General features: G+C 38.7%; 1 protein-coding gene and 1 pseudogene across 1 annotated transcript; both read left to right on the top strand.

Annotated features, from left to right (window-relative positions):
- The first annotated feature begins 46,910 nt into the window (after positions 1-46,910).
- On the top strand, positions 46,911-140,341 carry LOC149249868 (uncharacterized). The gene is made up of 10 exons (XM_089456345.1): positions 46,911-47,206; positions 48,067-48,546; positions 48,772-48,945; positions 49,063-49,176; positions 100,317-100,375; positions 100,590-100,656; positions 100,840-100,891; positions 100,998-101,090; positions 139,553-139,636; positions 139,846-140,341. Exons 1-10 carry the CDS (start codon positions 47,054-47,056, stop codon positions 140,322-140,324), a joined length of 1,755 nt encoding a protein of 584 aa, XP_089312471.1. The 5' UTR covers positions 46,911-47,053; the 3' UTR covers positions 140,325-140,341.
- Positions 74,706-78,321, top strand: LOC149249869 (uncharacterized; annotated as a pseudogene).
- Positions 140,342-144,179: the final 3,838 nt, after the last annotated feature.

Here is a 144,179-nt window from a genome sequence, read left to right as displayed (position 1 = left end):
ATGCACCATAAAGTGGAAAACAAGAAGGGACGAGAATCAAGCTGGAGCAACAGCGTATTAAAGATGGTCCAGATGCAGCCGAGAGAGCCGGCACAACAGCGCGCAATATCAGCGGAAATTTCCACCGGCCGACTCACTGAGCAAATAGTCAACGCACCTTACCAACTAAACGGCCAGCACTGCAACATTTACTTCTGCATTCATTTCTCCCTGTTTTCAAGATCATTTACTCCTCCTGTAGAGTAGGTGGAAAAAGTTATTGCTAGATATTATCTCATTGAGATATTTTGTAAACATTTTTGTACAAATACCTCCCCAAGCTAAGTATTAGGGGTTGGTGATACCATTCTGGAACTGCACTGTAACTTTGAGAACTCTTCTGAATAAAAGGTTGTTGGAATGCTTTATTGCTGAACTCTCTGGTTGTGGAATTGATGGCAGAGGACTATGTTGCAGAATTCTCGAATTATTTCATGGATCAATAAGTCTTTTTAACTCATGTTTTACTGTTTATGTGTTTATATATCATTTATATATCATATTCTAAATTACAGGGAAAAAGAATAACTCAGAACTTACTTAACTGTACTCTGTGTTCAATCCCTGTTATTTTTAAATGTTTTCTTCAGAATTAGCATAAGCAGGAATTCTTAACTGCTCATGTTTCCCTGGTTCTTACACCTTGAATATAACTAAGGAATTCTTAACTGCTCCCTGGTAATATTCATCCACTTTCCCTCTGTCAACATGATGAAGGATTCTTGATTGCCCTTCACCCCCTGACTCCATTTCACTTGATTTCAGCTTACAGTTTGTTCCATGGTTAATTAACTTACTCCGTAGTTCCTCCCTCTATCAAAGAAACCATATCTAGCAGTTTATCTTCATAGACCCCATTAACCCAATGGACTGAACTTCTCATATTTTTCACCCCTGTTCTATTGAATGTCACCATCCAAAAATCAAACAAACGTTTGTGCTTCATAACTAGCCTAATATACCCCAAAAAAAAGCTAAATTATACAAAGATAAGCCCTCTCTGGCTACAGATTGGCTGGAATGTGCATCTAAAAGATTGGTTAGTGGTTACCTCGGTCGTATTCCCTTTTCTTACAACTTTTGGGGAACAACCTAAGTGATAATGGTATCTACCACTGGGGAAGTTTACTGGCTGACTAACCTCTCACCTCTTAGGCTGTCTATTGTTTCTTCAATGATTTCCTCTTCTGACAGAGGATCCAATCTTTGCCTCTTTGCACCTGGTTGTTTTGCAGGTCCACTAATAGGTGTGGCCTCTTCTCTGTCTCTCTTCTTGCTTCTTTCCTCATTTAGAGGAGTTTGTAACGCTGGGATTTCTGCTGCTTTAGATTGGGCAGGAGGAATTTGTACTTGTTCCTGTTCTTTGGACCCCCCTGGCTGATCAGTCATGATTGGCTGCTCTGTAGTTTCTACCTCTTTGCCCTTTGAAGTCCCTGTGATTGATGTGCTGGTTTTTTGTGCAGGCCGTTGAGAAGTCCCAACAAAAGATGTTCCAACTCTTGATTCTTGAGGTAGCTTGAAAGATACCTGTCCAAAAGAGTCCAGGTCAAGGGTTTTTTCAAAATCTTTCATAGCCTTTTCCATCTTTTATTGCTCACTAATTTCTTCTACTAAGGTCCCTTCTACCCATTCTTCTTTATTTGCATACTGTTCAATTTCTGGGATCCTATGATGTACATACACTGATAGCCTGTATCTTACCCTTCTGTCACTTATGAAACTACATGGGTCATATGGCACCCACCCAAAACTCTTCTTCAATCTAAGGTGGTCTTCTAAGATCTTTTCAGCATCCTTCCACGCATCCCTATCATGGATAACATAAGGGCCTAACTGGTTTTTGATTCTCAGCTGAGCTTTCTTCTTTACATTACAAAAGTGGGTTAAATCTGCATGGATGATCTTCCTGAAATATTCTAATGCAAATAACCTCATGGGCACATATTTAGGCAACTTAAAAGGGCAAAGTTCACACCCATACATTCTGATCTTTGTGTGATTCTGGTAGAGGTACCAGTCACCTATTATGTAGTTTTTGGAAAGCTGCAAAATCTTCCTCATGTCACCAGTGATCCTAGGAGGAGGGGCTCCTATCAACAGAGTGGAGGCTGGGTGTACAAACAAGTCAATGAATTCACTATAAGTATAAGGGCACTCATAAGTATCATGGAAGACTGAGCTCCAAAAGATCACAGACCTCCGATTTCCTTTTGAATCTAATTTCCTAATGGGAAATGGAGAGCTGACTGGCTGATAAAATAACAACAGATGGTATATAAAAGATGTGTATTTGAAGACTCCTTCCCTCTCCAAATTCATGAATTGAGCATGGATCTTGTTGGCAATGAAAGTGGCATAGTCATACTTGACAGCAGGGGGTTGTCCTGGAGTAAAGATAGATAATAGAACCAGGGTGATATCATCCACATATTCACTAAACCTAAATCCCAAGACCGAGAATATCATGTCAAAAATGAGTTTACTAGTTTCAGTGAAAAAGGCGTGTAGATAAGGAGGAGGGCCTGTAGGTTGGTGCTATGGTGACATGAACATCTGAGAAATACGGGTTATCTCTAAGCTAGGCAATTAAGAAGCTTTTTCCAGCAAAAATCTCATGGAAAGAGGAGCAAGAGGCTCAGTGGAATGGAATTGTATCATCTCATTGATAGATTCAGCAGTTATAGAAAAAAGGACAATTTGTGAAGTTGACATAACTGGTCTGTGGACAGGGTCATAGCTGGCACAACATTGATGAATGATGTCTGGGAAAACATGGACTGAGGGGAGGAAGTACATGGGAAGGTTTGATTCCCACAGTCCAAAAATATCAGAATTGCTTAGATAACTATCCCTAATTTGGCAGAAGGCCTGAAGATGATTATAATCAGTGGTTAAGTCCTTTATTTAAAAGTCTTTGTCTACAAGAGGCAGATAATTCAAGTCTTTGTGACGTGCATTTACAGGCGCGACATTTAGGGCTGCGGGGGCTTCCATGTTTGGTTCTTGTGTTTTCAAACTAGAATTTGGGATTGTTGCAGGAAATTGGACTGAACAGCAGGTCTATGAGTCTTTTTATAGGCTAAACAAATTGTTCTCAACTCGAATTTGGTTTTCACAGGTGGAATTTTCAGTGAAAAAGTGGAATTTATAGGGTTACCAGTAAAATGGATAAATACCTAGACTATGGAGGCAAACTGAGTAACTGTAGGTCGAATGACGGATGGCAGAGCGCGCTGCTATGGTCTCTTCAGCTGGGTGGTGGTTGAAAAGTTGGTACAGCGGCTCCGGTCCTTGTTTTGCATGGGAGCGTGAACAAAGAAATTTACAGCGAAAATGATATTTCGTCGCTTTTTTAACGAAATTCAAGTTGGCAGGTAATTTTTGGCATTTATTGAGCAGATGACGTCAGCATGACGGCACACCTTGTTGTTTAGCGGGGGGTATGGGGCGGTGACGTGGTAGTGACGTTAGCGAGGTCCAGCGGTAGGGCGGTTAGCTGTTTTGGCCCGCACCGCTTATGGGCTTAAGTGGTTTCAGTTGGGAGGGCCGCGAGCAGCTCAGGCGGTCGACACGCATCCTGGCACGGGCGGCGATACCGCCAATTCCCCAGACGTTAAAGTGCAGCAGCGGAGGGGATCGCGATATGTATATTGGCCGTCCAATGGGAGGGCGCCGATCAGACGGTGGGCGCTCGTTGGAGGTGACAGAGGGTTAATGCGCGGGGGGCCTAGTATTAAATAATGATTTATAACAGTACTAGGGTGATTTTCATTGGTTATCGAGGTTGAGATTAAGTTATTAATTAACCAAAGGTTAATTAATCCCGAATTTATGCGTGCGGAGGTTATCAATAAGCTCCTGATGAGCTATTAATCCCTATTATACACAGTGATATGGTTTATTTAACCGGGGCGGGTATATACGATAGCGGGGGATTATATTATATATAGTACGGGATAAGCGTATCTTTTTCAGGGGAGTTATATAATACAAATTAGTGTTAATATGACAAATGAAAGCAAGCGCGAAGTTTACATGTTTTAGAATTTTTACATAAAAACTTAGGCCCAAAGGGAAGAAAAGGGGTCTATACATGAAAGATGGCCATTTCCATAAGTAAAATGGGAGTTTACTGAGGCAATAATGAAATGGAATGGGTGAGATTTTGGGGATATTAAGCAGATCTTAATATCTCAGGGAGAAAATTAGTAAATGATTAATAAAAGTAAGAAGGGGGAATTAGTTATGCTTTGCTTGACCTGTATCCAGACATCTGCCATGGTACTTGTGATAACAGTAAGATGAACAACTTGAGAAACAAAATCAATCACAAGTATGCTTCTGCAACACCAAAACTGCCTACCCAGCCTACTGTACCTAACATTTTTTTCTTCTTTTTCTTTGGGTGCATTTGGACTGGCAAACCCTCATCAATTTTCTTTTGTTTACATGATAAGCCTATCTAGATCTGCACTTATTTCTTCCAAGGGCTTAGGTTAAATTGTTTAGCTCCTTTACTTCTCTACCTATCTACTTATCTGCCAAGTTTAAACAGTTTGGACAGATTTTTATTCTCTATCTCTAAACAGGAAATTAAAACATGAATTGCCCAAGATTAAGCTATTTGGCCATTCATTAATTGTGGTAAAAAAGTTCAACAAGCTGTACATGATACTTTATTTACAGATAAATGAAATAGTAGTAGCATTTGGATTTGCACACTTTCCTGGTCTTTTTGTTTGGGGTTCATTTTTTTTATTTTTTCTTTTGACCATTTATCTTTTCACCCTTTGATTTTTCTTTTAGGGTATACCCTCTTTACATTTTTTAAATTTTTTGATCTTTTGAAAATATGGAAAACCTTTGCAACAAGAAAAGGTATGCACATATTGCAGAGCTAATCAAGTCAATCATGAAATATGACACCTATTGGTATAGGAGCATAACACTGGCTCCATTTGGGGATGGCTTTCCGTGGTGGAAAGTCAAGAACAGCAGGTCAGATGGCCTTATGTATAACTCTTGTTGTACTCTGAAATCTTCTTTTTCTGAAAGTAGAAAACTGTACAAACGAATCATGTAAAATATACACATTTTTCTTGAGCAAAACAAAAAATGGTAAAATTCCTTCACTGTTTCTCAAAATTTTCTGCACATTCCTTCCTATTCTTATTGCTGTAAAAAGTTGTAGAAACTGAACTTCCTTATGTACAAGTTAGAGTCAGGATATATCAACAAACTTGATCAAAATAGTGTTTCAACATTCGACCATTAACAGGCCCTTCTTCTGTTTCTGAACCATCCAGATTCTTCAAAAAGTAGGTATTGTTTCCCTGTGAGGCCTGGATAATAAAGGGTCCCTTCCATAGGAAGTCAAACTTCCCATGTTTACCTTTGTCTTCTCTCTTGGAATCCCATTTTAAAACTTTGTCTCCTAAGTAAAAATCTTTTGCCTTGGTCCTCTTGTCAAATATTTTCTTGAGTTTTTCTTGCAACACTTGGGATCTTCGGTACACCTCTTCTCTGGTCTGCTGCAAATGGATGGTCTGATTTATCCTTCTTTGAATGTCATTGGGTTGTACCTGAGCTTCTTGCAGCAATTTCATTACAGGGACTCCTAAAGATGAAGGAAATACAACCTCCATACCATAGACTAATTCATAAGGGCTAGTCCCAATGGATCTCTTGGTAGTTAATCTGTCTGCCCATAGTGCATTGATAAGCTTCTTATGCCAGTTTTTCTTGTTTTCTTCCAATACTTTCTTGATAATATTAATTAAGCTTTTATTGGAGGACTCAACTAGACCATTACCTTGAGGGTAATAGGCTGTGGAATGGCTTAAGATGATGTGGTACTTGTTACAGAAACTTATCATTTTCTTGGATTTGAAAGCAACAACATTGTCAATTATGATTTTTTCAAGACAGCCAAATCTAGACAATATGTTGGTTTCTAAGAATCCTATGATCACTGAATCGTTGGCTTGTCTACAAGGGATGACTTCTATCCATTTGGTGAAATAATATGTGGTAGTGAGGATCCATTTATGTTGGCCAGAAGAGAGAGGATGGATTTCCCCGACGAAGTCCAAACCCCATTGTTGAAATGGTCTTTCAGTGGAAATTATCTAAGGGGTAGAGGTAAAAGTTTCCTCTTGCCTTCAGAAATTTGGCATTTATGGCAAGCAGTGACAAACTTCTTGACATCAGCAAACAAAGTTGGCCAGTAAAATCCAGCCCTTAGGATTTTGTCAGCAGTTGATTTCCAGTACAGATGTCCACCACAGTCCCCTGCATGAAATTCTTTGAGTACCTTATCAGCTTCACCTTTTATTAAACAGTTTAATAGAATACCTTCATGATTTTTCCAAAAAAGAGCACCATCTAGAATACAAAATTTTGAAGTTTTCATCTTTAAAAACCTTTTCTTTGTTCTGGATAACCCTGGAGGAGTCTGTAGGTTTAATAATACATGAGTTATATCAGCATACCAAGGTGATTCTAAGAAGGCCTGGCTGATTTGTGGAGTCGCCATCTCCTGTTCATTATCTAGTTCATTAATGTCCAGGGCTTGGCAATTGGTTCAGTCATAATTTTAGCCAATCCCTGTCCTTTTATAAGGTTTGTAGGCTTTATTTCAATATCATACTCCAATATAGTAGCAATCCAATTACCTCTCTTGCCTTCAATCCCTTCTTGGGTCAGGATATCTTTGACAACAACGTTTGGCACATAGGCGATTATATGGGAGTATAACATGTATACTCTGAAGTCTTTAATGGCTTTCACAAGTGCATAAGCCTGTTTTTCCATGATTTGGTATTTTAGCGGTGCATCTCTGAGTGCTTTACTAAAGAAGGTTATGGGTCTTTCACACCCTTAATCATCTTTTTGTAGTAAAATAGCAGCAATAGTGTGTTCTGATGCAAATGAAAATATTATGAAGTCTCTATCAAACTTTGGGCTTGTAAGGACTGGTGTTCTGGTCAAATCCATTTTAATTTCTCGAAATACTTGTTTAGCTTCTAATGTCCATTTAACCTTGGAATCTTTTCTCAGCATATTATTCAACAATCTGATTAACTCAACCAAATTAGGAATAAATCTTCTTAAAAAGTTGATTTTTCCTAGGAAGGCTTGAAGTTCTTTGACATTTCTGGGATGGGGTATTTGTAAAATGGCTTCTATTCTGTCAGGGTCAATTTTGATTCCATCCTTGGAGATGATGTGGCCCAACAGTTTTCCTTCCTCTAGACCGAACAAGGACTTATTAGGATTCAAGGAAATACCATACTTTCTGCAGGTTAAAAACACTTGTCTCAAATGATCTAGATGTTGTTGATCTGATTTAGAAAACACAGTAAGATCATCTATATATATGACCAGAAAATCATGAATTTCTTTTGCAAAATCTATGTACATTTCTCGTTGGAAGGTTGCCCTAGCATTCTTAAGTCAAAAAGGCATTTTAACATATTTGAAAGTTCCCCATGGTGTTGTGAAAGCAGTCTTTTCCTGATCATCAGGATGGACTAGAATCTGGTTAAAGCCTGAAAACCCATCCAAAAGTGAAATCCTAGAGGCACCTACTACCCGTTGTAAAATGTGGTCCATCTTAGGTAAGGGGTAGTGGTCTTTTAAAGAAACCTTATTTACATTCCTTAAATCAACACACAATCTGATTTCTCCTGTTTTCTTCCTAGTGGGCACTAAATCAGACACCCATTATGAAAATCTGATAGGGGCAATTATCCTAGCCTCATACATTCTTTTGATTTCTTTTTCAATTAAAGGGAGTAGTATAGGGTTGACCCTTCTGAGCTTTTGCTTAAATGGTTTTTTATTTTCCTTGAGGGGGATTGTATGTTGAATTACAGAGGTGTCATACGATTTCAGATCTTCATAGCTCCAGGCAAAAACATCCTGGAATTCTTTGAGGAGTTCAATATATTTAATTTTTTGATCAGGGGGTAGAGTTATGGATAGTTTTATCATTTTCAGATTTTCATCAGCTCCTATGTTACAGTCCTCAATGTCTGCGTTGAGAGGCTGCATTTTGGGTTTCTTTGGGATATCATTAGAATCAAAGAAATCTTCCAAAGGAGTTAATCCTATGGGCAAATAATTGTCTTTTAAATTAATGACTTTAGATTCCCCCCAATAATCTCATCAATGTCTACTTCTTTAAGATGTTGCAACTTTTTATTGGTAAATTTCGTTGGATGAAGTATTTGAGTTGCAGTTTCTGCTGAAATGTCTGTCTGAATTTTATCTATTTGCTCAATCTCTCTAGCAGTGTCCATGTCTATATTAGTGCTAGAAAATTCTTCTTCTAGGGTCAAGAAATTGTTAATCTGAATATCATTGTCAAACACTTGCCAGTTCTTTACATTTTCAAGTACGGTTGGCCTGTGTTTAATCTCAGCTGTAAACTAATGATTGGGTTCAAATGGCAATTTACAAGCGCTGGCAAATGTTGCCAAACTATGAGCATGAAAATAATGTTTTCTTGGAATTTTGGCCAGTTGTGTTTCTAGAAATGTATTGAGGATCTCAATTGCTGCCCCTCTGTAAGATCTTAATCTTGGATCATTTGTGAGGAAGCTGCCTTTTATCTATTGAATGACTAAATCAGAATCTCCCAAAACTGATACCCTGATTGCCCCTAAACTTTTGATCAATTTAAGTCCTAGCAAGAGGGCTTCATATTCAACCATATTATTGGTACATTTGAAGTTTAATCTGTAAGCGTGCCCTTCAGCATGATCATTTTCTAGATTGTGTACCCAAATTCCTGCTCCTGCCCCTAATTTATTGACTGAACCATCAAATTCCAAGTACCAAAGGATCTCATGTTCATAGTTAGTATTAGGAGTCTCAGAAATTTGTTTACTAGGGAAATCTGGCTTTTGAGTTTCATCTGGTTTCTCTTGAGTGTCTGATATATCGTTGTTCTCCAAGATTCCTTACATTTGAAGATTAGAGTTTTGGTTTCTAATTTTTTCTTGTTCAAATGCTAAAACCTTGACATCAGTTGGAGGATTAACTTCAGCATTGTATAGAATGAAGGAGTCCATGTCAGAGTGCATGGAATAGATGGGAAAATTCTGGGGTTTCTCCTGACTGCTTACCACATATTTCATTAAAGCTTCTTGATACAGTCTCTTTGGCTGACCAAATACTGAAATAGTAGCATAGGACATGTCCAACTGTAAAGATCCTTGGAGCTTTGCACCCTTATATCTAGACAACAACATGCCATATTTTGGTGGAATATCAGCTACCACTACATCCATTAAAATGGTCTTGGCAGGGTATTTAACTAATGATACACATAAATCTTTGATCAATCCTAGACATCTGACCTAGCTTGAATCAAACGAGAACAAGTCTTTGTATGGTCTGGTAATATCTAGGTCCAACTTCTCCATTACAGATTTAGGCATTAAGTTATGAGAAGCACTAGAATCAAACATGGCATTATGAAGTATTTCATCATGAATGTTTAGACTTACATAGAAAGGAGGGACCCCTCCATCTACTAATTTTTCGTTAACCTCAGGGCCGAAAATTAATTCTGGTTGGTCATCAAAGAGATTTACTGAATCTTTGTTCTCTGAAATTTGGAGTGATCTATTAATTTGTTGTCTATAGACATCATGTTTAGCCAATTCTATCAATGGAATGGCTATCTTTAATTTTCCAATTTCAGTCTCAAGATTGAAAGGTTTTTCAGTTTGAATTTTTGTATTTGGGACCGTGAGATTGTCTTTTTCTGCTGTATTTTCAATGCTTTTTTCTTTTTTAGGCGTGGTGTTATGGGCTGAAGTTGCTTCCAAGTCAATTTCTGGAGGTTCTTCCACCTTTCCTTTGGGAGGAGTGGAAGTGGAAGGTTGTCTGTTAGGTTGTTGATTGTCTGATACATCTTCAACTGTTGGATTATTTGGGTTAGGACCTGTTCTAGGGAGGGTTTGTACAAGGGGGTTCTTGATCTTAGCTTTGTTAGGTTGCTTGGTTTCTTTCTGTTTATTGGTTTCAGGGACATCTATCCTTCTGCTCCTCAGATTGTATTGCTTGTGAACTTCATAGATGGCTATATCATATCCCTCCCTAAAATCAAATGATTCACCTGGTTGAGTTTGAAATTGTTTAAGAGTGTGAGCTTCTTGTTCTTCTTGGGTCAAGAAAATCTATTGTTCACTATTGAGGCCCATTAAGTTAATTTGAGTATCTTCTGTTGGTTCACTGGAAGTTGAAGCTTTAGCATAATTTTCCTGGAATGGAGGTCTAATGTTTTGGTCAGGCCCAACCTTTCCAGTATTAGAGTTTTGGTTTTTCATAATATTTGAATTTCTCCCAGTATTTCTCGGTTGACCATCCCAAGGGGATTTCCTCTCAATTGTTTCTACTCTATCACCAATTCTATCCATTCCTTTAATAATAGCATCTAATTTTTGTTCAAATGCAGAAGGTTCTTCTTTGAAAGGTGTTCTCCTTTCATCTCTAGCTCGAGCTCGTTTAGAAATCAGGTTGGCTTCAACGCTGACAGCGATACTCTGCATATTTTCTAAGTTACGAGGAGCTCTTTCCCTAAGTTGGTATGCCATATCAGAGTCAAATGCATCAGGGAATTTGATCAAGGCCAAATCTGGAGGAGGTTTGAGATTCTGAGGAATAACATTGTATACATTATTAAATCTTGTACAGTAATCTTGAACAGTTTCTTGTGGGCCTCTTTTCAAGTTTTCATATTCTGATAAAATGTGGAGAGGATCTTTCTTCTTTTCCCATCTATTCAAGAAAGTCTGATAAAGAGCTTCTGGGTCATTGATAGTGTTTGCAGGGAGTGCTCTAAACCAGGTTCTAACATCCCCAGTTAAACTTTGAACAAAGACTTTCATTCTGACATCATCATCGTCAATCTCATAGTTTTCAAAATAGTCTGTCATTTTCTTGGTGTGTTGTTGAGCTGTGTAAGTGCCAGTACCGTCAAAATAGGTGATTTTGCTTTGATAATCTTGGGGCATGGCCCCTGGATTTGCAGGTAATTGCAGGGGAGCATATCGGTTTGCCATAATTGCAGAGATAAGTGTGACAGCTGGAAGAGTAGGGATAACAGTGGAAATGTATGCTGTAGATGGAGGAGTGGGAAGGATAGTTTGAGGTGCTGATGGAGAACTTGAAGAAGTTGCAGCAATGGTAGAAAGGATTGGTGTTTTTCCAAAAGTAAGCTCAGTTTGGATAGGGTTCTGCGAATGCTGATCAAGGTGTGAACTAGCAGAATGTTCCTGGCTCTCCTGGCTTCTAAGGATCTTAGGAATCCGATTAGGATTTTCAAAGATAGGTGGGGGATTTGGATCAGGATTTGATCTGGTGTAACGGATCTTTTTCTTTAGAGCCAGTTTCTGAGTATGTTTTTGGTTTTTCTTGGAATAGTTTTAACAATACAACTTTAACAGTATCTTCTAAGAAATTTTAGATGAGAGGATTATGAACTTTCCTAAAGATCTATTGAAACAAGGAACTGATCAAGTATTTGAGACAATTGTTCAATACATAGACTAGACTGGAGATAGACTGAAGCAGCATTTATTTACTTTTGTAATTGCAAAGCAAAGTAGTTTCAAACGCTACCTGGAAAACTTCAAGCTCCATCTGTGGCTTATGAAATAAACAATAATTATTCAGTCCCTAGTGGAGTTGCCAATGATGTTATCACTCAGGTTGTTCCCCAAAGTTGTAAGAAAGGGAATACGGCCGAGGTAACCACAGACCAATCTTTTAGATACAGATTCTAGCCAATCTGCATCCAGAGAGGGCTCTCTCTTTATGGTTTAGCTTTGTTTTGAAATGTGTTAGGCTAGTTATGAGGTTCAAGGGTTTTGTTTTGGTTTTGGATGGTGGAATTCAATAGAACAGTGAGGCAAACTGAATAGTTCAGTCCATTGGGCATGCTGGAGTCAAAGAAGGATGGCTTTCTGGATTCGGTTTCTTAACAGAGGATGGTATCACAGAGCAAGGTAGTCAAATATGGAACAATTTAAAGGCTGGAATCAGATGGAATGGGATCAAATGGGTGAAGGGCAGTTAAGAATCCTTCATCATATTGACAGAGGGAAAATAGATGATTACTGTTAAGGAGCAATTAAGAATTCCTTAGAAAATACTCAAAAGGAAAGAATCGGGGAAAACATGAGCAATTAAGAGTTCACTGTTTATTCTAATTCTGAAGAAAACACCTAAAATAATAAAGACTGAAAACAAAGTGCATTCAAGCAAATTCTGGATTATTTTTTCGTTATTATTGAGATCATGAAACATAAATGATATAATAAACGTAGAAAACTGTAAAACACAAGTTAGAAGGGACTTATTGATCCATAAGTTGATTCAAGAATTCTGTAACAAGTCCTTAGCATCAATTCCTCATCCAGTAGGCCAGACAACAGATGGTTCCAACAACCTTTTTTATTCCAAAATTTTGTATTACAGCAAAGTCTGAGAACATTCACCAACCCCAAATACTTCGTCTGGGGGGTATTTATACAAAAATATCAAAATATCTTACAAAATATATGATAGAAATAATATCTGGTGATGACTAATGCCTTTTTACAAAAGATAGAGACAAACAGTCTCGAAAACAGGGAAACAATAAATTGATGTTGTGCTGGCTGTTCCATCTTTATCAGATGTACCGGAGGTAGGTTCTACGAGTCGGTTTATAGCTGTCTTCCACTGATACTCTGTGTTGGCTGCTCCGTCTTTGGTCAGATGTTTTTCAGTCCTGTTTCAATACACTTTGACCCGTTTGATCCTCGTTCATCTCTGTTTACTTTATCGCGGAAAAACAACCCAAATTTTATGTTTTACCCAAGAGAATTTTACAAAATTCCCAACATGTCTTCCCACCACTATGGCTCCGGAAATTTATGCCTCTGAAGTTTCCTCAGTGTTTCATCAGTTTCTGTATATCTGAAGAAATTAGGCTGGAGCTGAAACAAATGTTTTACCTCATGCTCAATATAAAATAAATTCTCCAATTTATCATAGAGAGTTTGGCCTGTGGGGAGTGCTTTTTCTCCTGAAGCACTTGTTGATGAATTAATCTGATCAACAATGTATGTGTTCAACTTATGTACATAATCTGTGTGTTTCATAAGCCGGTCATTATTTCCTAATAGACTTGGTAGCCCTTTATCCTGCAAAACTGTAAATCTTTGCATGAAAGAATTAATTTCCACTTGCATATCTTGGCATCTTTTTTCCAAATTCTGCATTAAAGTTCTCTTGGTTAGAACTCTTTTGATATCCAAAATGGTGCATGTCCTGTCTGGGATGTCGAGTTGTACCAGCTGTTCTCTATTTCTGTTGTTTAAAGAGTGTATGCGCCGATTGGCTTGATCAGGCATTTGTCTTAGTAAAGCTCTTGCTTTTTGAATTTCACCATGTGTTACATTCACCAAGTCAATCTGCTCATAAATAGCTTGGATAGATGGCCAAACATTACTTAGGGACTGACTGATGTTGGTCCAAAGGATTACTTTTATTTCTGCTAGAGGCTTGTCCATAGTGAGATCCTTCTCTAATGTTCTGACTTTGTTCTGTAATGCTTTAACCTCTCTTATTTTCTCTGCCACATTTATCTTGGATTTATCATAACTCTGTTCTACTTTTGCCAATTTTTCCTTTACTTGCTTCAGCTCTGACACTTGGAGTTTCAATTCTTCCATGGCTTTTATCAATTCTTCTGTGCTCATGCCTGTACTGCTGCCTGGTGCTGCTCCTGCTGATGTTGTACCTGTGATTACTTCAGCTGTGACTGTTGGGACATTTGGGGCCAATGCTGATCCAACTGTTGAGGGGACCGTAGTTGTGACTGTAGGAATTAACTCAGGTGGCTGGGAGGTTGACTCTCCCTGCTTATCTTTTAATGCTTTTTCAAGTGCCTGTTCTGTATCAGTTAATCTTTCATTGAGTTTCATGAGCAGGTCCATCATGTCTTCCTCTAATTTCTGCTCTATAATTTCTGCAGTCTGAGGGTGCCTTGAAGTAGGTAGCTTCAAATGTTTCCTCACGGCAGCAATGTCCTCTTCTTTTTTCTTGATTAGTGCCTTTATGCCTTTAGCATCTTTGGGGTCATGTCCCAGTTCCATGATGATATCTTCCAATGATTTGATTATATTATCTTTGGCCAGAGAAGAAGCTTTTTCCCAATCTAACTGAGCTGTTGTGTTGTCTAAGGAACTTTGTAACTGGTGGGCCAACATTGCTTTGTCAACCAATGTAGAATAAACCATTTCTCCAGTTTGCTTGTGGAGTTCAATCTGGTCCATTGGATGAATGTCTTTGGCTAGGACCTCTAAGTTTGTTCTAATGTAATCTGCTGCAGACCAGGGTTGTTGTACCTTTGGCTTGAAATAACTCATAATCATTTTGCCTTCTTTAATGTCATAGGCAGACATCAACCTTTGCTGGTTTGAGGGGGCCATCTTCAAGTATTGATTGTACATTTGAATTCCCACAGGATCATTTTTTGCCTTAATTTTTGTAAAAGTTTGTTTGATGTCAGAGGGTTGTTTGCTTTGTGGCCTGGTAGATGATACTTCAACACTGTGCTGCCTTTCTAGCTCCTACCTATGTGAGCTAGTTGATGTATCTACCACTAGGGAAGTCTGTTGGCTGACTAACCTCTCACCTCTTAGGCTGTCTATTGTTTCTTCAATGATTTCCTCTTCTGACAGAGGATCCAATCTTTGCCTCTTTGCACTTGGTTGTTCTGCAGGTCCACTGATAGGTGTGGCCTCTTCTCTGTCTCTCTTCTTACTTCTTTCCTCATTTAGAGGAGTTTGTAACGCTGGGATTTCTGCTGCTTTAGATTGGGTAGGAGGAATTTGTACTTGTTCCTATTCTTTGGACCTCCCTGGCTGATCAGTCATGATTGGCTTCTCTGTAGTTTCTACCTTTTTGCCCTTTGAAGTCCCTGTGACTGATGTGTTGGTTTTCTGTGCAGATTGTTGAGAAGTCCCAGCAAAAGAAGTTCTAACTCCTGATTGTTGAGGTAGCTTGAAAGATACATGTCCAAAAGAGTCCAAGTCAAGGGTTTTTTCAAGATCTTTCATAGCCTTTTCCATCTTTTCTTGCTCATTAATTTCTTCTACTAAGGTCCCTTCTACCCACTCTTCTTTATTTGCATACTGTTCAATTTCTGGGATCCTATGATGTACATACACTGATAGCCTGTACCTTACCCTTCTGTCACTTATGAAACTACATGGGTCATATGGCACCCACCCAAAACTCTGCTTCAATCTAAGGTGGTCTTCTAAGATATTTTCAGCATCCTTCCACTCCCCCCTATCAAGGATAACATAAGGGCCTAACTGGTTTTTGATTCTCAGCTGAGCTTTCTTCTTTACATTACAAAAGTGGGTTAAATCTGCATGGATGATCTGCCTAAAATATTCTAATGCAAATAACCTCATGGGCACATATTTAGGCAACTTAAAAGGGAAAAGTTCACACCCATACATTCTGATCTTTGTGTGATTCTGGTAGTGGTACCAGTCACCGATTCTGTAGTTTTTGGAAAGATGCAAAATCTTCCTCATTACACCAGTGATCCTAGGAGGCGGGGCTCTTATCAACAGAGTGGAGGCTGGGTGTACAAACAAGTCAATGAACTCACTATAAGTATAAGGGCACTCATAAGTATCCAAGACTGAGCTCCAAAAGATCACAGACCTTCGATTTCCTTTTGAATCTAATTTTCTGATAGGAAATGGAAAGTTGTCTGGCTCATAATATAACAACAGATGGTATATAAAAGATGTGTATTTGAAGACTCCTTCCCTCTCCAAATTCATGAATTGAGCATGGATCTTGTTGGCAATGAAAGTGGCATAGTCATACTTGACAACAGGGGGCTGTCCTGGAGTAAAGATAGATAATAGAACCAGGGTGATATCATCCACATATTCACTGGACCTAAATCCCAAGACCAAGGATATCATGTCAAGAATGAGTTTACCAGTTTCAGTGAAAAAGGTGTGCAGATAAGGAGGAGGGCCTGTAGGTTGGTGCTTTGGTGACATGAACATCTGAGCAATACGGGTTATCTCTGAGCTAGGCAATTGAGAAGCTTTTTCCAGCAAAAATCCCATGGAAAGAGGAGCAAGAGGCTCAGTGGAATGGAATTGTATCATCTCATTGATGGATTCAGCAGTTATGGAAAAAAGGATAGTTTGTGAAGGTGACATAACTGCTCTATGGATAGGGTCATAGCTGGCACATAATTGATGAATGATGTCTGGGAAAACATGGACTGAGGGGAGGAAGTACATGGGAAGGTTTGATTCCCACAGTCCAAAAATATCAGAATTGCTTAGATAACTATCCCTAATTTGGCAGAAGGCCTGAAGATGATTATAATCAGTGGTTAAGTCCTTTATTTGAAAGTCTTTGTCTGCAAGAGGCAGATAATTCAAGTCTTTGTGAGGTGCATTTACAGGCGCGACATTCAGGGTTGCGGGGGCTTCCATGTTTGGTTCTTGTGTTTTCAAATTGGAATTTGGGATTGTTGCGGAAAATTGGACTGAACAGCAGGTCTATGAGTCTTTTTGGGCTAAACAGATTGTTCTCAACTCGAATTTGGTTTTCACAGGTGGAATTTTCAGTTAAAAAGTGGTAATTTACAGGGTTACCGGAAAAATGGATAAATACCTGGACTATGGAGGCAAACTGAGTAACTGTAGGTCGAACGACGGATGGCAGAGCGCGCTGCTATGGTCTCTTTGGTTGGGTGGCAGTTGAAAAGTTGTTACAGTGGCTCCGGTCGTTGTTTTTCATGGGAGCGTGAACAAAGAAATTTACATCGAAAATGATATTTCGTCGCTTTTTTAACGAAATTCGGGTTGGCGGGTAATTTTTGGCATTTATTGAGCAGATGACATCAGCATGACGGGACACCTTGTCATTTAGCGGGGGGTACGGGGCAGTGACGTCAACGAGGTCCAGCGAGAGGGCGGTTAGGTGTTTTGGCCCGCACCGCTTATGGGCTTAAGTTGTTTCGGTCGGGAGGACCGCGAGCAGCGCGGGCGGTCGACACGCATCCTGGCACGGGCAGAGATACCACCAATTCCCCGGACGTTAAAGTGCGGCGGCGGAGGGGATTGCGATATGTATATTGGCCATCCGATGGGAGGGCGCCAATCGGACGGTGGGCGCTCGTTGGAGGTGACGGAGGGTTAATGCGCGGGGGGGCCAGTATTAAATAATGGTTTATAACAGTACCGAGGCGATTTTCATTGGTTATCGGGGTTGAGATTAGGCTATTAATTAACTAAAGGGTAATTAATCCTGAATTTATGCGTGCGGAGGTTATCAATAAGCTCATGATGAGCTATTAATCCCTATTATACACAGCGATATGGTTTATTTAACCGGGGTGGGGTATATACGATAGCAGGGGATTATATTATATATAGTACGGGATAAGGGTATCTTTTTCAGGGGAGTTATATAATACAAATTAGTGTTAATATGACAAATGAAAGCAAGCGCAAAGTTTACATGTTTTGGAATTTTTACATAAAAACTTAGGCCCAAAGGGAAGAAAAGGGGTCTATACACGAAAGATGGCCATTTCCATAAGTAAAATGGGAGTTTACTGAGGAAATAATGAAATGTAATGGGTGAGCTTTTGGGGATATTAAGCAGATCTTAATATCTCAGGGGGAAAATTAGTAAATGATTAATAAAAGTAAGAAGGGGGAATTAGTTATGCTTTGCTTGACCTGTATCCAAACATCTGCCATGGTACTTGTGATAACAGTAAGATGAACAACTTGAGAAACAAAATCAATCACAAGTATGCTTCTGCAACACCAAACTTGCCTACCCAGCCTACTGTACCTAACATTTTTTCTTCTTTTTCTTTGGGTGCATTTGGACTGGCAAACCCTCATCAATTTTCTTTTGTTTACATGATAAGCCTATCTAGATCTTCACTTATTTCTTCCAAGGGCTCAAGTTAAACTGTTGAGCTCCTTTGCTTCTCTACCTATCTACTTATTTGCCAAGTTTAAACAGTTTGGACAGATTTGTATTCTCTATCTCTAAAACAAGAAATTCAAACATGAACTGGCCAAGATTAAGCTATTTGGCCATTCATTAATTGTGGTAAAAAAGTTCAACAAGTTGTACATGATACTTTATTTACAGAGAAACGAAATAGTAGTGGCATTTGGATGTGGTAAAAAAGTTCAACAAGTTGTACATGATACTTTATTTACAGAGAAACGAAATAGTAGCGGCATTTGGATTTGCACACTTTCCTGGTATTTTTGTTTGGGGTTCATTTTTTTTTAATTTTTTCTTTTGACCATTTATCTTTTCACCCTTTGATTTTTCTTTTAGGGCATACCCTCTTTACATTTTTTAAATTTTTTGATCTTTTGAAAATATGGAAAACCTTTGCAACAAGAAAAGGTATGCACATATTGCAGAGCTAATCAAATAAATCATGAAATATGACACCTATTGGTATAGGAGCATAACAAGAAAATCTTGTTCTCCATTGGAACTTGATAATTACCGTACTCTCTTTCGTGAATTTAGAGATATTTTTTCATGGTCTTACAAGGAGATGCCAGGCATTGACTCTAGTATTGTTGAACACGAAATTAAAATGTACCCTGATGTCAAGCTAGTTCGATAGTGGCTTCGACCTATTCATCCAAAGAAAGCTACTGTAATTAAAGCAGAGGTTGAAAAACTTTTGCGGGCTGGTTTCATTTACCCTGTTCCTCTTACTGACTAGGTTTCCAACATTGTTCCTATCATGAAGAAACAAGGAACAATACGAGTGTGCGTCGATTATAGGGATGTAAATCAATCATGTCCAAAGGACAATTATCCTACTCCTTTTATCGACCAAATTATTGATGAATGTGCCGGATGCGAAATATTCTCATTTATGGATGGATTTTCCAGCTACAATCAAATCAATATACGACAATTGAAAAAAAAAATATTTATCCATGGGGCACATTCGCCTATAGGAAACTCCCACATGGTTTGAAGAATGTTGGGGCCACATTTCAGAGGGCAATGAGTTACGCCTTCCATGACATCAAGCACATTGTTCAACCTTACCTTGATGATTTACTTGCTCATTCACGAAAGTGGACTGATCACCCGCAACACTTGAGAGGACATTACAAGATTCAACTCAATCCACACAAATGTGTGCTTTGTGTTGGTTCTGGTCACTTACTTGGATTTGTAGTGTCTCGATAAGGGATTCGACTGGATCCATTAAAGGTTCAGGCAATTATGGATTTGCCTCCACCTTCAAATATTTTATAGTTACAGAGACTTCAAGGGAAAGCTAATTTTCTGAGGAGGTTCATTCCTAATTACGCTGAAATGGCTAAGGGTTTTACACGTCTTTTGAAAAAGGAGATACCCTTTCATTGGGATCAGGTTGCACAAGCTTCCTTTGATGCTCTTAAAGATACCCTGATTAGAGCTTCATTAATGTATTCTCAAAATTAACAAAATGACTATTACCTGTATCACGTCGCTGCAGATACAACCATTGGCATGGTTTTAGTCCAGAAAGAAAACGGGATTAAGAATCCTATTTATTACTTGAGTTATAATCTCAATGATACAGAAAGTAAGTACTCTTATGTCAAAAAACTAGCTTTGGCAGCTGTTCAAGCTGTTCAAAGATTTTGCCATTATATCCTGTTACGGAAAACAACTGTCATTTCAGATTGCAACCCTATGACATACATTTTGTCACGTCAATTGCTGGGGGGCAAATATTCCAAATGGATAGTTATTCTATAGGAATTTGATTTAGAATTCATCAAGTCTAAATCAAAGAAATTTCTAGTTTTCATTGAGTTACTATGTGACCTTCCCTCTACCTCCATCGATTCAACATCTGATCCATTCATTTTGGATGAGTCTTTGTTTCTAATTTCTTCATCTGATGCCTGGTATGGAGATAACTGATTTATCTCCAAACCCAAACTTTCCAGCAAGATACCTCTTGCTCGCAACAACGACGTACTCGTTACCAAGCCAAAGATTATCTGATCATTGGCGACACACTTTACCATCGTGGTATCGATACGATTTTACGGAGGTGCCTCACGCATGAGGAGGCCGAGAAAGCATTGAATGATTTCCATTCAAGTGCCTGTGGTGGACACTTATTTGGATATGCAACCACACAAAGAATTCTTCGTACTGGTTACTTCTAGCCAACTATATTTAAAGATTATATTATTGTTGTCAGAAGTTGTCACGCATGCCAAATATATGACCGAAAAACCAGATTACCACCTGCACCATTGCATCCAGTCGTTGTTGTTGGCCCATTTTCCAAATGGGGAATTGACTTTAAGACATGTAACCCCACCTCGGTCGAGGGGCAAGGGTATATTATAATCGTCGTTGATTATTTTACCAAATGGGCTGAGGCAATGCCAACATTGAACAACAGTGGTGAAACGACTGCTCTTTTATTTTTTAACCATGTGGTTGCCTGGTTTGGTGTACCACAAGCCATAGTTACAGATCATGGGTCACATTTTTGCAATCACATGATGGCTAAGTTGACTGCTAAGTTAGGACTGTCACATGATAGTTCTACCCCGTACTACCCGCAAGTGAACGGACAAGTTGAGGCCATCAACAAAGTCCTGAAGCGAATGTTGCAAAGAATGATATGGGTTCATAAAATAAATTGGCACTTAATCCTATACTCTTCCTTGTGGGCATATTGAACCTTAGTGAGAAATGCAACTGGATTTACACCCTTTCAGTTGGTGTATGGTTTGGAAGCAATCTTACCAATACAATGTGAAATTTCATCGCTCAAACTCGCAATTGACCTGTTACTTGACACTTCTGAAGAAGAAGCATGTTTCTTGGAATTAATCCATCTAGATGAAACCCTTCGTGATGCCACATTGGCAAACGAAGAACATAAGAAACGTATTAAGGTGCAATATGATAGGAATGTCATGTCTTGTATCTTCTCAGAAGGTGACCTGGTCTTTCTTTACGATCAGGAAGTTGATAAACTTGGAGCAAGGAAATTCAAACCAATGTGGATGGGTCCTTATGTTGTCAAGCGTGTTCTGGCAAAAGGGGCCTACGAGTTAGTAGATTATGATGGGATTCCATTGTCGCAACCCTGAAATGAGTTGTACCTCAAACGTTACTATGCTTGATTAAGTGTAGTAAAACTCACTGTATATATGCTTTTATTGCATGTGTGTGTGTGTCTTTTAGATATTTTTATTTGGTTAGTAATCCGCTTTGCATTTGGTGCAGATGTCAGAGTCTTCAGAACCTTTTGTTGGTTACGTTGATGGTGCTAGTCGTAGTACGCAGAATTTGTCTTCTGTAGCATGGGCCATTTTTGCTCCAAGTGGCGAGTTAGTGAGTTTTCAAGGGATTTGTATCGATCGATTGACAAATAATATCGTTGAGTATAACGTGTTGATTGAACTACTCTCTGATGCAATTTCACTTGGCATTCACTGAATCATCGTTAGGATGGACTTGCAACTCGTTGTACTACAACTAACAAACATTTATACTGTCCGAAATCCAACAATTTTTCTTATGTTCCTTAGAGTTCGTATTTTGGAAAGAAGTTTTGAACACATTCAATATCAACATATTTCCATAAATCTTAACACATTAACTAATTCTCTAGCAAATTATGTGTTAAATAGAAATTTGCGACATATGTAAAAGTAATATTTTCAATTCACATCATTAGTTGAATAAGATTGCATATAACCATAAAAACTTTGAAAGTAAAATAAATAGGTGTTTTAAAAGTTTTTACAAATTTGCGCCCAAGACACATTTGGTCATCTGACCCGAAAACTCAAAAATGCATACAAAATATCCCAAGTAAATCTGGTGGTTCTCATGGTAACAGGTCATAGCCTGTGCTATCATGCGTAAAATCCTAGCCCAACGGTTAGGAACACCAATAGTGTGGCGCTGCAGCCTCATAGGTAACTCCTTGATCTGGACATCGGGAATGCCAAGGGTTAGTCCGTCTATGTGATCCTGTAACTCTGCTAAGGTCTCGGCCAAATCCAAGTCCTGGAGAACTGCTCTCTCGATGTTTCTCTGTGCTGGCCCACATGCAACCTATTGGCGTACCACATGTCAAACAATATCCACATCTGTATGCATATGATTAATTTTAGTTTAGTCTTGGAAACATTAAAAACACAAAAAACATGTAGAAACTTGAAAAATCAAAAACACTTTGCTCAAACAACTTACCTGTTACAGATCCATTTGGGCACATCAACCCCAACTTACAAATTAGTACTATTAGGGCCCATCAAACCCTAATTCAGTTGTTACATGCCCTAAATGAAGTCAACCATCAAAATTCCTCCTTCCCAAGAGATTCCATGACTGAAATCATCCAAAAACTGCCTCTAAGAAGCTCAATGCAAGCAGGCCTTCATTAGGGTGCATTGCAGTGCAGTCCAGTACACTGCTTGGGTGCTATGTAGCGCACTTGAGCCCTCTTTGGCCCACGTTGGGCGAATTTGAGTGAAATCTGCATTGGGGTTTGGAATATTCTTATCCATAGGATGCCTCTAGAAGTTTCCTTAGGCTATCTACTCCTTCGAGCTCGAATTTGGATGAGGTAGGGAGTTAAGGAACATCAATCCCTTTATCCCTTCCTCCATGGAACTAAATTCTAAGTTTGGGATGGAATTCATTATCACCATTTATGGCATGACTTCCTTCATTCACCTATAAAAAGACCACTCATCTAAGTGATCAGGGGCTGGAAATCATTGAACTATAGGGAGATGCTGTTAGTATGAGACTTGAGTTGGTTTCAAGTATTGTAATGATGTCAAAATGTCTTGCTTGTTATGAGGAAAGGATGGGATTGAACTAGAGGAGTGACACTAAATCAATCAAATTGGGTTCTAACTCTTCCTTTTACTAATAAAGTGTTAAAAGCTTTTTCCATATGTTTGCATTATTCATTGATGCTTTCATATGTGTATTATACACTTGATTCCATTATATGTTTAATCAATAGATCATTATCATATGCTTTGATCGGTTTTTGTCTTCTGTCTGTGCGCAGGTACTTTTCAAGTGGATTAAGTACAGAAGGAGCGACAGAATTGGTCAAGGGAGATAAGGAGTAAGCGAAAGCTACAGGTAGGCTTCATTACTGTCTTATTTAATCTATTCGTTATAGAAAAAGTAGAGAATGCTTTGCACTGTTGTTCTAGACTTAGCTACTAGTCTAGGGTTTAAGCGTTTATCTGTAGACACTAAAACTTTCCAAAAAAAATTGGTGACTCCGTTGGGGAGTGAATCATCTTTTCTAGTAGCTAATCCACCTCCTTAGACACCTCGACATACTTTACTTGTTGTAACAGCCTTTTGCATCGAATTTTGGTCAAAATTTGAGGTTAGATGACTTTTGAGTGGCCTCATAGGAATCAGTGCATGCTAGCCTTAGAGACAGTGCACTGCAATGCACCCTCCAGTTAGAGACAATGCACTACAACACAATTACTCCCTCTTTGGCCTACGCTGATCTTCCTAGGGTTAGATTCCCACCCTTGGAATTAATTTTTTTTCCAAAATTCTTCTGATTGCTTGTTTGCTGATTGTAAATGGATGTCATGTCTCATAAAATAGGTTTTCATCTCCTTAGCTAGACCTACTTAGACTAGGATTGATAAATTTTCCTTATGTATTTACTTTGTCATTTTCAATCTATGGTTGAAAGTTAGTGTTTTGGTTGATTGATCTTTGTCGAAAGAAAGTGTCGTAAAATCGTCTTTTCCTTCGAAAATTGAATTGTCGTAAAATCTTCAATCATGAAAGATCGATTGATTGATGTGTGCATATTATTGGTCTTTTCATTGAAAGTGTCGTAATTCCTCATTTCTTTGAAAACGAAAGTGTCGTAAAGTCTTCCTTTCCTTGAAAAGAAATTGTCGCAAAATCATTATTTTTATGAAAAGAGTTTATTCATTGATTGTGCATTAGTTTTCCTTTTTGTTCATACACATTAAGGGAAATCGAAAAGAAAAACATGCATGTGGCATTGAAAAATTTTGAGAATGCTTGAACAGAATAGCTAGGGAAATTGCATTAGATGTGCTCTTTTCTCTTTGTCAAAGATCTGATTGCTTTATCCCTACTAGCTAAGGATTTTCACTACTAAATTGAATGGAAAGAATGCTTATCATACTAGTCGCATTTTAGGAATTGCAAACATACATCATGTGGTGAACCTTGAAAGGCAAATTCTAAAGAAGATCAACTTAAAATTTATCTAAATTTACCTAATGGAGCATTGTCACCTAACAAAAAACATTTAGAGGTCTAGGCTAGAGACGTGTTCTAGCGTCGTAAAACAAAGCAGTTGTCGCTAACTTATCTGCAATACATCCCGAGTGTGATACCTCATTCCATGTGCGTGAGTATATTGTAGCTCGTCCACGTACCTTCGGGTATATAGGGTGGTGTTATAGTATGTAAAGTATATGGGAATGCTCTCACAGTGCGGTTTTGCATTAGACAGCGCTTATACGAATTCGGCCTCCACGTACTTTCGGGCATATATGGGAGGAAAACACTAGGTTGCCATCTATCCTTAGGTAACCGATTCGGCCACCTTGTACACTGTGATACACCGAACACAGCATTCAGGGAGATTGCCTGCCCGTACTTCTTGGTTCACCAAGAGGTATTCTGCAGTTCATAGTTGCTTGGTAAACCTTTTGCCTAGATTATCCCTATTTTGTTTTGTTATGTTACTTTGATTAAAATAAATAAATTGACCATGGATAACATCCTCCATGCTCGCTCCTTAGTTGATCTTAGGTTGATACATATGGCGACAAATCCAGAGTCCACCAATCAAGGAATTCCTTTTGATGGGAATCCTAGTCCTTTTCCTTCTTTCAAAAATATTGATGCTCCTTATATGGCTACATTGTCCCTTCCGAGACTTACCATTGGCTTGCCAGTATGGTTGTTTTCAACCTCCTTGGTTCAAAATATCGTGATTTCTCCGCAATCAAGTATACCTCCAACTGGAAAAAATTAACCTCGAGTTGATCCTAAAGTTGACCCTTTGCCTTCTTCCTCGATTGTTTCTTCCTCCCCTTCTTCCTCTTCACCTGGTGAAATTATTGGTACTAGTAACCAGGTGGCTAAGCAGAAGAAGAAAGGGAAGAAAAAGAAGAAGAAGCAAATTAAACAGAGGGGAAACCAAGCAACCATTTCTTTGAATGCAACATCTGATGAGAAACCATCCATCAAGCGTTACAAAGTTCAATATTCATAAAAAAATTGTGCGGGAGACCATATTCTTCGAAATTGTCTTGATATTCCTCAGATCTTAGAAGAATGGTATTCCCATTCACATCATCCTGTGTCATCAACTTCTTGAGATCATGTTGGTGACACACCATCAACTACTGGTAGTAAAGTTCAAGGAAATAAGGGTAAAGTTAAGTTTCCTTGTAGGTTATGTGAAGGGAATCACCCCATTCACCTTTGTCCCTATCTGGATGAAGCCAAAAGAGTGTTGGATAACCGTCCTGCTTCACCACAGCGACTTCCATTTGGTTATAGGAAACTCTCCCTATATCCTTCACTAGTTGATGAATTGGCTGACCAAAATCAACCGTCGGTCAAATCCACTCTCTCTGAAAGTGGATCCTATGAGTTTATACCCAACCCAAATCAACAGGTTGAGGTAACCGTTGACCCAATTTCACCTTCAGTAAATCATACCTTTCCCAAAGAGAGTGAATATGATACCACTCAAGTTCTTTTTGTTTCTTCAGATTCTAATGAGCTTGGGGGCAGTCCTCCTGTTCCATCAAGACAGGAGTAAAATCCTCCAGTTCTCGTAACTCAAGGGGTTAATTCTCCCATTTCTACGGTACCCCCTGCAAGTAGTCTAGTCACTTCCTTTAATTGGAATCGACTGGCATGATTTCGCCTTCCTTCTTATGTGCCTTTCCAGATCATAGTACAAGTTTGTAATATGATTGTATCGGGCACTATTATAGATGAAGGTGCAAATGTGAGTATCCTTTCCTCAACTGCTTGGCAAGCACTTGGTTCGCCACCCCTTGTGCCAGTTACCCAGAATATGTTGGCTTTTAACAGAGGAACCAGTTGACCATTAGGGATCCTTCCTCAATTGCCTATTACTTCGGGAGGAAATATCATTTATCTAAATGTGACAGTAGTCCCAGGCCCTTTAGATTACAATTTACTTCTTGGGCGCGGCTATGTTTATGACATGGGAGCTATTGTTTCAACACACTTTCGAGTGATTTGTTTCCCGCATGAAGGCAGATTTGTCACCATTGACCAGCTTTCATTCCCCAGTCCAAATATGGCTTCCAGTCAACCATCTTCCCTAAATGGTCCTTTTGTACCAATGGTATCATCCCCACCACGGGTTAATTATGTGGCAACTCGTTCCATACCTACATCAACTGGCGATCAATTTAGTGATGTTGTACATCATGCACTCGAGGCATTGGAACCAGATCTCTCCTTCACGACTTCTTATGAGTTGTAATCAAAGGAGTATGAGGATTGTTCTAGCAACCATGAGGATAGTTCCTTGTCTTGTGTCAACCTCGTTAAAAAATGAAACAGGCCCATGAGCATAGTTCCTTGTCTTGTGTCAAGCTCATTAAAAAATGAAACAAGGTCCCAAGTTCCAAGTCGAGTCTTTAAGTAGATCTCATAAAATCCCAGTCGAGCCTTTCACTTGAACTCGTAAATGAACCTTCATTCCTTCCACTTGATAGCCACGAGTAGTCTACTTAGGTGAATGTAATGAATCTTGGGGGGCATGCACCTAATGGTAAAGTTAAGTTTCCCTGTAGGTTATGTGAAGGGAATCACCCCATTCACCTTTGTCCCTATCTAGACGAAGCCAAAAAGGTGTTGGATAACCATCCTGCTTCACCACAACAACTTCCATATGGTTACAGGAGACTCTCCCTTTTATCATGTTGGGGGCATTTAAACCAATATCAAGCATATTTTTTTCGTTCTAAGCTTGTGTAAAAATGAAACTGAATTCAAGCATAGTTTTTCGTTTCAAGCTTGTTTAAACATGAAACGGAATCCAAGCATAGTTTCATATGGTTCAAGCTTGTCTAAAAATGAACCCATTTCCAGTTTAACCCTTGTGATTTCCATTCTATCAGCCTCTTTCGTCAGATGAGCCTTGGTTGTTTTCATCCCATCGCCACCATCGCTTTAGCCGATCATACACTTTCACTTGGTTGTTTTACCCTTTTCGAGGAATAGTTGCAATGAGTGGTCTTATTAGCCAACCTCTTCACATAAATCAACATGTTTTGAGAAGTTCCAACATCACCGGAACTAGTCGCTACCCTAGACACCATTTGTTCCTCAAAATGGAGTCCTCTTTAAGCTCTTTTCAGACTCTCTAAATATGAAAATATTGTTAAGCGCTTGTCCTTTCCATCTCATTAACGGATTGGAAAAGATATCTCTCTTGTATTATTTTACGCTTTTTCGGACTTGAGGGATTAATTTATGAAAAAGAACTTGTGGAGTTTCCTTTTTGTCCCTTTTCAAACTTTCTAAACATGAAAAGGACCGAGTTATCTTTGTCGTTAAACTCGTTAAAAACATCAAATAGTGGCAAACTTGTCCATCTAGACAAGACCAAGTTTCACCTTCGCTAGACTCGTTAAAGCATCAAATCAAGATGGATTCACCCAAAGGGTGGAATTATATAACAAGCATATGTTATCCTCCTCAAGCTTGATAAAAATAAAGAGTTACTGGTCAGCAATGACTGGGGAAAATGGCAAAAAGGGGAGAACACTTTATGGTAGCAAGTCGCTCTTGAATATGACACTTTCACCTCATCACCGTGACTATGTCAATTGGGTCATTCAGCTTGATGGTTATCACACTGTTGGTCTATCATACCATCCATTACCTTGTTGTGGGTCAATGCTACCAATTCATTTTAGTTTCACCAACATGTTCAAGAGAAGTCATTCAGTTCAAACTTCATCCTTTGCAATACCGTAAACCTTCATTTTCATGACCTCCATTCCTGAACCTTCTGTCGTAAGTCGATTTTCATCTCCAAAATAATTTACCTCATTTCGTGTCGTTGATGTGGGATACATCAAGGCCCTCATGCGACGAGCCATTTCTTTTCGACATCAACACATCATCTAAGTAGTTGACTTAGAAACACCCCTTTAGTACCTTGAGGCTTGCATACATCAATGGCAGGTTTCTCGCTTCCGGTGATAGGTTTACATCATTGGCCTTCAACTGAAATACTTTGTATGGTGTTCGACATCAAATAATTTATTCACACCATGCGAAATGTACTGTAGTACCTTGAGGGTCATTATCATTATCAGTGATTCCTCTCGCATCTGTTAACAACTTACATCATTGGCCGGTAATCAGACAATGTCTTCCCATGTTCGACCTCAGATCATCTATTCACATGGTTAGACTTGTACTTGAGCGAAAGATTGAACGAGATTAAAGACCCCGGATCTAGTTTCATTCATCTGGGCTGTGACATTTTTAGGAGTACTAAATCAAATGTACAATGGCCTTACATTCATGGTCATCCATTCATGGGTCTATATCTGTAGATGACTATATTTGTACATGTAATGAAAGTTTATAAGCTGAGCATGGGTATGCCTTCCCTCAGCAAGTTCATGAGAAAAAACCAAATTATCATGATATATGTATTGTAATTGATGCAAGTCACCTTCTGCTTCGAAACCTCCTCTCCACATGATAAAGCATTTCACTCGACATACATATTTACAACTTCATGCTTTAGGGGGAAACTGTTATAGATCCATTTGGGCACATCAACCCCAACTTACAGATCAGTACTATTAGAGCCCATCAAACCCTAATTCAGTTATTACATGCCATAAATGAAGTCAACCATCAGAATGCCTCCTTCCCAAGAGATTCCATGATTGAAATCATCCAAAAACTGCCTCTAAGAAGATCAACGCAGGCAGGCCTTCATTAGGGTGCAATGCAATGCAGTCCACTACACTGCTTGGGTGCTATGCAGCGCACTTGAGCCCTCTTTGGCCTGCGCTGGGCGAGTTTGAGCGAAATCTACATTGGGGTTTGGAATATTCTTATCCATAGGATGCCTCTAGAAGTTTCCTAAGGCTATCTACTCCTTTGAGCTCAAATTTGGATGAGGTAGGGAGTTAAGGAACATCAATCCCTTTATCCCTTCCTCCATGGAACTAAATTCTAAGTTTGGGAAGGCATTCATTATCACCATTTATGGCATAAATTCCTTCATTCACCTATAAAAAGACCACTCATCTAAGTGATCAGGGGCTGGAAATCATTGAATTATAGGGAGACACTGTTAGTATGAGAGTTGAGTTGGTTTCAAGTATTGCAATGATGTCAAAATGTCTTACTTGTTATGAGGAGAGGATGGGATTGAACTGGAGGAGTGACATTGAATCAAGCAAATTGGGTCGTAACTCTTCCTTTTACTAATAAAGTGTTCAAAGCTTTTTCCATATGTTTGTATTGTTCATTGATGCTTTCATATGTGTATTATGTACTTGATTCCATTCTATGTTTAATCAATAGATCAGTATCATATGCTTTCATCAGTTTTTGTCTTCTGTCTGTGTGCAGGTACTTTTTAAGCGGATTAAGTACATAAATGAGCGATAGAATTGGTCAAGGGAGATAAGGAGTAAGCGAAAGCTACAGGTAGGCTTCGTTACTGTCTTATTTAATCTATTGGTTATAGAAAAAGTAGAGAATTCTTTGCACTATTGTTCTAGACTAAGCTACTAGTCTAGGGGTTTAATCGTTTATCCGTAGACAATAAAACTTCCCAAAACATTACCCATATCACCCCATTGTGCTCTAACTAGTAGAATCAAATCTAGATCTCCACGATAATCCATTCATGAGTATGGATGCTTCTCGATAACGACATGTTGTCGCTCAAGCCAGCTGAAAAATGCAGGGGAGAAAATGATTGTTGACTGACCAGCATGTCGAGCCATCAATTCAACCCACCTCTGCATATGTGGATCTCTAGGACCAACGACACCTAGTGATACATGCTGTGGTTGCATCAATGGGATTTTCTCTAAGGCAAAAGCAATCAAGATCGAACCATAGCAGAAATTCTTTGTCTTACCGCTTTTACCTTAGTCAGTTGTTCTTTCACCAGTGAAAGTATAGCCTCGCTCCAATTGAAAACTTTTGGCTCTAGACACTCCAGTGCATACTGCATATAAGATCTGTTCGCCAGATGTAGTGTCACACTGCCAGCCAATTTTGCGATCGTAAAGAGGATCATTCTTGAAGGCAAATCACTTACATCCTTGACGTTTATTTTCCCATCCTTGCTAGGATGTGTAGTTGGCCGACAAAACAGTCTGATGTAATCTCTCACCGATTCACCTCCACGGGCAAATCCAAAAAGTGAGATGGGGTACCTCGCCTCGACAGTCTGGTAAGAAAGTAAATATCCTCAATAGTAATAAGGACCATCTTGTCCATGCATGGGACCTGATAGATTTGAGTAACCCACAATTCTTGAGGGCCTCAATTGTACCCAGGTTATTTAGGGAAACCATGTCTTGTTCTTCATGCTCTCTTTCTCGTCATGTAATCGACATTCTGATCTGATGAAAGCCTGAAACACAATCATAAGCTAAATTAGGATCCTTTCCATGCAAAAAACAGGACAAATTTTGGAGCAAACAGCTAAAACAAACTTGGGAAATGTGCCCAGTGCAGCCTAGACACAGAGACAATGCACTGCAGAGCATGCAACCTTCTATCTGGGTGCTCTTCAGCGTATTTTTTTATGTGAAAGCCTGCGCTAATCCCAGGGCAAAAAAATGAAACCCCAGGGGCACCAAAAACCCTAAAACTTGCATGAAATGACAAAAGAATGGATTGAAAAGAAAGTAGAGAGGTTTAGTTCCTACCTGGTTCGGACGGCTCGAGAAATGGTCCACAGAATCTTTTGCAATCAGCTGGTGAAGTTCGAGGTAAAAACTAAGCTCAAAGCACAAAACTGGATGGTAAGTTCCAAATGGTAAAAATGATATGCTAAAAACTTGTTTTATTTTTATTTCATGTTAATTAATTGACTAAGCATTAGTTTTTGCCTATTTTTCCTATGAAATAGATATTTTTAATCCATTTGGTGATGTTTTGAGCAGGTTTTACAACTAATTTTCATAATTCAACGTGCTTGATTGTAAGTTGTACTTTTGACCACAAAGCACACTTTTATCCCTTTTCCGAACTTTGTTAAAAACGAAAAAGGAACCCCCTTGCAGTCCTCTTTAAGCCCTTTTCAGACTCTCTAAACATGAAAAGATTTCTAAGCGCTTGTCCTTTCCAGCTCGTTAACGGATTGGAAATGATATCTCTCTTGTATTATTTTACACTTTTTCGGACTTGAGAAATTAACTTACGAAAAAGAACTTGTGGAGTTTTCTTTTTGTACCCTTTCAAACTCTCTAAACATGAAAATGCCTGAGTTATAGTTGTCGTTAAACTCGTTAAAAACATCAAATAGCAAAAAACTTGTCCATCTAGACAAGACCGAGTTTCACCTTCGCTAGACTCGTTAAAAAATCAAATAGCGATGGATTCGCCCGAAGGGTGAAATTATACAACAAGCATATGTTATCCTCCTCAACCTTGATAAAAATAAAGAGGTACTGGTCAGCGATGACTGGGGAGAATGAAAAAAGGGGAAAACCACTTTATGGTAGCAGGTTGCTCTTGAACATGACACTTTCACTCCACCATGACTATCTGGGTTGGGTTATTAGCTTGATGGTTATCACACCGTTGGTCTATCATACTATCCATTGCTTTGTTTTGGGTCAATGCTATCAATTCACTTTAGTGTCGCCGACATGTTCAAGAGAAGTCATCTAATCAAAATCCATCTTTTGCAATACCATAAACCTTCATTTTCATGACCGCCATTCCTGAACCTTGTGTCGTCAGTCAAATTCCATCTCTAAAATCACTACACTCGTTTCGTGTTGTTGATATGGGATACACCAAGGCCCTCCTGCGAGGAATCGCTTCTTGTCGACATCAACTCATTATCCAAGAAGTTGACTTAGAAACACCCATTTAGTACCTTGAGGCTTGCAGGACATCAAATCATCCATTCACGCCATGCCGACATCAAATCATCCATTCATCTTTAGTGCCTTTGACCAAAAGACTTTGTATGGTGTTCGACATCAAATCATCCATTCACACCATGCCGAATGTACTGCAGTACCTTGAGGATCATTATCATTATCGGTGATTTCTCTCGCATCTGTTAACAACTTACATCATCAGTTGGTAATCAGATGGTGTCTTCCCATGTTCGACTTCAGATCACATATTCACATGGTTAGACTCGTACTTGAGCAAACAGTTGAACGAGATTGAAGACCCCAGATCTAGTTTCATCCATCCAGGTTGTGATATCATGAGTACTAAATCATATGTACAATGGCTTTACATTGATAGTCATTCTGATCATGGGTCTATATCTGTAGACGACTGTTTATGTACATGTAATGAAAGTTTATAAGTTAAGCATGGGTATGCCTTCCCTCATAAATTCATGTAAAATAAGATATCATGATATATGTATTGTAATTGATGCAGGTCACCTTCCACTTCGATACCTCCTCATCACATCGTAAATCATTTCATTGGACATTGGCATTTTTCCGACTTCATGCTTTAGGGGGAAATTGTTACAGATTCATTTGGGCACATCAAATCCCAACATTCAGATCAGTGTTCTAGGGCTCATCAAACCCTAAATTCAGTTTTTTCATGCCCTAAACAAGTCAACCCTTTGAATGCCTCCTTCCCAGACAGTTTCATGACTTGAAGATATCCAGAAATTGCCTCTAGAGGGACCAGTGCAGGTAAGCCCTTATGAAGGTGCGCTGCAGAGCAGTTGAGTCCACTGCCAGGGTGCTCTGCAGAGCACTTATGGTTCCTTTCACCTGCATTGGGCGAGAATGAGCGAAATTCACAAAGGGTTTGGGGAATATTCTTATCTTTTGGAGTCATCTAGAAGTTTCCTTGTCTTATCAACTCATATGAGCTCGAAAATGGATGAGGAATGAGTTAAGGAGCATCCTATCCTCTCATCCCTTCCTCCATGGAACTAATTCTAAGTATGAAAGGCCATTCAATGTCAACATTAATGAAAAAATCTCCTTCATCTTCCTATAAATTGACCACTCATCTAAGTGATCAGGGGCTGGATTATGTTGAATTGTAAGGAGATAATGCTGCTATGAGACTTGACTTTGGAGCAAATGATGTGATGCCACAAGCTTGTCTTGATTTTGATGTGATGTGGATGGGATCCAAGCTAGAGGAATGACTTTGAATCAGACATTGATGGTTGTAATTCATTCTTCTATCTAATAAAGTGTTTGAACCTTTTTCCATATGTTGTTTTCTTTCATAATGCTTATATGTATGAATTGCTTCTGATTCCTTTCATTTATATTCAATGGATCATATGCTTTGATCAGTTTTCGTCTTCTGTTGTGTTGACAGGGTACTTTTCAAGCGGATTAAGTACGGGAAGGAGCGACGGAATCGATACAAGGGAGATGAGAGGAAAGTGGAACTACAGGTAGGCCTTCTATCCTCTCTTCTTATCTATTGCTTATAGGAAAAGTCTAAAACACTTTAAACTATTGTTCTAGGCACAATTACTTGTCTAATGATCTAGTATTTATCCGTAGATGCTAAATTCTCCAAAACAGGTTGGGATCATCATCCATTTAAGTGATCAAACTTCTTTTAAAGCATCAGTGGGACTTAGTACTGGGACTAATAATTATGCTGAACTAAAATCTTTGAAGCTACTTTTGTGCTGGTTAAGGCAGTTGGACATTGGTTCAGCTCAGATATTTGGCGACTCCATGAATACGATAAAATGGACAAAAAATGAGCAGAGATGTCAAAATATAATTTTGATTCCTATTTTAGATGATATCCTTTACATCAAATTAGTTTTTCATGACATTTCTTTCTGTTACATTTACAGGGAAATAAACATGGATGCTAACAATTTTTCTAAATAAGGTATTCAACAAGCTTTGGACACCTAACATATAATCTCAAGGGTCAACAAGCGGGTTCTTGAGATGGATCAGCCTCCGTTCCTCTCAAAATTCCTGTCCATTTTTTGTTATTTTTGTTATGGTAATATAGTGAGTTATGGGACTGTAATCATACAGTTTTAGTATTGATATTCCCTTCACTGTTGTTATCAAACTTTACATTTTTGAACAAGTTTTTTGGATTTTCGGGTTGTTTTCTCTGTATGTACGGAGAGACCCAGGTTTTACTATGACATTTGATATTCTCTTGCAGTTTGTGAACTTTTGTATTGAGCAAAGAGTTGTTTTATCTCCTTTCCTCAATACGATGTGCAACACTTTCTAATCAAGGTGAACACACAATCTTTGATTTGAATGTTTTATTGTATCCACTATATAACTTTTTATTTCCTTAATAAAAAGTTCAATATTTCTCCAAAAAAACAAAACTAAACTCTATAATTCATTAACTCTATAAATATAAAAAGAAAATTAAAAAAAATAATTTTCAAATTATTCAATCATAAAAATTATATGAAATCTAAATAATTAATTTAGATTTATAATTTGAATAAACCAAAATTAATCTTTTATTATTTTTATTATAAATTAAAGTTAATATTTGATCATTCTTATTAATCCATTTTAAAGCATAACTATAGCAATGAATCTTTGATTATTATTAGTTTCCCTTTGATTTATACAAAGTCACACACATATGTATAACCACTGTTATTGTAATATTTTCAAAATATAATACCATGTGTATTAAAAAGTATTTACCATGTGGAGTTTCAATATTTATGTCATGGTTTTTAATACTATTTCAATATTGATATTGTGATTTCTAGATATTTTATTGTTAATTAATAATGAATAGAAAAGTGTAAGTAATGTTATTGTAATATTTTTAAAATATAAGATTAGATGTATTGAAAAATATTTACCATTTCAAATTTTAATATTTATGTCAAGATATTTAGATGAATAGTGTGATATTCTGATATTTTATCGTTAATTAATAATGAATAGAAAAGTTTAAGTATTACATGTTTTTATTGAGAAATAAATTAGAAATTTTATTACATATTTTCAAGATATAATACTATATGTATTGAAAAGTACTTAACACTTTTATGTTTCAATATTCATGTCATGGCTTCTGGAACCATTTCAATATTCACATTGTGATTTTTGAATATTTTGTTGTTAGTTAATAATTAAGAGAGTTGTTTAACTATTAGATATTTTTGTATTTTTTTGTGAGAATTGGTGATACGATTTTTGACAAGATGGTGAAATTTAGTGTTTTAAAATGAGTTTTTGAATGCATAAATAGATGCATTGACTTGAAAAACCCTTACGACATTTGAATTCTGCAGATCATATAAGTGAAATTTATGATTCCAACAAATCTCTATTGGATTTGGGGTAAAATTGATCCAAATAAAGCAAAAACATCTACAATTAGATTATATGATAATTAATGTTACCAATTGTAATAATTATAATAATTTTGTTATCAATTAATATTATTAGTTTCTATTAGTTAATATATACTAACTCAATGTTCATAACTATTATTTAATGAAAACCAATATCAAAAGAACAGTATGGTTTTCTTAAAGGGAGAAGCATCCATGATGCTGTCGCTGGTACACAGGAGGCGTTATTCTCCATCCACTCAAAGAATAGAGAGGCGGTCTTAATCAAAGTAGACCTCAGGAAGGCATATGATTGCATAGATTGGGGATATATCAGGTGTTTACTTGCAAGAATCGGTTTGAGGAGCAACATGATCAACTGGATCATGGCTTGTGTCGATCCTGTGGATTACGCTATTATTATAAACGACATTCCTACCCCCTTTTTCAGTGCAGAGAGGGGGTTGCGCCAAGGATGTTCCCTCTCCCCTTTATTATTTATACTGGCTATAGACTCTCTCAGCTTACATATCCATAAGGCTGTGAGTGAGAAAGCATGGCGGCCTCTCAAAATATGCAGAAACATATCTCTGACTCATAATTTTTTTGTAGACGATATATTATTATTCGCTATGTTTTGCAGGACCACTTGGATGCGCTTTCATAATATAATGGAAAATTTTCAAAGGGCTACGGGACTTCAGGTTAACTTGGATAAATCTTTTATATACCATTCTGATCTCAAGCAGGAAGATGTTCATTGGCTATCTGAGCTATTTGGTATAAAAGCCCATCATATCAGCAGTGGTATAAAGTATTTGGGTTTCCGGATAAAAGCGAATGGATACTCGAGAGCTGATTGGAACTGGATTGTGGACAGATTCTATAGGAGAATCTCCGCATGGGAGTATAGATGCCTATCTTTGGCAGGGAGAATTATATTAGTACAATCCATTTTGAATCAACTCTCTGTATATTGGGCGCACCTATACCATTTTCCGGTGAGTATCATCAACAACATGAATAGACTTTCTGCAAATTTCATATGGGGGGGTCATGCTGATAGGAGTAAATTTCATCTTATTAAGCTATCCGGTATTACTCTTCCTAAGTCGATGGGCGGTTGGGGTTTAACCAATTTGAGAATCTTTGGTAGAGCTCTCCTGTGCAAGTCTTTTTGGAGAGCAATTCAAGGTGTAGGCCCGTGGAGTCATATGATACGATCGAAGTATCTTGCTAAGAAGAACTTCCTTTTCTGGTACCGTAGAGGCTCTATTGGTGCAGCATATGGATCCCCCATATGGCTTAGTTTCCGAAGGATTGAGGCGCTCTGCTTGAAGCATTTGATCTGGCGCTTTCAATCGGGGAATAAAATCATTATTGGCAGTGACCGCTTCAAATGCGGGGCTGATGAAATTGATATTCCAGATTCCCTTCTTCATCATTTTCACAGAAGCGGATACTTTTATTGGGATAAATTGATTGCAGAATGGAATGGCCCCATTCCACGGTGGAAAGATGCAGTCGAATTGAACATTCCCCATGAGATTGTGCAGCAGTGGAATAGCATAAGGTTGAGGCTACAGAATGGAGGTTTTTTCAGAACAAGAGATTCAGATTTCCTATCTTGGAACATCCCGAATGAGGCGGAGGATATATCAGTTAATGGAATTTATCAGCAGTTGATCGGACAACAATCAATTGGATCCCCTATTTTCCCACAAATCTTCTGGAAAGATGGTTGCCCTACGAAGATGATTCTCTTTTCTTGGCTTGCATTTCACAATCGAAACCTTACCTGGGAGAACTTAATGAAGAGGGGATGGAATGGACCTAACATCTGTTCTTTATGCAGAGAGGACGAGGAGTCAAACTTGCATATATTTCTTAAATGCAAGCAGTCATATCATATTTGGCAGGAATTAGATAGAGTTTATGGCTTTAATTTGGATGTGCAGGATTCGATCCAGAAATGGTTCATAAAATGCAGTGAGCGTAATATCCTATGGCGTAGAATTTGTATTTTATCCATGTGGTATATTTGGAAATGGCGCAACCATTGCGTCTTCAACAGCTCGAAAATTTCATATGCAAAAACTTTGGATTCTATCTCTGTTTGTTTGGAATCTCTTCCTCAGAAGAAAATCAAGCACCAGAACAATTGCCCAGACAGGTCATCATCTGTACAACTTTCTCAGCCGACCGCATACTTCGACGGGGCCGCACAAAAGGGACAATGTGGCTGTGGTTTCCACATCAAGATAAATGAATCTTCTCAATTTTCTTCTTTCTGGCACGGAGGTCATGGCTCCAATAATTTGGCTGAAGCCTTAGCTCTCTCAGGACTTTTAAAATTTTGTATTTTCCTAGACATACAGCAGGTGGCTATCTATGGAGATTCGAAGATATTGGTTGATTCGGTAAATAGGAGAAATATCATTTTGGCGCAGCACCTGACCGGTTGGAGAGACAGGATCAACTACTACTGGAGCCGCATGGTGAACAACACTATTCAGCACATCAGCAGGGACAAAAATTCTACAGCCGATGCACTTTCTAAAATGGGTCTTACCTCCTCTCCTGGATTTTGGCATCTTGAGATAGTTTCGGATGGATCCACATTTCAGATCCAAGATTTTGTTTTACCAGACTTTTAGTGCTCTGTTTTGGAAATTTTGCCTCACCAGATGATGTTTTCTCTCTATAATCATGTTCTCTCTGTACTAATTACAGAGACTTGATAGTAGATAGTTTTATGGCTACTTAGTTATTATGTTACTCTATAGAACATAGGAATTTTTGAGACTATGTGGCATACAGATCAAAATTAGAACTATTGGATGTATTTCTGCAAATATTGGACTTTTATATTCCTCATATAATATATTAAGCTTTTTTCTCTCTGAAAAAAAACTATTATTTAATGAAATCACATTAAAATTTGTAAAGAGTCATTAGTCAAAACAACATAGTTTAACTAATTGACAAAATGGTTTTTTTGGGACATTTTTCCTAGTTTATTTTAACCAAAATCCAGCCGACATTTTTAAAAAGTTTGAGCTAGTCAAATCTATATGATCATAAAAAAAGATATAATCAAATTCACAAATTAAAATGACTTGAAATTATTTCATTTCTATTTTCTTTTAAGCAAAGTCTTTCAAAAAAAACACATAAAAGACATTTTTGACCTAAACCAACAAATATGATTCATCATCATTAAAACACTTTATCCTTATTTTTCATAAATTATTTTGATTAAAATTAACATCTATTTATATTCACAAAACATTTATTGTTTTATAATATTAATAATCCATATAACTAAATATATATTTAATTGAAAAAATTACATCTCAAATAAAATCCCATATAAAATATATTAAAAATATTTTAATATTAACCATCAATATTAATTTAAAAACAAAAATCATACATTTTAGATGTAAAAAGAAACCAAACAAAATTGCATATAAAACATTTGGATATTTGCCTACTACACTTAAACAATTAACATCCTCGTTTATATAAAAGTTATTTACTTTTAGAGTTATGTACATTTTTGCAAATGTTTACAATAGTGACTATATACTATATCCATCTTATCACATGTAATGTCTTCTTATATAAATATTTGAGCATTAAAAATACTATCATTCGCTATCATTACAAACGTGCCTTAAATATGACTCTTTTTTATATTCACCAAAATGGAAAAAGTGTGCTGCACTTTCTTTGTGATTGTCCCTTCGGAGGGTGAGTGTGAGAACTGTTGCCATCATGTTGTCTTATGCGGTTTTGAAATGATAATTTATTTTTATCTTTTTAATTTAGGAAAAATGGAAAATATTTTATAAGTTTTTTTAAGAATATATATATATATATATATATATTAATTTTGAGAGTTAGTTTAATTGATTGAGTTTTTTTAAATTAATTTGTTAATAAAAATTATGAAATCAATTCTCAAACCGTTGAAAATTAAATTTTGCTAATAGACTAGTGAAATGTAAGATTTTTAAGTAAACCTACTAAAAAATACTCTATTTCATAATTTATTAAAATAATGAAATATTTTTTTAAATATTTTTATAAAATCTAATAAACTTTCTCTTTGCCTTCCTGGGTTAATCCATTGAAAGGCATAATGATGATTTAAGTTATCTTAATGATGATTAGTCACTTATTTAATAAAATTTAATAATATTGTTGTGATTATAATGATGTCACTGGCATTATGACAACTCAATATGTTCCTGACAAGTAGGAAGGAATGATTTAATCCAAACAAGGTTTTAAACAAAATAATCCACTTTGAGATTGGATTAAAGAAATCAATTAAACTGAGAAACCTTTTCCATCCTTTTCCTAACTTAAAAGTCTTCCCCTATCATGTTAGGCTAGTTGGTAAAGGATCCATCACATTCATTTTTCAAAGCCCTATCATGTTATTTTAGTAGGTAGGGGATCCAACATTCATTTTTCAAAGTCCCACCTCATAAGGATAGATTTGACATGACTTCCTCCTGGAATGAGCCATTCACCTTTATAAAAAATTATAATATAAGAAAGGAAGCTTCGAGGCCTTACATTACAAATAAAGTGGTACCTAAAATGTATCGACCTTTGGGTTATCCCATATTGTGCATGTATAAGTAAAAATGTTATCCTATAATGTTTATAAATTTTTAATATAGAATTATTTTTAAAATATAAATATATATTTATAAGGTTTAAAATATAATATTTATAAATTTTTAATTTAAAAATACTTTAAAAATATAAATATATATTTATTATTTTTACCATAAAAACACTTGCTATTACAAATAACATATCCATTACTCATATTAATACTTTCCTTATTTCCCTTTTTTTTTTTTTTCCATTCTGAATGGCAGACATTGATTCACTTTAAAAAATCCATAACACATTACTTTTAAGGGGTCCCATACATGTGATAAATCAAAAGAAAAATGAAAATTGAATCCATTTGAACAACCATTGGGGTACAATGATATCATGGGGGGTCTTACACATGAAAGCGACTTTGTTAAAGATTATTTACAATAATTCCATACATTATTAAATGGATTCTAAAATGTGAAGAAAATGAATGTGTAGTAGGTAACTTTCATTTTATTGTACAATAAAAAGCAGTGTCTAGTTATTTTATTAGGAGATTTTTCAATAAATAAAAATAAAATATTATTATTTTTAAATATTTTAAATTTAATATATAAGAAATTAAAATTAAAATTACAAAAATAACATTTTAAAACATACCTATTCAAACTAGGTAATAAATAAAAAACTACTTTATAATAAATAAAAAACTAATTTATATTAACTTATTAGCAATTTTGTAGTATATATAGTAATATATATTCAATTTTAACATTTTATAAGAATTTTAAATAAAAATATAGATTCATCTAAAAATGGTGAGTTGAATTGCAATGTTTTTAATAAAAATAGTATATTATAAATAAATATAATATAATGAAAAATGGTTTTGAAAGATTATTTTAATTGAATCATATATTTAAGATATGTGGTTGATAGAGAAACCATAGATTATAAGTTCAAATTTGAAGGTAGTAGTTTTTATTGTAGTTGGTGGTTGAATCACTTTCTATTTGAATATTTCTTAGAAGAATAAATTTTCGAAAAAAATTATTTAAAAAACAACAAAAAAATATGAACCATTTATTTAAAAAAAAACAAAAAAGTATGAACCTTGATTATTGTAATGTTGATGGAAGGTTCAATTATATATATATATATATTGTAGATTGGAAAATTGACAAGGGAGATGGTGCAACATTTGCTATGAAGTAATTAGTATTAGAGAAATGTTTTAAGGTGTGCCCTCCAATGTGGAGTGTTATCTCATTCACTTGTATTGCTACAAAGGTTGTGTGAAGAGGTAAATATTGTGGAGTATGACTTGGTCACTAAAGTTTAAAGTCAAAAAATTTAACTCATCTCCTTTTTTTCTTTAACTTTAAGTGAGATACATGTTGCAAAATGACATGAAGAATGTTATCTTGAGGTTTGCTTGCCATTATTAGGGAAAATGAGACACTTTAACTTAAAAGAATATGGTAGGCTTATTAGGGACATGTCAATTGAATTTAGCTTGGGTTGTTGGGAGAAATGTTGTTATCCTCTCCACTCAGGTTCATGTTGAGCTCCTAAAGAGTATTTCTTGTAATGGCTTCGAGCCTTACTATCTAAGTAGTCCATCAAGGACTGAAACATGTATATTCCTCTTAAGGAATATAAAGATATTTCTCACAAAAAAAATTGGAAGACAGAGAAAAGAACATGGGAAAAATTGAACCCAAAATTGAAATGATAATTAGCTTGCATTGCATACTTCTTTACTCATTGAATAAAGGTTCATAAAGAAAAATATGCATAGGCTCATCAAAATCAATTGATAATAAATCATTAAACTCATGAATGAAATTTTTTTCTTTCAAATCTTTAATTTTTATTCACCAATATTTTACAATTAATTAAATAATTAAAAATTCCCCTTTTGATTGAGTGTATTTTTAAGCGCCATTTAATTTTTCAAAGAAAAGTGAAAATCCTCTCCTCCTCATTTATATATAATTTTAGCGCTCTCTTCTCAATTCTCCTCATTTTGAATGTGTTATTCATCGATGGGCATTACTTTATAGCCTTTGCTCATTAATATATTAGCCTGATTAGGGTTTGGTTTCTTTGTTAGGCTTAAAATTGATTCCATTTATTGAAATAACGAGGAGGCTTGCCTTTAAGAAGATTTACGTGTTCTTAAGAGATTAAAGATTGATGTTATCCAAATAATATATAAGGTTTTTAAGACATTTGATTTTTCCCACAAGTTTGTAACATGTGGATAATTAAAAATATCATTTTTTCTAAATAGTGGGAAACCTATCTTAACTCAGTTGTCAAACCGACAGTGAGGACAACCATCTCTGGTTGTTATTCGCAAATGTAGGCTGACTCATCACTGTTATTCAAGGAAAACCACACCACCCAGAATGACCCATTGGTGGTTTGTTAGGGGGCAGGCTTCCACTCATGCCATATGCCTCTAGGTCTTGGATCATTACCCTGTTCCCTTATGTCTGAGGAAGATGATCTCTTAGCCAAACAAAAGCAGTTTTAGGGCATACTCCAAGTCCAAAATTAGAAATATCATACTTTTCAAAGAACGAAGTTTTTTTTTTTTATAAAGTAAATCAAACTTTAATTTATTGTTCATTTATGGGTTTATTATAGTTATTTGTTTGCTAATATATATTCATAATTAGGATTTGGCTTCTTTATTTAGTTTGAACTAAATTTATTGACTAAAATAAAGAAGTTTTGTTTTAAGAAGATTTATATATTTTCTAAAGATCAAAATTTGATGTTATTGGAAAAATATGATGATGATGACGACTAACATTCATTAAGATCATAATTAGTTTATCAAACTTTAAGAAATGTGAGAAAATACTTAATTTTTTCAAAATTTTATTTATGTGCTTGAAACACATTAAGAGAAGCATTCCAAAATCAACAAAGTTTTAATTACTTAGGAGGTTAAGAAGGTTGATATTGTAATAGATATTTTGAAATTGTTATTTAATTTAGGTACATGCAGAGCACTTTAGGAGAATACACATTCATTATTCAACCCTCTTAGTGTCACAAAGATGATAGATTCTTTCATCACATGGTGTTTTGGGTTACCTAATGCACAATTTCCTTACGCAACTCATGTGAGTTGGTTCATATTTAAGCAATGTTGATTTCCCTCTTTGTGCTAGTCAAAACATAGAGATACTTTTGATATACGAGTTTAGGGTTGAGCACCTTCTTATAATATCTTAATTTCTAATCCTCTAATTCTTTATCACACCCACATATTTTTCTTATATTTAATTGTAATAATATTTTTTAATATTATTTGTATTTTGCATAATAACATATTCATGTACTCCAGAATGATTTAGCCAATACTTGACATCTTTATGCATCCCCACTTGAGCATTGGTGGTTTTGGCTAGGGTTTGAAGCAAATTTTGGGAGTCTCTTGTCCTCCATGTTGTTTGTCTTGTTCTCGTACGTTAAGTACCTAATCATGGTTATCGTCTCAATGGGAGAGAAGCTTACTTATATAAGGAGGATACGATAGAGTGTGTTGTCTTTAATTTTGATATTACAAGTTACAAAATTATTTTGGATTTGCTTTATCTTTCTCCAATATCCTCCGGGGATACACATCCCCAAACTTCACATCCATATTAAGAGTGATGTGAGTATCAAAGAGGAGTTTTTTCTTATATTATAGCCAAAGGTCCACTAGTTTACTCTTGTTTTCAAGCCCATAATAAGCTTTCCACCCTTGATTTATCCTCTTCTAAACACTATAGTTTCAATTGAGCTTGTGATAAATATTGTTTCTGAGATATTTGTATTAAGGAACTTCCTTCGAGTTACTGTTATCTTACATGGGAGTATCGTAGATGATATTTTCAGATTTAATTACCAAACCTTTGTTTTGTTAATGTTCACAGTCAATACCTATAGCATAGCATAAGTTCTTGAGGATTCTTAGTTGCTAACTGAGGCCACAGGGATTCCTCACCATAAAAAGTGTATCATTGATGTAAAGAAGAAGGATGATGGCTATACTTGCTAGAGTCAAGCCAATATAACCACCATATTGCAAACAATACTTTAATCAACATCTTTTAAACAATACCCTAACTTATCAATGTATATGCCAAAGAGGGGAGGGGATAAAGGACAATGTTGCTTGACACCCATATTACAATTAATTTCTTCCGACCAATACTTAGTGTTCCTAAACTTGGGAATAACATTCTCATATAACCTTAATATAACAAATTTTAGTTTGGAAGGAACTTTTTAGCTCTTCTAACCTATTCCAAAGGTTAATCTTATGAAAAAATATTTTCTAAAATCAACAAAACAAGAAAGGAGATTGGTTTTTGTTATTGCAACATTCCCTTGCAATGATCCTAAGAATAAAATAATGGACCATAGTTGAATGATAACCTCTAAAGCTAACTTGACCTTTAACTCCTTTTTCATGGCTTTCAAACCATATGTTGATCTTATTTTCTAGAATACTTCCATGTAACTTGGCTAAAATAAGGCTAATCATAATGGTCCTCTAATAAGAGGGATTGCTTTTAACCCCACTTTTAAAGATAGGAACAATGAGGCTTCAAGTTAAGGGTTTAGGGAAGCCTACTAAGTAACGAATAACTTTTGTATGTGAGGAATGAGAATAGGTCCTCTAATTTTTAAGATTTCAACTTGACAATTTTTTATGTCTTGGCTTTCCCTTTTATAAATCATTTAACCCCGAATTTTATGTTTTATATAAAAAACACTTCATTATATAAAAAAGGTTTAAGGATACAAATTTGTATCATATTGATAATGAAAAATATCATTAAAAAATGAAAAAGATAATTTTCCTAGATTTGTAAGAAATTTCTCCTTTTTAGTTGTTGGTGTCTTTGATTATAATAAGGTATTGGAGATATATCCAATAATCATAATAAGATATAAGAGATATATCAATACTCAGTACTCATACATTACAGGTAAAATATAAAAATATAATATGATATAAATAATTTAATGTTGATTAAAAAAATTATAAGGTGAAAATAAAGTGATTTTTGTAGGGTTTGGTTTTTAGATTTTAGGTTCAAATTTTAGTGGGAAGAGTTGAGGGTCAGAGCGAATGGTGGAGGTTACACTATTTTTAAAGATGTTTAGACTATATACACGTATAAATCCTACACTGCTTTAGCACTACATAAACAAAATTAATTCTTTCCATAATAAGAAATACAACTTAAAAGAAATTCAATTAATTAACATCAACAAATAAATGCATTGTCTAACTATCCTATGTATTTGAGTTTTTGGTTGAAAGATGGCAAAATAATTTTTGGTCAAATCGTGATCTTTTGTTATTTAAAATTCATTTTTGTCTGTATTCATGGAGTCATCACATTGAAAAACCCCTATACCACATGGATTTTAGAGAGTTCACAACTCAAACTTGTGATTCCAACAAATCCCCAAACAAATTCCACTAGATCTTTTGTTATTTAAAATGCATTTTTGTCTACATATATGGATTCATCACACTAAAAAACCCCTAAAACACATGGATTTTGGAGAATTTACAACTCAAACTTGTGATTTCAACAATTCCCTAAACAAATTCCACTAACTCAAAAAATATAACAATTAAACTAAAATATAAATAAACATTAAATTCAATTAATTAATATCAATAAATAAATATTTGTGGTTTTTATTATTTGAATTTAAATAAATTAAAATTAAATTAATTGACTATCGTACATAACTAATTCAACTAAAACATGGCCGCTAAATCATGTACCACCACCACATGGCTTAAAGTATCGACCACCCCTGTCACCACGCGGTTCGTGTCTTTTGACTTGGACATCAAATTCCACAACGATATGATTTATGGGATTAGTCTAATGAGGCGGAGGAATTGCTCGGATGGTTAAAAGTATGAGGCGGAGGAATTGCTCGGATGGTTAAAAGTGGTCGGAATTTGAGCAAAATTCAAATTTTTTTTAGAGATAGTATTTGAATGGTGTTTTTGATGGTGGAAATAAATTCAGCACCATAAAAACATCTAAAACACATAAAATTTTTAGGTTTAACAACTGTAACTTGGATTTACAAAATTCCTAACCAGATTTTCTCTCAATATCACCAAAATTTCCATAAGTTTCGGGGCTACTCCTCCGCCTCGTTACACCACGCGTGATGGTATTTTGTAACGCTTACTCCACTCCCATGTGACCAGCCACTAGGTCCAGGCGTTCATTCACTCACAAGGATTAAAAGCATGATAGAGATTTATTGCCTATTGGCTACCATGGGGCCCTTTCCAGCAGACCAACTAACCTCCGACAGTGGCTACATATATCGACTTCAGTGTTGTATTTTTTAAAATCGACAACAGTTCAAACTTCACTAAAAGGAACATGCAACCGAGTCCATGAAGCAGAAAACACAGTCACTATGCGTGGGAAGGGAAGAGAGGGCCCTGCGTTGCCCAAATCAGAGCTCAGCAGGTATGCCCACCTCCTCACATCTATCTAACTTTACCCTTTACTCTTTCTTCCTAAACTCACCATTCGTTCTATTTATACGAGAGAATTCCTGATTATCAATGTGTACGCTCCTCGGCCTGCTTAATTTCATAGAGAATTGAGTTGGGATCAACATATTCTGTTTTAGAAATTTTGTTGGATTGAAGATATGGGTAAATGGGAGAAGAAAGAGCATGATATAAGAGAATGGATTCCTGTAATTGAACACGTTGTTAGTATTGATTCTCCCAGGGATATATATGGATTCACAGTTCGTCCTCAGCACTTGCACAGATACAGAGAGTACATGGCAATTTACAAGGTATGTTCACGATCCATGTCACATTTGATAGTTGTTTTGAATCTCAATCCAGAGCAATGATCGTGTATTTTATCATATGGATCGGCACTATTCTATAGTCAGGATTCGATTGGATTGAAGTAGTGGCTTGCATCTTACAATTGTATTCGAACGTCACAAGCTTAACACACACACGCACCATCATATCCAAGCATAGCAGAGCTCCCATGTCAGTGATAGGCGGTACTCGTGTACAAGGAACAGCAACAGTAAATCACCTTAATATCTCAATCCCTATGAAGGCATTGTGTGCTTGTCCATGATTATGCAAAACCTCATAATGTATGCAGTGTGCATGCAATATAGACTGATCACTGTAACACCACTGGGAGAATTTGTGCACAGGAAGGTTGGGTTGATGGAGGGAGCTCAGCTTACCATCATTTGTCTGATGTTTGGTGAGTCAGCTTCCATGGAGTCATCATTGGTTCTTACCAAATCCCCCCACCATTTACAGATCTTATACAAACACAGTGCCATTAATGAGCTACGTCCAGGTGTTAGGAACTGCACAGTGATTTTACTAGGGAGGTCCAATTATCATGGCTGCCTTTATGTTGGGCACAGTGAACCAGGATAGAATTGTGGAGCTTAACTTACCATTGTTTTCTGATGGTCAGTGGGTGACATTTTCCTCCCATTGTTCCTGAGATCAACAGCCCATAGAGTTATCACTAGTACGCAATGCAGGTTCCAATGCAAATGCGAGACTGTCCTTTGGTACTAGAGACTATGGCCTAGAGAGCATGGCTTACTGTGACACCTTTTTCTTTTACTTTCACTCAATTCATGTGGGAAACTGTTTCTTTTTGTGCATATAGGAAGAGGAAGAGGAGAGGTCAGAAAGATGGAAGAATTTCTTAGAGACTTACATTGATTCCACTCAAGAACCTCCCTCAGATCCGGCAGCAAGTGAACGGCATGGCAAGGCATTTAATAAAGTTCGAAGCTGGTCCCAAATAAGGCCTTCTCTTGCAGCTTTAGAACGGAGCTTGAGTTTTGAAAAGAGTAGAACAACAACCTTGACAGCACATAAGGATGCCGACCATGAGATCAACGATCGTTCATCCGTTAAACTTGACAGTCCAATCAGATACAAATCGGGTATTTCAGAAGATGATTCAGATGAAGAATTTTATGATGTGGAGCGGTCAGATTCTATCTTTGATGCTTTCTCAGTTAATAGTTCAAATAGTGATTCTGCTACGAATTCATTCAGACCTGGAAGAGACTCATGTACTTGGAGAGAAGAATTGGAATGCCTGGTACAAGGAGGTGTTCCCATGGCTCTGAGAGGAGAGGTGAGTTTTTAGTCAAATCTGACACTACATAGATTTGATGTAAGTTTAAATCAAAGGATCATACGGAATTTTCTAAAAAAAGGGGACGATGTGGGGTGTGGGAATGTACAGTGTAATACAAATCAGTTGGTCATCTTGTTTAGACATCGGGGGGGGAAGGGATTGTATTGCAAAGAAAAATAGCAGGTCATTTATTGACAAAATATATTGCATTTCCTAAAGCAGCTTTGGCAAGCTTTTGTGGGAACAAAAGCTCGTAGAGTAGATGGACATTACAGTGCATTGCTTGAACAAGGAAGAGATTTAAAGGAGGAGAGCAATGGGATTCCCAACAATGCCAAGAACTGCAGTCTTCCTAAAACAATCATGATCGAGAAATGGACCAACCAGATAGAGAAGGTGAATCATTTCATTCTCATGTAATTGTAATAATAAAGAATGCCACGCTTCTCAAAGGAGTAGTTTGATTTCATAATGTCTTAGCTGGATAACTCTGATGTTCTGGTTGCGTGGCAGGACTTGCCTCGAACATTTCCAGGTCATCCAGCACTGGGTGAAGATGGCCAAAATGCCTTGAGGCGACTGCTCACTGCATATGCACGCCACAATCCATCTGTTGGATATTGTCAGGTACTTTGGCAATACTTACTTTTGAGAAAAAAATGACCTGACAACCTAATTATTGCTCTAGGGTTTTGAGATGTTTGAAACTTTGAAGATGGGGTCAATAGGTTGTTACTCCAACAAGTCAAAGCAAAGTCATTGATTGCTTATATATTACATGCAAGAAAATACATGCCAAACTGATTACTACCAAAAATCCACATTCGAATGCTGCTTTCTTTTTTTCTTTTCCTTAAAATTCATCAAACGCAATTTGTGAACCTGACTTGACTCTCTGAAAAAGCCATACTCTTTTTCAATAGCTTTAAAATTGTGAATATCTTTTTCGGAAATGATGAAGCATAAGGTTTATTTGACAAAGAAACTTTTCACCAAGAGAACTGTTTTTGTATGATGTTTTGCAGTTTGAGATATTGCCCATATGGGTCACTTTGCCCTTTTCTGAGGGCATGTAAGGATGAAGTAACGATTTTGACTGTCAGTCTTTTAACAATATAGTATGGCCCAGGTCACTAGGACTGTGTCTTTGCTACATGCAAGATGGACGAAGACCTGCCAGAGCACGGAGAGAACGTGGGCACCTAATCAGTATAAAGTTAGTTTGATCCCTGAGTTTGACCAACTCAAAATTAAAACCTATAAATCTGTAAAAGTGAAAATTTTACCATGAAAATAGAAAACCATGTGCTGTACATTAATGGCACAAACAGATTTGCAGCAATGATATAAGCAGTAGCCATTAGTTATAGCTTGTAATGAGATGAATAGCATGTAGTGCATATGCGAGAATATAGGAATTCATAAAAAAACAATGGCTGCAGGGCTTCAGGAAGTTGCCTACGGGAATATGCACACCTTAGATATCTTTAATGGAAGGCTTCATACGTAATTCCAGTCTGGGACTGTGTCTTTGCCACATACAAGATGGATGAAGACATGTCAAAGCACCAAGAGAACGTAGGCCCCTAATAAGTATAGAGTTAGTTTGATCCCTGAGTTTGACCGACCCAAAATCAAAACCTTGAAATTGGTAAAAAGGAAAATTCTGCCATGAAAACAGAAAACTATGTGCTGTACATTAATGACACAAACAGATATGCAGCAATGATATAAGCAGTAACCATTAGTTATAGCTTGTAATGAGAGCAACAGCATATATGATATAGTGCATATGCAAGAATATTGCCATTCATAAGAAAGCAATGGCTGCAGGGATTCAGGAAGTGGCCTATGGGGATTTGAATTTTGCACACCTTATATGTCTTTAGTGGAAGGCCTCATATTTAATACCCTCTACAACCTGTCAGAAGGGTCACCAAATACAAAAAATTAACCCCTCAAAAAACCATAATGCAAAAATTGCATAAAAATACGACAAATTCCGAAGTCATAGAGTCCAAGATTATGAAACAAAATTTATCCCCTTAAGGGCATTCAACTGTACTGCAAATAGCAACCAATGGTTTAAGGGATGCAGGATTTTTCCCATTGGGTTGTTCAATGCCTCACCTTGCTAACCAATCCCTGCCCATGATCATATGCCAATCTGTTTGATCACCTAGATTTCCCCAACATGTTGGAGAAGTGGGCAAACCATTAACATTTTGTACTTCAGGCCTTTTGACTATTGACTGTTTGCTTGCTGCACCTTCCCAGCTGTTTGGATGCAGGGGACCTCTGCTGTTAGAATTTCTGCATCAGGATCCACCGCTGTGTCTACTTTACTATGGTCCCTGTTGCCGCAAAATCTAGCAGGCCCAGTGCATACCTTCACTGGGTGGGGCCAGACCTTATAGCAATGAGAGAAAGGGTAGCCACTGTCACTTCAGCAACCTTTCTCCTGCTCTTTAGTGGATTTAAACCACAAGGAGGCTTCCCTAAATCACCTAGAAAGATTGTCTAATACTAAGGCTCAAGGTGATGAGTTAAAGATCTATTTTTGGATAGAGTACTGGCAAGGCCTAAGATGGCCAAGGTTTTCTATGCTAGGTTCAAATGCTCTATGCCTAGACCAATAGATAGATTGCTATAGGTTAGGGCTTGGATGATATGCAATGATGAGCATTCAATGTCATATAGCAGCCCAAGAAAATATCATAAAATAATATTCAACAATAAAGGAGCAAGGCCTTCAATTAGAGTCTAGGTTTAGGCTAGGGGAAGTTATTCTATGGCTTTTAGGTATGCATAAACAACAATAAAGAGAGTGATGTCAGCCCTATTTAGGAGGTTTAGACCATGCACTAGATTTTGCTTTTAGACAATTTATATATGCAATCCCTAAATTATGAGCCACAAACATGCACTTAGACTTCACTTTTATGTAAAAATCTGCCCAAAAAACCCTAGTGGCTGCCCTAGTTATCTAAGAGAGAGAAAAAGGAGATGAATTTTAATAGATTTGATGGATGATCAATACATTCCACATCAACGCCTTATCCTACTAGGGTTTAATGGAGCCTTTAGGGCAAAAATTCAAGGGAAGGAAATTGATGGAGTTTGGGGGGAATGCTTAGGCATACACTTTTAAAACCTTAGCTATTGCTCTTGTGAGGGGAGAAATTAAATATAGGGTTTGCGAATTAACGGTTTCCCTATAGGCCTTAGAGAGAACAATTTTACATGCAATAATGAGGCACGATTTTAGCAATAATGAAGCATTTAGTCACGGCATAATAGAAATCCTACTTTAAACATTAAGAATGCAAAATATCAATGATAAGACAATAAATTTACAAATTTTTCTACAAAGGGCACTTCTTTCAATCCTAGAACAATGTCTCCATGCAAAAATCACATCCACAAGAAAGTTGCATCCATAAAGATCACATCTTGCCCATAGTAACGAAAAAGACTAGCTTGCTCTCTTAGAGACGAAAAAAATGTAATATGTGATGATGATGAAATGAAATGAGGGAGTGTTAAATTTTTAATACCAACCCAAATTTATTTTCTCTCAAAAATTCTATATTTCCAATTTTTTTTATTACCCAAATAATTTTTGAATTGCTGAAAAATAAAATCACTAGTATTTTAACTTCCATAAATTAATATGTAGTTGGAAAAAAAAAGACAGAGAGATTAATTACATCACAACAACAAATGTACACACATAAAAATTCTCCTTCATTAAATAATCTCAGGAAAATCTAGGTTTTGTCCCATAGAGAAAATACACAAAAACATGCAATGAATGAGACCTGTAACTCGACTCCACTGGGAATAATTTGGCCCAAGGAATTTTGACCCTTTGGAAATGAACCCCTGAAGAAATTTGGCCTGGAGAATTCGGCCCACCTCTCACTTGTAATTTGGCCTAGATAAACTCTTAGAAATACTCCCAAATCACCCTACACTCTTCCTATTTCTCTTTAGTCTAGCTGAGCCTCTCGCTTTAGAGAAAATCGCTTCCTCCACTTGTTATGTCTTCTCCTCTCCCTTAGGCTTATTTTATAATCTCCATTAAGCCAAATCCCTAACCCTAATCTCCTAAGTTATTGACAGTTGAGATTAGATCTTGCCTCACTTGAGATCAACAATTGAGATCATATCTCGAAGTCATTTAAACAATTAAATTATTTATCATTAGTACTTTGGCTTAATAGTCCACAATTATTAATTGACTTTAATTATTGTGCTTTTCTTAAGTTAGACATAGGAAAGTGTCATAAATCACTTACTCCAACAAGCAAGCACCTACAAAGGCAATCGACCATCTCCTACATGCTAATACACCAAACTCATGTAGAAGACCTTTCAAAGCTACCAATAACTTCAACACTCCCTTCTAGCAAGGAAGGGATTCTCTACTACCCCTAGCTTGTCCCTATAAAACATGGACTTCCCTTTCACTAGAGGCTTAGTGAGAATATTTGCCACCTTCTCCCCTGTGGAAATGCACTACAATCTCACAACACCTCTTTGGACCCTATCTTTGATGAAGTTATATTTGATCTTGATATGCTTGGACCTGTCATGAAACACATGATTTTCAAAGAGCTTAATGCAACCCTGATTATCATAGTGTATCACTGTTAGCCCCATCTCAAGACCATATAGCCTTATGAGCATCTTGCGAAGCCATACAGCTTCACAACTTGCCAGGCTCGCTGCCATGTACTTTGCCTCTACCGAGCTAAGCGCCACTGACTATTGCTTCCTGCTACACCATGAGATCAGGGTTGATCCTAAGCTGAAACAACATCTAGACATGGACTTTTTGTCCACAACACTCCCAACCCAATCATAATCTATGTAGCCCTGCAACTCTACTCCACCAACTCCAACATATCTCAATTTAGTGTCCATTATGTTGGAGAATGTAACTAGTTTTAGTCTTCATAATTTGTACTATTATGTATTTTTATGCAAAAAGCAAAATAAAAAGAAACAAAAAATTATTATTATTTTTCTAGATAAGCATGTTCTTCATGCTTCTAGGTTTTTGAGTCAAAAGAGTCAAAGTCCTATTTGGACCTATTGCAAAGAAAAAGGAAAAATAATTTTTTAAATATGTCTTTTTGGGTCACAAATCCCTTTAGGTGCCAAGTCAGCCTACCTGTCAAGTTGGTCCTGCCCCAATGGACATGTTTGTTCGCACCCCTTTGGACTATATAAATAGAGGAAAGATGGAGCTCATTTTAGACACACACTTGATGGATTGTGGTCTGAAATATTGCAAAGAGGATAGAGAAGAAGTGGAGGGCCAAAGTCTGAAAAATAAGTTTTCTTCTCTATGGAAATTCTGCCTTGGTACATCTCTTGTTGCTGGTCTCTTGATGAAGGATTTGCTGAGCAAAAAAGAGGGTTTGACTTGGCATTTAGAGGGTGAATTTTTCTGTGGTTATGGGTCTTGGATATCTCATTTGATCTGATTCTATAAGAAGAGAATTTTCTAGGTTTTCCCCTTGGAGGGGTTTTGCCCTGGCTTGGAGCCTATATCTTGTGTTCTTTTGTTTCTGTGATCTTCATGTTCATGTTATGGTAATTGTTTGATGAAAGAATCAAAATAAAGATTAATAAAGAAGCAAATTAAATTCACAAGCAATTAATATGGAAAGGAAAATCTAAACTAAACTACAAACCTCCCAATTTTTCAACACATTGTACCTTGCAAGGATCTCAACACATGCTTCGTTGCCACCTAATGAACCTGTCTCGGCTCCACCAAGAACTAGCTGAGAGTGTTTAGAACAAAACAAATATCGGGCCTAGTGTTGACTATATACATCAAGGACCCAATCAATTGCCTATACAATGTGGGATCCACCAATTCTCCCTCAGAAGCACTTAGCTTCTTCAAGTTGGTAGTCATAGGTGTCAACATCGACTTGCAGTCCTCCATTTGAAATCTCCTCAGGATCTCAACTACATACTTGCCCTGCCCTAGGAAAATCTCTCCTAGTTGCTACCACACCTCTAATCCCAAAAAGTAATGCATCAAGCCAATGTCCTTCATCTCAAACTTCGAAAAAAGGTCCTCGTGGCACATCCCTATGAACTGCTCCAATCCTGTCAAGAAAATATCATCAACATAAAGTACCAAGATGAGTAGCTCTCCCTCAAAAAGTACATAGTATAGGTTGGAGTCTGCCTCACTCTTGGTGAAGCCCAAACCAAGAAGATATCCATTGATCTTGGCGTACCTTGTGCGTAGAGCTTACTTCAACCCATAAAGGGCCTTCTTCAACCTGCATACATGAGACTCTCTCTCCATGCACATAAAATACTTGAGGCCGCTCAATATACACCTCTTCCTCAATCACCCCATTGAGGAAAACAATCTTCACATCCATTTGATGTATCCTCCTCCCCATCTTTGAAGCAAATGGACATGACTACTCTAATGGATGCTTATTTGGCGACAGGAGAAGGTGTTCCCTCATAATTCACTCCCTCCTTTTGGGAGAACCCTCTCACCACGAACCTCACTTTGTACTTCTCGACATTGCTATCAACTGCATGTTTGATCTTTTAGATCCATCAGAAGTGACCATTGATTTTCCCATAGGCCTCTGCACTATGTCACACACATCATTCCTCATGATGGAGCTATAATCCTCCACCATGGCATCCCTCTAGACTTGCTCATTTGCAACCTCCTCAAAAGTGGAAGGCTCAAACTCACTGATGCTCCTTGACAAAGGAAAATAATTGGAAAATCTCGGTGGTGGTGTACTCTGCTTGAAGGTGTTGCTAGGAGCCTCAACATGCTCCTCAATATCTCTCAAAGTATGTTCGGACCATCTCAGCCTTCTCCTGGTATAGCTCGAAGGAACATCTCACTTCTCCAGATCTATGGGCTGTGTATGTAATGCCCTCTATGAATTGAGGACGAATGGGATGAAGTAACCTATTGATTCCCATAGGCTATAGTCCTCCATAAAGGGGAAAACCCCTCAAAATTCCCACTGTTGGGCAAGTTTTGGGGCAATTGGACGAAGAAACCCAAAATTGGGGCTTGGAGTAAAGTTTACTCAATCATTTTAGAAGAAGAGACTCGTCTAGGAAATCTATAAATATGAGAGGGATGAATTCATTTGGGAGCATCAAGTGTGGATCATCTCATCTGTTGTTTTGAGCATTAGTTCTAAGGGCTTTAAGACCCCTTTTCCTTTGTCAACTTCGGTGGTGAAAGATTCTACCCTAGTTGACACAATTCTATCATTTTTTCACTTTGTTCTAGCACACAAATATCATATGAGATACAATGAGGTTTTCTGTTTGTTTGATGTTCTGGCGCAACGAAGGGATAAATCCTTTGAAGCAGACGTATTCTTTATCGTGGAACTAAAAAAAGGGAAAACGAAGTTCTATAGCCCCTGGTTGGGGAAAAACAGACTCTATGATTAATTGCGGGTTGGATTGAAGATCATTGTGGCATGTTCTCAAATCGCTGTGATTGATTTGCGGGTTTTTGTGGTTGACTTTAGTCATTGAAGGCTTGGTCTTGATCATCTGTGACAAATTATTGAACTTTGGAGCTTACTGTGGATCTGATGGTTTTGACGCTAAGAAGGATTGTTCAACGAAATTACATACGACACATCAGCCCGAATTCTGGGCATAACTGGGATTTTTCATAACACGAAATCTGTAACAAGGAAGTCTGTCGCAGCACAAATTTGGGTTTGAGGCTACAAACTTTTGGAGACGTAAGCATACAGGCTAGCGAGGGTTCATATGCAAAACTCGGTGTCGTTCTACAGTTTGGGCTTTGTAACAATAACCTCTCGGATTGGTGTTTAGACAACGTAATTGTATAGGTCGGCAAAGGTTCGATAATCCGGGCCCTACAACAAAAGCTCGATGTTGATAGGTGATGTAGGATTGTAGAAGGTTTGAAGCTAATCTAGGAATATTTTTATTACCCAAGCACATTTGACTTTTGTAACTCAGGATTGGTAATTAATACATGTGTCTGTCGGGAACTGTAGCGGCTCAAATTATATTTATGCATTGATTACATTACCTCAACTGGGTCATTATGTCGTGAATAATATATGGTACTATTGCATGATTGTCTCCTTGCAACATCAACTGTTCATTTGTTGTATCATTGAAAAGGAAATTTACTGATTGACAAAAATAATTAAAATTAACTGTTGTACCAAAGATGGAGAATTAGTTGCTACAGGAAAATCCTAGGGCAAAATTACCCTAGTACATTACAGCGTCCCTGCTACTGGTGCTACTGGTCCCTGCTCAACCTTAGGAGCCTTTCGCTCTAGATCATCTACCCCAATTGGGTTTCTATCATGAGACCTCCTAAAGGTTCTACCCTCCTCGAATCTAACATCCCGACTGATGATGACTCTCCTTTGTCCTGTAATGTATACTTGACAGGCCTTTGAGACCTCATTGTAGCCAACAAAAATGCCCTTATTTGGTGAGGGCTCCAGTTTAGTCCTCTTCTCTGTGGGAATGTGGACATATACTAGACTACCGAAGATGCACAGATGGCTCACATCCAGTTTCACTCTGTGAACATCTCCTTAGGAGTCATGTCCTCCAATACTCTATGAGGACTCCTGTTCTGCAAATACAATGCTGTATTGCAAGCCTCCACCCAAAAAAACATAGGCAAATCTTGATCATAGATCATTTTCTTCGCTGCTCCATTATGGTCCAATTCTTCCTCTTGGCAACCCCATTTTGCTAAGGGTTGTAAGGCACTGTGAGTTCCTTCTTGACCCCTGCCTCCCTGCAAAAATCTTGAAACTCATTGGAGGTATAGGTAATGTTATCTTCCAATTAATTGCCCAAGGGAGGACATAGTAGCCTATTTAACCCTGTAGGCTATAGTCATTTGTAAAGGGGGAACCCCATTATTAGGTAACATTAGATAATTTGGGGTAAATGGAGGGAAACCTGCAATAAAAGTCAAACTTGGGGCAAATGGAGGGAAATTTGTTAGCCACTCAACTTAAAATTAGGAGGGAAGACCCCACAGAGAATCTATAAAAAGGAGAGGGGAGATTCATTGTGATCATCATGGATTGTGGTTCTTTCTGATTTTTGGGCTGAGGCTCTTGGAGGGTTTTAAGATTCCTTTCTTTCTGATTGGTTTTGGTGGTGAAAGATTCCACCCTATTCAATCCCTTACCTTTTTGATTACAGGATAAGTCTAAGTGTAGGATCATCTTTTTGAGGCATTCTTTGTGGCAACACTTATCCATTATGTGGCAACAAGGGTTATTGAGGCAATATTTTGTGGCAGCGAAGGTTTCCGAGGCAAGTCCAAGTTGAAACCTTCCATTTTTGAGGTAGCGAGGCACTGAATAGATCACTCTATGGCAACGGACTACCTCTGAGGCCTTATTGGTGACAACGGATCGTCCATGAGGTATTTTGTGATAGCGAATTATTGAGGCAATATTTTGTGGCAGCGAAGGTTTCCGAGGCAAGTCCAAGTTGAAACCTTCCATTTTTGAGGTAGCGAGGGACTGAATAGATCACTCTATTGCAACGGACTACCTCTGAGGCCTTATTGGTGACAACGGATCGTCCATGAGGTATTTTGTGATAGCAAATCATCTCTAAGATCATATTTGTGACAACGAAATCCTCTCTGAGGCTGGTCTATGGCAATGAGTCATCCTTGAGGGTTGTATGCAATAACGGATCATCTCTGTGGTATAGTATGTGGCTCTGAGGCAAATGAAGTTTGGTTTGTGTTGATTGTGTGGTAGCGAGGAGGTAGTGGATTGCTGTTTTGGGTAGCGTGGAGGGTGGAATTCTCCTCTCTCGATGACAATGAGGTTGGAAACCTCTCCCTGAGATAAAAAGAACTGTTTGTGGCTACGGGAGGCTAACACAGGCTTGCCTGAGGTAAGGGACAATCGAGGATAAGTCCCCTGTAGCTGCGGATGACCGAGGTGCCATTCTTGAAGGCTGTTGGTAACAAAAGGTTATAAACAGAAGTTGCAAGAGTTAAGGAGGCTGACTGATTAGAGTCTGAGGCAACTAGTACTATCAACAGGGCGAAGCAACCAGCAAAGGTTGTGATGTGACTGGTGACAACAAAACTAAGATAGGGCCCCTAAATCTGTGAGGTTTAGCTACAATCAAGTAAGCTATGCGTTGATGTTTTCTATGGAACTTGTAAGACTGCAATTGCTTATTGAATCAGTTTTAGTTTTTAAACGGTTGTTTGTGGAATCAGTTGATTGTTGAGATTCTTCACTATAGTACTGTGTATCCAATTATGAGAACTTGTTAGGGTCCAACCCTAACCCATTTATTTATGTGATAAACCCAATAGGGTTGAGTCATAGTCATAGTTAGTTAAAGAGTCAATACAGCTCGTATTAATAATTGTAAGTGGTTGACTCACATTTAAGAAAGGAACCACAGTTAGTTGCAAACGGGCCATAATTAATAAATAAAGTGGTTAACCCATGTTATGCAAAGGACCACTAGTCGTTAGGTTGTTGAAGGTCATTTAGCTATAAATAGTCGTAGTTAGAAGGGAAATATCATCGAGTCTTATTTTGTGATCAAGCTCTACTTTGCTGGAGGTTGCCCCCTCGAAGAGGCAAGTGAACATTGCTTTTATCTCTGAATAATAAAATACTTGCTGTTTTTCTCATTTTATTTTGTGTCCTGGGTTGTATTTCTTCGCATATTTGGTATTCTGGAATTTTTTGCAAGTCAAGAGCATAACAAGTGGTATTAGAGCACTTTCCAGGGCCGATGGTACCTCCATTTTTGGCAGAATTTTTTTAGGCTAGAGACGTATTCCAACGTCTTTAAACCATGGGATCTGTCGTTGAGCACATAACCTTGTGGATTTGGGGTGGCATGCACGCAGGAAATACAAGAGGTGGTCACGCTTGTTGGACTCCCTTGTAACCCTTGTGGGTACTCATTTGAGTAGTAGCGCATTAGACAAAACCGCGCACAGACTGCACTTCCACGTACCCTCGGGTATATCGGAAGCCCCCTAGGCTCACCTGAAACCTCGCCTTAGATAAGTTGTCGGTTGTCTTGCTGCTACAGTACACTGAGAACAACACTCGGGGAGATTACTCGTGCATATGATAGGGTAGTCGGGTAGTACGACTAAGGGTACGGTTGATCCTCCTTAGTTAGTGCCCTGAAATATTGGGCTGAGTACTATTGTTGGACCCTTATGTATATTGCGATCTGTAGCACCTGACACTCCTTTGTGACCATAGTTCCCTCGGCTCTCTGAAGATCGCCCATTTTCTTATTTGCCAGATCAGATCCATTAGTTGGGGTTCTCCCGCCACAGTACGATTCAGATCTAGCATTTGGGGTTCTGTCGCCGCCGCACCAATCAGATCCACCAGTTGGGGTTCTACCGCCGCAGTACAATTCCGATCTAGCAGTTGGGGTTTTGTCGCCGCTGCACCAATCAAATCCACTAGTTGGGGTTCTGTCGCCGCAGTACAACTCACATTCAACAGTTGGGGTTTCGTAGGCAGATCTGACCCTCTGCGCAGTGAGGCTTGTTGCTGCTATAGTTTGGGCCCGATTTTCGCAGGACATTGGGCAGGATCAAGTTTTTTGGAATTTGGCCACTGCAGTATTGATCAGCGGGGAGTAAAACTCCGTTCGGAGTAAAAAGGGATGCTTACAAGAGACTTAGCCCATAAGATTCAGGATGACGAGCTGATCGCAGTCGTACCATTCACTTGTCAGCTTCAATTTTTTGGCAGTCCCAAATTTTTTCGAAGTGACGTCAAGTGACCGAGATCTGTGTATGGTAGAAACCAGAGCTCAAGTCATGGCCAATGAGAAGATCGAGCACCTTGAAACAAGGTTGGATACTTTCCAGGAAGAACTGCAGAAAATTTCAACATTCATTGAACACATCACTAAGAGCACATTGGGGTTGCATCAGGAGGCACATAGTATTGATGAACACCTTGAAGGAGAATCTAGCCATCATATTCACTTCCATGGAAATCACCAACATTCCCACCCTCGACCACCCAAGCTGGACATGTATAAATTTGATGGCTCTAATCCGACAGTATGGGTAGCACAAATGGAACAATATTTCATTTTGAATGATATCCGCGATGATCCAACTAAACTACGTGTGGGAGCCCTTTACTTGGACCAAGAGAGATGGAAATGGTGGCAGTGGCATGTGAAATGTTATCTCGGGAACATAACTTGGCAGGTGTTCTCAAAATCCCTTTGTGACCACTTTGACAGAGAATCTAATTTTTTGGGCCGTCTTACTAAGCTCCGACAGACAGACACAGTAAAAGACTACATTGCAGCCTTTGAGACATTGGCCATCCGAACAGAAGGTCTAGGAGATGAATTCTACTTGGAGTGTTTCATCAGTGGTCTCAAAGAAGCCATCCAAGCACATGTCCGGATGCACCACCCACCTACATGGATAGACGCTTGCACAAAGGTTGTCGAAGTGGAACTTGCTTTAGCTGCCCAGTCTACTCGTCCAAATTTCATAGCCAAGGGGCGTTCCACCCAGGCTCAGGGCCCTACCCAAACACTTAAGGTTCAAAAGGTGTCTCCAGCAGAAATGGCTGAAAGAAGAAAACAAGGATTGTGCTACTACTGTGATGACAAATACTCCTCGGGGCATAAATGCAAGGAACCAAAATTCTTTCAAATTGATGTTATTGATCACAGCTCATCGGAGGAAGCCCCACCCCTTGGGGGGCCAGAGGACGAAGTTGAGGAACCCAACAGGACAATGATCTCACAGCTACGCTAGATGAACCAGTTATCTCGCTACATGCTTTGGCGGGCATTTCTGCGCCCCAAACTCTCAAAATCAGAGGCTTTCTTAAACATCGCCCTGTAGTAGTATTGATTGATAGTGGCAACACTCATAACTTTATCCATAAGCGAGTCGCTGAAGCTGTTCATTTTTTTGTAAGGGCAGTCTCTAATTTCCAGGTCCTTATTGTTGATGGGGGGACAATGAAATGTGAAGGCCGTTGTGAAAATATTAAACTTCAGATGGGAGACTACCACCTAAAGACCCACATGTTTGCAATTAACATGGGTGGTTGTGACATTGTCTTGGGTGCTGAATGGCTTAGCACACTTGGCCCAATCACAATGGACTTCTAGGAGTTATATATGAGCATTAAACAGAATGACCACATTCATACACTCCGTGGACTCCAGGCAGGTGCTCCTTCTATCATTAGCTCGCATCGAATGGAAAAGTTGTTGAAAAAGGGCCATCATGGAGTCATCGCCTAGTTTAATGCCATCCAGGCCATAAAATCCACTACTCTTCATATTCATCCTGAGATGCAATAGGTCTTAAATCGTCACCAACAGGTCTTTGACAAACCTAAAGAGCTTCCACCCTCTAGAGGGGAACATGATCATAGCATCACTTTGGTCCCAGGGGCCCAATCGCCGAATGTGCGCCCATATCGATATCCTTTCGCCCAAAAGAATGAAATTGAAAAAATCATCAAGGAACTCCTTGAAGCAGGTGTTATTCGTCCTAGCATTAGTCCTTATTCATCACCAGTGGTCATGGTGCTAAAGAAAGATGGGGAATGGCGCATGTGTCCGGACTTTTGGGCCCTCAACAAGCTCACTGTCAAAGACAAATTCCCTATTCCGGTTGTTGATGATCTGCTTGATGAACTACATGGTGCTCAATTCTTTACCAAGCTAGATCTTCGCTCTGGCTATCACCAAATACGCATGAAATAAGTAGACATTCCCAAGACTGCTTTCCGAACTCATGAAGGCCATTATGAATTCTTGGTCATGCCATTTGGTCTCTGTAATGCTCCATCTACTTTTCAAAGCCTCATGAATCACCTGTTGAAACCATATCTCCGAAAATTTGTCCTCATTTTCTTTGATGACATTCTCATCTACAACCTAACCTGGGAAAAACATCTTCATCATGTAGACTTGATCTTGCAACTGCTCGGAATCACAAATTATTTGTCAAATTGTCCAAGTGCTCTTTTGGCGTGGAAGAAGTCGAGTATTTGGGACACATTGTGGGTCATGAAGGTGTTAGGGTTGATCCCAAAAAGATACAGGTAATGTAAGATTGGCCCCAATTAAAAACCTTGAAGAGTTTGAGGGGATTCTTGGGTCTCACCGGCTACTATTGCAAATTTGTCTGCAATTATGGTTGCATTGCTAGACCCCTCACTAACCTTCTCAAGAAAAATTCATTCCTCTGGACTGATGCAACACAACAGGCGTTTGTGGCTCTCAAACAAGCCATGTGTTCCACTCCAGTATTGGCACTACCCGACTTCACCAAATCTTTTATGATTGAATGTGATGCTTCAGGTACTGGTATTGGTGTTGTCTTAATGCAAGAAGGTCGACCCTTGGCTTTCACCAACCAACAACTGAGTGGGAAACATCTGGGACAATCTACCTATGAGAAAGAGATGATGGCCATCTTACATGCAGTAGATACCTGGCGACCATACTTATTGGGGCGGTGTTTCCAAATCCGCACAGACCATCAAAGCCTCAAATATTTTTTGGAGCAACATCTATCCTCGCCACAACAAAATAAATGGTTGGTCAAAATGTTGGGATATGATTATGAGATAATTTACAAGAAAGGGCGTGATAATGTAGTAGCAGATGTTTTATCTTGCCAATTTGAGGATGAAAACACCCTGCTATTAATCTCTCTTCCCATACCAAATTGGATTGAAGAAGCCCACAAGGAATGGTTTTCACACCCCTCTCTCTTCCAACTCATTAATAACTTGAGAGCAGATCCTAATTCCTCAGTTGGCTACTCTTGGAAGGATGAGATTCTTCGCTACAAGGATTGAGTAGTTATATCGCCGACATCCTTCCTTAAAACTTGCTTTTTGGCAGAGTTTCTCTCATCTCCCACTGCAAGGCATGCAGGCTTTTAGAAGACTTATGCTCGCACTCGTCATTCTTTCTTTTGGATGGGCATGAAAACTAACATTCTTACTTTTGTAGCTGAATGTGATGTGTTTCAATGTCACAAAGGAGAAACAATCAAGTTACCAGGAACCTTACAACCATTGCCAATCCCTGCCTCCATCTGGACAGATGTTTCTATGGATTTCATTACTGGTCTCCCGAAGTCGGGCAACAAATCCATCATCATGGTGGTTGTGGATAGACTTTCTAAATATGCTCATTTTTGCGCTCTACCCCACCCATTTACCCCCACTTTGGTGGCTCAAGCTTTCATGGACTAGATCTTCAAACTGCATGGCATGCCAACGTCCATTGTGTTTGATCGTGACCCGACTTTCACCAACAAATTTTGGCAAGAACTTTTCAAGCTACAAGGCACCCAACTCCAACTAAGTACTGCCTATCATCCCCAAACTGATGGTCAAATTGAAGCAGTCAACAAATGTTTGGAGACATACCTATGGTGCTTCACTTCAGAAAAGCAACATCAATGGGTACAGTGGCTACCTTTAGCTGAATGGTGGTATAATACTAACTATCATGAAGCCACCAAGATGACTCCATATGAAGTAGTGTATGGCCAACTCCCACCTTCACCTATTTCTTATATCCCTGGATGCTCTAAGGTGCAAGCAGTTGATCAACTCCTACAGAACCATGCCACCATGATAGCTCATCTCAAAGATCAAGTTCAGAATCGAATGAAGCAACAGGCAGACCAACATCGTTTAGAGCGCAAAGATTCGTTGATTTTTGCCCAAATGTTCGAATCCTACGAATCGGGTTCGATTTGACCTAATTCGAATCCAATTTTCGTGACACGACGTGTCCTAATGGGATGCGATCGAATTCGGATCGTGTTCCATTAGGACACATCGTGTCACGAAAACCAGATTTGAATCCGACGAAAAGGAACCCGCGGGCCATTAAAGAGGGTGCATTTTTAATTTTCTTTACCATTTTCTCTCATTCCTTTTGCAAATAGTGAGCTGTGGGTTTGCTGTTAGAAGTTTGGAGTAAGGAGCCAAGGGTTTGGAGCACTTTCAAGGAGATTTAAGCACCAGGTAAGTGCATTTCATCTCTATTTTTTTCATTTCTATTACAACAGTTTGTATATGCATTTCTTTTACAAATTTGTGCATGTTTTGTTTATTTTTTTTTTACAGTGTTCATGGCTCAATCAAGGGCAGCAGGTAGGGGGCAAAGGAAGGGGAAGAATGTCCCCATTGGAGATGCCCCTCCTCTCCCAATATCATCAGAGTCTGTTGCAAGTAATGTTGAGGGAAGACTTCCTCCTAAAGGTAACATTGAGAAATATCCCTTGTGGAAATATGTCACAAGAGAGGATGGGCCAAGCAGCAAGGGGAAGGGAGGAGGCAATGTGCATTGGAGATGCAACTTTTGCCACAGTACTTTCACAAGCACATATTTTCGTGTGAAAGGCCATTTGTTGGCTTTACCAGGTTGTGGAGTTGGAGCTTGTACACAAGTTCCTTTACAAAAGAGGAAAGAAATGGAAAAAGAGTTCACTGTTGGTATGGCAAATGTGGCTGCAAAATCAAGAAAAACCAAGAATGATGACCCCCTTCCATTTTTGAGGAAAGACACCACCAAATTTCCATTTGAGAGTTCTATTGGGGGACAAGCAGCAAAAAGAAAGGCAATTTCACTTGGTCCAATGGACAAGATTTTTCAAAAAGAGAAACGGGAAGAGCTTGATCTCACCATTGCCTTTTTTTTCTATCAAAACTTCATATCCTTTAATGTTGCACGCTCACCTCTATTTATTGAGATGTGCCGAGCTCTAACTCACGGGTCTCCATCATGGTATGTGCCTCTTGGTTCAGAGAAGCTTAGAACCACATTGTTGACGAAGGCAAAAAAAGAGTGCAAAAAATGTTTGAGCCTATTAAAGCATCATGGCCAACATCTGGGGTTAGCATTGTTTCTGATGGATGGATAGATCCAACTCGACACCCACTCATCAACTTCATGGTGTCTTCCTTGAATGGTTCAGTTTTCTTGAAAGCAATGGATACACTTGGAGAATACAAGGATGCACTGTAGGAATTTATAGGGTAAGTTCCTCATATAGAACACCAAAGGACACCGTTCACAAACAGATCACAGATCAATACACCAGTATTCTTGACGTGGTTAAAACCCTCAAAGAGGGAAACAGTCCACGGCCTGAGCCAACGCGGCCACTTCAGGCAATTTATTAATAAAAGAAAGAAAATTTACATAAGCTTCTCTCATGAACGGTCACTCTACAAATGACCCTCCATGCTCTTTAAATAGAGATCATGGACCAATCAGGTGTTAAGCCACGGATCAAGCGTCTGTAATACCGAGGAGAGAATGAATCATTAGATCACTTCATGTCTAGAACATATCGTGACCGTCGGATTGTAAGTTACAAATGTACATAGTAAAGAAACACACTTTACCTAACTCTACACTAGACAAAGTTATGCTTAACTATTTCCTATGTGTCGGAATTAAATTAAGTTTGGAAGGGGGGGTTTAAATATAACATTATCATTCACTTCCGCACATTCACGCACTTTGTCGGCGTCTTCAACAACTTTTCTTCAAAAAACCATAACTTCTTCATCCAGAAGCCGTTTTCAGAGCCGTTTTTTTTAATCGGCTTAATTTTTCGAGATATTTCCATTGGAACACTTAGTTTCAGCATCTACAGTGTTAGTTTCTGTTAAAATTGAAAGTCCATGCCAAGTTGTTCTTGATAGCACCAACTACTTCCAATGGTGGCCCTACATTGTGGATTTACTTAGAAGTAAAGGTCTTTACAGAATAGCTTCAGGCCATGAAACTAAACCTAAAGATGAAGATAAGGCAGCCAAATGGGAAAATAGGAAAGATCAAGCACGTGGGTTAATAGGGATGTCTATTTCTCCAGACCTTAGATTCCATATCGCAAAACTTGATATCCCTAATGAAGCAATGAAACAACTCACTGAACTTTTTAGAATTAAAAATGAAATTAGAGCCCATTAACTCGAAAATGAGTTGCTACATTGGACCCCAATAATTTTTCTTCCATTGAAGATTTTTTGTCCAAGTTCAAGACCCTTAGATTTCTCTTGGAAGGTGTTAAGGTTAAGAAAGAAGATGGTAGCCTTATCTATTCCATTCTTACTAAGTTGGGACCAGCCTACTATGTGTTTGTTTCCACCTTCCATTCGACTAGAGAAGCCTTCATCTCTCTAGGACAAGACTACAAGTCCCCCTCTTTTGATGCCTTTTGTGATTTTTTAATAAGAGAACAAGAAAAACTCTTACATCTTGGTCTTCTTAATCTTGGAAACTCTTCTAAGAAAGCCTTAGCTGCCCAACAATAACCAAATTCAAAGAATCCTAAGAAGCAGTATCCTAAAAAGAATGGTCCTAAACCAAACAAGGGTCCTAAGCAATTTCAGTCTCAAAATGAAAAATCAATTCAACAAAATGATAAGGAAAATAAAAACAAAGGGAAGAAGACTGATAGACATTGCAACTTTTGTAATCAAGATGGCCACTTAGAATCCAAATGCTTTAAGAAGATGGAAGCCTTGGAAGCAGCAATGAAGAAGCATAACATCCATTTGGAGCATTCTTCAACTTCAACTTCATATTCAGGAATAACACTTTCTGCATGTGGTTGTCAAGCATCTCGGTCTGGTTATGCACTAAATGTATCTTTTTCTTCTTATTCTCATGAGTGGCTGATTGATTCTGGAGCTTCTTATCACATGGCCAAAAGCAAAGCCATGTTTTCTTCTTTAAATGATTGTAACACCAAAAATATATATGTTGGTGATGATAGATCTCTTAGTGTTGTAGGGACTGGAACTATTCATCTAGACAATGGTCAATTTAATGATGTATTATGTGTTTCAACCTTATCTTGCAACCTTCTATTTGTATATCAGATAACTGATTCAGGTGAAGGTAAAATCGATGAATTCCCACCTCATGATGTTGTAATTAAGGACCTAAGAGATCCTAGACAGATTTTAGCTATTGGCATTGCTGATGATTCTACAAGGTTGTATAAGTTTAACAACTTTGGGTCATCAACTCTTCCCTCGGTATTTGTTGTTCATAATGATGAAGTGAGCAAACTTTGGCATGAGCGATTTGGTCACTTAAATTATCGCTCCCTTCAAAATCTATGTAAAGAAAAAATGGTGACAGGTCTTCCTATGGTATCTTGCAGAGATGGTGTTTGTTCCGGATGTGTACTCGAAAAACACCATCGGGATAGTTTTGAAAAACATGCCTCTTGGCACACCTCAGCGCCTTTACAGCGTGTGCATAGTGATTTATGTGGTCCACTTCCAGTTGTTTCATTCTCTGGCTACAAGTATTTTTGAACTTTCATTGATGATTTCTCCAGACTCACTTGGGTATACTTCTTAAAACTCAAGAGTGAAGTATTTAACATGTTCTTGGCCTTTAAGGCCTTTGTTGAGAAACAATCTGGACATCAAATTCTTAAGCTAAGATCTGATAATAGCGGAGAATATGTTAACAACAAATTCATCAACTTTTGCACTGAGCATGGAATTCAAATGCAACATACTGTTCCATATACTCCACAACAAAATGGTGTAGCTGAAAGGAAGAATTGCACCTTAAAGGAAATGGCTAATTGTATGCTTCAATCTAAAGGACTTAGTCTTAATTTTTGGGCAGAAGCAATTAATTGTGCAAATTACATAGTAAATCGCACTCCTACTAAGGTTTTAAAGAATATCACTCCAGAAGAAGCATGGAGCTCAATTAAACCAGATGTAAGTCACTTTTGTGTTTTTGGAAGTGAAGCATGGGCCCATATTCCAGATGAGAAACATAAAGCTTTAGAACCTAACAGTGAAAAATGTATTTTTGTTGGATATTCTGAAGATGTCAAAGGATATAGACTTATTCCACTTATGTCCAAAAATGTTATTATTAGAAGAGATGTAAAGTTTGCTGAAAATATATCGGCCTACGAGCCTAGTTCGGCGGATGTGCCATCTCTCTATATCCCTTCTACTTCTGAAAACATTTCTTCTTCAGATGATGATAGCGAGGATGACAATACCCCCCACCTTCTCAGGATCCTCCTTCAGTGCCTCAGCTTCCAAAATGGGTCCGTGCTACTTGGGATGTAGCAGGTGCTCTTGTAGGTGATCCTACAGATCAACGATGTACACATTCTCAGTTCGATAGAGCCTCTCCTTTACTGGCTCAAGCTTCAGCGAATCATGATCTTGACACCTTTGCAGAAGCTTCAGGCCATCCAGATTGGGGCGTAGCTATGAATGAAGAATATCGTTCATTATTGGCAAATGATACATGGGATCTTGTTTCTCTTCCAAAGGGACGAAAACTTGTTAGATGCAAATGGGTTTACAGAACCAAGTATGGACCAGATGGAAAAGTTGATAAACATAAAGCTCGTCTTGTTGCTAAGGTTTTTCACCAGTTGAAGGCATTGACTATACTGAAACCTTCCCCCTTGTTGCGAAAATGAACTCTATCTGCCTTGTTCTTTCCCTTGCTGCCTCTTTCAAATGGGAAGTCCATCAGATGGATGTTAAATCTGCTTTCTTGCATGGGGACTTGCATGAAGAAATCTATATGGAACAACCTCCTGGCTTTATACAAACAGACTCCAGCATTGTATGTCGGCTTAAGAAATCCCTTTATGGTCTCAAGCAAGCCCCTAGGGCTTGGTATGCCAAAATGGATAGCTTTATTTTAGATACTGGCTTTTCTAGGTGTCATTCTGACAATACTGTCTACACCAAGAAAGTGGGTAAGTCTCTTATCATTCTTGTTCTTTATGTTGATGATCTTATTCTTACTGGTAGTGATCCCAACCTTATAAACCATGTGAAGTCCAGCCTTAAAAAGAAGTTTGAAATGACAGACTTATGACACTTGCATTATTTTCTTGGTCTTCAAGTCTTTCAATCCAAGGAAGGTATTTCCCTTTCCCAGTCCAAGTATGCCTGTGATCTTCTACAACAATTTCACATGGAAGATTGTAAGCCAACCCCTTCTCCCTTTCAGTTTGGAGCCAAACTTTCAGTCACTTGTACTTCCTCTGAAGTTGATGCTACCTTATACCGTCAGCTTGTAGGAAAACTTTTGTATCTGACACATACCTGTCCTGCCCTTTCCTTTGTTGTTGGCCTTATTGCTCGGTTTATGCAATACCCACAAGAAAGTTATTGGAAAGCAGCGAAAAGAATACTCCGTTATGTTTGAGGTACAGTTCAGTTTGGGATTAATTACAGTGCAAAAGCATCTCCTCTATTGGTTGGTTTCACTGATTCCGATTGGGCTGGTGACCCTGATGATCGAAAGTCTATTGCAGGCTTGATAACTGGATTCGTCCTATAGGCCCCACGAATCCCAAATCCAGCGTGTCCAACGCGATTCTGCCCTGATTCGTGTCCAAAAACCATGACATGTCGTGTCCTTTCCTGACTCGTCAAATCCGAGGTCGTGTTACAATTTTGGCAGTGTGTCCTGTTTTCCAGGACTCGTTAGGCGGCAAAAATGACCTGCACGGGTATGAAAAGGCCGCATTTGGTCATTACAACCATGCATATTTTCATTTGGCTAGCGTTTTGGCAGCTTAATGATCAAGTCTAGGCCCCAGTATTGATATGCTATTCATGGTAATGTTAAATTCTTAGAGTAAAAGTGACATTCTCCTTAATCTTCATTTTCGTCCTTTTACTTAAATTTTTAACATTACCATGAAATGACTTAGGATGTTTGAGAGTGGTTCCGGCCTCATTGGATTTCATATGGAGAAAGTAGAATTTTAGATTTCATTCAAAATCCAGCAGACTTATCAGTTTTTCAGGATTTTAGGATTGGGGGATTGCAATGTTTCCATTGAATTTTGTCATGTATTAGGGTATGGAACTCGTATTTAATCAAGAGCACCAATCCCTCTATGTACCTTGATGTTAGTGACATTGGTTGTCGAACTCCTGTATCATGACCCTCCTAAAAATGTACGCATCACTCAAACAAAATCTTGATTTGACATGTTATGCTTGTTCTATCTTATGTTAATGCTTAAAGAGTGATATTAATGACAAAGATCCCTATATAGATACAGAGGTAATGACAAAGATACCTCTGGATATTAATGCCTAGAGGGTGATATTAATGACAAAGATCTTGATTTTCCAACAAGACTAAAAAATTAGACATTTCTCGTGGTGGCAAGAGGGCCAAGCATAAGATATAGATAATAGATTGACATGTATTTGAATTTTGTATGTACTATGCATGCTAATAGCTATAGATGAAGATCTATATTTGAAATCAATAAATTTGTATCATTAATTAAAATTTGTGTAAGAAATATCTAATTTTATATATATATATATATATATATATATATATATATATATATATATATTTTAATAAAATAATATATAACGAATCCTACGTGTCCTTTTCCGGGGGGTCAACATGTCCGAATCCGACACCACGAATCTCGAATCCTACGTGTCCCGAATCCTCATGTCAGGTGACTTAGACTGCAGGTTATGTCTTCACTCTTGGTTCTGGACCTATTACATGGGCTTGTAAGAAACAAAGTGCCATTTTTCTTTCTTCAGCAGAAGCAGAGTATCGTGGCGCCGTAGAAGCTAGTAAGGAAACCCTGTGGCTTCATCAGATCCTGTCAAAGTTTGGCTTTCAGCAGCAGCATCTGACTACACTTTGGTGTGATAATCAAAGTGCCATTCAACTATGCAAAGATCCAGTCCAACATCAGCGCAGCAAACACATTGAACTACACATGCACTTCATCAGAAAGCTCATTCATGACCAAGTTCTTGAAGTGCAATATTGTTCAATCGATGATCAAGTTGCAGACATATTTACAAAGGCTCTCACAGAGGCGAAGTTTACTAAACTTCGATTTATGGTCGGAGTTCAGGAAGTTGTCACTAAGGGGGGATAGGTTCTAATGCCTCCTTCCTTCTCCTATTGTGTCATATTTGTACATCTTTCAATCCTATCCCAAGTTGTTCTTAAAGGGGGATGTTAGGATATTCCGACACATAGGAAATAGTTAAGTATAACTTGGTCTACTATAGAGTTAAGTAAAGTGTGTTTCTTTACTATGTACATTTGTAACTTACAATCAGACGGTCACGATATGTTCTAGACATGAAGTGATCCGGCAGTTCATTCTCTCCTCGGTATTACCGACACTTGATCCGTGGCTTAACACTTGATTGGTCCATGATCTCTATTTAAAGAGCATGGATGGTCATTTGTAGGGTGACCGGTCATGAGAGAAACTTATGTAAATTTTCTTTCTTTTATTAATAAATTGCCTGAAGTGGCTGCGTTGGCTTAGGTCGTGGACTATTTCCCTCTTTGAGGGTTTAAACCACGTCAAGAATACTGGTGTATTGATCTGTGATCTGTTTGTGAGCGGTGTCCTTTGGTGTTCTATCTGAGGAACTTACCCTGTAAATTCCTACATGCACAATTTATGGGTGAGTTGTTTATTAAAGTTATTGAAGATGTAGGTGTTGATTCTTGTGTGCAAATAATTACAGATAATGCACTTGTTTGCAAGGTTGCTAGCATGATTGTGGAAGCTAAATATCCACAAGTGTTTTGGACACCTTGCATTGTCCATTCATTGAACTTAGCACTGAAATCCATTGCTTTTGATGTGCTTTGGATTGGTAACATTATTGAGGATGCACGACATATTCGTAGCTTTGTGCAAAATCATACAAATGCCTTCACTATGTACAAGGAGTACAACAATATATCATTGTTAAAGATTGCTGATACACGGTTGGCCTCTTCATTCATCATGTTGAAGAGGTTGAGGGAGGTCAAGACTGCTCTTGGGGCCATGGTTATTTACGAGTTTTGGTCTTTTTGGAGAAAGACAAATCAACTAGCCTCTAAAAGAGTGAAGGACACAGTGCTAGATGATGCTTGGTGGGAGAGGGTAGATCTAATTATTCAGATCATGGACCCTATCATTTCTTTGCTTCGATTTGCAGATATGGACAAACCTGTCCTAGGAAAGGCTTATGAGTGATGGGATTCCATGATTGACTCTGTGAGGAGCATTATTCTACAGAGTGAGTGCCTCGAGTATGAGACATCACCAGAGGCGTTCTGTGGTACTATACAGGATATTCTTGTCAGCAGATGGGACAAGAATTGCACACCTTTACATTGTTTGGCTCACTCATTGAACCCATAATACTATAGCCATGAGTGGCTGAATGGTGGACCTTCTCGCAGATTCCCTCCTCACATGGATGGTGAAATCTCACAGGGGAGGAAAGATGCATTTAGGCGGGTTTTTCAGGATAGAGCATTGCTTGATGAGGTGGAGGATGCCTTTGCAGAGTTTAGCACTGGCACTGGTCGATTTGCAGGATATGATGTGATTAGAGACAGGGGGGCTAAGAAGCCCTATTCTTGGTGGGCAAATCATGGGGCAACAAGCCCTCCTCTTCAGCAGTTAGCCATGAGACTCCTCTCTTAGGTGATTTCATCCTCTTGTTGCGAGAGGAATTGGAGCACATATGGGAATTTGTATAGTGTGAAGAAGAGCAGGCTTGAGCAGTCCAGGTCAGAGACAATGGTGTATGTGCACACCAACCTTCGTCTTATTTACAGGCAGAGGGAAGAGTGGTTGAAGGAAAAGACAAATATGTGGGATGACTTTCTTGATGATATGGGTCTGGACATCAGTGTTGAGTTGGCATTGACCAACATGGATCTCAATGATCCAGTGCTAGAGCCTGTTAGATTTGATGACAATGATATTGTAGAGGGGTCATCCTCCACACCAACAGATGTTGAGGCGACTATGGATACAGGGGAGGAGGAGGATGCAGAGGAGAGCAGTGGTGGCCATGATGATGACGATAGTGATGTTGATTCTGATGATGACTATGAGGATTGATGACTCATGAGTCATGGGCTACCCACTACCTCGAGGCTTGTATACCTGTATTTGTTTTGTATTTTCTATTTCTATTTGCCATTGGCATTGCACTACCTATGTAACGCATTTTGATTTGATGACTTAATGAGAAAACTACAGTTGTTAGTGTCTTTATCTTACTATCTTGTCTTTCTCTTGTTGGATCATTGATGAATTGAATATGTAGTATGATTTATCATTTATGAATTTAGAATTTATGATTCATTGATTTATCATTTATGATTTATGTGACATGTATTTGAATTTTGTATGTACTATGCATGCTATAATGTTACTAACTTACTTTGTAAACAGTAAAAATTACATCTAGATGAAGATCTATGTTTGAAATCAATGAATCTGTATCATTAATGAGAATTTGTGTAAGAAATATCTAATTCTATATATATATATATATATATATAATAAAATAATATATAATGAATCCTAGGTGTCCTATTCTGGGGGGTTAACGTGTCCGAATCTGAATCCCGAATCCCCATATCCTACGAATCCCGAATCCCCGTGTCAGGTTACTTAGATCAACTCCGAGTCATTACCCTGATAGGCAGGCCATTGTCCTAATGAAAATGGAAGCCTTCAATATATGTTCTCTTATGAAGTCTAATTGTACAATCTACAAGTGCAAGACTCGTAGTCATTATGTTGATGAAAAGAATGACTTTGAAGATGACATTACAAATTTAGAGAGCCCTTTTTTCCTCTAATTCCTTTCGAACTGTTTCAAGCATCTCTTGCCAGGTTTCTGAGAAAGGGGATGACACAAGAATCTTTTTTGACAAGCTGACAAGCCAACATAAATTCAATATTCTACTTTAAGGCAAATTTCTCAAAGAGAAGAATCTACCCTAGATGGACCTTACCGAAAAGTGCCATTACAGTGAACAAAATTCCTTATTCTAGATCTGTAGCTAGAGAAATTTATGTGCTTGAATTGAAATTGAAATTACCAAATAAACGTTTACTGATTGCAGAATACCTTTCATTGAAAAAAATAGTAGTCAGGAAGAGCGTAACAACATGAGTGGAATTGAGGCTCTCAATTAGATAATTCTAACACAGGAAAGCTCTACAGGGAGTGATCCTACTTCTACCCAAGGTGATGATCCCCGAGATGAAGAACATTCCTTGGTCTAGAGGTTAGGATATGCTCGTAGAAATAAAAATTGCAGGGAGTTTACATATCAAGAACTAAAATATACAACCTCTGGGTTTGTATCAGAGAACCTTATAGCAAAGGGAGGCTGGAGCAAAAAAGGGGTTCTTCCTGATGGGCAATTTTTGGTAGCTAAATCATTAAAATATTCTGGAGAAGTAGAGCAAGAACTTCTTTTGGAAGTTGAAATTACTGTTACCTTGCAACACAAGCACATTGTTTCATTAATTGGTTACTATGTTGAAGAGAAGAAGTATCTTTTGGTCTACAACTTGTTATTGAATGGACATTTGGAAGAAACTGTGGAGGAAGCTACAAACTTGCTAGGCTACCCACTAGAGTCCTAAACACAATAATTTCAGTCCATTGTGACAAAGAATAGGGTAAGCCCCTTGTTGGAAGTACCTTGCCACCACCCTTCCATGGTCCATGCACTTTGTAGATTGCTCTTGTTCGTTATGTAGATTTGTTGAATCTTCTTTGAAAGGCTGCCTTGGTTGCATTGACTAGTCATGCATATGATCCAGCTGAAGCAGAGAGTTTCAAGTCTCTTTCATCACCAGTTGGAAAGGAAAATAGAATTCAAAGATCATGAACTGCTCATATTGCTGAAACAGATATGTGGGTTGACAAATACAAACCCTGGACGCTGACTGAGCTTGTTGCTAATAAGAAAAAGGTAGCTAAGGGGAAAGCTTGGATAGATGGGAAGCTTAATGATTCACCACAAAACACTGGAAGTAACATTCTTTTGCTTAAAGGTCCAATAGGAGTTGGAAAAACTACAACAATTCATTTTTTTTTATAGATCTCTTAGGAATTGAAATTTATGAATGGGACACACTAACACCCACCTTGTTGAGAGAATGTATCCACCACATATATTCTGGAACAACATATATATCAAAGCCTGACGAGTTTGAAGCATTTCTAGACACTATACGAAAATATCCCATATTGGATATAGGCTCATCAAATGCAACTGGCAAATTGAGGAAAGATATGATACTTATAATAGATGACCTGCCTACCCCAAATAGTTGGGAGGCTTGCTAACAACTCTGTCAGGGTCCCTGAACTTTTGTATTGTTTTCTCAATTTCCAACAATTGTATTGATTACTGAATTCACTAAAGCTAGAGATAGAGAAAGACCTGGCCGAATGATCCAGGAGTTGGAGTAGGCTCTTGAGCAAGGAGGTGCTACAACGATAGTTTTCAATCTTCTTACGTAAAAACGCATCATGAAGACACTCACAAAATGTGGACAACAAAACATCAGTCTTTGCCTCCTGAGTGGCTAAGTTATATATTTGGGATTTTGACAGCACTATCCCAAAGTAATGGGAGCTACCAATACAATTATGTGACAATTCCATTTCTTGTAGAAATATTCAAGCTTGTAGTCTTGTGTTTTCTCTTATGGAGGCAATTGAGAATGTTGCCTCATCCATATATAACAACTGAATGGAAGAGTATTGTTATTCCCCATTTCTTCAATCCAAGGTTGCTTGGGAGCGGGAGCGGGGAGTGACATTTTCAAAAGATCCTGGTCCAGAGCGATTTTGGGAGGGAATTTTATATAATATATATTGTTATATATTTTGATGCATATATGTCAACAAAAGCATGTACAATGATGAATTAGTGATAAAAAACATAAAAACATGGATTAAACCATATAACATCATTCATCTAGTAGTTATAATCTTCATCAACCATAGGTCAACAAATTACAAGTTCTCATTTATATAGCATGTAAGGGTGCACATAACTAAAATAGCAGCGAGTGCAATCCATCTCTGAACCAAAAATGCATCAACAAATAGGCTCTAGATGGCCCCTAGCATCCAAAAAAATCATGCTATGACAAATTCCTACATATTCATTGACTATCTTGGGATCTTTGTCATTAGTATCACCCTCTAAGCATTAACATAAGATAGAAAAAATGTAGCATGTCAAGTCAAGATTTTGTTTGAGTGATGGGTACATTTTTAGTAGGGTCATGATAAAGGAGTTAGACAATCAATGTCACCAACTTCAAGGTACATAGAGGGCTTGGTGCTCTTGATTAAATACGAATTCCATACCCTAGTACATGACAAAATCCAATGAAACATTGCAATCCCCCCACCCTGAAATCTTGAAAAACTGATAAGTTTGCTGATTTTGAGTGAGATTTAAAATTCTACTTTCTCCATATGAAATCCAATGAGGTCGAAACCACTCTCAAACATTCCGAGTCACTTCATGGTAATGTTAAAAATTTAAGTAAAAGGATGAAAATGAAAAATAAAGGAGAATGGCACTTTTACTTAAAGAATTTAACATTACCATAAATTTCATATCAATACTAGTGCCATAGGCTTGAATATTAGGCTTCCCCACTCAAAAATTCTTTTTTTCTTTGAAAAAAATTGCATTTGGAACGTCTTTGCAATTTCTTTTTGCGGGAGTGCGCTCCCGAAATTTTCTCCCAAACAGGAGTGAATTGGGAGCACGCTCTTGGGGTCGCTCTCGATGCGCTCTCGCTTAGAGCAGATTCGGGGAGTGGGAGGGGGGAGCTTCCCCGCAACCCTGCTTCAATCATCTACCTCATCCACAATAATGCCTAGTTTGAAACTCTCATTTTTGTGGGTCCTTCGACTTATGAGATAATGGGCAATCCGAAAATTGTCATCTTTGGTTTATTGTTCAGGACATTCTTGAAAAAGGAAATGATTGAATTTGGAGTGGGTGGCAATTCTTCTATTAGTTGGAACCACCACAAGTCAGGTAAAAGGCCGTGGAGAGGCGAAGTGTGATTCTCTTTTTTCAACACCATTGCAGGTCTACCTACTTGGTATACTAGTTGCTTGTCTTTCAAAACTTGTCGATGTTTATACTGAGTATCTTATGAAGAAAACAATGATTCTTTGTATTGGAAAAATGTACAATTATATGCATTTGGTGCTTCTCGATATGATTAGTCTAATCATGGATGATGTGAGTGCTAGATTTGAGAAAGGAACAATTGTTCTTGAGGAAAAGTTTGTGAGATATCCATCAAAGTTGGGGGTGCCAGAAATTGTTCTCTCTTAGACACGTACAAGACCTGAAACCTTTTCTTCCTTTCTTCATGAAAATTTATCTTATTTGAGTGATTATGACTACCTTCTTAGGGCTAGTAACATTTGACGCTTGAGAAGGCCACAAGCCTTACTAGATTTAGATTCGCCACTTGTTGATTCAATAATTGGATCTGTTATGACTCGTGGAGTTCTATTTACAAATTCTTGTCCCGCACCTCCCATGTGGCAATCCATTTGAGGCCCAATACTCTGGCAACGTTCCTCTCATGAAAAGTGGATTGAAATTTTCTTTGAGCAATGGGTATTAGGTAATCTTTCAAGGACTTGTGGGCTATCCATCTTGGCCATTGAATATAAAGCATTCACGCATTTGTTATCACAACCAATTTTTCAAGTGCAGCTAGAATCTATTAGAGATTGTAAACAAGAAGGGGCCTCCCAATTTTTGGAGAAGATGAGGGGAATATTCATTTACCAACTAAAGCAACATTCATATCATTAATTCACGATGTTTTTAAGTGTGTTGAGGGAACAATGGCATATGAGTTTATAGTTTTTACATAAATATGTTTGCAGTACAATTTGGTATTGCCTCTCCAAATTGGACATGGTGGAAGAAACTTGCAAAATTTTTGATATTCCCAGTAAAGGAAATACCCAGGAACTAAATTCCATAGTGTATCTTCAAGACAACACTATAAGTTAGGCTCTCATATTTGTGACTCGATCTCAACAATGGTCTTTTGTAGAGTGTCCTAACCTGTTGTTCGTAACTGCATTTGACATTGCTCACTTGAATGCAAATAATCCTATTACGTATGAGGAAGCTCATAGTATTTTGTACAAGACCCATCCTAGAAGTTGGTTGCATATGTGCAAGAAGAAATCTTGCAACAACCGAATTTGCAATTGCCTGAGGACAAGCAATGTTGGGAAGGGGGGATTGTAATGTCCTCTTCTAATTGATTTCCCAACGAAGGACATAGTAACCTATTTAACCCCGTAGGCTATAGTCATTTATAAAGGGGGGAACCCGTTATTTAATGTCACTTAGGTAACTTTAGATAATTTGGGTAAATGGAGAGAAACTTGCAATAAAGATCAAATTTGGGGCAAATGGTGGGAAACTTGTTAGCCACTCAAATTAAAATTAGGAGGGAAGACCCTAAAGGGAATCTATAAAAAGGAGAGGGGAGATTCATTGTGATCATCATGGATTATGGTTCTTTCTGTTTTTGGGCTAAGGCTCTTGGAGGGTTTTAAGACCTCTTTCTTTTGATTGGTTTCGGGGTGAAAGATTCCACCCTAGCCAATCCCTTACCTTTCTAATTAAATGATAAGTCTTGAGTCGAAGTTCATCTTTCTAAGGCATTATCTATGGCAACACTTATTTGTTCTATGGCAGTAAGGGTTACTGAGGTAGTATTTTGTGGCAGTGAGGGTTTTTGAGGCAAGTCCAAGGTTGAAATCTCCCATTTTTGAGGTAGTTATTGATTAGACCACTCTGTGGCAACAGACTACTTTTAAGGCCTTGTTGGTGACATTGGATCATCTCTAAGATCATATCTATGACAATTTTTTTTTCTTTGAGGCTGGTTTGTAGCAGCGAGTCATCCCAGAGGCTTGTATGCAGCAACGAATTGCCTCTATGGTATGTTCTGTGGCTTTGAGGAAAAGAATTTTGGTTTGAGTTCACTGTGGCAACGAGGAGGCACCAAATTGTTGTCCTAGGTAGCGTGGAGGGTGGAATCCCCTTGCCTTTGTGACGACGAGGTTGGAAACATCTCCCTGAGATACTAGAGAACTGTTTGTGGTTACGAGAGGCTAATACAATCTTGTTAGAGGTAAGAGATAGCGGAGGATAAGTCCCCTGTGGTAGGTAATGATTGAGGTGCCATTCCTAAAGGTTGTTGGTAACAAAAGGTTATGTTGCAAAATTTTAGGAGGTTGGTTGATCGGAGTTTGAGGTAACTAGTATTAGCAACAGTGCAAAGCAACCAACAAGGGTTGTGATGTGACTAGTGACTACAAAACTAAGATAGGGCCCTAAATCTGTGAGGGTTAGCTACAATTTAGTAAACTATGCTTTGATGTTATGTATGGAACTTGTAAGATTGTAACTACTTATTGAATCAATTTTAGTTTTTAGATGATTGTTTTTGGAATCAATTGATTGTTGAGATTCTTCACTATACTACTGTGTATCCAATTATGAGCACTTTTGTTTCATAGTTCAATAAATGTTGTAATGTTATTGCAAAGCACCATTTCTTCTTGTATTCATAGAAACCCTAGATCATAATTGTGCCCTAAGGGTAATTTTCCCAAGAGGGATATTATAGTATAGTCGCCCCCATTATTAGATCTTAGTACCTTAATCTTCTTTTGCGTCTGGTTCTCCACAGGAGATTTGAACTCTTGAAACCGACCAAAGACCTCACCCTTGGTCTTCGAAAAGTAGATCCACGTCTTCATGGAATAGTCATCTATGAATGTCACAAAGTAACAAGACCCTGTAATTGATTCCATTGACATAGGATCACATATATTTGAATGCATCAAGTCCAATATCCCCTTGGACATGGTCTCACAGTGAGGAAATGCTGCCTTGGCATGCTTGCCAAGTGCACACCCTTTCCACATTCCCTCCCGCTCGACCCTAATCTTTGGAAAACCTGTAACCATTCTCTGTAACATACGAAGAACTTTGTAGTGTAGGTGTCCCATCCTCCTATGCTAAGTCTCACATTGGATGCCACTCTCATGTATGAGAGCCTTCACCGATTGTCCTCTCAACAGATATAGGTTGTTCACCCTACTCTCAATTACTCACCTCTTCTTGGGATTAGCTCCTTTCGGCCCAATAGCTACTTCACCTCCCGTGAAGTTGATCTCTAGTCCTTTGTCCTCCATGGCCAAAACTAATAGGATATTCTTTTCGAACCTCGGTACAAACATCACTTGATTCACCTCCATGATACCCCCTAGTCCATCTAAAACTCAATGCTGCCAATGCCTTCTATTGCATACTTGGTGTTGTGTGCAAGATCCACATGTATGCATTTAGGCTCTTTGGCCATGTTGGTGAAAATATCTTGATATCCCGTCATGACTCCACTATCCACGAACCACACCCCTCTTGTAATGGTGCCAGAAAGGCATGACACCAAGGCAAAATTCTTATTGAACTTATCAACCAACTCATCCATATGTGTTGTGGATGTCGTACATGTATTTCCCTTGGCCTTCTTCCTGTCTGGACATTGTTTGACAAGGTGACTGAATTAATGACATGCAAAGCATTTTACTTTGCTGATGTCCTTCTCCTTTTTACCTTGTGAAGATCCTCTTCCGCCTTGGTTCTACTTGGCCTTCACCTTGCGCTTTTTCGCTTGTGTAATAAGAGCAAGTTCTTCTTCCCCACCACCGCTCCTTCACTGTCCACCAGTCAATGAATTCTCGTAGATCTCCTTCTGGATGAAGTCATCCCACAACTGGTCCCAATTAGAAAGTTGTTTCCTACCAAGGATCCCCTCCACAAAGGTGGTCCAATGCTTAGCGCATTCTTTTAGAGCTACTTTCACAGACTCTGAATTATTCATTGCATGCCCAACAACTAATACCTCATCATGCGCCTGCTGGATCTTGGTCAGGTAAGATGTTATGGTCTCTGATCTGTTCATCCTAACGTTGTTTAATTATTCTTGCAATACCATCTTCCTATTTTCATTTGTGCTCTGATAAAGACTGGTTAGGGCTACCCACAACTGCATGCCGTATTCTTCCCTGTTATGTGATGAATTATACGATCCCTCACACCATCCAAGATCATACCCCTTCCTTTCTCATCCTTAGGGTTGTGCTCAACTGCTTGGACAGGATAAGACAAAACTTGGATATCTGTGTTTGCAAAATCCCACAAACCATTCATTTTTAGAGCAATAGTGATCTGCTCCTTCCATGGACTAAAATTAGTGGCCCCATCCAACCTGTCTTCATATGTCAAACTACTTAGTGATGCCATTTCACAAATCAATTTTGGCCACAAAACCCCACCTACAAAATTAAAATAATTGTACTGCCGTAAAAATGATTTGCAGCTGTAAACCCTACTGATTATTGATCTCTCTCTCAGAGTTTTCTAGAGCTTTGATACCATGTTAATTTTCCAATACCAGTCGAAATTTATTTATACTTAAACAATTTTTATTTCCAGAAAATTATTAAATAAAATTTTGAATCATTGTGAAAATAAAATCATTGGTATTTAACTTTTGAAATAAAATATTTGCAGCGGAAAAATAATAAAACAGAGAGATCAATCACATTACAACAACAAATTTACACCCATAACAATTCTCCTTCATTCAATAACCTTAGGAAAATCTAGATTTCTATCCACCAGAGAAAATATTCAAAAAAACAATGTTCCACCGAGTTTTTGGGATGGGGAAACGTGGGAGTGGGGATACACACAAGGGGGGACATATATAAACAACCCCAAAATTTAGGGAAATTTCAGGGAAACGGGGAAAGAATTATACAATTATTAAAAATTTAATATATAAAAATAAAAAATAAAATCCCAACAATATGCCAATAACTAAATTAGTAAATAGTAAAGCTTAATAATTATGAAATGTACATCTAAATATGATCATCATTTCATATTAGATTATTGTGAATCAGAATTATCATTTGACATTTCTGCAATTATCAATGTAAAATTGTAAATCTAAAAGTAAATTACTAAATTGAATCCATCATTTGACATTATGCAATGTTCCATCTAAATTCATCAATTGGAAATGGGCATTAATATGATGCAAGGTACATCTAAATTAAATTAATCATTTGACAATTGAAATTACACAATGCACATCAAAAGTAAATTTATCATATGACAATGACGTTATGCTAAAGTCTTAAATAGCCATAGAATACTAAACTCAAAGTAAACATAGAAAGCAGTGAAATACTAGTAAATTTCTCAAAAAGTACTAAATAATATATCACAACTCCAATCCGGTGGCTCCAAGTCACAAATGAAAATCGCAGCTCCAATCTAGCAGCTCCAAGTCACAAAATGAAAATCGTAGCTCCATATGTCTCAGGCCCTCGATTGATGGTAAATCTAAATCATTGAAAATTGCAAATGGAAACTGTCGAGCGGTGGTAGCAGAAGGAAAATGTCAGGTGACAAGGTAAAATTGTAGTGTTAATGAGAAATGAATGATTATGTTTTAAAGTTTTAATTTATCCTTTAGTTTTTTTATATTTTTTAAAATTCTATTAAAATTTGTAATTTTTTGTGTTTTTAATTGTTATTAGAAAAAAATTTGGGGGAACGTTTTAATTTTTATGTTTTTAATTGTTATTAGCAAAAACTTTGGGGGATGCTTTTCGTCACTAGAAAAAAGTCCCCCCCCCCCCGAGTTTCCCCAAAAAAGGGGACATAGGGAAACATTTCCCTAGGATTTTCCCTATCCTGGGAGCGTGGGAGAGGGTGGAAGCGTGTCCCCCACCCTGGGGGCGCGTCCCCATGGAACATTGCAAAAAAATGTTATGACTGGAACCTGTAACTCAACCCTACTAGGAAATTCGGCCCAAGGTATTTCGGCCCTCTTGAAATTGACCCCTAAAGGAATTCGGCCCACCTCTCACCAATAATTTGTCCTCTCCAATTCGTAGCTTCCTTCATGCTTCAACAATTCGGCCTCCCTCAATCTCCAAATTTCAGCCTTCTAGAAACACTCATGAATCACCTTGCATTCTTCCTCTTTCTCTTTACTTTAGCTGAGCCTCTTATTTAGAGAAAATCGCTTCCTCCACTTGTTATATCTCCACTTGTCCCTTAGGCTTACATTATAATGTTCATTAAACCAAATCCCTAACCCTAATCTCCTAAGTGATTGACAATTGAGATTAGATCTCTCTTCCCTTGAGATCAATGGTTGCGATCATATCTAAGTCACTTAAATAATTAAATTATGTATCCTTAGTATTTTGGCTTAATAGTCCACAATAATTAATTGACTTTAATTATTGTACTTTACCTAAGTTAGACTTAGGAAAGAAGCCATAAATCACTTACTCCACCAAGCAAACACCTAAAGAGGCAATCAAACATTTCCTACATGCTAAGACAACAAGCACATGTAGAAGACCTTTCGAAGCTACCAAGAACTTCAACAAGGAGTCTTTATGAGACTTATCCCACTCATTTCTACAATAATACAACTAAAGAAGCCCTACTGACAAGTTTACTTTAAGTGTTCCATAAGATAGAGGTTAGAAGGCAACCTCATAGCTCAAAAACCTAACAAAGATGCTAAAAATGCCCACACGCGTGGGAGAAAATCCTTTTCAAGCATGAAATCATCCTCCAGATGAGCTCTAAATGCCACAAATAAGTGTCATGTGGGCCAATGAGTACTCCATACTTCAAGATGTAGCTTCTAGATCATGGACATGCCTCCAAAGTGCCTCTATGCCAAGATGTCATATCCATGGTGCCTGACGTCACCCTCCAAAGGGAAAGAGAGGTGACGTGGCACCATCTGACCCAAGTGTTGGGGCTCAAAAGCAATGTGCAAGCCCTCCCCTGTCATCACAAGGATGACCATCATCATTTGGGCTCCAAAACAAGTGATGCCTATCAAACAATGTTAAGGTTAGCTTGGGGGCATTTTGGGTCCACTGGGCACACCACAAATATCTCTAACACCAAACTTCATGGGCTCAACGTTTCAGCATCTGGGGGTACCTCGGAGTATCAAGCATCATGTGGGGTCATTAAGTAGTCCAACGATTTGCTCTAAATAGGCAACATTGTATCAACAAGGTCATACTCTCCCTAGAATGTGTAAAACGACCTCTGCAATGCTGTTGATAAAGTGGGGCAATCATCTCAAGAGGCCTATGCTATTGTGATGAAAACCACTTGGCAAAACTCTCTTAAGATCAAGTGGCAATCGACAACCATTAGCTACAATAACCATAGATGCATCATAGTGTGTTAGTTTGTGTAGCTCGAACACGTGTTCTAGTCTCAGGAGGTGTCAATGAGGCTAACAACACAAGATGATTACTTATCTCCAAGCCCAGTTCATTTTTCTAAGGGAAAATGTGTTAATTAGATTATTAACCAATTTTTAGTTATTTTTCCTAAGTCTAACTTACTGAAAATGGTTAATTAATCAGTATTAATTGAGACAAGTTGATTTCCCTCTAGTGACTTCTAGAAAAGTGCTTTAATGGAGTGAAGATGATCTTAGCCATCAATCATGATTAGATATTGTCTGTTGATTGCTCAACGAAAGATTATAAGTGGAAGTCAATGCGCATCTTGGAGACATATACACAGTTTCGATTGAGTAAGGGCACAGTGATAGCATGGGACACCAACAAAGGGTTTCAGTAGTGATTGAGGAGAGATTTGCTGGAGAGATTTCTTCACAGTGATCTCCAGTTTCTCAGAGATAGGAGTCAAATTATTCTACAGAGGGCCAATTTTCTCCAGTGGTGCAAATTACCAGAAGGAGGCCAATTTGCCAGAGAGGGCAAATTTGCAAGAGAGGTCGATTTGCAGGAGGAAAGGCAAGTTTGCTAGTGAAGATCGATTTTCTAGTGGAGGTCGAAATATTTCTCTATGAGTGTAAGTTGCCAATGGAAGTTGAGTTTTCCCCAGGCTCTATGAGTGTAAGTTGCCAATGGAAGTTGAGTTTTCTCCAGCTGCAAGTTGGCTGAGTTTGCACAGGAGGGTCGAATATGTCAGGAGCTTTGAATTAGTTTGGCAAGCAGTGAAGAAAATAATATGTCGGAGCTTTGCCATTTAATAAAAAGCAGTTTATGTAATATAACTAGTTTTCCCCACATTGGGGTTTTTCTAGGGACATTTTGTCCAAAAATCTTGGTGTCTATTTTATGTGTGTGTGTTTTCTCAATTCCTGTGGTTTATTAATTGGTGAATATTGCAGTTGTGTTTTTATTTATTATTTGTAGTAAACTAATTTGCTGGGACAAATTAAAAGATAGCAGAATAATTACCAGATTAAATGTAATAGAAATTTCACATGGCATCAGAGCAGATCTTAGGCATAGAAGATTATTTGAGAAGCTTAGCGCAGGGTGCAGGAGAGAAAACCAAGGGTCTATAAAACCCAGATCGGTTTGTTCCAGATTTACTTGGAGTTTGTTTATTTTCGAGGGTTTCAGAAAAATGGCTTCAGTTGGTTTACATGATCAGGACAAATTAGAGGGAGCATCTAACTTTGGCATATGGAAATCCATAATCCTATTGATCTTGAAGGAGAATGGTCTCAAGGAATATGTGACCAGTGTTGTAGCTATACTGATAGATGCAGCATAACTCCTCACATACAAGAAGGAAGATGCTAAAACGAGACACATTATTTTGGATACAGTCAAGGACCAAATCATGTCTCATATAACAGAAGAAGATATGAAGAAGAAGATGTGGGATGTTGTTTGTAAACTCTATCAAGAATCCTGTGTGAACATAAAAGTTGATCTTGAGGGAGAAACTCCGAAGCATGAAACAAAACAAGGGCGAAATCGTTGTATCTTATCTTACCAAGGTGAAACATGTCAAGAATTGGCAGGTGTTGGTGAGAAGATTGAGGGTGATGAAATTTTTAAAACAACCCTTAATGGGTTTACTAAGGAGTGGGATGTCTTCGTACAAGTTATTACAGGAAGGCGAGATCTTCTAGATTGGGAAAGACTATGGTCAGATTTTACCCAAGAAGAACTTAGGAGGAGTCTCGTCAGTGGCACCATCAAAAGTTGCTAGAAGGGTGAGGGAGAATAGGAAAATATGGCTCTTGTAGGGAAGAACAAAGCAAAGAAGGGATCCAACAAAGGGTCCAACTCCAAGAGGGACAAGAAGAAGGACCTTTCAAAGGTCAAGTGCTATGGCTGTCACAAATTTGGCCACTATGTCAGCAATTGCCCACAAAGGAAGAAAGGTGATAAGAAGGGCAAGAAGCAGACGACAACTTCAGCGAATGCAGATGAGCTTTCCAGCCAGATGGAACATGAGTTGTCACTCATAGCTTGCTTGACTAGCTCAACGTCACAGGGTGTTTGGTATACAAACACTGGGGCATCATTCCATATGACAGGAATTAGAGAGTACTTCTCCAACTACAAGGAGGAGGATATAAGGTTCTAGATTGAGATGTGGAACAAGTCCAAGTGTAATCCAGTTGGGAGGGGGACAATCCTATTTCAGAGGGAGTCTGGCAAGCCTATTCCAATCCACGATTTGTTGCATGTGCTAGGAATGGGGATGAACTTGATCAGGATAAGGGGTACAATGTACTCTTTAGAGGACAAAAGGTGTTGATAAAGTACCAGGAGTGGAAATCACCCATAGTAATTGGAGTCAGGAGCAACAAACTTTACAGGTTGCAGATGGATACTCCAAAGGCACTAGTAAGCAACAATGATCTAAGAGATCAGGGAGAGCTTTGGCATAGGAGGATGGGCCATATCCATCATGGGGCACTTAGATTGCTTAGGGAGACAATGATAGGTGTTCTAGAGGTGAGCACGAAGCACGATGATGTGTGTAAGGGATGTGTATTAGGGAAGTTTGCTAAGGCAACTTTTCCAAGGAGTGACACCAGATCCAAAGGTGTTCTTGATTTAGTTCATTCTGATATATGTGGTTCGATGTCGACACATTCTCTCATAGGGTACGAATACTTTGTTACCTTTATTGATGATTTCTTTAGGAAGACTTGTATTTACTTCTTGAAGACCAAGGATGAGGCCTTCAGTCGCTTCCAAGAGTTCAAAGCTCTTGTGGAGAATTTGACAGGTAGGAAGGTGAAGGTTCTTCGGTTGGATAATGGAGGCAAGTACATAGGGAAAGCATTCCAAGAGTTTTGCACTAGGGAGGGGATCAAGAGGGAGTGGATGGTTCCTTACAACCTACAGCATAATGGGGTTGTTGAGAGAAAGAACTGTTCCATATAAGAGGCAGGCTCCTAGGGCGTGGTATTAGCGCATCGACAAATAGTTGCAGGGGATGGGCTTTGTGAAGTGAGGCATATGCAAACATCTACTATTTGATGGTTGGAGGTGAGGTACTCATTCTTGTCCTATATGTGGACGACTTGTTCTTGACAGGTTCATTGGGGCTCATAGAAGAATGTAAGACGGGCCTTGTAGCGGAGTTCGAGATGAAAGACTTGGGGTTAATGCACAACTTTCTAGGCATGGAGGTATGGTAGACAGATGGGGAGATTTTCCTTGGACAAGGAAAATACTGCATTGAGATCTCGAGGAGATTTGGGATGGAAGATTGCAGAGCCATGTCTACACCCACGATAAGCAATTGGCGGAAGGTAGTTACATCTAAGGAGAAGGATGTGGACCCCACATTATATAGGCAGTTGATTGGCTCTCTTATGTATTTGGTCAACACTAGGCCAGATATATCCTTTGTGGTAAACTCTCTGAGTTAGTTCATGGTTGAACCGAAGAGGGTGCATTGGACAACAACGAAGCATGTGTTTCGTTATTTGCAAGGTACAATCGAGTATGGGATCAGATATACTCGAGGTGATGGTATCAGGTTGATAGGCTATAGTGACGTAGACTAGGCAAGCAATACAATCGACAAAAAAAGCACTTCGGGGTGTTGCTTTAGCATGGGATAAGGAGTTGTCTCTTGGTACAACAGGGAGCAAAAGGCCGTTGCACTGAGCTCTGTAGAAGCAGAGTATATAGCAGCTAGCATGGCGACATGCGAGACCATTTGGCTTCAGACACTGTTAGTAGCCTTGTTTGGTCAGAGGGTGGAGACGACAGTGATACATTGCGATAATCAGAGTTGCATCAGGCTATTTGAGAATCTTGTGTTCCATGATAGGTCGAAGCATATAAACATTAGATATCATTTCATCAAGGATTGTGTACAACGTGTGACAATTCAACTATATTATGTACCTACAGATCAAAAAGTATCAGACATCATGACAAAGGCCTTGGGGAAGGCGAGATTCATCTTCTTCAGAGACAAGTTAAGTGTTGTGCAAAACACCTTTTTTGCTAAGAGGAGTGTTGGTTTGTGTAACTCAGACAGGGGTTCTAGTCTCAGGAGGTGTTAATGAGGCTAAGAGCACAAGAGGATTAATTATCTCCAAGCCTAGTTTATTTTTCTAAGGGAAAATGTCTTAATTAGATTATTAACCAATTTTTAATTATTTTCCTAAGTCTAACTTAGGGAAAATGGTTAATTAATTAGTATTAATTGAGACAAGTCGATTTCTCTCTAGTGACTTCTAGAAAAGTGATTTGATGGAGTCAAGATGATCTTAGCCATCAATTGTGATTAGATCTTGGCCATTGATTGCTCAACGAGATATTATAAGAGGAAGTCAATGGGCATCTTGGAGACATATACACAGATTTGATTGAGCAAGGGCGCAGTGATAACATGGGACACCAGCAGAGGGTTTCAACAGTGATCGACGAGAGATTTGTTAGAGAGATTTCTTCACAATGATCTCTAGTTCCTCAAAGATAGAAGGAGGTGATCGAGGAGAGTTTTGTTAGAGAGATTTCTTCACAATGATCTCTAGTTCCTCAAAGATAGAAGGAGGTCGAATTATTCTATAGAGGGCTGATTTTCTCCAGTGGTGTGAATTACCAAAAGGATGTCGATTTGCTAGAGAGGACGAATTTGCCAGAGAGGTCGATTTGCTGGAGGAAAGCCAAGTTTGCTAGTGAAGATCAATTTTCCAGTGGAGGCCGAAATATTTCTCTAGGAGCGTGAGTTGCTAACGGAGGTCAAGTTTTCTCCAGGGCACACGTGTGGTCCAAGTCAGTGACGTATGTGAGGGCCGAATTGATTCTAAGAGGCCGAATTGCTTCCAAGAGGTTGAATTAGCTTGCAGAAGTGAAGAAAATAATTTGCTAGAGCTTTGCCATTTTATGGAAAGCAGTTTATGTAATTTTCAATTACAAATTTGCTGAAGAATAATAAAACCCTCATTTGCAGAATTGGTTTTCCCCACATTGGGGTTTTCCCGGGAAAATTTGTTCGAAAATCTCAGTGTCTATTTTATGTGTGTGTGTTTTCTCAGTTCTTGTGGTTTATTAATTGGTGAATATTGCAATTGTGTTTTTATTCAATATTTGTAGTAAATTAATTTGTTGGGACAAATAATCTGTAAAAAGATAGGAAAATAATTACCAGATTAACTGCAATAGAATTTTCACATAGTGAACCATACCTAATGCCAATGTCATGTAGTTCGGGTTCGAATTCAAGTTTGACAATGATTAAGTTCGATTCAAATTTGAATTTTGTAACAAAATTCGATTGAGGTTCGGTATTAGGTTCGAATACACACACATTTATTTCAATATATAATTCAAAATTTGAAATTACTAAAAAAATATCTATAAATATCTATAAATAAATATAATTCATATATATATATATATATAATTGTTTTTATAAATATGACTTCTATTAACTTATTATATGCATTTTTTTTGAAAGCATAACTTTCTGTTAAGGTATAAAAAGTTACATATAGTAGATGCCCCAAAGGGCATTCATCAACTGTCCTGTGGACTCAAAAACTAAGGAACAAAACATGGGATGCATAAAATGGTTGGCCCAAGTAGTAAAAAATAACAGTCCATGGTAAATACATAACATAAACATATAAGGTGTGTGAGGATCAAGTTGGGTGAGGGTTAGTGAGTGGACATAGGGTGTGTGATCTTTACCAAGGTCATTTATGATTGCCATGGACTTGGTTGTAGTAAATCGATCTCCCCTGTTGTCGTGTGGATCATTCTTCTTCTTCTATGGATTGAGTCATCATTGTTCAACTGAGATGAGATGAGACGAGATGAGCTTCTCTTATGTTGATACATGTACATCCGAGATGAGACTTATGGTGTAGCTAGAAATTCCTCCCTAGATGAGAGGGAGTGTTGAAAATTGGCAGCTATGGTTCAAATTTCATCATTAAATTTGATGGGAAAATTTAATTTTTGACCCTTGACCAAGTCAACACAAAGAAGTCAAGTCAGCCTAAAGAGGAAATTGACCCTCCTAGACCTCATATAAATAGCCTGTCGTTGAAGGTCATTTGGAGCATTACTCATCCATCACATAAAAAATAATTCGGTCTGAAACTGTAGGAGACATTCCACACATGCGAAGGAGAAGAGAGAGAGTTCTGACCTGCATTAACTTTTCTGTTTTGGGCTTCTTTGACTTGCATTGACTTGGGCACTTTGATTTTGATTTGACTAAGATCTTTTCTGTGGTTAGAGGCCGAGCATTCAAAGAAACATTGACTCTGATTTGACGAACCTTTCTGGGCAGTTTGACTGGCATTAACTATAGGCTGGGACTAGGGTTTGATCGCAGGTCAAACCTCTGTTTTGACCGAGACTTTCTGCTGCTGATTTCACTGAATTCTGACCGAGGAAGGAAGGCCGAATATTCTCTGAAGTTGACCGAATCTTTTCTCTCAGCGTTGATCGAAATCTGCACTGTTTTTTTGGGCATTGAATGTAGGGTTGACTGTAACAGTTGGCTGAGAATTTCAAGAGGTTCATTGACTGAGGTGGATTGTCTTCCACAAGCCAAAATTCGGCCTTCTATCGCAGGCATATGTGTTGACTAGATTTGACTTTCTCTCTCATTATTGATTGGTTTTGGGTTGGTTGACTTGGAGAGTCAAAGTTTGACTTTGACTAGTTTATGGATGTACTACTGGATTATGTATCTCATGCTAAACTTTGATTGACTAATAGAAGAAGAAGAATTGATTATGGGTTTTACCCCTTGTGGGGTTTTTCCCTGGTCTTTGACCAAAATCTTTGTGTCTCATTGTGCTTGGCTATCTTCTATTGTGCATTTATTGTTTACTGTTCTATCAATAATTGCTTAACTATTACTGGGGTGAATGAAATTGTTTCAAGTGATTATTACAACATAGAACACTGTGAAAATTTAACATGGCATTATATGCATTATATATGAATAATTTTAATAATAATAAATAATATATATATATATATATATTTTAATAAATATCATTATTCATTTATAATATGTATTATACGTAATTGATGATATTAATAAATTTATGGTAAATGTAATTTGCAACTCGTCCGCCAAGTATTTATCGAAACTTTGGTGGAGTATGTTTAAACTTCTTATCATTTCATAGTAAATATAATAAAAAATTAAAACATAATTTATTATATTATTAAACCTGAACTGTCCTAGTGAGCTTCAACTTGCTTATGTCGACTCCCGAGTGATACATAACCTTGTAAGTTGGCTTCTCAGGTTATTGTTGATGCGGAGTTCAAAATTCTACGCAGGCTTCTAACCCTCCCTTCTAGTTTTCCAACTTGTTACCCACCACCAGTGGGTGATCCCATAGGAGAAATTTTCTCCTAGATTTGTCTTCAGTCGGTAGCCAACAACTCGATGACCACTAGTGTAGCCGATATTGTGCCAAATGTCTTTGCCTCCTGAGCTAGTCATATGTCCCCTCACCCATTTGTCAAGAGTGTATGTTTGAAGGTGGGCCATCCAATCCTAAAGGTATGTCTTTCATTGTGCAATCAGGTGCTTATGCTTGTTTTTCTTGGGCACACTTGGGTATGGATTATTGGGTGACTTGGAAGGAGGAAGGGTTTTGACTATAGTCTTGTTCCCTTACCTTAAATGGGGGGTTAATCCTCAACCCTAGTCCCGTGGGATCTCCCCTACTGGCTTATAGCTTTAGGATGGGCACTACTTGGGAAACCCCGATTTTGGTAGCGCGGTCCCATTTTCTTGTTCCACATTTTTCACTCCCCTCCACACATTACATGCCCTATTTCATTAAAAGGGCCAAGATTATGGTTGTTGCTTCCTTCTACAAAACTCCTACTACCTCCATTAGATCCATTAGCAACTTTGTTACCTGCATTGTTCAGATTTGCTACGTGGGTAAAAAATTGGGCCATCTACAACTGTCCTTGTGTCAACAGTTAAGTTATCTACTACTGTCCTTGTGCCATCTATAGGTCTAGCTGCTGCTGCCCTCTTGCTAGCTGCCCCAAGATGTCAAAGGGGTTAGTTTCTAGTGGTTGTTCTTCCTTGTCATCCATGACTGAGTTATGGGTTCCCTTCTTTTTCTTGATTGTAATGCTTTCCTTGTCCTTCAGAAGCATCCAGTGATCATATGCTCACAGGTTGGTAGGATGCACATCGATGATACCACTTTGATATCCTTCTTGGGAAAATTACCCTTAGGGCGCAATTCTGATCCAGGGCTTCCATTGAATACAATAAAAATTGGTATTTCATCATAGTATTATAATACTCATTAATCTATGAAATAGTGATGCTCTTTAATTGGATACACAAAAGTAAAATAAAGGGTTTAGCAACTAGTTGATTCCAGAAAGAAATGTTTATAATCTAATGCTAATTCAACAAGTGATTTCAGATTTACAACATCATGACAGAGTTACATAAACTATAGCTATTCATCACCAATTAGAGACCTATCTCAGCCTTGCTGTCATAACCACACTAATTGGTCTCACTGGTTGCTCCACATTGTTGATGGCCCTAGCTACTTCAGTCCTAATTAGCCGACACACTCCTAAAACTTACGACCTTTTGTTTGTGCCCCCTCGCTGCTTGTGCACAACCTTTGAAATGGCCCTTGATATCTCATTGTCATAGGGAATTGATTCCCATCTGTACTCTACCTCTGACAAACCTGTATGGGTCTTCTGCAGCCCTAAAGACAACCCTCCACTGTCTCAAAATGGGCTTTCCAACCTCGTTGCCATAAAGCATGGATCTCTAACCTCCTCATTGCCTAAGATCATTGATTCGTTGCCTCACAGGGTGGATTCCAGCCTCGCTACCTTGGAAAATAAGGAACATATCTCTTGTTTCTTGTTTTGTCATTAGACTGCTGACATGCAAATATACATATACTGATTCTTTACTACATCATGGATAAATTTCAAATGCATACTAGTTTCCCAAGGTAGGCATTCATAAAAATGGAAAGGAACCATGGCCCAATGACCAATGCCACCTGTATGCCCAACTTGTCCAAATGAGTGACTACATCAAATTGAAAAAACACATATATATGGGATGACTAAAAGCAACTCTAGACAAAAGACAAGAAAAAACTAAATCTTTCATATAAATTTGATACTGACCCAACTTTAGGAAAACATTCTCGAACTAACTCCTCAAATACAAGTTGGTCCACTTGAAGAAAAATTGCAAGTCATTCAAAAATTTAAAACGTAAATGATAATAGTCATGCATGTACCTAAATTTCATGATATGATTCTTAATTGAGAAGGATGTTCCAATGCCTTGATTTACTTGCTCCAATTGGAAGGATGCTCCAACTCCCCGATTTATCAGCTTCGATTGAAAGGATGCTCCAACACCCTGCATAGACTCCAACTTGTCCTAGCACCACCCTACCACCCTGCCACCCTAAAGTGTTCTTAGGCTCCAACCTAAAGGAGACTCCACTCTTTGCTTTGCATCACCTTGCCACCTTTAAGATAAAAGATAACTGAATAAAGTTTGCCACAACCTTTGCCACTACATCAACCTGCAATCATCACTGTATGTGCCATACAATCAGTGCACTATGTGCTGCCCCATCAACAACTACCGCTGATTTTGGCCATACAAAACCCCAGCGCTCAGTCAACTAATGCACATCAACAATACCATATGTAAGTCTCATTCTTGAAACCCCAACAATATCAATGTAGCAACAAAACTACAACACAAGGCTCATCTTACTCATGGCATCAATAAGCTCTCTGCAAAACCCTAATGGCATCAACATATAACCCTAACAACTCAAATCTGCTTCTGCTCAACATGTGGACTTTTAATACTAGTGCAACAAGACAAAACAAGGTCTATTCCAATACAATGAACTAACATACTCTGGCACCATATAATGGATACATTCACCAAACCTTTGATCTACACAACAACAAACTTGTTATACGAGCTTTATCCTTCAGCACATTCTTCTTTGTCAACAACAAAATATTCAAGCATTAGGATGACTCATTATCAACATCTGAGTTATAATTCTATCCTGTGCTCCTGTCATATGATGTATTCAACAATGTGATACATCCAAATATCATCTTCAACACCAATGATTAGAAAAACAATGAATTGCTCTCAAACCCATCAATGCACCCATAACTTTTGGACTTTGACTTCAAGTTATACAGTACTAGTGTTTTGCCTTGAAGTCGCCTTGTTCAAATTCTTGACTTCTTCATTAATGGTCAGTGGGATACTTCTTGTGACTGCTTTAGATAACATTGTTAAATACTAGTGTTCCACGGGGACGCGTTCCCCAGGGTCAGGTGCACGCACCCCTTGCACCCCACGCATTTGGGAGAAAGGGACGTCTAGGGGTGCGTTTCCCCACGCACCCTTTTGGGCAGTCATGGGGAGATGCAGGGGGGTGCATTTCATCAGTGTGGGGGATGCGACTCCCTAAAAGCGGTGCTTCTAGGCAACCCCCCCTCGAATTTGTGTAATAACACTTAATATAAAAAAAATTCAAAATTCACGTATTAAAAAAAACTTAAAAAAATAAAAAATAAAAAGGTAAAACTTACCTGTTCATTTCCCAAATTCTCTTGTCTGCCATCGAGCTGTGCTCTCTTGCTGTAGTCGAGCTCTGCTCTCTTGCCCGCCTTTGAGCTCTTCTAGAATGATGAATGATGAATTTATTTTTTGAATCAGTGTAGATTATAGAATGATGAATGATAAATGATATGGTTCAATGTATTTGAATATTTCATTATTGAATTTTATTATTGAATCTCATGGTATGGATGAATGATGAGTATGTCATATGAATGATGCATGTATCAAAATGAATGATAAGGATGAATTAATGTATGTCATTATTTAATTCAATTATGAATTTAAATTTTATCTATGGATCAATGTATTACTATTAGTTTATTTATGCTTTCATTATCGAATATGAACTTGAGTTATACCTCAACGTCCCCACGCACCCCCGAAATTCCCCTAAAATTTGAGGGTACTGCCACATGTCCCCCCTGTGCGTCTTCCCGCACTGGAGTCTTGTTGGAACATTGTTAAATACCCCTTCAGAGCAAGTCCACAAGATGACGTGACCTTTGTTGCAAATCTAGTGTCACAAGAATAGGGCTTAGGCTGCCCTAACTTTACCTCAGAAATTTGATGTGAAGCATATACTAAAAACAACCTTAGACTTGTTGATTGTCTAGTAACAAGATAGACTAAAACAATTTTCAATCTGATAACTACTTCCAATGATAACATATTTCCTTTTAGAGCATTGAAATTATCAAGCAGTTATACTTAGAAAATTTCAACCATAAAATTCAGCATAGCAATAGAGATCACAATGAAACAATGAGACAAGAGACACCAAAATTTTCTTGGGACAAAATCCCACAAGGGGGAAAACCCGGTAAGCTTTCCTTATGAGAGATTGTTCAATTCATCCAATTTGTACATCAGAATATTACAGTCAAAGGTCAACCATTGACCACATTAAATGCCAAGTCAAAATCAGTCAAAGAGAGAGAAAAGTCACCGATCTGCTCACTAGTCAAAGTCTGATCAAAGGGCCGAATTTCGGCCTGTAGCTGGTGGTCAAAGGGCCGAAATTCGGCCTGTAGCTGGTGGTCAAAGGGCCGAAATTCAGATCTGCAATTCCATAGAGATGTTCGGTCAAACCACTGAGTTTGACCTGTGGTCAAACCTCAGTCAATGCCTCAGAAAAAACTCCAAACTTCGGTCAACAGAAATTCAAAGATACCAAGAATATTTGGCCTCCAATTCAGAGTCAGCAACACAGTCAAACAACAGAGAATCAAGTCAAGACAACGCTGGTCAACAGAAGTCAAAATAGCTGGTCAACGCAGAGAGAAATCTTCTTATTCTTCACACGTGTGAGCAGATCTCTTTGCTAGATAGGTCGAATGAATGAGTTGTGATGCTGCCCAAATGGAGTCCAACGAATGCCAATATATGGTAGACCAATCAAATGGGTTTTGACCTTGAGTCAAACCCCTTCTAGTGGTGGGGCCGACCTGTCAAGCTGGGGCCGACTTGGACAGCTAGAAAACAAATAATTTCTCCTTTGATTTTGGCAATAAAAATACTGACTGCAGCTACAATTTCTCAACAAGACCTGATGCTTCTGTCTACACTATAAATTCAACCTTCAACGCTCTGGATTGTGAGCCTCAGATGGTGGCCTCATGCCAAGTTGCCAACAGAAAATAGGTCATAAGTATAGAATTAAGCTTCAGCAAATTCGGGGAATGGTGCCAAAGAATGCCCTCAGAGGTGCACACAATAAGCCTTGAAAATTGAGCGAAATTTTGCCTCAGATTCCACTCCAAAACAGACCTTAAGTATGCTTTAGTGAATCATTGAAAAACGTCCTCAGATGGGCTTGGATCAGGCTTCAGAAAACAATGAAAGAAACTGCCTCAGACTTGCGTGAAGCAAAGAAACACCTCTTCAGACCAGTGAAGCTAAATCTCAGATATGTCTTGAAAATCTGAACTGAACATGCCTCCAAGGAATGTTATAGGTCTGTTTCAAATCAGGCCTCAGAGACTGTCAACAAAGGCTCCGAATTAACCTCAAAATATGTCACAGTGACATGAAAGTTATCTTTTGAACAGACCTCAAAGATGCATGCTATAAGCCTTGGAACAGTACGGAAAAGACCTCAGGATCAGTCTCGGACTAGGGCTCAGAAAGTTAATAAAGTCTTCTCAGATTAGCCCTCAGAAATGCAAACGAGCAGCATCAGATTTTATGCAAAAGATCCCCCAGATTTGCTCTGAAATCACAGCCATATATCAACTGCAATGGTCTCCCAAACAGGGCCGAGTAGGCCTCAGAACAATGCCACGGGGGGTCGGAGATTAGGCCTTAGGCAGGGCCTCAGTGCCCACGAATTGCCTTGTTTCAGATCTGCCTCAGAAGGGCTGAATGGTCTCAGAAGATATACAATATCGCAGCGAAGAACTAATAGGCAAAAATAAACTTCAAATTCCCACAAAACCCTTTTGAAACTCGGGGCCCTAAACCTTTTGCTGTGTGTTCTGCTCAGGCCTCAGAGAAATAGATGAATTGCCTGAGATAGTCAAGTTCATTATCCATACACTTTGGAGAGGACGAGTTCTTCCATATATATAGATGATGGAGGGGCTTAAAGGAGGGGCCAACTTGTCTTTATTTTATGGAGGTCGATCATAAAAAATGGGGGGAAAGTCGACTTTAACAGTTTGAAGAATAAAAAGGATAAATTTTAAATATTAATGAGCCGACCAGATCCATGAACAAGCACCACCTTGGTTGGACCCGACCTGTATAAAAAAAGTTGAAATTTGAAAATTTTGGAGCCAATTTTTTTAAGGCCGACTTAACCTCCTTTGCAAGCTGAAGTAACCTCCAAAAAATATAATTTTGGGGCACAAACTTTGATTGGGCATATCTCCTCAACTGTGAGGAGTTATGAGTTGTGCCACCTATCGTTAGAATCGGCATGATGAGGGCTATCAAATGAAGATGGTCTTGCTTGCAGAAACACTGATATTCTCATCCAAATTCTTCATCAAAGGCGGGGCTTCCAGGGCTTCTTGACCAGTGGAGCTTCCAATCAATGCTTCCTTAGACAAATATTAAAAGCGTTCAAAGCTTGATGTTGGCATCAATGACAACACCATTCAACAGTTGGTCTGATTCCCCTGGAAGAGTTGTTCAAAATGAATGTTAATATGTAATGTCCTTTGTGGAGAGATTGGGGGTGGGTAATTGGTGGGCAGATCCAACAGTATGATTACTGGAAACTCTACTCCCTATTTCATTGGAAGCAGGAATTTGCTCCAATTTTTAATGCTCAATAGACTTCTTCCAGTCCTGAGGACAGGTGGATTAACAACCTATATAGGGTATGGTAAATTCACTTGTCTTACAATCTACAGGTCTTTGCCTGACTAATCATCAATTATGGGTTTCCATCCAGGGTGCAATTGATGAGGGGTGGGTTTACAGACAGACTTTATCTTGTATGGAACTGCCTTTGTTCTATAGATTGCTGGAAGCACATACAGGATCAATACTCAACTTTATTCCAGGGAAAGGTGCCTTGGTGAACTGCAATCTTCGGTGACTCCAGACATTTAGTGCTCTCTGCCTTCACAGTAATCTGGGATTGTTTACAAATTACTGCCTTGTTCACTATCTGGAAATTCATGTGCAATTTTATTTCTGCTGACAAAGTCAGTTCACTTCAGTCCTTTTTTGTGTAACTGGAAGGAAAAGATTCGTTTAGAATAGTTGGCTAAAGGCCTTCTGCTCATTAAAGATACTAAATATTTAGATTCTCCAGCATATTCTGATTTTATTTCTTTAGTATCATTGAGGAAGAGGATTCAGTTATCATTGTAATTTGTATATATCCTGCTGTGTTTGCAATTGTTGGATAAAGTCTTTTTGCTCATTAAGAATACCAAACAACTAGATGCTCAAGCATGTTCTGATTTTATTTCTGCTCTAGCAACACTTAGGAAGAGGATACAGTTATCATTGTATATATCCTACAACGTTTTGCTTTTTCTTTTGTAAATATCTCTATGTGAATATAAGACGCATTTTAAATCTCCCCCCCAAAAAAAAAGAAAAAAAATTGAGCACTTTCACATAATAATAATACCATAATAAGTCCTTTGTGGGGCCTCTTTTTTGGGCTGCAGGTTTGGAATCCTGTCTATTAGCAAATTTTTGCTTTATGTTAGTACCTTTATCTGTCAAATATATAATTGCCATTTGGTATCTCCTTACTGATACACACTTGAAATTTGCTCGGCTTCCAAAATATTATCATATATGCTGAATAGAGTTCAGTGACATGTTCTTAGATATTTATATTGACCTCTGCCATCCTTTGATCAGTTTGTGTCCTTGTTTTGATAAGTTTATAAGACTATCCAATAAATTTGTTATCAGTTTGGTTTTTTAATTGCTTGCAAACTATTATAATTGTTCAAAGTTGTTCGTTTTGCACTTGGTTATTACTGCTGAACTTTGTGCTGTGGGGACTTGTTAAGGCTGAGATTTAAAAAAAAAACTCGTTACCTCAGAAACTACACAACTTCTTAATGCCTCTCTGATAGTTGGCTCTCCCTAGGCAGACTGTTCCTTATTACCAGTAGTCAACTGCAAATTGGAATGGCTTCATCTATATATTCGGGGAAGTTGTGTGCAACAGTTCCATTGTCATTGCATCTATTTATTCCTCAGGATTGATGCTGAGTTAGGTTCAGCATAAGACATGTTTTAAGCTTTAAAGTTTCCCAATGCACATAGTCTGAAAACTGAATTTTATGTCCACACAGGCAATGAATTTCTTTGCTGGGTTGTTGTTGTTGCTGATGTCAGAAGAAAATGCATTTTGGTGAGCTGGTCTACCTTATGATTGATCTACAATTTCTGTTATGACATGCACGTACTGTCTTATTTTTCTAAGTTTTGAAGAGATTGATTCTGGCCACTGAAAATTTTCTAGGCACATTTCCTAAATGGTAGTACTTATTTGTCTTTAAAGAAGCAATTTGACGAAAGTCCATTTTAGGTGTTAGGACTACTAATACTTTCTTGAGATCTCCCAGGACATTGACCTGCATAATGGACGACTATTTTTATGGCTACTATTCAGAGGAGATGGTGGAAGCTCAGGTTGAGAACACAAACTTTCTTCTCCTCTTCTTTATGCTTTCTATAAAATTTGTCTTCTGTCATCACAATTATAAGAACTAGTAATACCTTCTCGGTTAAGAATCATATCATGAAATTCAGGTACATGCATGGCTATTATCATTTATGTGTTAATTTTTTGACTGACCCACAGTTTTTCTTCAGGTGGACCAACTTGTATTTGAGGAGTTAGTTCGGGAATGTTTTCCTAAGTTGGGTCAGTGTCAAAGTTATATGAAAGATTTAGTTTTTTTTTTTTTTGTCTTCTGTCTAGCGCTGTTTTTAATCATCCCATATATATGTGTTTTTTCAATTTGATGCAGTCACTCATTTGGACAAGTTGGGCATACAGGTGGCACTGGTCACTGGGCCATGGTTCCTTTCCATTTTTATGAATGTACTGCCTTGGGAAACTGGTATGCATTTGAACTTTATCCATGATGTAGTAAAGAATCGGTATATGCATATCTGCATGTCAGCAGTCTAATGAGAAAACAAGAAACAGGAGATATGTTCCTTGTGTTCTTGCCGAAACTAGAATTGGCTTTCTTCCAAATTGAAAGTATCATTGGATCTTGCAAGATAAATGGTAGTTCATTCTCATCACGGTGATTCTTAATTTAGTATGCATCTCACTGGTGTTAAATCTGCTGTGCAACGCAGGTCATTGAGAACCATTAACTGTTTCTTAGAGTACCTATTATTAGTGAAGTGTGGTATCTTTGCATTGATATTAGCAGCCTAGAACTAACCAGTCTGATGAGACAAGTATTAGCATTAAATTTTAGGAGTCTCTTAAGATCCAACAAGGGGAATGCTAGGTACTACATCTTGTCTTGTAAGCGTGACTACTTGCATTACATTCTCAGTGCTAAAATTACTTCTGCATTTGGATTCAGGTAGAATGTAAAGCTTGAAATTTAGGCTTTCATCTATATCAATCATATATCAATCACAAACAAGTTCATGACTACATCTACAAAATTAAACAACTTCATGTACCCGGTTTCTCCCGGTTGATGTCGAAGTTGGTCCATGGCTGAATTTAGTATTGATCTTTTTCTTCCAAACTGACTAATTCCTCCCAGCCAATCTGGGACAAGCCTCTTTGGCTCCCAGACCCAAAAGACTTCAAGATTGAAGGATTGAAGTCATCTAGCTCCCATGCCCAAAACTCCAAGAACATAGCCCAAATCTCATAGGTCTATAGCCAAAATCTGAGCCCGAAGGCTCATTCCCCAATTCACAAAGTTTCTCTCCCAGATTCTCCATTTTCTCCCCCTATCCAAATTTCCACCAAGAAGTTCCCCTACCCACTTCTCATTTTAGATTTTTATATAGGGAAGGTTTCTTCCCTCCAAAGAAATGCCACCCTCCTTTCCTCCAATCAATCTTGACCATATCCATTAATATATTATTACTTGAGTTGGTCATCTTTCCTTTTAATTAAATATATACATTAAATGAGATTTTAAACTAAATATACATTAAATGGGATTTTGAACTTTATCATCTCAACCGACTTCAAGAAGAGGATCTTTTCAAGTACCTTAGCATGACTTGCCCAAAGATTATGAAGTTAAATTAACCTTGTCCAATTGTAATAATAATTATTTATTATTTAATTAAAATTTTATTAATGAAATTAAATTAATATATTCTATTGTATTGTTTAATAAATAGGGTATTAATTAATACTTTTAACAATTAATTCATTTTCCATACATAGACGTTTTATATAATTAAATTGGTATGTATACTAGTGCAATGCGTGTGATGCATGCGTATGTAGCTATCATACACAAGCCTCATAAGCATGTTAATAATCATATTCCATTAGTAACTCAAGATGGGTCATTACATACACTCCTTCAGAAAACTTCTTTCCGAAGTTAGGGTTTATATAGTATATTAGTAATTATCTTATCGACTGATATAATCGAAAAATGATTGCATTATTTGATTATATTCTCAATTATAATGTGATGAAATTTAAAGTTTGTATTCTGATCATTTATTCGTTGCAACATTAGTAACCATACCCTGCCCAATATAGTTCCCAAGCTATCCTAGAATCATCCTATCCATCCTAATCTCTTCCGCCCCCTTTCTATCCGTCTTCTACTAGAATATGCCATGGCGTCAACTATACTGACCTAACCATCCATAAAACCCCAAGGGTGGAAGCGTTGACTACATTGACCTAACTTTCCAGTAGGCATCTGATAGTCATCATCACACGTCTAGGGGAGTGTGACTCGCATAGTCCTCCCATGACTCTAGGTTTCGGAGGATAAATGGTGGGAAACACCTCCACCCCTCCTAGTAGGATCAGGGTTAACACCCTAACATGGAATCTCTTTGAGCCTCAACTATTCTTGGAGTTTTGTCATCACATAGTCGGTTTGGATAAAGATAGCACCTGCAACAGAAATACTTGTCCACACTTCATAGCATATGTATCGATATGTTTTTTTTTTTTTTCCAGGAAAAAAATCAGAACTTTTTATTAATTGACAATAAAAAGTTTTACATTCTATAATGGTCTTAAGCCATAACAGGCGGCTCAACCTTTGCTGATCTGCTCAAAACTTTTTGGAGCTGCTTCTACTGGTTTTGTACCTGCATAATCTCCCTCCCAATGGAGTCAAAAAAGCAGCCTTAATGACAGCCGAAGACAGCTGTTCTGCTCAAACTTTGTGGTTCTGCATCTACTGGTTTTGTACCTGTATAATCTTCCTCCCAATGAACTCAAAAAAGCAGCCTTAAATACAGCCGAAAACATTTTAGCAGGGGTCTCCTTCAGCAGAAAGAAAACAGCCCCATAGTATGTTTTGGAGTTTAAATCCGGAAAGTAACCAAAATTGAAATAAGTATCAATAAACCTGTTTGCTGTGGTTATATGCCTGTAATTACAAAAGGGAAATAAAAACTGATATATATGTACACAGAATAACCAAATAGATCCGCGAAAGCTGCTGTCAAGAAGAAGGAAAAGTACAGCAATTTAATTTACTGTAAGAAAGGAGGCTGATGAGAGATGTCTGTCTGACCCTGTCTGGTCTCTGCTACATTCCAACTGCCCATAACCTGTTGAAGACCAGCCTTAGAGAGCTGATCAGCTTCCTCATTCTTGTCCCTGTAAATATGGCAGATAGAGAACCTGTTAAAAGATGCCTTTAGTAATGAAATTTCTTCAACAAGAATCATCAAAATCTGATTTTGACAGGTTGCCTTCCCAGTGACCCAATTTATGACATTTAGAGAATCCCCAAATATCTGAATTGTGTTGATATTTCTGTGAAGAAGCCAGCATAAAAGGTAGCGCAGAGCTGATAATTCAGCGTAATTATTGGTGCCTGTACCCAGTCCAACAGAAGCTTTTATAGAGTGATTCGGATTAATATGAATACACAGGCCAGCTCCCGCCCTGTTGTTTTGGGAAGCCCCATCAAAGAAACCAACGGGAATGCCTTCCTGTATGTTGATTTGATTTTGGATTGGTTTTGGGTTCTTAGCCTCAGGGGGTGGTAAGGCAGAGTAGATAGCCACTATATTAATAGCAGTGACTGAAGGAGGGGTGTCCTTATCTTGGAAAAGACTTTTGTTTCTTGAAAGCCATATACCCCAACAGAAAATAATAGGCAAATTTCTTAAGTTTCCCTCCGGATATGCATGCCACCATCTCCTCCAGGCTGTCTCCAAGGGATCATTCCCCCACTGAGCTTGTATCTTTAGCATACCAGTGGCCTCCTCCCATACCTTTCTTGAAACAACACAGTTTATGAAGAGATGATTAATGGTTTCATCTTCAGACTTACAAAGGGGACATCTGCCAGGCCCAACCAAGAATCTAGCTTGTAAGATTTCCCATGTTGGGATCTTCCTTTTTAATATGCACCAAAGAAGAAGCCGAGCCTTAGCTGGGCTTTTGAGTTTCCAGATGTTTTTGGCCCACCAATCCGGTACCCCCCAACCTTTCTTTCCCATTAAGAAAAGATAACCATCTTTTGGGGAAAAATTCCCTGTTTTGCTTTGTGCCCACATCAAACAGTCAGGTTCATCTTTTATCCTGACATTTGAACGTTTTAATTCTTGAATGTAGCCCTCCCACTCAACCTTCCATCTGACATTTAACCCCAAATCTACATCATCCTTCCAAGCCTGGCCCCATATAGTAGACTGCCCTACCTTCTCCACCTGATTTAGTGTTGAAATACCTTTACTTTCCAAGTGTCTGAGAATCCCTGGTGATAAAGCATAAGATTCGCTGCATCCGACCCATGGATCTCTGCCAATCCTTACCTTTCTTCCGTCTCCAACTTTCCAAGCTAATCCTTGCTCGATCACTGAAAATGCTTCCACCGTGGCTTTCCAAATGGCAGATATATATTTTGTCTTCTTATTTCGACTCCGAATCCAGTCTTCCATTGGGATAGGGTCAATGTATTTTCTTTTCACCACCCGTGTCCATAAATTTTCCATAGTTATCAACCTCCATCCAGATTTCGCTGCTAATGAGATGCAAAATTCAGGAAATCTTTTAATGCCCCACCCCCCCCATTCTTTTGGTTTGGCCACTTTGTCCCATGCTACCCATGGTAGCACAGAAGACTCCTTGGATCCCGCCCATAAAAATCTGCAGCAAATTCTTCTGATTTTTTCCATTACGCCTTTGGGGATCCAAGTTAGTGCAGCCCAATAAACCGGAATGGCTATCAGCACTGATTTAATTAGGGTCAGCCTGCCAGCTCTGGAAAGCCATCTGAAGCTCCAATGAGTAATTCTGGATTCAATCTTAGCGATAAGCCAGTTCCAATCCTCTTTTTTGTAACCAGTAGGCTTTAACCAAAAGCCCAAATATTTGAAGGGAGAGTCCAGTGGTTGAATGGGGAAAGGGAATAGATTTGCCATTCTATCCCTTTCTCTTCTTTCTATATCCGCCACACACGCATGTGATTTTCTTAAATTTATCTGCATACCAGTTGCTTTAAGAAAAAGGTCAAAGATGCATTTTAGCTCCTTTAGTTCATTAGAGGAACCATTGGTGAAGATCAGTATGTCATCAACAAAAAGAAGGTGTGTGATGAAAAGATTAATTGCTACCTCAATACCCTTTACCTTATCTTCTCTTCTGGCTTTGTGAATCAATCTACTTAGCCCTTCAGCCACAAGAAGAAACAGAAGAGGGGATAATGGGCAGCCTTGTCTGAGTCCTCTCTGGCTGTTGAAAAAAGAAGAAGCTGCACCATTAACCAGAACTGCAAAGCTAACATTTGTAATGCAGCCCATGATCCAGCTAATAAAGGGATAGCTGAATCCCAACTGAGTTAGCAACATTCGCAGATAGAGCCAACTGATCCGATCATATGCTTTAGATAGATCAATTTTTAGAACAGCCCCCTTCTTTTTCTTCAATCTGACACTATGAATGACCTCCTGAGCTACCCCAATAGCTTCATGGATTTGTCTTCCATCCAGAAATCCAAATTGCTCCATTGATATATTTTGCGCCAGGACTGGGGCTAGTCTGCGGGCAATTACCTTTGCTATAATCTTGTAGATGCAATTGCACAATGATATTGGTCTGAAGTCTTCAAAACTTTCCGGATCATCCTTTTTAGGAATAAGGGCTATAAAAGTTGTGTTGAAAGGTCTATAAACTTCTCCTTTCTGTCTAGACTCCTCAACTACCTCAGTAATTTCGGAACCTAGTTGGTCATAAAAATGGAGAAACAGTTCTATGGTCCAGCCATCTGGGCCTGGACTCTTATCCTTGCCCATGGTTTTCATAGCAGCTTCAACCTCCTCCTTTGAAACCGGGATTGATAAATCTTCTGCTTCATCTTCCTCAATGAATCTAGGGAAGCTTTGCACAGTTCTGAAGACTTCTGCAATAGTAGCCTCCCCAGAGTCTGTAAAAATATTCTGGAAGTGTCTTTTCCCTAACCTGGAAAGCTCTGGAAAGGATCTGAATTCCCTCCCTTCTTCGTCTTTAAGGCTCCAAATAGTATTTGCCGCTTTCCTACCTTTTGCAAAGTTATGGAAAAACCTGGTGTTCTCATCCCCAGATTTTAACCAAATTGCCCTACTCTTGATTCTCCATTCTTCTTCCTTGTCCAAGAGGATTTTATTTTGCTGCTTCTCCAAAAGAAGAATTCTGTCTTTTGTGGCCTGTGATGAGTATCCATCTGTCTCCACACTTTCCATCTGTTCCAGCTCCTTCCTAATTTTAACCAGCTCCTCATTTTGTTTCAGTTTTCTTTCCTTTGCCCAGGAAATTGTGGCTTTCTTCAATCTTTTAAGGTTCTCCATAAACAAAAAACATTTGTCCTCATCTGAATTCTGGGCAGGGTGAACCCATGTTTCATTAAACATCTTGCAGAAAGAGAGATCCTGGAGCCAAGCTGGATTGAACTTAAAAGGGGCAGGAGGTTTGGAAGGAGGAAAAGAAAGATCCAGAAAAACAGGGAAATGATCCGAATTCCCTCTTTCCTCAACCCACTGTCTGAGCATGGGGGTTTTGGCGAGCAAAGATTCAGCCACCAAAAATCGGTCTAGTCTTTTAGCTATCCGATCTTCACCTGCCCTTCGGTTCCTCCAAGTAGGCTTTAGTTTGATCGGTGAAGGATCTGTAAAATTATTATCCAAAATGAGGTTAAAGAAAAAATCTGTTAGAGGATCTTCTCTAGCTGATGGTCCCCATGTTTCTGCTCTGCCTATGGAAAAATTTAAATCACCTCCCACCACCATCAACGGAGATTTCATCACAGATTTTGACATCAAATCTTTCCAAAAAGAATCCCTGCTCTGACATGGCCCATAAACATTTACTAAGGAGACAGGAAAAGAGAAATCTGGCGATACAACCTCCATGCCCATGACTTGTTTCATCCCCCATTGGTTTATAACCTTTACCCGTCCTTCTTTTAAACCAATAGCTATGCCCCCCGAGTGACCAGAAGAGTCAATGGCAGAAAAAATCCACCCAGGCAGAAGGGAATGAAGCATGGCTTCTATCTCACAGGCCCTCCCCAGTGTTTCTTGCAGGAAAATAACATCTAAATTTGAATTAATTATCCACTCTTTCAATGCCAGTTTTTTCGGTTTGCTGGCCAAACCTCTGCAATTCCAAGTTGTCATGATCATTTTATAACACTCTCATGGGGTTTGGCTGCTCTAAGAACCCCCGTAATAGAGTACTGTTTACCATCTGCAACATCCAGTTTAGCTTTAAGTTTTGCCTTGGAAATATCTGATTTCCTACCTCTCTTATTTTTAGGGTGACTCTGAGAAGGGGTTGACCCCAATCCACCTAAAGTCTCCTGCTCACTGAGGATCCCTCCCATAGATCTCAGGTTATAAGGGCAGTGGGGACGAAGAGCTGACTGTGACAGAGGGGGCCACTGGTCTTCACAACTTATATCCAGTGACAGAATAGCATCAGCTGTATTGTCTACATTCAGAGGGCTGGAAATATGTTTCATATTTTCAACAGAATTAAAATGACTATTAGGATTTGAGACATATGAAGAAGATATGCCATGCTCAAGAGAATTTAAAAATTTGATAGGGACATCCGGATTACTGTCTGCACTTAGGGAACATTCGAAGTGTTTCTTATTTTCAACAGAAATAGTTTCTTGCCCAGATTTTTTAGGATATGAAACATGCAAAGAAGAAAGAACATGCTCAGGAGATTTTAGATTAGGGATCCCTGAGCGCATACCCGTTTCTTCGACTTCTGGCGGAATTTGGCTTGCTACGTCCTCCTTTACGGGCTCTTTCGCGGCTGTCTCTTCTTTCTCATGTTCCTCCACAGCACCCGCCGGATGATTGACGGCTTCCTGAGTATCCTCTTGACTTGGAACATCTTCATCCACCGGATTTTTGACAATCCCCTCTGTCTCCATATCCTCTGTTCCTAGCGGCTCAGTAATTTCATGCTCCACTGATATCTGAATATTGTTATGGTCATTTCCTCTGTTAGCTGAAGTTTTCCTAAAATGACGCCTTCTCCTCAGCTGTGAGCAGTTTTTTGCCAAATGCCCGTATTCGTGGCAGAAATGGCATCTGAAAGGTAAATATTCATAGTCTAGAGTCTGTTCAAACACGAGTTCTTTGTACTGAAGATTTATTTTTTGCGCCAGGCCTCTACTCGGGTTAAGGAGAGTCAAAATACGCGCCATCGATCTATCCTTCGTCTTCAAAAAAGACAAATCTGCCTCCAAAAAAACCCCCAGCCTATTCCCAATGGATTTTAAGACTTCTTCTGTCCACAAGAAAGATGGTAAGCCCGGAGCTCGCACCCACACAGGGAACTCCGCCGTTCGCTCCTTGAAGGCATCAAACAAGGGGTTCCATTTCTTTAACAGTACAGGAATGTTTCCTATATGCCAATGACGATGGAAGACCCATTCTGCCGCGTCTTTATCAACAAAACAAAGCTTGAACCACCCCTTCCCTAAAATTTGAGCTTCAAACTGTAGAGGTCTGGCTGATACAAAACATGACTCACCCCATTCTTGAAGAAATTTAGAGGAGAATTTCTTGCCTCTAACTCTGCCGACCAATGTACAATCTGCCACCGCTAGCGTTTCTTCTATTGAGACCTCCATCCCCAGCACCAGGTTGCTCTCAATCTCCTGAGATCCAATGGGTCTTTGCTGTTTTCTTTTTGAAACTTTGTTTCTTAATTCTTTCACCGAAGATCCGAGACCCCTTCGGTCATCATTTCTTTCTGGACTAGTCTTCTCTATGCCCCCTATAGTTCCTATCTCCGGCAATGACGGGGATTGATCCGCAGTTCCTGTTTCAATATTCTCTGAAGGCTGGGGACCTATTGCCAGTCCTTCAGGTGCTGTCCGTTCCCCCACTGGATGGTCTCCGCTTCCATTTACATTAGACCCATTTAGGGAAAAGGTTTCTCTTGGCAAAGAAAACCTTGAAAACGGAGGAAAACCCCCTCGGTTCCTTGACCTGTTATGTCCAGCCGAAATCCCTAAATTAATAAATTCTTCAGAGCCCTTAGAGAGCGTATCTCGAAACAATGATGCTTTGCCCTTTGAATCTGATGGCAGCCCTTCCTCATCTGGCCCCCTGTAAACAATTTCGCTTCCCATCTGATTGGAAGCTGCCGGGGTGAAACTATTGAGAGTCGTTCTGCCCGCTTCCTTGTCTTTTTGCCTAAACAGTGACGAATCTACCTGTGTTAAGTCCTCCAATCTATTCCGTTCAAAAGCCCCAAAGTAGTACTCCATATTCTGAACAGTGATCTCCTTCCCCCACATTGAGAGGATATCCTCCACTGCTGGGTTCAGATCTACGAAGTCGGCGGGGCTACCCATGATTACAAACCGATTCAAAATTAATGCTACAGCCGCTAATCAGCAGAGGTTTAATCTTTACGGCTTCTTGTGGTGTAAGACAGGAATGAAGGCGGAAATCAAACTGTAATCGCCTGTGTTAAAGATTTAAACAACCCGACAAAGACCTGTCCCGATCCAGAAACTCCCGTCTCCACCTGCCAGGCGCCTTTGAGACCTGTGCCGGCATCTGTTCACTGACTTCTACCCGGTTCAGCTACCCGTGGCCCGAGCGTGGGTCCGTCTTGGGCTCTGGCTTCAAAACCCTTACCAGCGCCATCGCTCCTCTCCAAGCTTACAGTGTTCCTCTCATGTATCGATATGTTCATAACCAAGCTATATCCAAATAATAGTTTCCCAACATTCATATTTTGTTGACATCTATGATATTGATCTTTAAGTTCATATAACATAACTTGGCTACATCTAGCCAATATACCTGCAAATTAACTTTCACATCAAATAGTCAAGTGTGATTACTATAATTATACCCATCTCATCAATAATAAGAAATCTATGGTCTTTTAACATAATCATGCATGCTCATAAGTAAAACATAATATGTAGAAATCTCATTCATAACATAATTCACGTTGGTATCCATGTACCAACAATATGTGCATATTTAATTAAGCATACATGACAAAACATAATCATTTGAAATAACAGTCTTATGTGTAACTCTTCATAGTTATAGATAAGTTCAAAATGATAGCCCCATGAATCTGGCTAACAAAAGTAAGGATATCAAAACAAGTTGGGATAATTCTGACGAATGATCTCTATGTCTTGCTAGGCAGTCAATCTAGGACTATACTTGTCCCACCAGACCTTAACCTGGTCCAGCGGGTGGCACTTGAGCTAAACCCTATGATCCAATATATGCAATGGTTAGACCCTATGTTGCCAGGAAACGTGGGTGCGGGGACGGGGATGGGGACGGGGACGGCATTTTTGGAAACAGGGTGCGTGGGTTCGTCGGGTAATATAATAATATTAAATTTTAATAATTATATTTAACAAAATTCAAAGTAAAAGTTATGTTAAAACTTAATAGATGTTAATAATAAATATTAATGAGAGACTAAGCTATATTTTATGACAGCATAACATTCTTTTGAATCTTTTCCGTGTAACCATGACACTGTGACAGCTATGTGAGAGAGCTCAAGGCTACTACTAAAACTGAAAATTCAAAATACATACTAGGATAAATGCTAGACTCAGCTATTTGGGTGAAAGTTGAAACTTGGGACAGATTTTGTCACACACAGGCTTTAAAATTAAAAATAACTATGCAGCTTAGGTTCATTTGCAAGGATGCCTATCAATGAATCAGGCTGTGGTCGTACAGACCCTTCCTCCTACACAGCCAAGGAGTGTTAGGCTGTTAGCATTTCTGCCTCCTGCTCTAATTTCAAGACAACTTCTCTCCTTATTGAAATTGCTCATTCTGGCTGGAGCTTGAGCTTGTAACTTTGCTTTCAATGTTTAGTCTCTCCCATATAAAAACACAATTTTTTCATAGGAGATTCTTCTCAACCTGATAGTGGTTTAGAATTTTCTTGATGTCTAATCATCCACCTGCCCCATGCATGGTGTGCTATGTGGTAAAGCAATCCCAAAAAGTTAAAAGTTAAAACAGCGGCAGACTTACCCTTCCACAAAACACGCTTATTCATTTAGGCATACTTTCCTAGTTTTAATCTTAACATGATGTTTTCAGAATGCTGTGAGAAATTGGCAGATTTACTTAATTTAGCCATTGTCCAAAATAGCCCTTTGCCATTTAACAACATCAGCTGATTACAGCTTATGGCTGGTCTCAATCCTACTTTCTATTTGACCGAAAATGTCTGACCCTGTATGTGTGCATTTACAGTTTATAATTTGATGGTTATTAAGTTATTAACTTATTTGGCTCGGGAATGAATGTTTCATAAATTATTAAATTCATTCCAAATTGATTTACAAGAATCTACAGGCTCAAATTACAGAGTAAGAGGTCTCTTTTCCAGTTCTGGTTTCGATGCCATATAATATTGAAGGCATTGAAGATCCACAAATACAGGAGATTCATAATTTACATTGAGACTCTAACAAACCTTGGGCATAAGTTTTGAAATTGTTTTTATAGCATAAGACTAATGGAGAGACTGATCATAAGAGTCTCCTGCGGTAGGAAGGGACTCATGAATGTGCAAACAGCTACCCTTTTTTTTCCAACTATGGTCATCACCTTATTAAATATTTCCACAAAGCTACAGGCAATATGATATGATATTCTGCTTGTGGGATTGTACACCCATAATGTTCCTTTTATAATATTGAGATATCATAATCATATATGATTTCAGAATACTGTGTCGCTCATAAGTTTTGAAAAACTTATCACTGTTGATAAATTTTTACAATGATTCATTACCCTTGAGCAGCACGTCATGCCCACAGAGCAATGCTAAGGCATGTGAACAAAGACAGTCTTTGGAAACTGTAATCTTTGGAAATGAGAACACGGGTCTACAGAGAACAGAGAACACGGGTCTACAGGCCTGGGTTTTTGGTTTTAAACTTTTAAGGAAAATTGAAATAATAAAATTGCAAAGGAAAACTTGTAAATACCACGGTCCACTGCCGTTGAAGCTGCTCTGTCCACTGCCGCTGAAGCTGCCCACTGCCCACTACTGCTGAAGCTGCCCACTGCCGCCGGAAATGGTAAACGGGGACGGCTCAAGCCTCAAATCAGTGATCACGATGTTTGTTCCAAGAATAATCACATATCACGGTATCAGTATATTTGCTTGTGTAAAGACTCAAGAGTTAAAGTCTTAAAGATTTAGGGTTTCTTAAGTTTACCATTGTTATAAGTTATTTATTAAATTTCAATAAAAGAAAATTATTTGAAAATTAAATTTTTAATGTAGTTTTTTTATGAAGAACCCGAAGAACCCAAATAACCCAACCCGAAGAACCCAAGAACCCAAGCACCCGAAGAATCCGAAGAACCCGAAGAACCCAAGAACCCAAGAACCCGTTAAAGGAAAAGAACCCAATTTTTTTTTTTTTGAAGAACCCGGTTCTTCTAGGTTCGTTTGGGAAGAACCCGTACCCGAATCCGGTACTTGGGTGCGGGAACCCGGGACGGGTTCGAGAACCCCACCCCTGGGTGCGGGTACCCATGCAACACAGGTTAGACCATAACTGTTCTTTGACCTAATACGGGTAGTTCCTTCCATTGAGGTTTATGAGATGTTTGAGCTATGTAGTGTCTTAGTACAAATACATTAAAAGCATTATGAATTTTATGCAAGAGGGGTGGTAGTGCAAGACGGTAGGTGATAGGTCTAATTCCTTCCAAAATTTTAAATGGTTTAATAAATTGGGGTGACAACTTTGCCCCCTTTCCAAATATGATGGTGCTTTTTTTTTTGCACTTTATGATAATTATATCTTACAGTATGTTATACTATTTTTTTTCTTTTTTTCACAACTGGTTCACGGACAACCATGGTCAGTGGGTCCGCTAGATCCAGGATCGAACAACGCTAGGGTGGACCCCACCCGAAGGGGGTCACACCCCTCGGCCTATTTACTGACCTGACCCCAAGAGCTTTCGGGTTTCGACCCTATGACCTCCCATTGGCGAGGCACTTGATTGACCGATTGAGCTAACTCTTGGGGCTTTTTATGTTATACTATTATTCTCTATATATATGCATTATATATTCTTCATCTATACTTTTACCTATTATACACTTTTCCCTATAAACACGTTGTCAATAGTTTTTACAATTGATTTTGTAGTCTTTATATATTAACTTTCGCTATCCCTATTATGCTTGTATCTAATTTTGCTACAATAATCACTTTAGCTATCTTTCGTCTATCCATTACTATACATGCAACGTTGTATGCCACTGACTCTATTTTTCTCTGTACATCTCTATACATACATTAAATCATTACTATATTATATGCCCTTTATGCGGCCTTCTATACTGTTATCTTGTAAATTCTTTGACTTTTACTCCACATTTATACTCCGCCAACTTTGCATCAAATGTTAATTATTAGTATCACTCCCTATTTTCATTTACTATATAACTTAGTTATTATTGTACTTGTTACTTTGTATAATATATATTTGATAACCTTGTTATCTATTATTCTCTTTATCTCTTCAATTACCATACACTATACACTTATGCATTCACTACTTCTCTTCTTCTGTTTTTATACTTATATACTCCTACTTATTATATTATTACTGTCCATTTTCTATTTACATTAAACCACTTTATACCCACTATTTTCTATTTGTTTATCTATATTTCCTTTAGTGCTATGACAAGTTACCTTCACTATTTAATTTTTTTATCCTCTTTAATTTACTATTATTTATCGGTAATACCTTTTATCTTATTTATTCTCCTGTTTATGCCTCTGCATTTAGTTTACTCTCTTTGCATTACAATAACATACTATATGCTATTCTTGATATTCATCATGTAATTTACTCACTTTTTCCATTTAATTACCTTGATACTGTTGATTTCTGTAGCATTGATGTGCTCTTGCCTTGAGATTTTGCAGAGAGGCTAAGACATGCATTCTCCAATACCCAGAAATCGTTTGGAAAAATTCCATCTAGAGATGGTTTAATTAAAATAATTAACTTTTTAAATGGTTCCCTAAGTCTAAACTGTTGAAAGAAATGTAACTAGGATCGGTCTTCATAAATGTACTTTTGATATTTGTATTTAATCAAGAAAAGAAATATTATTTTTATAATATATGTCAATGAGTTTCTTGCTCATTGAAATAGGTCTAACACTATTTAAAGTGCTATAGGTGAGTCAAATAGTCAAAAGAAAAGGTTGAAGACCTTAAGGGCATGTTACACCTTGTATGAATATGTATTAGGGTCATAAGAAGTCCTCCAAGCAAAGTCACAAGTGTCCTCTAAGCAATGGCACCATCAAGAAGCTCATTCAAGCATACAACTCCACCAAAGAACCATCCGAAGTCCACTCTACAAGTCGGCCTACAAGCAGTCAACCAAGTTAGCCTAAATGGAGGGACAATCCTCTATATATAGAGGCTGCCCACTCCTCTACAACGCATGGATTCAAGCTCTAAAATCAGCGAAGAGACAAGACAAGAAAGTAAGGAAAAGAGAAGTCTATAGGGTCTCCAAGGACAACGAGGAAGAAGGGTACAAAACCGAAGTCAAGAAGATCATTTCTAGGACAACTACAGCCACACGTGTGAGGTTAAGGAAGGCTGCCTACGGTTATGACAACAGTCACTATCAACTCACCATATCTCATTGTTTAGGGCTCAATCCAAGCCTACAAGACCACTCTCTCAAGCGAAGGATCAAGGAGGAAAAGCGAAGTTAAGAGGGTTGTTCTAAGGCCCATTACAGTCACACGTGCGAGGGAAAAGGAGGCTGCCTCTACTGTCATAACAACCCTCCCATTACAGTCATCCAAGTTAGTTGATTGGTGAAGAGAAGAAAGGAACCATCATAGGAAAAGGGTCTCATCAAAGGTCTCTTCTCTAGAGCAAGTGCAACAAGGTTTACTAACAAGTTGAAAGAAGAACGAAGTGTCGGAAGGAGGAGGATGAAGTGTCGGGAAACGAAGTGCCAGAGTATAAGGTGCAGAAAGGAGGGAAGACTTGACTTGTGCTTGGAGGATCCTCTTGTTAGGGGTCTAGGATTTGGCATTGATCAATAAGCAGCTTCAATAAGAGAAACTTACTAAAGGGTTTTCCTCTCAAGAGAAGAGAGGTTTTGGCTTTGGCAGAGAGCCAATATCTTGTGTTTTTGTTCTTATGTTCTGGTAGCAGTTTGATGAAGTATGCACATATGCATTAATAAGAAGAAGAAGAAGATTAAGCTAACAAGAAAAGTAAAGAGACTCCACAAATTGTTATCAAGTAATGAAGAATCACACTACACTACTTTGCCCTAGATTCTTCAACATGGTATCAGAGCTGAGGTGACACATCAAGAAAAGGGAAACTCAAGAACACTCATCAAGGAGAAGCATCTACAAAGTTGAAGCATCAAGCCTAGAAGTCTCAATCACTTCAAGGTCAAAAAGGATATACAATCCATCATTCATCAAGAAGGTCTACAAAGCTAGTAGAGCCTTATATAAAGGCCCCAACAAAGAAGAGCAGATTGAAGCAGGACCTACATCAAGCTACAAGTCTTCAAGCAAATCTCATCATCAAGCAAGTCCACTTGGAGAAGGAAACTTGAAGAACATCAAGATCCAAGGAAGGCAAGCCATCAAGCCTTCAAGGAGGAAGCAAATCCATTACGTCTCAAAATATATCAAGTAAGTACATGTCCCCTTCTCAATATACATCAATGTCTTTTTGCAAGGAAAGCAATAAATTGGTAGGTACCAATAACTTTCTTGCATGGAAGAAGAGGATTGATCTACTACTCAAGGAGAATGAACTCCTAGATCATGTCAAAGGGAATATCGCTATCCCTGCTAAGGAACAAACTCAAGCCTTAGCCAAGTACAATAAGGATGAGACAAGAGCTCAAAGGATTTTTCTAGAATCAATCAAAGACTCTCTCATTCCTTATGTCACCAAATTTGAGACATTGAAAGAAATTTATAATAAGCTAGTAGAGCTTTTCTCGGTATCTACAACTGGAGAAGTAATATCTCTAAGGAATGAATTATACAAGATGAAGATAACAAAGGAAGGAATAGCTCCCTACTTCATGAAAATCTCCGAAATGAGAGATCAACTTCAAGAGCTTGGAGAAGTCATGTCTGACAGAGAGATGACAACTGTAGTACTCAATGCTCTACCTGAGGAGTGGGGAAACTTCACATCAAGCGTATATGCCAAGAAGGAAGCAACCACTCTTAGTGAAATGCGGTCTCTATGCAGAACAAAGGAAACCAGAATTAAGGCAAAGGACGATGTGGGATCAAAGGAGCAAGTGTTTGCTACCATGGCCAAGAGAAAGGGTAAATTTGGCAAGTTTGGTCCACGAAGAACAAACAATAAGGACATGTCAAAAATCCAATGTTTTGGATGCCAAGAATATGGGCACTACAAAAGGAATTGTCCTAAGATTAAGAAGGATATCAACAACAAAAGGAAGAGGGAAGAAGCTCATATAACTCAAGAAATGAAAGAAAAAGGAAAGAAGCAAAAGAAGGAAGATCCTCCGGATCTCTACTATGACTAGGTCAAACTCTTTACTTCAAGTCTTCTTTCAAAGTTTTGAGTAGTATAAGAACATGTAGGAATAAGATTAATATCGCGTGGCTAGAAACATCCTCTAGAATCTAGCAGCATGATGTACATAGAGTTCTAGATACTCATGAAGATGTAGCATTTATGATAAGAACAAAAATGCATGAGTAGAAATATCTTCTAGAATATAGGAGCATGGCAGATATAGCTCTAGATATTCTTGTAGAAGAAGCATACCTAGTATAAAACCTCATCCACGATGAAAGAAAAATTGATCATAATTAAGTATCTTAGAAGACATCCATCATCAAAAGAAAGGAAACATTTGCAAGGAAAGGATCTTTAAGATCCTATGGTGGAATCTTCAAAAGAAGGTTCTTGGACCAAAGCAGATGTCTCATTAGGAATCCCATTCATGGGATTCAAGAAAAGAATGATATGTAGACAAGCTAAGATGAAGCAAGAAGTGCCACACCAAAGGATGATAAAAGGAGCATCAAGATGAGGTATGTATGCATTAAAGTTTAGTCATGTTATCATTTGTATATCATTGAGTCATGGGATAGTTCTATAACATGATCAAGCATGAAAGAATCTCTTTTACCAAGAACATGCTCGAAGGCATGTACCACAATGCAATGAAGGTCAACAAAAGGATATGCTCACATAAGGAGTATAAGATCGCTGACTAAGAAGCAAGAAGAAATGCTGACAAGTCCAGAAAGCAAGCAATGAAGGAATGCTATCACAAGAAGCATTAGATGGTTGACCTATCTATCTAATAAGAAGCAAATAAAGAAAGAGATCAAGCATGTGGAAGAACACCATGATCATCGAGAATCACTATTTGATAAGATACTTTGAAGATATCTCTCGAAAGAAGGCAAGACAACTCTAATAAAGGAAGAAAGGACCCTTGACACCTATGAAGGCCTTGGAGATATAAAAGATGCAGATAATTGATTCTACTCTACGAAGATGTCGTGATGAAGAAACCATCCAACAAAAAGCAATGTTGAAGCAATATCAGGATGAAGTCATGATGGGCTACTAGGTCGAAGCATGTAAACAAGCAAGTACAACGAAGCATCCATGAGAAGAATATTTCGAAGCATGGACAAGATGACAAAGGAGTAGCCAAGATGACAAGAAAACCTGATGTATGACATGAAAGCCACTTTCCTCGAAGGAAGCAATGACATGAAAAACCAGGGAGGAAAGTGATCGATGGATGGTGCCCTACCTAGAAGAAGTTCGAACAAAAACTTCATGACATCAAGAAAGGAAGGAGATCGAGCAGTTGAAGGACCCATGAAGAAGAAGCTGTTGATGAAGGAAGGAGTCCCCAGTTAAGAGGGAGCTCTGACAGGTCCCTGATCAAGAGGGAGTTTTGGATCATCCCTGACTACAAAGGAGTGACAATTGTGTTTTCCATTTAATGGGTCACGCAGTAGACTAGGACTAACAACCGTCTAGATGAAGGCCATGAATGGAAATGTAGACACAAGATAGACACAACATTCTTGTCTTCACTTGGGAAGAAATAATGGGAGGATTGAGTAATCATCTAGCATCTGATACTCTCTGAGGATGTGTAGGGCATCCAAGACAAGAGTAGGCAAGAGGACCGATATTATTTGAGGGTTGGGAGCCCAAGATAAGAATAGTCCTAGAAGGTCATACTCGGAGAACACCCGGGTGGGTATGTACCTTGAGAGACAATGACGAAGATGTCTATAAATCATTGGTCTCGCTAGAATTGTAGCTCTTGGTCTTGTAAAGAGATGGAGATCTTAGTCAAGGCCTTGCACTATGACAACGCTGATGGATATGATGCTATAACAGATGGATTGCTAATCCGGTTTCTCTTATGTGAATTCTTGAAGATTGATAATAGCCAAACACCTTGTAAATGTTGTATGAATACGTCCCTAGTTATGAGGGAGTGTTGAAGGAAATGTAACTAGGATCGGTCTTCATAAATGTACTTTTGATATTTGTATTTAATCAAGAAAAGAAATATTATTTTTATAATATATGTCAATGAGTTTCTTGCTCATTGAAATAGGTCTAGCACTATTTAAAGTTCTATAGGTGAGTCAAATAGTCAAAAGAAAAGGTTGAAGACCTTAAGGGCATGTTACACCTTGTATGAATATGTATTAGGGTCATAAGAAGTCCTCCAAGAAAAGTCACAAGTCTCCTCCAAGCAGTGGCACCATCAAGAAGCTCATTCAAGCATACAACTCCACCAAAGAACCATCCGAAGTCCACTCTACAAGTCGGCCTAAATGGAGGGACAATCCTCTATATATAGAGGCTGTCCACTCCTCTACAACGCATGGATTCAGTCTCTGACATCACTGAAGAGACAAGACAAGAAAGTAAGGAAAAGAGAAGTCTATAAGGTCTCCAAGGACAACGAGGAAGAAGGGTACAAAATCGAAGTCAAGAAGATCATCTCTAGGATAGCTACAACCACACGTGCGTGGTTAAGAAGGCTCCCTGTGGTTATGACAACAATCACTATCAACTCACCATATCTCATTGTTTAGGGCTCAATCCAAGCCTACAAGACCACTCTCTCAAGCGAACGATCAAGGAGGAAAAGCGAAGTTAAGAGGGTTGTTCTAAGGCCCATTACAATCACATGTGCGAGGGAAAAGGAGGCTGCCTCTGCTGTCATAACAACCCTCCCATTACAGTCATCCAAGTTAGTTGATTGGTGAAGAAAATAAAGGAACCATCATAGGAAAAGGGTCTCATCAAAGGTCTCTTCTCTAGAGCAAGTACATCAAGGTTTACTAACAAGTTGTAAAACGAAATGTTGGAAGCAGGAGGATGAAGTGCCAGGAAATGAAGTGTTGGAAGAAGTGCCAGAGTATAAGGTGCAGAAAGGAGGGAAGACTTGACTTGTGCTTGGAGGGTCTTCTTGTCAGGGGTCTAGGGTTTGGCATTGATCAATAAGGAGCTTCAATAAGAGAAACTTACTAAAGGGTTTTCCTCTCAAGAGAAGAGAGGTTTTGGTCTTGGTAGAGAGCCAATATCTTGTGTTCTTGTTCTTATGTTTTGGTAGCAGTTTGATGAAGTACACACACATGCATTAATAATAATAAGAAGAAGATTAAGCTAACAAGAAAAGTAAAAAGACTCCACAAATTGTTATCAAGTAACGAAGAATCACACTACACTACTTTGCCCTAGATTCTTCAACATAAACTTAGGATATCTGGTTAATTAAAGGGTACTAATTAAATCAGGTGTGAATCTTCTAGAAGAAGACAAGGATCAACTCCCAGTTAATTGACGCAGGAAAACCTGCATATACCCACAGTATGCATGTGAAATGCATATATCCTATTTGCCCCAGGAATTTTAGTGACCATGCCGTGTCAAATCTTTATAACTTAAGGTTTAAGGCCCCCTTAATTAATCTCATGCGGAATGATTTCATAAACTAACCACAGTTTAACCCTTCATCAATCCTTTCATTAGGACTCTATACTCCACCTTTATAAACCTTCATTAAACTTTATGCACCGCACATATAAACCAAACCCCCACACTTTACTTTACTTATATACGGTCTTACCCACAAAACCTTCTATCGATGCTTTATTTCTATTATAACCTTCGTATAATAAAATACACATAAAACATACATAAGCCATACCTTTTCCGCATTTCCTTGCCTCTGCACATTTACCGATGCATGCCTTTATCACTATCGCAATTCTCGCGGGTCACATTAACATACATTCCTCCTTTCGCATCCTGTATGCGATAACGCAACTGGACTTCAAATCACATAAACCGCGCTTAAACCTTCTTGGGTCCGCTCTTACATCACACATCGCACTCACAAATCGCAATTGTTAAGGCCCACTGTACATCTACTATGGAATACTGCGATGCGATCTAATCGCCGATCCCATCGGACTTCGCACGTCACACTTCGCACTTTCTTAAGGCCCAAGGTTCATTCCTCATAAAAGAAATATTGCGATGCGGAAATAATCGATGATCTTCCACCGTTGATCAAAGCACTGATCCAACGGTCAGCATTGACATCACATATCGCAATCGCAATCGCTTAAGGCCAGGGATCATTACTCCTGTGATATGTTGCGATGCGATACCATTTGCTCCATTCGCTGTGACTTAATCCTGGTCGTTGATCTGTTAGATCCAACGACTCCTGTGCGTCAACACTTCACTCCTCCATCCGTCTCTTTACTTGGGTTTTTACGCCATTCTTCAATGTTATTCTGTGGTTTCGGGTTTCTTCAGTGGTTCTGGTCTTTTGCTGTTCTGCTGCGCGACTCTCTCCTGAGATTAACTTCGCGTGTTTATGTAATTACTGTCCCTCCAGAACATTACTTGATCCTTCGATCAGTCCAACGATCCATTACGTTCCTCTGTATCATTCTTCTTCTCTGTGTTCTGCTTGAACTTTGCCTGCATACATATATTATGCAAACCTCTGATTCATACATAATTTATCGGTCAATGTTCAAACCACACACTTATACAATTTAGGAATCAAATTCTTTGTATATATGAACAAATAAATACATAATGAGACTCTCTGTCTCTCTGGCTTGATTTTCTAATTAGTGGCCTCTGTTTCACAATCTGCCTGTAGGCTTACAATAAAACCTCTACTCTCTAATTAGCTAAACAACTAATCATCTAACCTCTGTCTATGCCTTTAGGGCTTGCATTTATACAAAAGGATTCTACAACCAATTCCCGGTTTAGATCCATCAACTTCTCAACAAAATCCTAAAATCTCTTCCTCATCTCTAAGGATCCTCTCCACAAAATCATGAACTAACTCCTAATCTAAGTTTTACAATCAATTCTCAAATCTCTCAATCTCTCAACTATTCTAAATCTCTCATATTCTCCTCCATTCAAGAATATTTACAAATATGCCACTTTATACTTAATTAAATCCTATCCTAGCTTCTCTCATTAGAATCACTCAAAACCCTTAATAATTACATTAATTCACACTTAGGAAACCAACTTCCTTGAAACACAAGACCCCCTATGTCTACTAAAATACAATGATTTTTCTTGAGCTGAATGCTTCTGCATCATTAATCTTAGCCCTTGATTATGTTTTGATCTTGGTCGTTGGAGCTCCAAAGAGAGATTATAAGGAGTTCGATTGACACTTGGAGAACACATTGAATGGGAGATCAGAGATCAAATTTTTCAAGAGTAGCAACGTTGAGTTGCTGGAGTGAGATCGAGTAATCGTCTTGTAGTGAGGGGCAGGGATAGTAGTTCGGAGGAGAGTTTTCCAGATCAGGAGAGTGCAAAGAAGAGAGGGCATAGAGCAATTCAGTGAGGCAGCGTAGAGCTTCGGAGGGAGTTTGAAATCCAGCTGGGAGAGTGGAGATCCAGTGCTAGAAGCCAGGGTGTGAGACCAGAGGGCCAGAGGGTTGAATTTCCAGATTGCAGGAGATCAACAGAAGAGGTGACATAGAGCTTAGCCAATGTGACATAGATCTGCGTAGGATTGACGCAGAAGCTGCGCAGAGGCAGCGCGGGGCCAGCTAGCCAACCCTAATCAGTGTCAAATCTCACAAATAAGTGTGAGATTTTTCTCACTAACTCTTTGCTAGCATTTCTTTGTATCAGATAGCCAGTTTTGGCATCCAACAATTTGTACTCAGATTTACTACTGCATAATAATTAAAACCCTCAGCTGCTATACCGGTTTTCCCGCATTTGGTTTTTCCGGGGATATTGTCCAAAAACAACTGTGTTGATGTGTGTGTTTATTTCTCTCCAGTGCAGTATTTAGTTTCCGTAGTATTTTATTTTGTGTAGGCTGCAGTGTATATATTTCAATATTTGCCATAGAAAACTGCAAGTAACTTGTTCAAGTAATTTAAGAAGTTGGTGAAATATTATTAGTTTGCTGCAGTAGGAATCAGGTAATCGATTTTTCACATGTTATTGGAGCACATATCGTGAGCAGAAGGGCTCAGTTGTAGAAAGGAAGAGGGAGTTCGAAATTACTACAGAGGCAACTATTCGAAACGCCATAGGCAGCGCAATCCTTGGACCAAGGAGGTCAAAGTTTTGAGGAGAAATCAATTTCTCTGAGTGAGTCGAGAGAGAAATTCGATCTCCAGATCAAAGCTTTCTAGAGGCAGAAGGGAGCAATGCATTTTCATTGCAAAGCAGATCTTTAGCTGGGATGAAAATATTTTGCAGCAGTTGTTGGCAGAATAGCGTCAAAAGGAGAGAATAGCACATGCTGAGGGTCATAGTCATACATCAAGGTCACTATAATGCATCAGGGTCACAGTCATAGTCATACATCAAGGTCACTGTTATGCATCGGGGTTACTGTCATAGACATACATCAAAGTCACTGTTATGAATCAGGGTCACTGTCATAGTCATACATCAAAGTCACTGTTATGCAACAAGGTCACTATCATATAGATCATAGTCATGCCTCGAAGTCACTGTCACATAGATCACTGTAATGTCTCCAATTCACTGTCATGTAGATCACGATGTCATCTATCATTATCACAACTATACTGACACCACGTACCACTGCCAACATGTATTACTGTCAAAGGTATCTCTGTCCAAAGTTTTACTGTTATAGATAATCACTGTCATAGACCTAGACCCTTATCACTGTCATTATCATAGAGATACATATGTGAGCCATAGATGTGAGGCACAAAGATGAATAAATGAGTCACTGAGATAGAATTGCGAGCCACAAAGATTAATAACGAGCCACAGGGATATATTGCGTGCCACAGAGATTCAAGCAAGCCACAAAGTATAATAGCGAGCCACATATATTAATAATGGGCCACAGGGATATATTGCATGCCACAAAGATTCAAGCAAGCCACAAATTATAATAGCGAGCCACAAAGATTAATAACGAGCCACAGGGATATATTGCGTGCTGCAGAGATCCAATGAGAGCCATAGCAGGAAGTATGTGAGCCTTTGATAATGTAAACCACATATTAGATGCGAGCCACACCAGAATGATATGCGAGCCACATAATAGATACGAGCCTCATCAGGAAAATATGTGAGCCACAGATTAATGTGAGTCACATCAGAAAAATATGCGAGCCATAGATTAATGCGAGCCAAAAAATAGATGCGAGCCACATAAAATGTATGCGAGCCATACAAAAAGAATACGGGTCAGTGAATATATGCAAGCCACTGTGAAGAATTAGAGCTACAAAAAAATAGATACGCCAACGACTGAGCATGTATCGAATGAGCCATACAATGTTCTTATTATTTAAGCATTCAATGGGTGAAAGAGATCCTCCAATAGTGGAGCTGACTTGACCTTGTCAACATAACCCTTTATCATTTGCTCATGGGTGCCTTAATATTGAAGCCCAAATAAATTATCAAATAATGAGAGAGTGCCATGCCGATTTCATCAAGGAATGCCATGTGTTGAAAAATGTGTAACTAGGTTCGGTCTTCATAAGTATGAAATGTATTTTTGATTCTTGTAAATTATGAAATAAAATAAAATTATTATTATTGTTTTTGGAGCATGGGTTTCATGCTCAAGGTCTTTTATTTTATAGGTCAAGCACCCATTGAGTGCTTCTAGGGTTTGTCCTAGGTCAAGAAGTCAAAAGAGTCATTGTCATAAGTTGAAGACCCCACTGGGCACATTGTAACTTGTAAAGAAAAATATTTGTCTTTAAAAGTGTTGGAATACCCTCCAAGACCAAGTCAGTCTAGCAGCTGGCAAGTCGGCCTAAAGGAAGAGCCACATCCACCCTTGAAGAAGCCTATATATAGAAGAGGACTCGTCCTCCTTGAAGACACTCACTCATCTCTCATTCTAGCGAAGAAAGAAGAAGGAAGAGATAGCGAAGGAGAAGAAGGACAAAGAGGTTTTGTGTTTGGGCTATCTTTCTCTCTCACACGTGCTAGAGAAGACTAGGGTTTCTGTGCTAACCTAGGGCATCCTTCTACAAGTTTGATCTTGGTGGAAAGGAGGCAAAGAGGTCAAGCGAAGGTTACCAAGGGTCTCTCTAAAGCTCCAGAAATCAGGGAAAGGCAAGCGAAGGTTAAAGGAGGGCGCTAGAAGAAGATCGAAGTTCCCACGTGTAGAAGCAACAGTTTCTGGGGGCTGAAATTTTAGATCTATAGTAGGAGGCCGAAAATCTTGCCACATAAGGTCGAGAAGGTGCTACTAGAAGAGATTTGATTGGTTTTGACTAGATCGAAGTTGGAACATCACTCAAAGAGGTTTGTCTTGGTCTTGGTCTTGGAGGGTATTGATCTCAGTCTTAAGGTCTTGGAATTCGTCAATTGAAGAATCTATAAGGAAGAGAAAATATTTAAGGGTTTTCCTCTCAAGAGGAGAGGTTTTTCCCTGGCTTGCAGCCTATATACTGTGTCATTGTGCTTTTTGTTTTGGTAGTTGTTTGATGCTTCACACATATAATAATAAGGAACAAAGTTAATAAGTAAAAAGGAACCACAAGCAATTATCAAGTAAAGAGAATTAATCATAATCATTGCCCTATTGAATTCTCAACATGGTATTAGAGCTAAGGTTGGCTAAGGGCATCATGAAGATCTCCAATACATTGAAGAAGTTCATCAAGAAGTGTTCAAAAGTAGCAAGCTATCTCAAGAAAAACATCAAGGAAGCATGGAGTCTCTTATTCTCTACAAGGAAGGAAGTAATCGAAGAACAAGATGAAGGTCTCTTCTCGGCACTCACTGGCACATTCCAAGATGAGAGCATTTGGGTAATTGATAGTGGTGCATCTAGACACATGATAGGTCATCACAAACAATTGAAGACCTTATCAAAGGGAAAATCCTCTTATTCAGTGGAACTTGGAGATAACAAAAGCTATCCTGTAAGAGGCATTGGATCAACCTCTATAGAGCTGGAGAATGGAAGCAACATTCATCTCAACAACATCCTATTTGTTCCAAGTTTGCATAAAAACTTACTTTCCATTTCAAGTCTAGAGGACAAGGGTGATAGAGTAGCTTTCATTGATGGGAAAGTTGTTGTATGGAGTAAAAAATCAAGCATAGAAAATGCTAGAGTAATTGGCATTCGAGAAGGAAGACTTTACAGGTTGATATCTCCTCTAGCTCAAGCCTTGGTTCACATTGAAGTTAGCCCATGTGAACTATGGCATAGAAGATTTGGTCATCTTCATTTTAAGATCCTCCCAACTCTAAGTTCCATAGTAGATGGAATACTTGAACTAAAAGAAGATTATGAAGGAGTATGTAAGGGATGTGCATTGGGTAAGAATACCAAGAGACCATTTGGAAGCAGTGCTTCACAGTCAAAAGAAATCTTGGATCTCATTCACTCCGATGTATGTGGCCCTATGACTCCTAAATCTCTTGGAGGTCATCTATATTATGTCACATTTATAGATGATCATTCAAGAAAGACCCGGGTTTACTTAATGAAAACCAAGGACGAAGTATTTACAAAATTTCAAGAATTCAAAGCTAAAGTGGAGAACCTTACAAAAAGAAGAATCAAGATACTAAGATCCAATAATGGAGGAGAGTATACATCCAAGGAGATTATAGCATTCTGTAAGGAATCAGGGATTAAGAGGGAGCTGATAGTCCCATATAATCCCGAACAAAATGGAGTTGTAGAATGAAAGAACCGATCCATTGAAGAAAGTGTAAAGGCGATGTTACATGATCAAGATCTACCAAAATTTATGTGGGGAGAAGCCACGAAGACTGCAATATATATTCAAAATCGAAGTCCCCACAGGTCATTGGACAACATGACTCCCGAAGAAGTATTCACTGGGAAGAAGCCTACTGTAGATCATCTCCAAATCTTTGGGTGTCCTGTATATATTCATATACCAAAGGATAAAAGAAAGAAGCTAGATCCTTCAGGCATGAGAGGAATATTTGTTGGCTACAACAACTCCTCTAAGGCTTATAGAATCTACATAAAGGAAGGACACCATATAGAAGTAAGTCGAGATGTCATATTTGATGAAAGTGTCGCATTCAAGAAATCTAAGGAACTTCCCATGGACTCTGATGACGAAGAACTTCCAGTATTTGAAGAAGAAGTTAACAGGGAAGAAGAAGAATCTCATCATGAAGATGAGGGTCCCAGTGAACCCATTCAACCTGTGGTCCTCCCCGAATCAAGAAAGAGACCAAATTGGTTGAAGTCTACATTACTTGATGCAAAAGGTCATGGGGCAATGAAAGGTTCATTTAGAGAAAGCAAGAAATGTTGAATTTTCTAAGTCTATCCGTTAGAAAATTAATCTGTATTATGCTGGTTTATTTCTTCTACTTGTAAAGTCTGAACAAGTTATTTAAAACATTTAAATACCGAAATAAACACAATATAGTCACAACATCTACAGATCATCAGTTGAAAAAAAACAAACACACAAGTGACACCATTATTTTTGGACAAATGTCCCCGGAAAAACCCAATGCAGGAAAATCGTTGTAGCTATTTTGAGGGTTTATTATTATCCAGTATTTCCTTGAGTACAATTGGGTGCTAAACTAGCTCACCCGACGGAAAAATAACTGGCAGCAATGCCTCTCTATTCAGAAACAGGTATTCAGAAAACCTGTCCCACGAACCCTCTCCAGCAACTCTGAAGCTGCACTAGCCCTTCTGGCCTCTGCGTTAGCCACAAACCCCTTTGCGTTAGCTCTTTGAGGCACTGCGCAGCCTCTAGGACCCTCTGCGTCACTCCAACTACTCTCTACGTGGATGACACAGTCCCTCTGGCCTCTGCGCTGTCTCTGCGTGGCCTGCTCTGGCTGCTGCTTTTCACTCTCTGCCTCTGCACTGGTCTCTTGGCACTATCTCTGCCACTTTATCTAGTACTCACTGCCCCTCGCTGCTAATCACTGATTCGACTTTGCTTAGCGACCACACTCTAGCAAATTGAATGACTGATCACTCTGGTGTGTTCTCTAACTGACCCTCAAACCTCTTCTTATACTTTTCCTATTGGTTCTTCAATGACTGAGATTAAATCTCTAATCAATGGCTAAGATTAGATTTGGCTTGATCCATGACTTTTGGAACCTTCTAACCCAATATTATATTAATACCCATTAATATTTTATTTTTCCTAAGTTTAGACTTAGAAACTCCATTAAAAATATTAATTATTTTAATATCTCCCAAACCGGGTATAGTCTATCCAAACCATTTCTGGGTCTTGGAGATCTCATATGCTTTAGCCTCTCCACGAATTTTCATGGCTAGAGAACATCCAATGCTACCCCAAATCAATAAGAAACCCAAAAAATATTCTGGGTATGATGCATACATGACAAAGCTAATAGAAGTAGAACCATCCACTTTTGAAGAAGCTGTCAACCATCAGGAATGGAAGGATGCCATGAATGAAGAGTATCAATTTATAATGAAGAATGGAGTTTGGGAAATTGTACCTAGGCTCGAAGACAAATCTGTGGTAACTTCCAAGTGGATCTACAAGATTAAACATGTGGCAGATGCAAGCATAGATAAATTAAAATATAAGGCAATATTTGTGGCTAGGGGCTTCTCCCAACAAGAAGGCATTGATTATGAAGAGACATTTGCTCTGACAACAAGGTACACAATGATTCGTTCATTGGTCTCTCTAGCAACATCGATGGGATGGAACATCCACCAAATGGATGTCAAGACTGCATTTCTGAATGGCACAATTGATGAAGAAGTCTATATAGAGAAAATCTTGGGATTTGAAGTTGAAGATAGAAAGGCATATGTTTGCAAATTAAAGAAAGCATTATATGGCCTCAGGCAAGCACCAAGGTCATGGTATGCTAGAATGGATGTATATCTTCAAAGAATAAGCTTCACAAAAAGTTTTGCTGATCTGAACCTTTATATCAAGGTTGTAGATGGAGAACCTATAATAATTCTTCTGTATGTAGATGATCTTCTCTTAATAGGTGTAGAAGGTCGAATTGAAGAATGTAAGAAGCAACTGGCAACGGAATTTGACATGAAGGATCTAGGGCTGATGCATTACTATTTGGGACTAGAAGTTTGGCAAGGACCTGATGAGGTCTACTTGGGTCAAGGAAAGTACGTGATCAAGATGTTGAAGAGGTTTGACATGATGGATTGCAAACCTATGACCACTCCGATGATCACAAACTTGAAGAGACTAAGGAGTTCCAAATTGAGCCCTGTGGATCCTTCCAAGTATAGACAACTGATTGGCTCACTGATGTACTTGGTGAACACTCGACCTGACATATGTTTTGCAATAAACATTCTTAGTCAATTCCAAGTGGAGCCAAAACATGATCATTGGATAGCAGCAAAACATATACTGAGATATCTGCGAGGAACTATCCACTACTACCTAAAATATGATAGGAGGAATGATGTCCACTTGATTGGATATATAGATTCCAACTGGGGAGGCAGTGAGCAGGATGGAAGAAGCACTACAGGAGGATGTTTTAATTTGGGATCCTCTATGATCTCATGGATGAGCAGAAAGCAAGACACAGTTGCTTTGAGTAGTGCTGAGGCTGAGTATGTTGCAGCTTGTGAAGTAAGCAGAGAAGCGGTCTGGTTGAGGAAGTTGCTATCCGATCTATTCGAAGGACTGATGAACCCTACAATGATACATTGTGATAACACCAGTTGTATACGTTTGTTTGAGGACCAAGTATTTCCTAGAAAGACAAAGCATATAAACAACAAGTATTCAAGAGCCAATACAAAATGGTGTGTTGCAGCTACAATATATCTCCACTGATAAGCAGGTCGCTGACATATTGACAAAAATATTCCTAACAAGAAGCTTGTATACTTGAGAGACAAGCTTCACTTGATTGATATATCCTTCATAGTTGAGAGGGAGAGATAGGCACGTCATTCTTGTCTTCACTTGGGAAGACAAAATGGAGGATTGGGTAACCATATGGCATTCGATACTCTTTGAGGATGTGGTAGGGCATCCAAATTAAGAGTAGTTGTGGACCGATATTCTTTGAGGACTATCTATCCAAGACAAGAATAGTCCAAAGAAGGTCATACTCAGTGAACACTCGAGTGGAGTATGTACCTTGAGAGACAATGATGATGGTGTCTATAAATCGTTTGTCTCGCTAGCATTGTGCTATAAACTTGTGGAGAGATAGAGTTGTTAGTCAAGGCTTGTTGATTTGGAGTAGAATCGGATGTGCTCTAAGCCTTAAATTTTTGCAAGGAGGCTTGGGCACATGTATTCCAAAGAACCCAGAAAGTGTTTTGGGAAATTCCACCTAGAAGTGATTTTATTGAAATAATTAATATTTTTAATGGGGTTCCTAAGTCTAAACTTAGGAAAATTAAAATATTAATGGGTATTAATCTAATCAGGGGTGAAAATTCTAGAAAAAGACACAGATCAAGCCAAAAAGATCTGAGCTTTTGATTATGATTTAATCTAGGCTGTTGGTTGTCCAACAAGAAGATATAAGAAGGAGCTTGAGGGTCATTTGGAACGCACACTGAGAGATCAAGGAAATCGATTTTTCTGAAGTGAGAAGTTCTCAGGAAGAAAATCGATTGAGGAGATTTCTTGCAGTAGAGGGGCAGTGAGTATCTGGAAGAAGGAATTTCTGGAGAGTACGAGGCAGAGGGAGAACATAAAGATGTCCAGAGGACGGTTGACGCTGGCCCACGCAGAGGCAACACAGTCCTTGAGGGGAAGTCAAGTTTCCTACTGAGGGAAGTCGAGTTTCAGTTACTGGGAGTCGGGGTGTGAGTTCGGAAGGAAAAAGTTTGATTTTCTCAGCCAACAGAGTATCTGGAAGAGGGGCAGCGTAATAGCTAGGAGGGGTGATGCAGAAACTACCGGGAGTGACACAGTTCTATGTAGAAGCCACGCAAAGCCTCCAGTGCAACAGGATCAGTCATTGATTCTCCAGTGACAGGGTGAGATTATTTCACCAGTCTTTTTGTTCAGTATTCTCTGTATCGGATTGCTAGTTGAGCATCCTAGAATTGTACTCAGATTTTCTCCTGCATAATAATAAAACCCTCAGAATTGCTCCACCGGTTTTCCAGCATTGGGTTTTTCTGGGGATTATTGTCCAATAATAATGGTGTCCTATGTGTTTCTATTTTCCTTGCTCAGTTTCTATGTTTCAGAGTCATATTTAAATTGGTGTAGGCTGCTTCAGTAATTTACTTCAATGTTTCAAGAAGAAATCTGAAATAAGCTTGTAATGTAATTTACAATCTAGGTGAAGTAGATTCAGTTGGTTGCAGTAGGATTCTTGAGATTGTTAGATCTAGAAATTTTCACATGGTATCAGAGCTGTTGATGTGAAATAGGAAGAGCAGATCTAGCACTGAAGCAAGGGCAACTTGCTGTAGCAAGCAGTAGTTTGAATCCCCTAAGGGATTGTGTAGTTCTAAGCCAGGAGGGCTACATTTTTGTGGGTGTCTCTCTCTAAGTGAGCCAACAGAGAGGTAAGACTGGCGAATCGAGAATTTTCCAAGGCAGAGGGAGCTACGCAGAGCTAGGGGACACAATTTTCTATAAGCTGAGTGCTGGGCAGAAAAGATGTTGGGAGAAGGAAGAAGATCGCATAGTGAGGGAATTCCTCAGTGATTTCTTGCGAAGGAAATCAATTTTTCTCATTTGCTAGGCAGCAGACTTAGCAACTCCATCAAGGAGTGCGTAAGCCAGTCTAGGAGCTACGTAGTAGGGAGAAAGAGGGAGCTGTTCGACAGTTTTTGGAAGATATGGTAACCAGTGGCTTGAGGTATCAGGACAGGTTGGACGGGGCTTCCAACTATGTCATCTCGAAGGCTAGAATGTCTTTCTTTCTAGATGAGCATGCCCTCAAGGCATATGTTGATAGTGTGGTGGCTGTCCCTGCAGATGCAGATCCAATGAAAAAGGACAGAGCTGCGATGGCGAAGAGGATGATCTTGGATGGAGTCAAGGATCATGTGGTGTGCCATGTTGCTAGCAAAGGGACTGCTAAGGAGATGTGGGATGCCTTGGCCACATTGTATCAAGGATCTTCCGAGCAACGAAAGATGTACTTAGAGCAGACGCCGAGGTCTGCGCAGATGCAGAAGGGAGAACGTGTGGATCCATTCCTCATGAAATTGAAGGAGATCTGTGATCAGTTGTCGGCTGCAGGGCACACACCTCAGGATTTAGAGTTAGTGAGACTGGCTCTAAATTCTGTCTCGGATGAATGACAAGTCTTTATCTAGAGCATCGTGGGCAGAGCAGCATTGCCAAATTGGGACGAGATGTGGGCAGCTCTGAAACAAGAAGAGCTGAGGAGAGATTTGCTCAAAGTCAAACTTGACAAAAGATGCAATAGCAGTGGTTCGAAGCCCAAAGTAGAGGAGGAGGATACACAACCCTTGCATTGAAGGGACAATAGGGGCAACAAAGGCGAAACAAAGACGTCTCCAAGGTGAAATGTTTCAGATGTGGCGAGATGGGCCACTATGCATCCTAGTGTCCTTTGAAGAAAAAAGACAAGGATGAGAAGCACGATCCTAAGGTTGCAACCGCAAAAATTGAACAGGAGGTGGAGTTCACCATGACAACCAAGATACCTCCAGGTGGGAGGTGGGTTGATATAGAACTATAGTTCGATAGAATTACAGATGGGCAAGATCCTTGAGGAGCCCACCCCTTGGATCATCACCTTGCTGCTATTGGAGCCCATGATCAGTGGTAGCAGGATGGAGGAGTTTTCAATTGGTGCCATGGAGTGTTGATTCGACAAATGCAGTAGTTAGTAGCGCCAGAACGTAAGCAACCCAGTGTAGAGAGGCAGCAGTGCGTGGAGGCACAATGCAGTGGCTTCAGTGGACAGCGTGGGACTAGCAGCAGTCAGGATTTCAGCACCAAGGTGTATCCACTGGATACTTGTCTAGTTTTGGGTGTTTTCAGTTGCTTCTCTCAACAACTGAGTTGCAATACGAATGCAGTGTTACTAGTGGCAGTGCTAGCAGCATAACAGATGCAACATTTGAGGGGGCGCTGCAGTACAGATGTAGCATTGGTAGTGGTAGTGTCAAAGGCAACAATACAGTGGCAGCAACAATGCAGTAGTTGGTGGACAACATGTCAGACATCAACAATGCAAAGGACAATGCTTCAGAGTCAGAGTAGTAGGCAATAACAGTGTATTGCTAGAGCACATTCCTCACTAAGAGGGAGTGTTGATTTGGGGTAGCATCAGATGTGCTCTAAACCTCAAATTTTGCAGGGAGACTTGGGCACATGTATTCCAAAGAACCCAGAAAACGTTTTGGGAAATTCCACCCAGAAGTGATTTTATTAAAAAAATTAATATTTTTAATAGGGTTCCTAAGTCTAAACTTAGGAAAATTAAAATATTAATGGGTTTTAATCTAATCAATGGTAAAACTTCTAGAAAAAGACACGGATCAAGCCAAAGCAGTTTGAGCCTTTGATTATGATTTAATCTAGGCTATTGGTTGTCCAACATGAAGATATAAGAAGGTACTTGAGGGTCATTTGGAACACACACTGAGAGATCAAGGAAATCGATTTTTCTGAAGTGAGAAGTTCTCAGGAAGAAAATCGATTGAGGAGATTTCTTGCAGCAGAGGGGCAGTGAGAATCTGGAAGAAGGAATTTCCGGAGAGTACGAGGCAGAGGGAGAACAGAAAGACGTCCAGAGGAAGGCTAACCTTGGCCCACGCAGTGCTGACGCAAAGGCAGCACAGTCCTTGGGAGGAAGTCGAGTTTGCTGCTGAGGGAAGTCGAGTTTCAGTTGCTGGGAGCTAGGGTGTGAGTCTGAAAGGCAGAAGTTTGATTTTCTTAGCCAACAGAGGATCCGGAAGAGTGGCAACGTAATACCCAGGAGGGGTGACGCAAAAATTACCAGGAGTGACGCAGTTTTGCGTAGAAGCCATGCAGAGGGTGACACAGAGCCTCCAATGCAACAGGATCAGTCACTAATTCTCCAGTGACAGGGTGTGATCATTTCACCAGTCTTTTGTTCAGTATTCTCTCTGTATCAGATTGGTAGTTGAACATCCTAGAATTGTACTAAGATTTTCTCCTTTATAATAATAAAACCTTCAGAATTGCTGCACCGGTTTTCCCGCATTGGGTTTTTCCGGGGACTATTGTCCAAAAATAACGGTGTCCTATGTGTTTCTATTTTCCTTGCTTAGTTTCTATGTTTCAGGATCATATTTAAATTGGTGTAGGTTGCTTCAGTAATTTACTTCAATGTTTCGAGAAGAAATCTGAAATAAGCTTGTAATGTAATTTACAATCTAGGTGAAGTAGATTTAGTTGGTTGCAGTAGGATTCTTGAGATTGTTAGATCTAGGAATTTTCACAAGGCCTTGCTATGTGACAATGCTGGTTGATATGATGCTAGACGGATGGGTTACCAATCCGACTCTTCTTATGAGATCTCTTCAAATTGAGAATGTCCATGTCCTCTTATGAATACCTCCCTAGTTAACAGGGAGCATTGAAAAATGTGTAACTAGGTTCGATCTTCATAAGTATGAAATGTATTTTTGATTCTTGTAAATTATGAAATAAATTTTTTTTTATTATTATTGTTTTTGGAGCATGGGTTTCATGCTCAAGGTCTCTTATTTTATAGGTCAAGCATCCATTGAGTGCTTCTAGGGTTTGTCCTAGGTCAAGAAGTCAAAAGAGTCATTGTCATAAGTTGAAGACCCCACTGGGCACATTGTAACTTGTAAAGGAAAATATTAGTCTTTGAAAGTGTCGGAATACCCTCCAAGACCAAGTCGGCCTGGCAGTTGGCAAGTCAGCCTAAAGGAAGAGCCACGTCCACCCTTGAAGAAGCCTATATATAGAAGAGGACTCGTCCTCCTTGAAGACACTCACTCATCTCTCATTCTAGCGAAGAAAGAAGAAGGAAGAGGCAGTGAAGGAGAAGAAGGACGAAGAGGTTTTGTGTTTGGGCTATCTCTATCTCTCTCTCTCATGTGCTAGAGAATACTAGGGTTTTTGCGCTAACCTAGGGCATCATTCTACAAGTTTGATCTTTGTGGAAAGGAGGCAAAGAGGTCAAGCGAAGGCTACCAAGGGTCTCTCTCAAGCTCTAGAAGTCAAGGAAAGGCAAGCGAAGGTCAGAGGAGGGCTCTAGAAGAAGATCGAAGTTCCCACATGTAGAAGCAACTGTTTCTGGGGCCCAAAATTTCAGATTTGCAGTAGGAGGCCAAAAATCTTGCAGCAGAAGGTCGAGAAGGTGCTACTGGAAGAGATTTGATTGGGTTTGACTAGATCGAAGTTGGCACATCACTCAAAGAGGTTGGTCTTGGTCTTGGAGGGTATTAGTCTCAGTCTTAAGGTCTTGGAATTCGTCAATTGAAGAATCTATAAGGAAGAGAAGAGATTTAAGGGTTTTCCTCTCAAGAGGAGAGGTTTTGCCCTGGCTTGCAGCCTATATACTGTGTCATTGTGCTTTTTGTTTTGGTAGCTGTTTGATGCTTCACACATATAATAATAAGGAACAAAGTTAATAAGTAAAAAGGAACCACAAGCAGTTATCAAGTAAAGAGAATTAATCATAATCATTGCCCTATTGAATTCTCAATAATAATAGTTTTTTTCCTTAACCAATATAAATTGTCTTTGGGGAAAGATGGGCTTTCCTTGGGGTAGTTGGGTTCCTATGGGGTAATTCGTGCCAGAGTTGCCCCAAATTTCAACACTCCCTCTCAGTTAGGGAGGAATTTCCATTTGCATTAGAAATCTCATCTCGAATGTCTCATCATCGCTGCATTGTGTCTCATCTCATCTCATCTTGTCTCATAGAAGAAGAATAATCCACAACTGATGGTAGGGGAGATCGATTTACCACAAGGATAAATATCCTCCAAACCCTACTGGTCTCCAGGTCAAGTTCCATGATCTTCATCTCAACTGAACAATGATGTCTCAATCTAAAGAAGTAGAATCATCATAGGGGAGATCAATTTACAACTAGGGTAAAGATCTTCCAACCCTATATCAAGGAAAATGGGGGGGTACGATTTTCCATAAATGACAATGATCTTCCAACCCCATGTCCAACCGGTTGATTGAAAATCCATCCAGATAATAAGGGAGATCAATTTACCACTAGGGTAAAGATCTTCCAATCCTATATCTTCGACAATAGGGGAGATACGATTCGCCATAAATGAGGAAGATGTTCCAAATCTATGTCACCCATTTTGATCCTTAGGGATCAAGTGGTTTGAACACCATGCATCCCGAACTTAGGGAGATCAATTTACCAGACGCCTTCGCCATAGGTAAAGATATTCCAACCTAAGTCTCTTCACTCATTGGCTAGATGAGTGGTAATCCCAACAAACCCAACTTGTGGGTAGGATGCATGCTAGGGTATGTACTCCATCAAGTCCCAGACTTGACTAGGGGAGACCAAACTTATCAAAAGATAAGGATCTTCCAACCCTATAACTCCAAGGAATACCGTATGACCCAGGAGCTCCCAAAGCTCAGTGTTTGTGATCAGCTTGACCCCTTTCTAGAAGGGTCACATCCACTAGTCCAAGCTGTTCTCTGAAGACCAAGAACTTCCCTTTCGACAAATGCTTGGTAAGAATGTCAGCGATTTGCTCATTAATCAAAATGTGATGGAGCCTTACGAATCCTCTTGGCATTTTATCCCAAATATAGTGATACGTAATCTCATTTGTGCTTGGACCTGTCGTGTAACACGAGATTCTGTGAGAGTCAGATCCCACTCTTATATCATAGTCGTATTTAGTACCTGCTCAAGCAACTCTACAAAGAGCTTTCTCAACCACACTGCCTCAGAGCTAGCCATGCTAGTAGCAATGTACTCTGCCTCTGCTGTACTCAAGGCAACAAACTTCTATTTCCTGCTCATCCAGGAAATCATGGCATACCCCAAGCTAAAGCAACACCTAGATGTGATTTTCCTATCAACACTATTTTCAGCCTTAGTCAGCATCGGTGTATCCATGAAGTCCGACAGTGTATCTCAGTCCATGATTAATAGTTTCATGTAGATATCTCAGCACATGTTTGGAAGCAACCCAATATACATGTCCAGGCTCTATCTTGTTTAGAGCACATGCTGCAAAGCAAGGATCCATCAAATCTGAATTTGAAGAGGAGTCTCTCTCAATTGCTTTAGTGTAATCCGTCATGCCAAGTCTCTGACAACATACCTTCCTTAACAAGGAAGTCCCATCATCTCTTTGATACACTTCCAATCCCATGATGTGATCATCTGTGCTCAGAGGTTAGCTCCCTCTAACACTGAACACTAAGATGATTCGATCCTGTCAGAAATAAGTTGTTAGCATATAAAATAAAATATCGAAGACATACCTGCAAACCTTGAAGAGAGGTTGGTGTCCATCAATCCAAGTATACCAAGTCCAGAGGACTTGCTTCAATCCACAATCATGAGTCTCCTACTCATGTACCTCAAAGCCCTGAGGTAGCCTCAAGTATGCTACTTCCTTAAATGTCATGGAGGAAGTCAACTTCACATACATCTGATAATAGTGCATCCGACAACAGGTGCTAGGATCTTATCACAATCCTCTCCCTTTGCAAGTATTCTCCTTATCACTATTTAATATCGCAGAAGCATCTGACACTTCAAAATCTTTGTCATCTAGAATGGTCCTTGCATGAAGGACATATTGCTCTCAACATCTCATCAGACTGTTGCATTCAATCTTATAGTCTACTCCCTCTGAATAGGAAGCCTCTTCAATCATAGATATCAATCTGGAGACTATAATCCTTCCTCTGAGGTTTGGGATCTTGTGCATTGCCACTTTAATCAAGGGATGACTCTACATCCTTCTCAATGTCAATATTGAGGAGCTGGTACTTACATCCATCTGATGTACCTATTGACCCTAAAACAAGAGCAGGAACAATAATAACAAAATATATAAACATAATGAAAGAGTACTTGATGATGAGGCAGGTCTGTCTTTCTTCTCTAAATATGTGAGTGGCTCCTTCATTTTCCTGTACCAGCTCTCTCTTGGAGCTAACTCTTTTTGCATTACTCTGCATCCTGATGATCCTCAAGAAGAATTTGCTTTCCTTGATCACATCTTCATCCAAGAAGTTAGAAGCATTCAAATATTCATGCAGGAAGAATAAACAATAGTCTAAAACGATAAATCTAAACATGAGCAGTCTCATAAAGAAATAACATGAGCCTAGAAAGTACTTATCTTTAACGAGGATTGCCGAAAGTGATCAACTCCCTCCTGATCCTGCACTACGGACCATCGACCATATGTCAATGTCGTTTTCAGAAGAAATGCATCCTCTTGAGCACCACCTGTATTCTCATTCTAGATCCTTCTAGGCGTGGCTATCAATGTACAAGATGATCACCAGATCTGCATCATACTATCTCCTATTGGGAGACTAGCCCATCTAGGATGACACTGAGTTTGTCGTAGGTACAAGAATAACTCAATGGTTTCTTACTGGCCATATAATATCATAAAGAAATTCTGATTCACAGCAGGGTTCCAATCTTATAGAATCTAAGCCTTTTCAATCTCCAAGGCCAAAACCAACCCCAGCCAATGTCTTCTTAAGTAGCACTTCCCCATTGGACATGAATATGCTTTCACCACACCGGACATCTTGTACCAAACTAAATCTTGCATCAGACCCTGCTATATCGCTTGAATAGGGGGGCTCTTGTTTTGCTTTCCTAAAGTTTTGTCTGCTAGAAGCTGACTTCGTGATGCCCTAGGGTTGAAAAGTTAAAAGGAACCATGGAGAGGATAGAGCCACCTTCTAAATGACCCTCAGAAAAGTCCAAGAGATCCTCATCCAACCCCATAGTCAGGACTATAAGCTGCAGAATCCCTATCCCTAGCTGCCAGTCCTGCCATTTATTCCAAAGCTATCTATTATATTGTAACCAACTAATTTATGCAGCTCACTAGTTTCTGTAATTATGGATCTGTTTCATATATTTGGCTGTTCAAAATTAACAGCCCCACGCTTTAACAAGAGTGTTTACAAAACAGGTTCTGATTTTTGACTTCAGCTAAAATATAACATAGTTCTTCCTTTGAATGGTTTTTGGATATTGTTGATAGTCAGTTTCGAATTTTCCTTGTCTGCAGATGCACAATTAAATTTTACTTCTGCTTTTACACATACAGTCAGATATCCTGCTCTTCTTAGTATTTTCTCATTCCTGAATTTCTCTGGCAACAGTTTTGCGAGTTTGGGATGTCCTTTTATACGAAGGCAATCGAACAATGCTGTTTCGCACTGCTCTTGCTCTTATGGATTTACATGGTATTGCATACTCCACTTTATCGTGTGCTTCTTTTTTCACTTGTAGTGTTAGTTTGGCTTGTATGTCTTAAACCAATGCTGAAAAATTAAGTGTTTCAAAGGATGAATATTCTTTATATATTATGTATGTTGCCCATACTTTTGTCTTGTGTGAAAGTATAGCTTCTTTTTGGGAACTGAAGCAAGATTGCATGCAATTTTGTGTGCAGGTCCTGAACTTCTCGCTACAAAAGATGCAGGAGATGCAGTTGCTTTGTTTCAGTCTCTTGCGGCCTCAACATTTGATAGCAGCCAGCTTGTTTTAACTGCTTGCACAGGGTACCAAACACTAGATGAGACCAAGCTGCAAACTCTACAGGAAAAACATCGCCCCAAGATCTTAGCTGTTATTCATGAACGTTCAACAGAACGCCATAACTCGGGTCACTCACAAGGTGCCACATCTAAATTGTGTGATAATGATCTCAACAAGGCTGCAATTTCTGTGGAACAAAAGATCCTAGAATCACCTAATCTAAGACATGAGGGTGCTTCGAATTGTAACTTAGTCAACTGGAAAAGTGAGGATACTTTATATTGTCTACCAAGAGGGACTTTCAAGCCAAATGATAGTACTTGCTTGACCGATGGCTTGTCCATTGAAGACATGAGTTCCGCTGCACACCTCCAGGAGCAGGTACATCAGTGACTATCTGAGGCTCTCAACTTCTTTCTAAGAGATGGTCAAGTTTTTGGTTGTTTACTAGTGGATTCTTTTAAAATCAAGATAGTCATATAACAGGAGTATCTCTTGACATCTTTCAATTCGTCACACTTTTATCAGAGTTAGCTCGACTATACAGGGGTCCTTTCTCTCTCAGTCCATGTTTTGGAACTTGAGATGTTTTCTCAAAATAAAATGCAGACGGGGAAACAATATATATTTTTATAATCCTACTCTGCAGGGGAAGTGCTTTACTCTACAAGTGAGACTTTTTTGTAGCAGCCTTGGGAGAGCCTATTGTTAAAAAATGGCTAATATTTTTTGTCTTCTGTAAGTTAAAGAAGACTCTGTTTGTTGATTTTACATGAATGGGTGAAACTAAGATACAGGACGAAGTGGGTTTACACTGTAGCCTTATGTTCACATACATAGGCTCTTAGAAATTTGATTTATAAAATTGGATGAATGAGGTCAAGTCTGCATAGACTTGTGTTTACACACCCAGGCTTAATATAGAATGGCTATGAATCTGCTTCAACTATTCTTCCATATTCTGAGGATCTTCCACTCCTGTATAGACAGTGAGTGTCAAGATTTCAATTTTCAAGACAATACACATCTTCATACATTTAGACAACAGGTAATTATAGAATTGAATGGTTTCAGCAGCACCCCCCCTACTGAAACCTGTTTTCAGTTGATGCTTGTTACTGCAAAATCTAGCACCTTAGTGCAAAGCCTCACTAAGAACTCTAGATCAAGAGCAACAACGAGATCAGTCAACAGTGTCACCTTAGAAACTGTTTCCCTGCTATTCTGTGGCCGGATATTATCCCCACAAAGGAGGTTTCGCCTGCAGATCATAGGGATTTAGATAACGCAAGTGTCCTAGGCTAAATACCCCCTAAGGGTTCTGCTAATAAAATCACCAAAGGATAAGGTTCAATAAGAAGGTTCCGGGTGAGATGAGATGTAATTCCAAGATAACAAGTTCAAAGGACCCTACAGCTAGATCTAGAGGGCTTTGTAATTCCTGTAGAGGCTCAAATAGGTTCCCAAACAGATGCTATATTTAAATTACCAATTGCTGTTATAAATTAGCGTTTTAACTTTTTAACTACACAATTACACCATGCAAAATTCATAACAGAAATAACAAAATGGCCTCAAATTGATAATAGACACGTGGAAACAATAGGCTATTTAATGAATAAACCAGGAAAGAGATTACAACAAATTTTGAAGGCTGAAAACACATAAAACAACAATTAAACCCTAGACGTCAGCACTAATTAATGGTTGAAAAATGCATGAAAATGATATTTATGCTTGTCCAATTTAATACGTGCAAAGCCTCACCCTAGGACTATAAGGTCGAAGGTAATTTATGCTATAAAATGCAGATTTTGACAAAATCTAACCCTAATTTACCCTAGAAAATATAAAAATAAAATTTAGAATTTTAATGTTTTATAACTTTGAAAAGATTGGCGTAATGGTGGATTAGGGCTTTTCTCAATGAAGGGCTAACGGAAGGCAAGGTCTATGGAAGAGGACTAATGGGAGCAATTTCTGAGAGAGATAAAACTACATTGAGGTTTCTCTACTCTACAAACCCTAGCAATTTTCAATCAAATTGGAGAAAATGTAAGGAAGCTATATGGAGGTTCCTTGATGGAAACTTGATGATAATCTTGTAAAGGAGATGTTAGAGCCATAAATGATTCAATACACTTGATGAAAATTTCAATGAAACCTCAATTTTTCAACGAACACATGATGGAAGAAGATACTTACAATAAATTTGCACAAATCACCATATATTCACCATTCATCATTCAAGAGAATCACATCCAATCACAATATCCTCCCCAAGACAATTTGCTCATTTAATGCTCCATAACGACCAAGAGAAAAGAGACAACTAGTGCACACTATCTCAAGTGTGTGTATGTGTGTGTGTGTGTGTGTGTGATAGTGATCCAAGGTTAGATCAACTTCCCTTTTATTTATATGAGGGAAACCAAGTTGACTAAAACCCCTAAAAATAATAAAATATGCGACTAAAAGTTAAGTAGGTCACAGGCCAATAAAAAGATAGCTATCTAAATGAATAAACATAAAAAAGCCTCTTTTAACGCACACATGAATGCTAAAAGCCCTCCGAAGGTGACATCAACCTTCAAAAGGTTCATCTCTCATCAAGATATGCCATGGATGACTCAAGAAGGTGCTCCTCACTCCAAAAGCCACATATCCTCATTAAAAGGTATCCAATCATCAAGCAAAGGTTCCCTCAACAACAGGTCATTATCAAATAAGGCCCATGTCATCACTCCAAGCCATAAATGGGACGTCATGAGGCTAGGGCATGATGTCAACATCTAGAGAAGTGTACCATCCCTTCTAGAGTGGTCCCAAGTAATCATCATCATCAAAACATCCAGAAATAGGGCAATGTCCATCAAGAAGGTGCAATACTAGCCTAGGGTGTCCTATTGTCTCTAGGGTACATCAACTCTCTTGCCAATGACTTGGCTTAGATGTGCAACGTTTTAGGTCGTAGAGGGAGGGGAAAGTGTCATCAACTACGTTGGATATATCCCAAGGACAACACTACTAAAAAATTGGTCAATGTCTTGGCTTTGGTGGCTAGAGTAGTCATCAACTAGGGTTGGATGTCTTCCTGAAGTGTTGTAGAAGCATCATTGAATCCCTTAAGGGATGGCAACTGTACTTGGAAGAAAGCATCCAAAACATTCTCGTGGAATCAAGTGAGATTGACATCATAGGTACAAGAACCATAAGAATAAAATGTTGGGCCATATTTGTGAAAGGCATCAAATTATGTGACACAAGCATCATCTTCAAATGTCTTTCTAAGTGCAATGTAGACTATCACAATATTTTTGAAATACTGACAATTACTTTTGACATTGATCTTCTTTTATATTATTCCAATATATCATTCGATAATTATACTTCAAAAATTCAACCATACAAGAACAATAGAGCAGTAGAGATCGCAATACACAAGAAGACAAGATTTACCCTGGGAAAACCTAGGGAAAAACCCATCAACCTTTTCAACAGAGAAATTCTTCTATTCAAGAAGAGACACACCTAGACCTATGGTCGTCAACTCCTCCAAGTCAAGCCTCCCAATCTGATCCATAATTTCGCTCTGCTTGAGCTGACCCAAAATTTCAACCCTCCTGCAGTTGCCAGTGACCCTAGAATTTCGGCCCCTGCAACTGCCTAGAATTTCCCCCCCCTGCAATAGAACTGCCCAAAAAAACTGGGAATCAGAAGAGAGAGCATTTATCCACACGTGTGATCTTGATAGAGAGAGAGAGATTCAATTTGTCTTCTTTTTCGTCCTCCTTGCCCTTCTTGATCTTTGCTAGGATGCCTAGACGCTGTCTTCTTGTGGAAGTGCGAATTGGTGCCAAGAGAATGAGCTCGAGCTGCCTTTATATAGTGATCTGCTAGGTCAAAGGGGTGTGTCATTACCCTGGGCTGACTTGACTTGGAGGGAGGTTGACTTGACAACTTTAGGAGCCAAAAGTTACAATTCAAAAATTCAAATTTTCTTCTTTTAAAGTCGTAATGAGACTTTCACTCAAAATAAATTTTCTTTTGACTTTAGCATTTAAAACATGCTTTTACAATAATCAATACAAGTACATCAAGTGGCCAAATATACATTATGAAGACTGACCATAGTTACAAATTCAACACTCCCTCTTAACTAGGGAGGTATTCATAATGACTGTCATATATGTTCTCAAGTTGACAAATTTCTAAAGAAAAAGGTTATATCAAATTACCATCAACATC

This window comes from Pinus tabuliformis, chromosome 7, assembly GCF_031772625.1.
Source record: "Pinus tabuliformis cultivar Carrire ecotype Pingquan chromosome 7, CPIR1, whole genome shotgun sequence".
Classification (NCBI taxonomy): Eukaryota; Viridiplantae; Streptophyta; class Pinopsida; order Pinales; family Pinaceae; genus Pinus; species Pinus tabuliformis.
Note: the sequence above shows the minus strand (reverse complement) of the source record. Positions and strands in the feature narration are given on the sequence as shown.

Coding starts and splice junctions, on each gene's coding strand:
- LOC149249868 (XM_089456345.1), top strand. CDS start 47,054: ATGGGTAAATGGGAGAAGAAAGAGCATGATATAAGAGAATGGATTCCT. Junction 47,207..48,066: donor AGTACATGGCAATTTACAAG/GTATGTTCACGA, acceptor TTGTGCATATAG/GAAGAGGAAGAGGAGAGGTC. Junction 101,091..139,552: donor TGTACTGCCTTGGGAAACTG/GTATGCATTTGA, acceptor CTCTGGCAACAG/TTTTGCGAGTTTGGGATGTC.